Source organism: Salvelinus namaycush, chromosome 32, assembly GCF_016432855.1.
Source record: "Salvelinus namaycush isolate Seneca chromosome 32, SaNama_1.0, whole genome shotgun sequence".
In the NCBI taxonomy this organism is placed as follows: Eukaryota; Metazoa; Chordata; class Actinopteri; order Salmoniformes; family Salmonidae; genus Salvelinus; species Salvelinus namaycush.
The window spans coordinates 11,372,772-11,516,950 of NC_052338.1; the positions used below are offsets into that span (position 1 = coordinate 11,372,772).

Here is a 144,179-nt window from a genome sequence, read left to right on the forward strand (position 1 = left end):
GATATGGTCCAAAGTCGCATACTGGACCTCCTGTGGAACGATCAACACCAGGGAGTTAATTCAAGGGTTCAGAAATAGGTACAGTATAGTTGATGCTTTATATTCAAGTATACAAAACTGCTTTAATACTTTATGTGGACTGAATTGGGGCAGCAATACTGCAAATGTAAACCAGGCTCTCATATGTGAGTATTCATACTATAGAAGTGATATTACGTCAGTCAATCAATACATTCACAATTGAGATAACGGAGTAATCTAAAACAATCATTCTAGGGGTGAAGGTAGGTTTAGCCTCAATTCATTTGAGTTTGTATACAAATATAATCCATGTACAAATGTCAATGTGTATTTACACAACCAGGTATATCACCTATAAGTACTGTAATTACACTATACTTAACAAGTAATACACCAGTACGAGACATTTCAGAGCAGTATGTTCGGATCATAGCATTCGTGTTTTTTCAACATGAATACACTATGGGGCCGTTTCCTGAAAAAATATTAAAATATGAACTAAAAACCATGTTCAATGGAAAATGTCCATATAACATGTTTTTTTAGTCAAGGACTATTGGCTTAATCTATTCCCAGTAAACCGGCCCCCAAGAGTTAAATTGGGCCGAAATGGAGATGAAAAATGAGTTCCACCACCTTTACTATGTGAGAAAATCTGATAGCTAGGCAATGGATTATAAAATCATGCAACAGATTTTTTTTAGCACGACCAAAAATGATAGTTGAACCCAAATACAAGCTACTTACCGAGAACGATGATCTAACTGCCCTTCTTGCTTCTCCGCGTCTCCCTGCAAACGTCAAAACTCAGAACATAAACACCAATGCAACCATGACATCCACCGACAAACTACTTCAAAAAGACTTGGAATCAACCAACCCTGCATACTCCATCAAGAGACGCTGTGAAAACTAAGGGTGTCTCAAAGTGCTACAATGGTACACAATGTGTTTCTCTATCATTTATTTTGAGCAATTTGGGGAACAAATCATATTTAATTAAAGCTCATTCATTCAATCTATTTCAACTGAATAGTTCAAAAGATCATGAAAACGCTAAAACATTTCCGCCACTAAATACCTCCAAGTTGATAAAAGCCATCTTGAAATCCTTCTAAAGTAGTCGGCTGTTGTATTTTATCAATCCTAAAATTGAAAAAAAGGATAATAATTACCAGATTGATCCTGTCTGTTCTCAGTGTCTGTGCCTCTTTGTCTGAAATTAAAACAGAGGATTTCACACTCAAGCAGTCACAGGCTTTTCTATAATCCAATTTTGGATTGAATGTCAGACACAAACCTTGTATCTGCATCGATAACCACAGGATGCCCTATAGGAAAAAACAATAAAAAATAACACATTTAATATCCAGGTTGAAGAAAGCCTCATGATTCAGTGATAATGTTCTTTGTCCATGGCCATTTGTTAATATTGACTCTCTGATCTCAAAAGCAGGTGGAGCAGACTGCAAAAGAACGGTCTAAATGTAGCAGACACTTGCCATAAAGGTCACTGTAACCGCTACAGAGAGCCTGACTTGTGTGAAAGAGGGGAAAGAGGAACAACGGCAAGAATTATCAACAGATTTTAATTCTCAACGTTCCTGTGCAAGAGAAAATACAGGCCTACGAAATCCGTTTTTATTCCATTTGCTCAGAAAATGGCCTAGTGGAATAAAATATTTCTCCCATGTTTAGCCACGTATTCTATGGTGTAACAAAACAAAAAAACTTGACCCATATAGGTCTGACCACTGAACTGGCTTACCTACATGACTACCCATGACCATAGGCATCACAACATGCCCTTAGTGTTTTTCAGTGGGCACTAGTAAGTTATAAAAAAAACTACACTTTGTACATTTATATCCTTCAAATGTATCCAATTGATGGGGCGTGTGTCCCCTAAATTACAATGGTCATAACATCCTTTGCTGAGTACTATGGTATAAATTGTCTTGCGCAAGATCATTTGGTGTTTGTTTCATACAGTATTGGCCCATTATTCATTGATTTGATCTCACCCCGGTGCAGACACACAGCAGTAGTGACAGCAACTATTATGGTGAGGAGAGCAGCTGCAGAGGCCCCATACATCAGCATTGTGCACATGGCATTGGAATCTATGGTGAAAATAAAGACAAAGAAGTTTAAATAAAGATAGTTTCATCTTTGTTTTCAGTGCTAAATCCCTTACTGAAAGAACAGGTGCAAAAGCTTAGTAAATCTGGGTCTCATGCAATTACCATTGTGTTGCAGCAGTGTTTTGGTGAGATTTTTCCCCTCAAACTCCACCACACATGTAAACTCTGCTCGTCTGTTCCACTCCTCTGCCTGGACAAGAATCTGGTTCCTAGTGAACTCTGTGGCTGATTCACTGTTGTCTGTCCAGGTGGAGTCAGTGAGTCCACTCTCTTCTCTCCCGTCTATGAGCCAGAACACACGGACCTGAGACGGGACCACTTCCAACACCAAACACAGCAGAGGGATGAAGGAGCTGTCACCCTCTGGCGAAGAGACGATTTGGATGGTTGGGGCTTTAGTGCTGTTCCCTACCCTTTCTCTCTCTAAGGACAAAATGGTCATCATTTTAAATGATTACATTATTAAGAATTACCAACTTGGTTTTCCTCCTGGTAAACTGGTTATTTAAAATAAAACTATGACGGGATTTATTATCAAAGAACATACAGTACACTACAGTTCAAAAGTTTGGGGTCACTTCGAAATGTCTTGTTTTTTAAAAGAAAAGCACATGTTTAGTCCATTAAAATAACATCAAATTGATCAGAAATACAGTGTAGACATTGTTAATGTTGTAAATGACTTTTGTAGCTGGAAAGGGCTGATTTTTTAAATGGAATATCTACATGGCGTACAGAGGCCCACAATCAGCAACCATCACTCCTGTGTTCCAATGGCACGTTGTGTTAGCTAATACAAGTTTATCATTTTAAAAAGGCTAATTGATCATCAGAAAACACTTTTGCAATTATGTTAGCACAGTTGAAAACTGTTGTAGAAAGAAAAGAAGAAGAAAAAAAATTGGCCTTCTTTAGACTAGTTGAGTATCTAGAGCATCAGCATTTGTGGGTTTGATTACAGGCTCAAAATGCCCAGAAACAAAGTACTTCCTTCTGAAACTCGTCAGTCTATTCTTGTTCTGAGAAATGAAGGCTGTTCCACGTGAGAAATTGCCAAGAAACTGAAGATTTCGTATAACGCTGTGTATTAGTCCCTTCACAGAACAGCGCAAACTGGCGCTAACCAGAATAGAAACAGGAGTGGGAGGCCCCGGTGCACAACTGATCAAGAGGACAAGTACATTAGAGTATCTAGTTTGAGAAACAGACAACTCACAACTCCTCAATTGGCAGCTTCATTAAATAGTACCCGCAAAACACCAGTCTCAACGTCAACAGTGAAGAGGCAACTCAGGGATGTTGGCCTTCTAGGCAGAGTTGCAAAGAAAAAGCCATATCTCAGACTGGCCAATAAAAATAAAAGTTAAGATGGGCAAAAAAACACAGACTCTGGACAGAGGAACTCTGCCTAGAAGGCTAGCATCCCCGGAGACGCCTCTTCACTGTTGACGTGTCTACACTGTATTTCTGATCAATTTGATGTTATTTTAAAGGACAGAAAAGTGGTTTTCTTTCAAAAACAACACATTTGTTGTGTTCATACTTTGTGCATGACACAAGTAATATTTCCAACAATTGTTTACAGACAGATTATTTCACTTAATCACAATTCCAGTGGGTCAGAAGTTTACATACACTAAATTGACTGTGCCTTTAAACAGCTTGGAAAATTCCAGAAAGTGATGTCATGGCTTTAGAAGCTTCTGATAGGCTAATTGACATCATTTGAGTCAATTGGAGGTGTACCTGTGGATGTATTTCAAGGCCTACCTTCAAACTCAGTGCCTCTTTGCTTGATATCCTGGGAGAATCTAAAGAAAATCAGTCAAGACCTCCAGGAATCTGGTTCATCCTTGGGCAATTTCCAAATGCCTGAAGGTACCACGTTCATCAGAAACAAACAATAGTACGCAAGTATAAACACCATGGGACCACACAGCCGTCATATCGCTCAGAAAGGAGTTGCGTTCTGTCTCCTAGAGATGAACGTACTTTGGTGCGAAAAGTGCAAATCAATCCCAGAACAACAGCAAAGGACCTTGTGAAGATGCTGGAGGAAACAGGTACAAAAGTATCTACATCCACTGTAAAATGAGTCCTATATCGACATAACCTGAAAGGCCGCTCAGCAAGGAAGAAGCAACTGCTCCAAAACCTCCATAAAAAAGCCACACTACGGTTTGCAACTGCACATGGGGACAAAGATCGTACTTTTTGGAGAAATGTCCTTTGGTCTGATGAAACAAAAATAGAACTGTTTGGCCAGAATGACCATCGTTATGTTTGGAGGACAAGGGGGAGGCTTGCAAGCCCGAAGAACACCATCCCAACCGTGAAGCACGGGGGTGGCAGCATCATGTTTTGGGGGTGCTTTGCTGCAGGAGGGACTGGTGCACTTCACAAAATAGATGGCATCATGAGGTAGGAAAATTATGTGGATATATTGACATCATCAAGACATCAGTCAGGAAGTTAAAGCGTGGTCGCAAATGGGTCTTCCAAATGGACAATGACATCAAACATATTTCCAAAATTGTGGCAAAATGGCACAAGGACAATAAAGTTAAAGTATTGGAGTGGCCATCACAAAGCCCTGACCTCAACCCTATAGAACATTTGTGAGCAGAACTGAAAAAGCGTGTGCAAGCAAAGAGGCCTACAAACCTGACTCAGTTACACCAGCTCTGTCAGGAGGAATGGGCCAAAATTAACCCAACTTATTGTGGGAAGCTTGTGGCAGGCTACCCGAAACGTTAAACAATTTAAAGGCAATACTACCAAATACTAATTGAGTGTATGTAAACTTCTGACCCACTGGGAATGTGATGAAAGAAATAAAAGCTGAAATAAATAATTTTCAACTATTATTCTGACATTTCACATTCTTAAAATAAAGTGGTGACCCTAATTGACCTAAGACAGGGAATTTTTACTTGGATTAAATGTCAAGAATGGTGAAAAACTGATATACACTGCTCAAAAAAATAAAGGGAACACTTAAACAACACGATGTAACTCCAAGTCAATCACACTTCTGTGAAATCAAATTGTCCACTTAGGAAGCAACACTGATTGACAATAAATTTCACATGCTGTTGTGCAAATGGAATAGACAACAGGTGGAAATTATAGGCAATTAGCAAGACACCCCCAATAAAGGAGTGGTTCTGCAGGTGGTGACCACAGACCACTTCTCAGTTCCTATGCTTCCTGGCTGATGTTTGGTCACTTTTGAATGCTGGCGGTGCTTTCACTCTAGTGGTAGCATGAGACGGAGTCTACAACCCACACAAGTGGCTCAGGTAGTGCAGCTCATCCAGGATGGCACATCAATGCAAGCTGTGGTAAGAAGGTTTGCTGTGTCTGTCAGCGTAGTGTCCAGAGCATGGAGGCGCTACCAGGAGACAGGCCAGTACATCAGGAGACGTGGAGGAGGCCGTAGGAGGGCAACAACCCAGCAGCAGGACCGCTACCTCCGCCTTTGTGCAAGGAGGAGCACTGCCAGACCCCTGCAAAATGACCTCCAGCAGGCCACAAATGTGCATGTGTCTGCTCAAACGGTCAGAAACAGACTCCATGAGGGTGGTATGAGGGCCCGACGTCCACAGGTGGGGGTTTGCCAGAGAACGCATTTGCCAGAGAACACCAAGATTGGCAAATTCGCCACTGGCGCCCTGTGCTCTTCACAGATGAAAGCAGGTTCACACTGAGCACGTGGCAGACGTGACAGAGTCTGGAGACGCCGTGGAGAACGTTCTGCTGCCTGCAACATCCTCCAGCATGACCGGTTTGGTGGTGGGTCAGTCATGGTGTGGGGTGGCATTTCTTTGGGGGGCCGCACAGCCCTCCATGTGCTCGCCAGAGGTAGCCTGACTGCCATTAGGTACCGAGATGAGATCCTCAGACCCCTTGTGAGACCATATGCTGGTGTGGTTGGCCCTGGGTTCCTCCTAATGCAAGTCAATGCTAGACCTCATGTGGCTGGAGTGTGTCAGCAGTTCCTGCAAGAGGAAGGCATTGATGCTATGGACTGGCCCGCCCGTTCCCCAGACCTGAATCCAATTGTGCACATCTGGAACATCATGTCTCGCTCCATCCACCAACCCCACGTTGCACCACAGACTGTCCAGGAGTTGGTGTATGCTTTAGTCCAGGTCTGGGAGGAGATGCCTCAGGAGACCATCCGCCACCTCATCAGGAGCAAGCCCAGGCGTTGTAGGGAGGTCATACAGGCACGTGGAGGCCACACACACTACTGAGCCTCATTTTGACTTGTTTTAAGGACATTACATCAAAGTTGGATCAGCCTGTAGTGTGGTTTTCCACTTTAATTTTGAGTGTGACTCCAAATCCAGACCTCCATGGGTTGATAAATTTGATTTCCATTGATAATTTTTGTGTGATTTTGTTGTCAGCACATTCAACTATGTAATGAAAAAAGTATTTAATAAGAATATTTCATTCATTCAGATCTAGGATGTGTTATTTTAGTGTTCCCTTTATTTTTTTGAGCAGTGTATATAGCATCAATCAAAAGTTTGGACACAGCTACTCATTCAAGTGTTTTTCTTTCTTTCTTTTTTCCTTCTACATCTATAATAATAGAGAAGAAATCAACTGTGAAATTACACATATGGAATCAAGTAGTAACCAAAAAAGTGTTAAACAAATCAAAATATATTTTATATTTGAAATTCTTCAAAGTAGCCACCCTTTGCCTTGATGACAGCTTTGTACACTCTTGGCATCTCTCAACTAGTTTCATGAGGAATGCTTTTCAAACAGTCTTGAAGGAGTTCCCACACATGCTGAGCACTTGTTGGCTGCTTTTCCTTCACTCTGCGGTCCAACTCATCCCAAACCATCTCAATTGGGTTGAGGGCAGGTGATTGTGGAGGCCAGGTCATCTGATACAGCACCATCCCTCTCCTTCTTGGTCAAATTGCACTTACACAGCCGAGAGGTGTGTTTTGGGTCATTGTCCTGTTGAAAAACAAATGACGCTAACCAGATGGGATGGCGTATCGCTGATTCATGCAGTCTCCTCTGAACAATTGATGTTGAGATGGGTCTGTTCCTTGAACTCTGCAAAGCATTTATTTGGGCTGCAATCTAAGGTGCAGTTAACTCTAATGAACTTATCCTCTGCAGCAGAGGTAACTCTGGGTCTTCCTTTCCTGTGGCGGTCCTCATGACAGCCAGTTTCATCATAGCGCTTGATGGTTTTTGTGACTGCACTTGAAGAAACTTTCAAAGTTCTTCATGTCTTAATGTAATGGTGTATCGTTTCTGTTTGCTTATTTGAGCTGTTCTTGCCATAATATGGACTTGGTCTTTTACCAAATAGGGCTATCTTCTGTATATCACCCCTACCTTGTCTCAAGACAACTGATTGGCTCAAACGCATAAAGGAAAGAAATTCCACAAATAAACTTTTAACAAGGCACACCTGTTAATTGAAGTGCATTCCAGGTGACTACCTCATTAAGCTGGCTGAGAGAATGCCAAGAGTGTGCAAAGCTGTCATCAAGGCAAAGGGTGGCTACTTTGAAGAATCTCAAATATATATTTTGATTTGTTTAACACTTTTTTGGTTAATACATGATTCCATAGGTGTTACTTCATAGTTTTGATATCTTCACAAAATAAAGAAAAACCCTGGAAAGAGTAGGTGTCTAAACTTTTGTCTGCTACTATATATATATTGTTTAATTTAGATTTAACATTCCGTTTTGTGTTTATTTTTTAAAGGTTTATATCATTATATACATTTTAGTTTTTTAGCACAATATCTTTTTCTAGTTTAGTAAACTTTGTAAATAAATATGAACATACAAGACATTAAATTACCTGTCAAAACAATAACCTTAGAACCATTGCCAGAGTACACCATTTTGGAGTGAACAGCCGAACAGTAGTACATGCCAGAGTCGCTCACTTTTGCATTGGTGAATGTAACAGAACATAGGTTGTCCTGTTCCTGGTCCTTTGAAATGTTATCAACCTTTAAGTCTGTACTCATGCTGTGTGTTCCAGTCCTGGGGTCCACTTTCATCCAACTCACAGAGAAGCAGTAGGTGATAATCTCACTCAAATGGCATTTCAAGGTCACTGTATCACCAGCGTTCACCATCACCACTCCAGGTGTCTGGGTTATAACTGATGTGTGTGTAGCTAAAAACAGAATTAGGAATAACAAGAATATAACATATATTTAATCTAATTACTGTTTAGCATGTTTGGTGCGTTTTCATAACTTTGTTAACTTTTTTTCATGAATATACCAAGCATGGATGCTGAACAGAAAAAAAGCTTAAATCACTGTCCACTTGTAAAAATATTTCGAAATTGAATCTTATAGGCCTGCTTTGTCTAACCTAATATGTTAATTATGTTGAAATTGCTTGATTATAACATGAACAAAACTACATTATAAACAGGTTATAGATTTAATGACATACTGTATTTCAGATCACTGTTTCATCTCACATACAGGTAAGTAAGTTCATGAAAATGTTATAACCTAGGCCGACTAGAATACTGTGGATATTTCTTGAAATAAATGAATGTAGGCCTATTCAGAGTAATGATGAAACAGTCTAAAGTCCTCACTGTCATCATGAGTTAGCGTTAGCCTAGCTGAATGTACCTTTTCTACATTAATTATCGACACATTGTCAACGTGTGCAGAATATAGTGTCATACTTGCCTTTCAAGACATAGCTCCAGCACAGCAGAAGTAGCAGGGGGCCTGGCATTTTAGGTTCACTAAATTTGAAGGGCATCATCACTTTGAGTCCGTTGAGCAACCTTTACGAGATGAAGATGTCTTGCCCCTAGTCCTAGCCTACATCTCAAACAGCGAGACCACCGTGACAACATCTCACCGGAAATGAACACGTGAAAAGTCCTGCGTTATAACTCAAACTGTGAGCAAGAAAAGATAGGTCAGATTGCAGCAAAGACAACAACAAAACATGTTTTTCGAATGAATGCGAGAAGATTGAGAAGATTGCACCGACCTACCTTTTTTTCTCACTCTAAGAACATATTATAGGCCTAGTTTTCTGTAAAGTAGTACAGGCCGGGAACTACCTTTTGTGAATTTTATTTGATATGGTCTTAATTCAATATTAATATTAGGCTATTTCATCATCATTATATTTTATCTTATCAATGATCCTCGTTTTTAAACAATGCATCACTAAAAACGTTAGTGCATCACTAAAAACGTTAGTATAGGCCTGTATGCCTATATAGTATTGTTACATAATAATAATATAGTTATTATAATTGTTAACATTGCCTAATTATCTGAACTTAATATAATTAGCTTTATTCATGGCTCTGCATGCAACTAATGATGATTCCAAGCCAAATCCAATTTACAAACTTGCATTACAGGCTGTTTTATTTCCAGACGGGAATAGAGAAAAAAGTAGAACAAAAAAAGTTTAAGAGAAACATTACATAGCCTACATTCAAATACAGACAGTTACGTGCTTCATAATGCTTATTTTTGTCTTATATAACAAAACAACAGTTGCAATGTTTAATTTGAACACACTAAATCGGCTATAGTTCATATTCAAGTGGGGAAAAACAACATTGTATTGAATAGGCCTTGCCTATCATTCAAAAAAACGAAGAGCTACATACAGATCGAATGGCCGGAGTGACATTATATTCAGCCGTGTTTATGCTTATGTTCGTAAACTCCTGCCATTTATTTCTAACGTTGCTTGCCTTGATCTAACCACAAAGGGCGCAAGGGATGTTGCAACCCAGCGAGGAAAAATTGCTTGTCGCGGCGCCTACACAAACTACCTGTTTACCATTGTGGTTTCTAGACCACCAAGCTCATGGAAACTCTGAGTGTGCATGACAATGCTTTCATTGCTGAACATGTCAGTCTGAACATATGTCCGGAAATCGCCAAAGGAGTTTGATGAAATTACAATAAAATGTTTTAGGCTTAAACATAAGAGATTAATGGAAATTACCTAAGTAAAACTGAAAATATGTCTAACGGAGAATGTTGTCTTCACGGTAAAGGCAAAGACGGCATGGCGATGGAGCTAAATGCGTTGATGCTGCAATCATGCGTAAAAAAAACGTTCTCAGTCTTGGTGAAAAATGTCAGCATTTACAACACAACTATGCTATGAGTTTGTGGCTTTCAAGAGTTAATATTTTGCATCAAGTCTTTAATGCAGTGTGTTGGACGGATGAATGAATGATCAAGAGGACCACAAAGGAAATAAGTCCCAGACTTTGTGTTATCCTCGTGCTTGTTTAAAAAAGAAAGAAATTATGGTCAAATGAATAAACTAAACTAAATCTGATGCTGAACTGTAAACTCCAATAATTTCCCCATAACATTCACATAGATGCTTCTAGTTGTTAGGAATTAGATTAAAATAAAAAACATTTGGACTTACAATGATTGGGGGTGAACTTGAAGATATTTCAATCTATTTAAAAATACATGTTTTTTACCTTTATTTAACTAGGCAAGTCAGTTAAGAACAAATTCTTATTTACAATGACGCTGGCCCACTTGTGCGCTGCCCTATGGTACTCCAAATCACAGCTGGGTGTGATACAGCCTGGTGTATGGATCTAATGCATTATAGACCCACAATTGGCACAAACAAGCGCGTTCAAATGCCAATGCCCGCGCGCCCTCTTTTGCTAAACATTTACGCACTGTGGTTAGGCCACCATTTACCTGGTCTCTCGAGTCGCAGACAGTCGGAAGACACTACCATGGCTTATATCCTATCAAAGACAAATTATAAACGTATAAATCAACAGCCTACTCAGCTACATTAATAACAGGGTATTTACTTGAAGGTATTTACTTTAAGATTGTAACAATTGTTTGGATTTGCAGGCCTATTGAATAATGTGTTATGGCAACATGTACCGTTTATTTACCATGTCAGATAAAGTGTAGGCTATGGACCAATATCTGCAGGAGCTGTCAATACACGTACCCCTCAATTTTGCATATTTAGAAAAGGTGCAAAGACCTGCAAAAGTTTGAAACATTGCCATGCACACAAAGGGCTGTTCCGAGGTAGCTGCTGAGCCTAAAATCTGATTTTCCCACCTGTATTTGGGGAGTTTCTCCCATGATTCTCCGCAGATCCTCTCAAGCTCTGTCAGGTTGGATGGGGAGCGTTGCTGCACAGCTATTTTCAGGTCTCTCCAGAGATGTTCAAGTCCGGGCTCTGGCTGGGCCACAAGGACATTCAGAGACTTGTCCCGAAACCACTCCTGCGTTGTTTTGTCTGTTGTCCTGTTGGAAGGTGAACCTTCGCCCCCAGGCGGAGGACCTAAGCGCTCTGGAGCAGGTTTTCACCAAGGATCTCTCTGTACTTTGCTCTGTTCATCTATCCCTCGATCCTGACTAGTCTTCCAGTCCCTGCTGCTGAAAAATATCCCCACAGCATGATGCTGCCACCACCATGCTTCACTGTAGGGATGGTGCCAGGTTTCCTCCAGACGTTACGCTCATTCAGGCCAAAGAGTTGTTTTCATCAGATCAGAGAATCTTGTTTCCTGAGTGGGCTGTCATGTGCCTTTTACTGAGGAGTGGCTTCTGTCTGGCCACTTTACCATAAAGGCCTGATTGGTGGAGTGTTGCAGAGATGGTTGTCCTTCTGGAAGGTTCTCCCATCTCCACAGAGGAACGCTGGAGCTCTGTCAGAGTGACCATTGGGTTCTTGGTTACCTTCCTCACCAAAGCCCTTCTCCCCCAATTGCTCAGTTTGGCCGGGCGGCAAACTCTAGGAAGTCTTGGTGGTCCAAACTTCTTCCAATTAAGAATGATGGAGGCCACTGTATCTTGGAGACCTTCAATGCGGCAGAATTTTTTTGCTACCCTTCCCCAGATCTTTGCCTCGACACAATTCTATCTCAGAGCTCTACGGACAATTCCTTCGACCTCATGGCTTGGTTTTTGCTCTGACATGCACTGTTAAGTGTGGGACCTCATTTAGACAGGTGTGTGCCTTTCCAAATCATGTCCAATCAATTGAATTTACCACAGGTGGACTCAAATCAAGTTGTAGAAACATCTCAAGGCTGATCAATGGAAACAGGATGCACCGGAGCTCAATTTCGAGTCTCATAGCAAAGGGTCTGAATACTTATGTAAAGGTATTACTTTTTATATTTGTTTAATAAATTTGCAAACATTCTGAAAAACCTGTTTTCGCTTTGTCATTATTAAGGGGTATTGTGTGTAGATTGATGAGAATTTGTATTTTATCCATTTTAGAATAAGGCTGTAATGTAACAAAATGTGGAAAAAGGGAAGGGGTCCCAATAATTTCTGAATGCACTGTATAGCCAGCCGATCTACTTAGGCATCGGCACCACAGTGATTTTGGATACCTATGTACTGGGGTCTGGATACCTATGTACTGTAAATAAGATATTTCTGTTTTTATTTCTGTTTTTATTTATGAAAGAAAAAGAAATGTGCAAAAAATTCTAAAAACCTGTTTTTGCTTTGTCATTATGGGGTAATATGTGTAGATTGATGAGAAAAACACATTTAATCAATTTTAGAATAAGGCTGTAATGTAACACAATACGGAAAAGATGAAGCAGTACGAATACTTTCCGAATGCACTGTATATTGGAAATTCTGTGACTATTCAGTCAATAGCTTTTGAACCAAGCATGCCATGACTATGAGTATGGTATATTCTGAAACAGGGGTGAATGGAGAACAATTCACACCTTAAAAAGAAATACTCCTACTAATAATAATAATAGATTTCCGAATGCACCGTATATTGAAAAATCTGTGACTATTCAGTCAGTAGCTCTTACACAAAACATGCCATGATTAGAACAATGATATATTCTGAATCAGGGGAAGATGGAGGAAATTACCCCCCCCCCCCCCAAAAAAAATGCAATGAAAAATGTTATGGAACAAAAACAACAAAAATTCTCCATCCTCCCCTGATTCAGAATATATAACTATCATAGTCATGGCATGCTATTGAAGAGCTATTGAAGATTGAAACTCACACAAAAAAATATATATATATACACACACAACAACAAAAAGCGTGGATTTTTCTCCATCCACCCCTGATTCAGAATATAGCATCCTTCATAGGCATGACATACTTAGTTAAATAGCTATTGAGAGAGAAAACCGAATATCCACCGAATGTCCAATATAAAACACATTTTACCTCGGTACAAAACCAGCAATTACGCATGTGTTTTAGCCTACACATAACTGTGGCTAAAACTGGACCCCTCGAGCTAATAAAGCCTAAATGTCAGGATCAATACTTTAGATGACAAAAAATAGACCGGTTTAAGAAGGAACCAATAATGGACAGTCTAAACAAGCGATGCAAGAGTTGTGTCAATAATATAGTACTAGGGGGTAACTAGCCCTCAGGGGGTAACTAGCCCCCCCCGTAATTCACATTAAGACCACAAGCTATTGCCAAATAATTTCCCCAACACTTTCCCTGGCTGACACTACTCTTGCTCAACCAAAAATGTCCTGTGTCATCACAACTTTTGGAGATATTTCAACACAACGCGTGTGGTAAGTTGATCTAATTTATTTCAATTTAGAAAAAGTTGTAGATATATTCCAATGAAGTTAGATCTAGATTTTTTTTATATATATATACAAGTAGGAAAGCCTTAAGATAAATAATCCATTTGTTTAGAGAGAACATTTTTTATGAATTTTTACGAAAGTAGTAATATGTTGGATGAGTGTGTTGAGGGAAACTCGAGGGTAACTGGCCCCTTTATGGTTATGAATGGGTTTCTACCTGTCATTTAGACAATGACTAGGCCAGTTAGCGCTAGTTTATGCTAACTTGAGTTGTGCTCCAATTTTACTTGGGATAGCTTTATTTGTTACCTATGTACAAGTTAGAATTGTGCAATAGCAGAGCATAAGAGTTGCCACATCAATGTTACACTGAATTAATTAGTTAAGTTATTGTTATTAAATGTTATATTCCATTCCAATATTATATTCCAATGAATATTGTTTTTAAATAATTAAAAACTATTGAAAACCTTTTGCTCCTGAATGTCATTTTAAAGACTGCTGGGATCTAAAATCTTGCATTATTCAAATACTATTTAGTGCAAGTGTACATAATGGATTGTATGGGAAAGGAACAACAAACATCGAACAAGAAAATGTATGTGCAGATGAGTAAAAAAAATAAAGGGGACTTTACATCAAATCTCCTCATAGTCCGGATATTAATGGTGACAAGTGCAACACCATTTCCCCCCCATATTTTATTTAAATAATAAAATAAGACAACTAGACTTAGCTTTTAAGGATTACTTACTAAAGAAAAAAAGGGGTGGGGCTATTTTTCTTTAAACCGCCCCTTTTCTATAAACAACATTTCATGAAATAACTAAAATACTGTAGCCATTTATTTACATGACCTTTATCCACATACCAATTTTTCTCCAAACATTGCTTTTTTTGTGTCAGCAATTAGATATTGTTCTTAGTGTGGGCTAGTTACCCCCTATTACCCCAACCGTTTCGTCCTCACGATTATCCATTGAGAAATTCTTCATTGGAGGTTTTCTCAGCGTTGATATGTTTTAGCAGTTGTTAAACTGCCTAGTTCAAAATTGCCGCCGGTATAGGCATGTAACGCCCATCTGACTATCCAAGATAGCGGCTGCGGTGGCAAATTGGTTTAGATTACATGAGAAGAAAATGATGGTCTGTTATAATAAGCGTTTTTCTTGTCCTTTCCTTAATGACCTTCTGTAAACCGTCCCAACAAGAAGGCTGAGTAAAGGGCTTCCTATCATTTTCACCAGAGAATTGACCAGCGAGAGATTGACTGAAGATAAATTCTGTGGAGGGAGCAAGATCAAGTCATGACCAGGTAAACTGATTCTTTATCTACAGTACATGTCTGCACCTGTCATGAGCTCTGAGGCGCAGGGTTGCAGGGGGTTTATGCATCCTGTGCTGTGTAGGTTAAGTTTTGTTTTATACCCAGCAAGCTGGTCCAGCATATCAAGCTAATGAATGGCTTAACAATATGTTACTTTATCCCAGGTAATTTATTTGCACGTTATTGGCTACACTCATCCAGGTATCACCTGTGAGATGGTTTCGCCTGCAAGGTATGTGTGAATAGCCTACCCAATGGTTTGATTTGTAATTAAAAGCTTAGGCTATGAGATGCTTTTCTGTCATTTTGTAGATATCAAGTGGCCATCTTAGTTTCAGGTTTTGATCAATTCAATTTGGCTAGGTCTACCTATTCAAATATATCCTACAGTAGACCTATTTATAATCGGCATTGTTTTGTTTCCAAAAACGGATAGTCAAGTAATATGTCTGCCAGAATGCTCTGCTGAAGTTGAGTTAGTAGTGGTTGATGCCAGTAAAAGCCAGATTGGGCTTTAAGTTGACAATGGCATTGAAAAAAATGTGTTAACATGAATTGTAATGAAGGGAAAATGTAATGATGTGACCTCAAGCGACATGGTGGATTTGTTCGTATAGCCTACAATATTGTGTTAAAAGCAGCAGAGGATAAAATACATGTTGGTTGTCTTTTCCTCCTGTAGATGGCGCCTGTTGATCACTAGAGATCAGTCTACTAACAGCAATCTGTTGATCAACGGTGTGTGTTCACTTCGCTGAACAGGGGCAATACAATTGTATGGGAGAAAGCAGGCCAGGCAGACATGCGTTTTTCATCTGGGAGCGCCATGAGCAAATGTTTACGGTCAGAGGTTTCCTCTTGTGGGCACGATTTATTTCGTTCGTAGCGAGAAGAGAGCTTGCTACCTTAGTGGCGTAGGTAGGCTTCTACAACAATCAGACCGTCTACCTGAACGCAAGGGCGCTCTGGTTAGATCAACGGGAGGGAAATATAAGCACCAACACTCGGTGAAGGTACACAATCCTCTGCACTTTGAGATGTGGGTAAGAACGCTGTGTCGAGTAGGGCATTTTAGCAGCTTTTGTTCAATTCGTTTGCACAACACGTTAAATATAGGCTATATGGCTAGTTATGCACTTGAAATTAGCACATTTCAACCAGCACAACGAGAATGTCGTTAGCCTGCTAACGTTTGCTAGCTCACTCTTTTTTTCAGTGAGTGTTTTGATTGCAAACAGCCCATGTTATAGCCAGCATACTCATGGCAGCCTGCACATGTTTCTGTAATTTGCGTTACAGAACAAAAAACCGGAACAAAACCGATGCACATGTGTGATAATGCACGCTTGTATTTTGCAAATGATTCTGAATGACTTTTGCGCGCTATATACGTAGAGAACGCAACAATTCTGGGATGAATATGGGAAAACACGTGCTTCCCTCTGTCTTTGGCATGTGTTGACTGTTTTCCATGTTCTTGTACTTGGTTGTTATTGTAACGTTATGCAACTTGCTTCCAGCGTTCCCTCAGGAATTCGACGTTTGTGGGTGTTGAGTAATATCAGCAGTGAAAATATCAGCTATATTCACTGGCACATAAACCTTTGCCCTGTCTGTTTTCCCGGCAACGTTTCCAACCAAACTCATAACATGGCGAAACGTGTCACGATTGTCTACACTCGGTCTCAAACGTGAGTCTACCCCCCTGATTCCACTGCTGCATAGAGATACAGAATACCCATGAATAGGCTATATCTGCGTAACAAAGTGATTTGAATGCCTTTTTGTTATTCTGTGACCGACCTAATGCCAAGGGAAAGCCAGGCTGGGCTGCAAATATAAAGGCAAGGAAGTCATAATTGACTGACTATTGTCTTTATGGAGAGGGAGGGTCTTCTTGCTCTTACCTACTGAGGTGGAAAATTGTATAGATAGTTGAAGTGTGCATCAAAGGGGCACAAACAATTGCTTCTGCCCTTTGAGGAGGAATTCCACAGCTCTTGAAACCAAAGCTTGCACAGCACAATTATCTTGCATGAACTCTGCTTCAGCCTCAGGACATGCTTGCTGATGCTTTATAACCTGGCGGTAGTCGTTGTCCAGTCCTTTCATCTGACACTATTGTTCATTATTGGGGGATTTTCCCTCAGATCTTTGTATCATGAGTCAATGAGTAATGTTTGATAGCAGAGAAAGGGGTGTGGTGGGCAGAAGTGCAGGTATCTGCTGGTTTGTCTATTTTTAAGAGAGGCTTTGTATGCTTCATTCACACACCTGTCACCAGGCAGTCTGTCAGCTATGTACAGTCTTGTATCATTAACCTTTTTTTAAATGACTATAGTATTTGTTGATTAAAGTGGAACTGACATAATGCTATCAGGTTGTAAATCACAGCTGGTCTGGTACATTGTTTGCTGCCTCAAGCCTATTGGGATGCATTGTTTCAGTTTTAATACTTTGGACAAAAATGGTTGAATGTAACGAAGGCTGGGAATGTCAATATAATCATACTAGCATAGGCAATGATAACAAGTCAGTCATAATGTGGCTAATAGGATAGCTTATCTATTTATGTATTCATTTATTTAGCAAGCTAAAAACACGGAGCCTAATGTTAGCTATAAATGCAACATGTAAAGTGTTGGTCCTATGTTTCATGAGCTGAAATAAAAGATCCCAGAAATGTTCCATACACACAAAAAGCAAATTTCTCAAGTTTTGTGCAGAAATTTGTTTACATCCCTGTTAGTGAACATCTCACTATCTCACTCTTGCTAACATTAGTTGATCTGGTTGTTGATGTGCATAGGCAACTGAGCCAGAGAGAGCCTACCTCATTGTTTGATCAATAAGACTGTAAAGTTCCCAAATCTAAGAGGACTCCTGTGGAATTTGCATATTTGCAGAAATCCATTCAGGTGTATTTTGTGGCTTTTGGCGAATGCTTTTTAATGGTGTAAAGTCACGCTGTTACTGCTGCCTGTAAACACGCAGCCCAGTTTAAAGTGAATGATGGCAGGCCTGTGTGGAAAATGGCTTATTTTCATATAGGCCTAATGTAGCTCTGATTGGCTATTGCTGTGTAGAGTTCGGTCCTGGACAAGACGGTTGTTTTTATTATGATTTATTTAGTGCAGTGTCTATTAATTGTCCAAACGCACAGTCGCTTTATAACTCTCTATATTGCTATAGAATTTTCACAAATTACTTATATGAATGTTTGGGATTGAAGTAGAGTATGAAAATGGCCATATGTTATTTTTATTTAACTAGGCACGTCAGTTAAGAACAAATTCTTATTTACAATGACAGCCTACACCGGCCAAACCCGAACAACGCTGGGCCAATTGTGCGCTGCGCTATGGGACTCCCAATCACGGCCGGTTGTGATACAGCCTGGATTAGAACCAGGTTGTTCTGTAGTGACACCTCAAGCACTGTGATGCAGTGCCTTAGACCGCTGCGCCACTCGGGAGCCCCAGAATGTGGGTGTATATGAACGTATTAAAATCTGATTTCATGTTGCTAAAAAGCTGTCAGTTCCACTTTAAATCTGACTTTGTTAGTATAATGAGTAATTAAGGAATGTCAAGTTACAAGTTAATTGACACGACAAGTCGAGAAATAGCAACTCTACAGAGCGCCAATGGCTAAATTACTTCCGGACATGAACGGTTTGTAGAGTTCTTCCTCCTCACCTTTCTATGCTCTGGGCTGGTCAGATCTGCTGTGGTCATGGCAACCCCACAGGGGCCTAGGGGATCAAAGCCTTCCCTGAGCTATTCCAGGAGACTTTCCTCTCGCTTTTCACGTGCTCTCTCTGTCCACTCTCTCAATGCCATATATATATATAAACACACACACACACACACACACACACACACACACACACACACACACACACACACACACACACACACACACACACACACAAAGACACAAAGACAAGTCTTCTCTTTCTTTCTTGTCTTCTATTTCTTTGCAGCTGGGGTTACCCCTACCTAGGGCTATAGAGGTCATGACATTTTGTCATGCGAAAGACTGCCTGTCTCAAGGGTAATTGACAGTTAATGAACATAAACATGTTTAGCAACTCCAGACCTCCACACATACAAGCTGCGTACAAGCCGCTGCTGCGTGCCTTTGGAACATCTGCATTTTAAAAAGTATAATAAATCAATTGAATATATACCATAGTAAATCCATTGTTTGTTTTAGGCAGGTCTAAAGAAACATGATATGAAGAAAATGTATTTCAGATTAACAGAATATGGGTTGGCCTATTTATTGTATGTTATCTGGCTATGCCACATGCAACAGGCTTGTTCATTTAGCAGACAAGATGTGTCATTATTTTATATGAATTTATAGTAAGAAGAATATAATTGAACTTAGCTGAATAAAATTGAAAGGATATTTTTCACATGCGAGTGCGCATATGAATGCTAGGTTGAGTGTAAAAGGGATTATTTGAAACAGGTTCTATAGGCTATGCTAGATTTAAAGTTGCCAAATAACTCTAGTTGTTAATGATACAAACCTTACATGCTGACCAGACCGCACGTAGATTTTTGTCAATCCACCCCGGACGCACTCGGGACACGCAGGTTGAAATATCAAAGCAAACTCAGAACCAACTATATTAATTTGGGGACAGGTCGAAAAGTATTACACATTTATGGCAATAGCTAGCTAGCTTGCTGTTGCTAGCTAATTTGTCCTGGGATATAAACATTGGGTTGTTATTTTACCTGAAATGCACAAGGTCCTCTAGGACAATTAATCCACAGATAAAAGGGTACCGTTAAACCAAGTTCGTTTCTAGTGATCTCTCCAGGGTTCTTCTCCTCCTTTGGACTTTATATGGCGGTTTAACTTTAACCTCTACAGGATCGGTGTTTCCCCCTGCGTGACGGTTGAGCTAATGTAGGCTAATGTAATTAGCATGAGGTTGTAAGTAACAAGAACATTTCCCAGGACATAGACATATCTAATATGGGCAGGAAGATTAACAAGAATTTAAGCTAACTGCACTGTCCAATTTACTGTAGCTATTACAGTGAAAGAACACCATGCTATTGTTTGAGGAGAGTGCACAGTTATGAACTTAAATGTATGAATAAACCAATTATGAACATTTGGGCAGTCGTGATGCAACATTTTGAACAAAAATGCCGTGGTTCAATGGATCAGTCTAAAACTTTGCACGTACACTACTGCGATCTAGTGGCCAAAATCTACATTTCACCTAGATTCCTAAGTCATATGTTAGCCTTTCTCTTGCATTTCAAAGATGATGATTTAAAAATAAACATTTATAATATTTTTTGTATTATCTTTTACCAGATCTAATGTGTTATTCTCCTACATTCCTTTCACTTTTCCACAAATGTCAAAGCGTTTCCTTTAAAATGGTATCAAGAATATGCATGTTCTTGCTTCAGGTCCTGAGCTACAGGCAGTTAGATTTGGTATGTCATTTTAGGCGAAAATTGAAGAAAGGGTCCGATCCTTTTTAAGGTGCATTACCACAACCAACTGGGCTGGAGTGTGGACCTCAGTTCATCTTTCAATCACCCACGTGGGTATATGCTTCTCAAAACTAATGACGAGATGGCACGTGGGTAATATGCTCCTGAAACCCAACGAGGAGATGGAAGAGGCAGGACTTACAGCGCATCAAATGACACAAATAGAACCGAGTTCTATTTTAGCGCTTGGCCACGCAGACGCTCGCGAGCAGTGTGGATTCAATGATTGAATAACATGTATGTGAGTGGTGTGGTCAGCATGTTAGAATGTCTTAGAAATCAAAACATACAGTGCCTTCGGAAAGTATTCAGACTCCTTAACTTTTTCCACATTTTGTTACATTACAGCCTTATTCTAAAATAGATTAAATTGTTTTGTTTCTACATCAATCTACACACAATAACCCATAATGACAAAGCGAAAACTGTTTTTTAGAATTCTTTGCAAATAAAAATATATATATCAATTAACAGACCTATGAGATTCGAAATTTAGCTCAGGTGCATCCTGTTTCCATTCATTATCCTTGATGTTTTTACAACTTGATTGGAGTCCAGGTGGAGTCCACCTGTGGTATATTCAATTGATTGGACAGGATTTGAAAAGGCACGCACCTGTCAATATAAGGTCCTACTGTTGACAGTGCATGTCAGAGTAAAAACCAAGCCATGAGGTCAAGGGAATTGTCCGTAGAGCTCTGAGACAGCATTGTGTCGAGGCAGCGATCTGGGGAAGGGTACCAGAACATGTCTGCAGTATTGAAGCTTCCCAAGAACACAGTGGCCTCCATCATTCTTAAATGGAAGAAGTTTTGAACCACCAAAACTCTTCCCGGAGCTGGCCGCCTGGCCAAACAGAGCAATTGGGGGAGAAGGGCTTTGGTGAATGAGGTAACCAAGAACCTGATGGTCACTCTGACAGAGCTCCAGAGTTCCACTGTGGAGATGGTTGTCCTTCTGGAAGGTTCTCCCATCTCTGCAACACTCCACCAATCAGGCCTTTATGGTAGAGTGGCCAGACGGAAGCCACTCCTCAGTAAAAGGCACATGACAGCCCGCTTGGAGTTTGCCAAAAGGCACCTAAAGACTCTCAGACCATGAGAAACAAGATTCTCTGATCTGATGAAACTAACTCTTTGGCCTGAATGACAAGCATCACATCTGGAGGAAACCTGGCACCATCCCTACAGTGAAGCATGGTGGTGGCAGCATCATGCTATGGGGATATTTGTCAGCAGCAGGGACTGGGAGACTAGTCAGGATAGAGGGATAGATGAAAAGAGCAAAGTACAGAGAGATCCGTAATAAGGCGAAGGTTCAACTTCCAACAGGACAACGACCCTAAACGCACAGCCAAGACAACGCAGAAGTGGCATCGGGACAAGTCTCTGAATGTCCTTGAGTGGCCCAGCCAGAGCCCGGACTTGAATCTGATCGAACATCTCTGGAAAGACCTGGAATTAGCTGTGCAGCAAAACTCCCCAGCCAACCTAACAGAGCTTGAGAGGATCTGTAGAGAATAATGGGAGAAACTCCCCAAATACAGGTGTGCCAAACTTGTAGCGTCATACCTAAGAAGAATCGATGCTGTAATCGCTGCCAAAGGTCCTTCAACAAAGTACTGAGTAAAGGGTTACGCACAGCAGGTCTGAATATTTATGTAAATGTAAAATTTCAGTTTTTTAAAAACATTTTATTAGCAAACATTTCTAAAAACCTGTTTTTTGCTTTGTCATTATGAGTTATTGTGTGTAGATTGATGTAGAAACAAAACAATTTAATCTATTTTAGAATAAGGCTGTTACGTACCAAAATGTGGAACAAGTCAAGGGGTGTGAATACTTTCTGAAGGCACTGTATCTGGGCTGCACGGTGCGACTACAGCAAGCCTGGATTATAGACTACTGATTATTTGAGAAAGTCGCAGAGAAAGCGCTCTGTTCCTTGCCTTACACACTATTCTCTCAAGCGATCATATTTCCATCCTTCAGACTATTCCAATTTTATCTCGATTTAGAATGACCCATTATCAAATGAGCAGGGTCAGAGGAAAAAAGATGTCATCCACATATGCGCTTGAGGCCGCTATCCCCGTTTTCTTTTGGGTAGGCTACTCCGGTTATTCCACTCCATGCATCAACTTCTGTTTGAGTAGCATGCAGCCTCTCGCTGCACGACAGGTGATATTCCATACGGACGGTAGTGAGAGATTCTGTAGCTAAAGGTATCCTAATGTGTCACCCTATTAATTAAGAAAATATTAAAACAGGTCATATTACTAGGCTATTAAATATCAATACAAATTCACTATTGTAGGCTAACTCTGTAAGCCGCCCTGCACAATCAATGAACCGACAGCATCGCCTAGGCCCATAGGTTCTCTCCCAGACTCATTGATAAAAACTTTGGAGTGTACCACAAGGTAACCAGTCCATCCAGTATTCGTAATACCTTCCACGTTCAAATAGACTAGAATTTGTTTAATTTTGGAATATAGGCTAGAACAATTAAAGAAGATCTTATATAAAAACAATTTTACACGATTTTCTGCTGTGCGTAATTTGCTGTAAGCTATGTATTGTATAACGAACGGCACAATCATTATTCTATTTCAGTTTTTTTTTTTGAGACTTGATATCAGTGGTTAGAAGGACAATAGATCTTTGAGTACCAGGCCATTAGTGAGTTAGACAACCAATGCATGTCCTGAATGCATAGGAGGAGATTACCTCGTAACCGACTTCAGTGGGTAAATGCTCACCTTTTGATAGCCACTGGCATACCATTTATTACAGAGAATCTGTATCCTCTTGCCTATTGGCGACTTAGCGTATTCAAGCCTGTCTCAAAATGCAACACTGCACCTTTAAGACCAAAAGAATACTCTTCACATGACTCGCTTTTCAAAGATGTCTAGAAATGTACTCGTTTTGTGCCCTTGTAGGAAGCAATCACTCTCCTATTGCTGACTACAAATGATCTATAACTGGACTAATGAGCAAAGGATGTAAACAAGTGTGCACACGTGGCTACATGCAGCTCTCGCGTTGATCTCAAAACAAGCGCATCTATTCATGACCATTCATGCTGTAAACACATTCCAGTTCAAAGTAAATGGCACAGATCCATATGGCAATGGTCTATTTAAGCAATAAGGCATGAGGAGGTAATGTATATGACAAATATACCACGGCTAAGGGATGTTCTTATGCACAACGCAATGCGGAGAGCCTGGATACAGCCCGTAGCTGTGGTATATTGGCCACATACCACAAACCCCCAAGGTTCCTTATTGCTATTATAAACTGGTTACCAATGTAATTAGAGCAGTAAAAATAAATGTTTTGTCATACCTGTGGTATACGGTCTGATATACCACGGCTGTCAGCCAATCAGCATTCAGGGCTCGAACCACCGAGTTTACAGTTGCATATAGGCCTATTGCAGCCATGACTGTTTATGCTGCACCGGTATGTGTAGAGTAAGGGCTGAGTAGTGCGTGTCAATGTAATAGAATCCTACTCCGATGCGTTCTGCCTACAAAAAAATCTCTTTGAATAGTTTGTTTTGGTATTTTGCATTGAAGTGGCTATTATTGCGTTGATTCTATCACATTTGCCACAGTAAAAGGAAACATTGATGGTGTTAACAGGGAAATCTCTAGAACAGTGGTCACCAACCTCTTCTGAGTCAAGATCAAAATGCAAGCCGATATTTATCTACGATCAGATTTTTGTTTTGCTTAACTTGCCATGCCAAAGTATTGTTTAGGGCATTGCTCATTCATACTTTTTAAAATCATTTGCTTTTTATTTTACTGGGCTGATGGTGCCTGCATCTGTTGGTCAGTCTCAGCAGAGGGAGAAAGCAGCAGACTGAGGGTCCGCCTCTCAACATCCCTCCACTCTCCCTTTACTCTACTGACACTGACCAAAAAGGTACACAGTCCTCCAGCTGCTAGTGAAACTCGAGTCACACCGCATCATGCACAAATTCATGTTGTTACTCCTGTGACCAGACAGAGAAAGTGAAATATTCCTCTAATATATTAAAGAAGACCCAAGCCGCTAATAATAACAATGCAAGCCTATAGATGCACTTTCCTACTTATTCATTACTGCTGCACTGCTTGTCGTAGCGCTGAGTGGAAATGGGTGTTGACAGTGCGGAGTAAGAAGTTTAAACATGAACTCACTCTTAATAACAGCATCTCTTTGCCATATGTGTTGACAGTTTTCTCTTGTCATGGTTTTAAACATTTTGAATTCTCACAGTATCAACTTTTCTGTAGCTTTCTTTTATGCCTGCTACGTGGCTGCAGACACTGTATTCTGAGCCATTCGATTGGCCAGCAGTAGGCCTATAGTGCTCTTGATTTCCTCTTTGGGACCGCCGGGAAGGCAGAGTTTGTACCTTCAGACACATGAAATGGTTCAAAATGGCAACTGTTTGCCGACCCAGCGTGCAGTGCAGCTGAATGTGTGCACCTACTGCCAACAGCCCCGTCCCCCCAATCGAATAGGAATGGCTTGGAGATCGACCTGTTGGTGACCACTGCTCTAGAAAGTTGGGTGAAGTTCAATCTCTCTCTGTGGGCGTATATTTCTCTGTGGCAGTCCGGGGAGCTGCATGGCAGTCTCGGGGCTAGCGCACACACACACACACGCAGCTTAGAGGGAACATTGGTGACAACACTAGGAACGACCCAGAGATCTTTGAGCTATGTGGGTTATAGTGACAGCAGGGCTCATCTCGTCACATGTTTGTCACGCTGGAGGTGTCACATGGACATGCTGGCGTCCCTAATCCTTCTTATTCTGATGTTCATGGACTAGTAGTCTTAATGATTCCAGTGAGTTGTTATGCTTTATCACCCAAGTATAATAACTCAATGCATGTACATTGAGTTAACGCTCAAATGTCATCATTATGTGCATATCCCAGACTAGTGGTTCCCAACCAGGGGTACTAGGACCCCTGGGGGTATGTGGTCTAGCCACAGGGGGTACTTGAGAAGACTCATTAGACTTACTGGTAAAATGCACAATAGTGGGTACTCCAGGCAGAGTCAAATTCAGTTGGTGGTACAGTAAATGAAAACTGTTGGGAACCACTGACCCAGTTTACAGGCTCAATCTAGGTGATGGAAAAACCAGCCAGATTTTCCAGTGATGTAACCTGGTCTACCAAGCCTGAAAAACCGGTTCTGCAAAAGCTGGTCCCTAATAATTGTAAGATCCCCCAGACAACGCTCTGTTTTCTATTAGTGCCCTGCAGGAATGCAGCATCGCCTGCGCACATCTCGCCCTACATCCTTCACAACACTGCCCAGAAAGGTAGAAACAGGGTGAGGGAGAGAGAAACTGAAAGGGAGAAAGAGAGATTGACACTGCGAGAGAAACCAGGGTGGAGACAATTGGAGAAGCTTGGAGAGGCAAAGACTGACCACCAAGGAGATCTCAAACAGGCTCTGCTCTCTGATCTTTTAACCCCTTGGCGAACGAATGTTTGAGATGTGTTTTTTTGTTTTGCTGGAATAGGGAGATTAGTAGCTCCTGAATTGGATGTTTTCATTCTACAGAAGGAAACTCTGAAACCCCCAGAAGATGGGTCACCCTGACATAGGTGAATGTACTTTATATCAAGGTGAAATAAGAAAAGACAAACTAACCAAGGACATACCTGCTGTGGTATGTGTATGTTCCAAGAGTAGGCTAATTAGGCTATGCTTGTTCACATTTTGGACAAATGGCTGTTGTAGTAGATGTTGTGAAAATATTGTACATTTTACATTAGACTTATTTGAGTTAGATAATATTCTCCAAAAGGGTTTTGGCAAGACAGATGAATGGCAGGTATATTTATAGTTCCAGTAGATTGACTTGGAACGATTACTCAGATTAATGATGAGATCTGTTGGCGAGGTGCTTCTGTCTAGACAGCCTGATACTTCAACCTGTCCTCATTGCCACAGGTAAAGGCTGACATATCTGTGCTAATCCTCATGCCTACAGCATCTGTGTAATCCTGTTATGTCACTGACAGGGGTGGACTCTGTTCTTGATTGGCCTATTGACCCAACACCGAGTTGGCACCGTCTATGGCGTTATGGGGGCTCCTCGCCATGTAGAGCGTACTTAAGTAGGGCCCTATAAAATCCTGGATGTCGAGAACGCGGACGGAATCACGGAATCCAGACATTAAAACGGAATTCAACAATATTCGAAAATGTATAGAATTTAGTAGTAAATATATTCTAAAATGATTTTGACCAAGAATATCATAAGACGTGAACATATTGAATAAATTGCATTTGCCTTCAACCTTCTGAAGCACAGTGTTAAATAACACTGTGAGAACAATATTTTGGGGGGTTTTATTACTTTATTTTTACGTTATAATAAGGTTGGTAGCAACATGGAAAATCATTGTAAATCTGAGTCGCTAGCTTGCAAACGTAGCTACACAATATCAAAGACAATATCAGCATGTAACGTAGCTAGTTAGTGCACTTCACATTTAGGTGATTTTACAGCGATCAATTGAGGACTCTACAATCTCACCATGTTCAATCTGATCGTTGTGCCTCAGAGTAGAGTCAACATTCGCAAGGGCAGATGTACTTTTGAGAATTGAAACGTTGCGATGGATCATTGGGGATCATTCAATATTCCCTTTTGTTGTTCAGTGAAATCATCCCATGTGAAGAGTCAACTCATTTAATTAAATTTCAGTTTGTAACTAAATTATTATTTTTTTGTTTCTCTTGGAAGGATTTTATAATTTGCAATTATGTCTACTTATGATAAGGTAAAAGGTTTCTGTCTCCATATGATATGGTAAAAATATCCAATGCAAAAAATCAACTACATTTAAATGGTATTAATATTAATTAGCATATTCCCGTTAATTCCCACGGAAAGTTTCCACCTCTGAATGTGTCCCAAAATGTGCAAACCTAATCGTGACATTACGTACATGCAACGAAAATAGGCACGTTTCTCGACATATGCACCGACTTTGAGAAGGTATTGCGTGATGATTAGCTTAGCAACTGCGTGACGCAGCATGACAACGTGAACTTATGCTGGGTGGGACGTTATACGTTCCTTCATTCATTGGATTTCTAGCTCCTTTCTATAATATATCTGGCAACGGCACCATGCAATGCACCCTGGACTAAAGAGCTGGACAAATAGGAAAGATGTCCTAGACCCTCCTTTTAATTTACACATTTCTCTGGGTAGGAATATTGCAAAAATATGATCAATGGCTCCTTCGAGAGAAGACATCCTCCCTACTTATGACATCGGCCAGTATTGAAATCTGACATGTATGATAGACATTTTTTCAATCTGAAAGTTGTATTCCTATTAACTTCATCACGGTGCTACGTCACACCTTCCGGATTTCTACCTGCTTGAACGCCGATCACTTGAAAACATTAAATACTTTTACGAGCAAAAACCTGACTAAACAGGAACAATCTTAAACCTGGAAAAACTAAACAAAGAAAAAGTTGTTTTGGAAAAACGGAATTAGACAAATCTAAATAGATTTTACATGGCCCTAATTACCTTGCACAGTAGATATCAATGAACATATTGGTAATGCATTTCCCTATCTCATTTTCTTTTAAAAAGATCATATTGTTGTGAGCAGCAGTCATTTCAACCTAGTGTAGAGTAGGTCTTATCTGTATTCGTCACTGAACCCCCGTGATGTTCGGTATGTCAACTATCACTTTGAAATTCCATTTAAGTCCAAAATCAGTTTGTCAGGTATTTCTCTAGTTATAACCGAAATGACAGAATTTTATACCATATGAATCATTTAATTTAATTTAGGAAATTCCATGAGGTTTCTAGTAATGTTTTCCCCTAAAGAGCCTGTACTAGTCTGAAGTAATTTATTCCTCTTAATGCAGACTGGGGACGACTGATTTTGGATATGTTTTTCTGAACTTATTAGATCATTTTAACTCTGTCACATGACAGAACTAAAGAACCCTCAGGTTGATGGTGCCTTGTTATGATCTATAATGCTCAAACATACTAGTGGTTTTGCTTCATAGTGTAGAGCATCGTTTCCCAAACTCGGTCCTCTGGACCCCAGTGGGGCCACATTTTGGCTTTTGCCATAACACTACACAGCTGATTCAAATGATCAAAGCTTGCTGATTAGTGGGTTATTTGAATCCGCTGTGTGGTGCTAGGACATACAGTGGGGAGAACAAGTATTTGACACACTGCCGATTTTGCAGGTTTTCCTACTTACAAAGCATGTAGAGGTCTGTAATTTTTTATCATAGGTACACTTCAACTGTGAGAGACGGAATCTAAAACAAAAATCCAGAAAATCATTGTATGATTTTTAAGTAATTAATTAGCATTTTATTGCATGACATAAGTATATGATCACCTACCAACCAGTAAGAGTTCCGGCTCTCACAGACCTGTTCATTTTTCTTTAAGAAGCCCTCCTGTTCTCCACTCATTACCTGTATTAACTGCACCGGTTTGAACTCGTTACCTGTATAAAAGACACCTGTCCACACACTCAATCAAACAGACTCCAACCTCTCCACAATGGCCAAGGCCAGAGAGCTGTGTAAGGACATCAGGGATACAATTGTAGACCTGCACAAGGCTGGGATGGGCTACAGGACAATAGGCAAGCAGCTTGGTGAGAAGGCAACAACTGTTGGCGCAATTATTAGAAAATGGAAGAAGTTCAAGATGACGGTCAATCACCCTCGGTCTGGGGCTCCATGCAAGATCTCACCTCGTGGGGCATCAATGATCATGAGGAAGGTGAGGGATCAGCCCAGAACTACACGGCAGGACCTGGTCAATGACCTGAAGAGAGCTGGGACCACAGTCTCAAAGAAAACCATTAGTAACACACTACGCCGTCATGGAATAAAATCCTGCAGCGCATGCAAGGTCCCCCTGCTCAAGCCAGCGCATGTCCAGGCCCGTCTAAAGTTTGCCAATGACCATCTGGATGATCCAGAGGAGGAATGGGAGAAGGTCATGTGGTCTGATGAGACAAAAATAGAGCTTTTTTCTTTTTCTAAACTCCACTCGCCGTGTTTGGAGGAAGAAGAAGAATGAGTACAACCCCAAGAACACCATCCCAACCGTGAAGCATGGAGGTGGAAACATCATTCTTTGGGGATGCTTTTCTGCAAAGGGGACAGGATGACTGCACCGTATTGAGGGGAGGATGGATGGGGCCATGTATCGCGAGATCTTGGCCAACAACCTCCTTCCCTCAGTAAGAGCATTGAAGATGGGTCGTGGCTGGGTCTTCCAGCATGACAACGACCCGAAACACACAGCCAGGGCAACTAAGGAGTGGCTCCGTAAGAAGCATCTCAAGGTCCTGGAGTGGCCTAGCCAGTCTCCAGACCTGAACCCAATAGAAAGTCTTTGGAGGGAGCTGAAAGTCCGTATTTCCCAGCGACAGCCCCGAAACCTGAAGGATCTGGAGAAGGTCTGTATGGAGGAGTGGGCCAAAATCCCTGCTGCAGTGTGTGCAAACCTGGTCAAGAACTACAGAAAACATATGATCATATGATCTCTGTAATTGCATATGATCTCTGTAATTGTAAGGTTTCTGTACCAAATATTAAGTTCTGTTTTTCTGATATATCAAATACTTATGTCATGCAATAAAATGCAAATTCATTACTTAAAAATCATACAATGTGATTTTCTGGATTTTTGTTTTAGATTCCGTCTCTCACAGTTGAAGTGTACCTATGATAAAAATTACAGACCGCTACATGCTTTGTAAGTAGGAAAACCTGCAAAATCGGCAGTGTATCAAATACTTGTTCGCCCTACTGTATATCAAAATGTGCACCTCTTTGGGTCTCGAGGACCGAGTCTGGGGAAACTCTGTCAGAGGAAGTGGCCTCTCCCCCCCCCCCCCCCCCCTTCTCGTGAGAAATTAGTCATTCCCTTGCATGCAGGCTCTGTCCACCCACATCTCCACCGTGCTAAGGGAGTACTGCTCTTCTCTCTGACCCTCCCTCCATATCTCTGTATTTTTCTCTCTCCATCTCTCTCTCTCCCTCAGATGCGATGACGGCTGCCTCCAGAGACCAGAGGAAGTGGCTTTTGCATCGGTGCTGCCCCCACAGACCCAGTGTTTGACATCTCAGACAAGCACCAGCCACTTTTCGCCTGATGCTAGCTCCCTAGCCCTGATTTTGCTCTTTGGGTCATCATGGAACACCAAGGCCTAATCTCTATCATCGTGGTCATTCTATGGGTTATGGCTGTGTGTGTGGCAAGGCTTACCCCCCGGGTCTCCTTTCCGATGGGTAAGTCGAAACACATTTTATGATCTTGTTAACTCCTCGATTTGTGAATATGAACTTTGAAATTGAGTGATACATTTCAATGCTTTCATTTAGTCTCACTGTCTTGAAATGAAGTGACAGTCGCTTAAAGCAAAGTACTTTGCAGCTGTGATACGCTCCAGTGACTGTCTAGTTATGGATTTGTGTTTTTTGACTTAAGAACAGATCAGAAAGACACTCTTGGTGTAAATGCTTGTCTGTCATGCCCTGCTTGGGCTGAAGACACCCACCCAGTCCTCAGACATTTACACGTCCAATTTAACAGTGCTCCCGTACTTGTGTCGTGATATGAAAATGGTAAGGACTTGGAATGGCTGGGTAAGTATTGATATCTGTTATGGTGGTCACTATTAGAGCTCTGGTATTAACTGCATCCCTGACATGACAAGATGGAGGTTCAACAGGTCAGAAGTGCCACAGCGCTAACGGAGTGGAAATGCAACCGTGACTGACGAGCGAGGCGAATCATTTCTCTTGATGAGGGAGTTTCAGCTTTAAGTCGTGTTAGTTCAGTCCATTATCAAGAATTGAATCAAAATCAAAATCTTTGTCGTCTGTGTATGGTGGTGCTGTGTTTGTGCACATTGTATTGCTAGGTCCAAAGTTGTCCCACGTGAGGCTATTACAGGTCTGTTGCCATACATCATTTGTGGATATTCTGGAGAGGGGAATGAAAGTTGAGCTGAACCGATGCTCTGTTGTCTTTCGTACAAAGCACGGCTCTCTGCCATCTTAAGAAAAGCTCACGGGTTTTGTCCCAACTAACGAGCTACTAATGGGACAAGCATTATGGTTAACGAGGCAGCCAGCTGATGACATCACAATGGTTGAACTGTTTGGTTGCATCGTCTTCAAAGCTTGTATTCATTACTATCGTTAAGGGGCTGGGTAAAAATATATTTTTTTGTGATATGGTTTTTAAACTGTTTCAGTTTTTGTTTGCTCCAGTTGTGAGTATTGGAAGTTGTAACAAAGTAAATAACATCCACTGTTGGCCATTTGTTTGTATAACAATACTGTTCCTGCCTTAGTTTGTACTGAAAATGCCTCCATTTCTAATCAAATATCTCGTGATGCATGGTATCACACACAAATATTTACCTTTTATCTTTCTAGAGTATGGATTGTGGTTCATTTAAAAGCTGTGTTGTCTGTTGTGACCGAGGCCCTAATGGATTTATACTTAACATCGGAAGTGTTGTGCGATGCTAAATATTGAGTTGCCGAGAACTACTCAGTAAAACAAGGAAATAGTCTGCAGTGTCATGAAGGGAATCGAACAGGCCCTTGGCTTGCAAATATTACTGGACAAGATATGGACACTGGCACAATTTGGAAAACTGTTTCAAGTCCTATAATGTTCATAGGCCCCTAAAAAAATAAAAAAAATCCCCACAAATTATTTTTCTTCGTTATGTTTTTAAAGGTTTCTGTAAAACGTTTGTTTTTCGCTCTGAAAATCACGTGTTTTAAGGGAACATCCAATTTAGTTGTTTTTTGAATCCACAACAATGCTTGAACCAAAACAATGCTTGAACCTACTTTTGAGGTCTGGTAGAAAAAGAAAAATTTTAGATTTTTGGGTGTAGTTACCCTTTAATGCAAGTGCACACCAGAAAGAGGCCGTTGTTTGGTTAGCAATGTTTCTGTAGCGCTCATGTGATTGCAGAGTTTACAAAACAAATGGCCACTGGATTGATGCAAACAATCGTAACTACAAAGTAGCCTAACGTTTAATTGAGAAGGTTTTTGGGAAAGCCTTTCCATATCTGCTTGAAGGTTATCATTAGCATTATAGCCAACCGCTAAACAGTGTAGACGTACGCACGCACACGCAGGCATTCCTGTGCCGTTTCAGAAAGTTGAAGGAAAATACTAGTCACTGATGCATTTTGTTCATGTCTTATGATTTACAATGAATAAATCTAATAGGTTCAATACATTTAGTTGCTTTCCTACGATTCTGTGATTCTATTTGCGTTTATAGGGCCCTAAGTTCACATTAAGAGGACCTGCTGTATAACACAAACGGAAGCCCAAATGGGGTCCGACTACAAGACAAGGAAGCGAAGATGACCTGATTGAGGAGAAAAAGGAATGTGAAAGCTGATAGATTTGCTGTAGGTGAAGCCTTTTGTTTTCTTTGTGGCCTGGAATGAATAGCTCCGTTGTTTGGGCACAGTATCAGATAAGGTTGCGTGTTTGTATGTGTTGCACAGGAATAGTACAAGTAGGGGTCACTCATACCCTTTTCACAGTATTGTACCGACCCAAACCGTTCTTTGCTGGCTTGGACACATCTTCTCACATTGTCCTTTTTCAGCTTGGTTCCAGCAACAGGCCGTTGCAGTATAGCTAAGCTCAGCTCAGTAGTGTGAAAAGGGTAAGCTTTTAGTTTTCGCTGGAAGCCTGACTTGAACTCCTGGAAAAATGCCCATTCTCATAGACAATTGCCAACACCCCATTCAAGACCCATTTTCCCACACTCAATGATACAGCACAAATGCTAAGTTAGAGTTGACAACACTTCCTCCATCTAGGGACACAAGATCAGCATCTCCACCAATGCTGAATGTGTAGGGCCTGGGATTACGGTCTGGGGTGCTGATCTTTGATCATTTCCTGAGAGGTGAATGTAGACAAAGCTGCTTCAGGGTCTTTTCTCCTTTCAGATATCACTTAAGGAGGGTTGGCGGCAGGCAGGGGTTTGGGGAACTTAATAGAAACCTGTGACGTCCCCCTCCTCCAATGCAGCTCGTAAAGGTGATTAGCTCTGCTACCTGTGGCTGGGATGACCAAGAGAGCCTGGCTGTCTGATGCCTTAAGACCTGCCTGCTGCTTTAGTTTGGTTGTAGTTAGGGATGCACGATATGTCTGTAAGCATATCGGAATTGGACGATATTAGCTAAAAATGCCAACATCGGCATCGGTCCGATGTCTAGTTTAACTCTGATGTGCAAAACCGATGTCAAAGCTGACATGCATACTTATATAACATAGGTAGATGAGGTAATGACACCACAAAAAATACAGCTCTACACGTGTAACACAGCATTCCTAACCTAGCCCACAATGTCTGCTGTGTGGATCGAGCAGTCAACAAGTCGAGCAGGAATTTGAAAGAGTAACAACATTTCAGCTAGACAACTCAAAGGTGACATCCATTAACGCCAAGATAATGGAATTCATTGCACTTCGAGGACTGGTACACACTACCAAGCAGGTGCTATTTTTCAGATGCTGCCCTACCGGAGTTGCACAGTATTGTTGAAACTCACATCCAACACAACTGACATTTGGACCAGCAATGTCAGCCCCATGAGCATTAGGAGTCTGACAGCTAGGGTTGCACATTTTGGGGAATTAACAGGAATATATGGGAATTAATGGAAATATATGCAAATTAATGTTTTGCATTGGATATATTTACCATATCATATGGAGACAGAAACATAAACATTTGACCTTATCACAAGTAGACAATTGCAAATGATTAAATCTTTCCAATATAATAATTTAAAAAAATGTATTTACGAATTGAACTTTAAATGAGTTGACTCTTTACATGGGATGATTTCGCTGAACAACAAAGGGAATATTGAATGATCCATCGCATCTCCCAAAAACGTTTTCAACATATATCTGTAAAATGATAGTCTAGAAACTAAAGCTTTGGTTGTCTTCCTCTCAGTCTTCCATGTCTTCTCCCTGGACCTCCTCAATGTCCACCTCTTGAACATCAGACTCTGAAGCGTCATCTTTACTGTCACTTTCCAACCTTGAGGATGGCTCGTTGTCAGGCTCAAAAAGTCTCAAATTTGCCCAGATGGCCATCAATTTTTCAACCCTTGTATTGGTCAGCCTGTTGCGTGCTTTGTTGTGTGTGTTCCCAAACAAGGACCAGTTGCGCTCTGAGGCGGCTGATGTTGATGGGATTTGGAGGATGATGGAGGCAACAGGGGAAAGAGCCTCAGATCCACAAAATCCCTTCCACCAGGTGGCTGATGAGATACGTTGGCACGACTATCATATTGCATCTCCATCCCAAAGCCCTTGCTTGGAAGTGTACTTCGCAAGACTGCCAAGAAGCCCTCATACAGGCCAAGGTGGCGAGACGGTAGTGATGACACCATAGGCCTTGTTGATCTCTGCACCAGACAGGATGCTCTTGCCAGCATAGTTGGGGTCCAACATGTACGCTGTGGTGTGTATGGGCTTCAGGCAGAAGTCTTCACGCTTTTTGATGTATTTCAGAACTGCAGTTTCCTCTGCTTGGAGCAACAGTGAAGTGGGCAGGGCAGTATGGATTTCTTATCTTACATCTGCAAGCAGAGTCTGAACATCAGACAGGATGACATTGTCTCCCTCAATCCGTGCAATGGCTACTGCTATAGGTTTCAGCAGTTTCAGGCTGCTTACCACTCTCCCAAAATACATCATCCAGGAGGATCCTCTTGATGGGGCTGTCCATATCGGCAGACTGTGATTTGGCCATTTCTTGGAGAGACTCCTTCCCTTCCAGGAACCTTTCAAACATGATGACACCACCACCCCAAAGGGTGTTGCTGGGCAGCTTCAATGTGGTGCTCTTATTCTTCTCACTTTGCTTGGTGAGGTAGATTGCTGCTATAACTTGATGACCCTTCACATACCTAACCATTTCCTTGGCTCTCTTGTAGAGTGTATCCATTGTTTCTAGTGCCATGATGTCCTTCAGGAGCAGATTCAATGCATGAGCAGCACAGCCAATGGGTGTGATGTGAGGGTAGGACTCCTCCACTTTAGACCAAGCAGCCTTCATGTTCGCAGCATTGTCTGTCACCAGTGCAAATACCTTCTGTTGGCCTTCAGCTCATCTCCAATGTAGAGACTGGTGTGTCTGTTGTCCCTTGTGTCTGTGCTCTTGTAGAATACTGGTTGAGGGGTGGACATGATGTAGTTAATTATTCCTTGCCCACGAACATTCGACCACCCATCAGAGATGATTGCAATACAGTCTGCTTTCTCTATGATTTGCTTGACCTTTTAGTAAATTAGTAGATAAAGCATGTCTGGTTGGAGGGGTGTATGCTGGGCTAAGAACATTCAGAAATCTCTTCCAATACACATTGCCTGTGAGCATCATAGGTGAATCACCTGCATACACAGCTCGAGCAAGACATTCATCAGCATTTCTCTGACTACATTCCTCCATTGGGTCAAAAAAACTTCTGATTCCAGGAGGACCATGAGCTGTTCCTCTCGATAAGGTGTCTGATTCATCATTTTCACTTTTCACCTCGAAAAGAAGTAGAGGGACTTTTCTCAGAGGTTGCTTGTTGTGAGCGCTGAGGGAACTTTATGCACTTGGCCAGATGATTCTTCATCTTTGTTGCATTCTTCACACATGATTTGGCACAGTATTCACTATATTTGCTCCAGTGAAATGTCTCCACACATCAAATAAAATAATAATACAATTCCATGTTCAGATAAATAGTTAAGCAGTTAGATTAAACAACTCCTTTGTAAGATATGTTTTTAAATGAAACATGTTTAGAAAAAGGTGAATTAACACTCAGTTAGCAGGCTCAAGCAAGCCAAAACCCACATGCTAGCAAAAACTAACTAGCAGAAATTGTTAACAAGTTAGAAATGATTTAAATACACTTTATTGTGGGCTGCTATTTACTAGTTTACAAAAAATCATGTCATATAAAATATATTCACCCCCACCCAGTATTGGGGCGGCAGGTAGCCTAGTGGTTAGAGCGTTGGACCAGTAACCGAAAGGTCAGGTCAGGGATTCGATCCAGCAACAAGATAAATATCTGTCATTCTGCCCCTGATCAAGGCAGTTAACCCACTGTTCCCCGGTAGGCCGTCATTGTAAATAAGCATTTGTTCTTAACTGACTTGCCTAGTTAAATAAAGGTTAAATACACACATTTATTTTTTCGTAATTGTAATCAAAACTTACCAGAAGGCATGTAGTCCTTGGCTGACAGTATAGTAGTGTGGGCTCAAGAGCGTCTCATTAGTGTGCAAGATCTTGAGAATCAGCTGCACATGTGATGGAAGAATGCACTGTGCATGCAGAGGGGTGCAATTCTATTGAATTGGGGACAGATTAACCAAAGTATGCCACAAGACCTAGAATTGCCTTATGTGTATCCCACAAAAAAGGTTCACTGTTATAAGCTGACTGTTTTGATGAATTTAAGCAACATTCTCCAAATTCCAGGGCTTGACATCTCATGGAAAGTTTCCAACCCTCTGCAACTACTACTGACAGCACAGTGGGTCAACAAGGATTTTGTACTGAGGAAAAACGTATTGCATGCTCAAGAATTTGCTGGTTCTTATATCACTGCTGCCATTTCAATGGCATTTGAGAGCATGTTTGAAACATGAACACTCCAAATCCCATTCGAAAAAGTAACTTGAGAAATAAGCTCAACTGCGTCTGCAGCAGACGTGATGTCATGGCATTGAAACACCTCAACAAAAATCCCAACACAGACCGTCGGGTTAACTTGGAAAAGTACTCTACTAGAGGATGTGAACAAGCGATTCGGTGGCATTCTCTCTGAGCCTCTACTGTGTTGCCACCATGCTCGATGCTAGGTACAAGGACCGCTACTTCGATGCAGACCAGAAACAGGGTTTACGTGAAATGTTAGACACAGCTGGACAAGATGGAAAAGGACACAGTGCGCACCGATGAAGAGGCCACGGGTAGACCGAGCTGAAACTTCACAGTTTGACATGTATGATGAAATCCTGGTTGAGACTGAACAAATGAACAACGAAACAGCACAGCAAGTAAGTGATGGGGACACTTAAATACTTACAAAATAACTTTTTGGTCAGGTGTGTGTTCAACTTTTTAACTGTACTAGAATGCTTTAAAGGCCGTGAAAAAATGTTATCGGTATCGGGTATTTTTGTAAAGGAAAATATCGGATATCGTAATCGGCCAAAAATGTCATATCGGTGTATCACTAGTTGTAGTCTTATCATTTTCTCACAATAACATTGCGTTATTGGCGTTTGTGTACAGGAATCGCCTAACTTACAAAGCGGTTTGTCTTACAGTATGTTAGACCTGTGGTCAAATCAGTATAATAAGTATTTTATGCTTTTCTCCCAGTTTGCCAGGCATAGCTTATTAACAGCAATATCTGGTCTACCTCTGCTGTAGTTAAATTGAGATTTAAAAAAAAGATGCCCTTTACAAATGCAAGAGAATTGACTCGTTTTAAGAATATGGTGTAGAAATGTTTACCTCAGGTGTTCAGGGCAGGTGCAGAAACTAATTTGTGAAAAATGTGTTTTCTGCTCACTCTCTGTTAGCTAAATGAGTACAAACACATTTTTGATAGTGTGAGAGCCAAGATACATGGTTGAGATGGACAACCACGTTTACAAGCTAAACTCCTTGTGACCCTACTCTGTGCTGTTTAGAATTCCACAGAATAGTGTTTGAGTTGGCCATCAGCGAAGACCTGACTATCACTTTACAGAACTCACTCATTTTTGTTGTGTTGACATGAGGATTTTTGGAGTTCCTCGTCTCGTTGGTCTTGAGGAAATGCCCTTGGGCAGTACATTTCTGCTGTTTGCAAACTCGCTCATCTCCATTTCCATCAGGCTTTACTTAACCACTCGGTCTCAGACAGTGGGGCCTCAGTCGGCTGGAGCCAGCCACTAATTTAGTAGCCGTCACGCAACATGTGGAACACGAGTTGTGTACACATGCGTGCGCACACACCCACACACATTTTATAGATACACACGTTTTCGTGAATGATGTTTTATTGGAGTGTGACACAAGGAATCACACAAGTGTTGATCTCATTAAAAATGGATGTCCATCACGGTAGTTATTTCGATTCAAAATGGCATCAAATTGCCAAGAGAAAGGGAGAAACATGAGTCCTGTATCCACAATTGTGTTCAGTGTGTGTGTGTGAGAGAAAATAACCTCTTAGGATTAGTTTCCACTGAGGTCTCTTAATTTCCTCACTGAGACGAGCCTTAAACCCCGGTGTGTGTCTGTATGTGTGTCCAGATAGCGGAGGGATGATGACGCGTGCTGACAGATACGGGACGGGATCCATCCTAATCCCCAGGATGACAGGTCTCTTATCTGCCGTGTTGCGCAACAACCACCCCTCCCCCACTCCACTCTCTTTCTAAATGGGTGACTGCTCACACAGTAGCCCAGCTGTTGCTCATTCATGAGTAACCAACCCATGACCCATAGAGCAACACTGTAGTCGGGAAATGCAGTATTCACTCCCTCTGTCAAATGTCTCGCATGGCTAATTCTACAATGTGAAGTGTTTGTTTGTAGCTCACAGATGTTTTGGACTTCTAGATACGAATGTTTGTTACTATTTCAAGTGAAGTCAATGTGACTCTTTAAATGTAAACTCATCTCTTTAGCCGATATCCTGCCCCATCTTCCACTCCAGCTGTGTTGCGTTAAAATACCTGTCTGAAGGCACGTGAAACAGCAAAATCAACTGTTTGTCTGGGCAAGGCCTCCTCCACACGGCCTTACTCAGGACCCCTGTGAATCCCTTGCCAAGCTTGCCGGGGTTGCGGACAACATTTCACTTGAATGGTTGCCAAGGACTGTTTGCTTTACTCCTCGGGCCTCATGAGACTTGATCTGTGTGAAGTCATGCTCTGCAGAGAGTTTACGTCTCAGCGCGTTCCTGCAACTGTGTGGAGTCTGTGATTCATCTGGCCACGCATGGGTGTGTGTGAGTGTGGCATGTTTGTGGGGGACATCAGCCAACGGACATCATTCATACCCAGCCCAGTCAGACTGAGAAAGACCTGTGTGTGTATTTTTGAACATTTGTGTAGTGTAGAGGAACTTTGAGGTTGTGGGAGAATCTTCCAGTGTGCGTTTTGCACACCCCAGGTAGAGGGAGATGTGCCCAGTAATGATGCGTGTGGCAATACACATGAATGATCGAATGAGTGTGAGAGAGAGAAATGCTCTGTGAGAGGATGTGAAAGAAAATGTCAGGGGGAGAGGGAAAAAGTGAGAGGAGACAAAGAGAGCAAATGTGGGTGAGAGAAAAACAACATATGAGAAAGACCGGGCCACTGAAACAGTTGGCTTAAAGGAATAATCCACTCTAACTTTCTTTTGATATTTTTTTTCTCCCATTAGTCCACTGTTGATACAGTCCCAAAATGTTGTGAATCTCAGCAATCAAGTTTTCAAGATATAGGACTTTCAAAAACCGAATTGTAATGATGATGTGGCAAGTTACAAATAGCTTTATGACATTCCTAAATCTTAACTTGATTGCTATTTTGTGACTGCATCAACAGTGGACTAAAGAAAAAATACCAAAATATAGTTTGAGTTCATATTCCTTTAAGTGAAAATGATAAACTGCACGTGAAAAAGAGAACCGCACGTGAGTAAAACCTGATGTAGCGTGCTTCCATAATACAGTACCTCTTGGCCCAGCCTGAGCCTACAGCTGCTGGGTGGAGTTAGGGTGGGGTGGGGTGAGGATCAATGTCATTGCTTGAGGATGAGGGGGTGGGGAAGGATCTAAGGATCTATGGCAGTGTTGGTTCTTTAAACAGGGGTTACGTCTGTTACCTCCGGTTGCCACTAGATGAGGTGGTAATAAACAGCGCATTTTTTTCTTCAAAAAAATTTAGCTCTATCTTTTGGAAGGTTTAAGCTACAAATATTATGACCCTTCACTGAACGATAAGACTCTCAGGAACACGTATGTGTCTTCTGTTTCCCTACAATATCTGACCAAATTATGAAAGACAAGAATTGTACTTTTAAATTCCGTAAAGTCAGTGTGGAAGAGGTGACAAAATGATTGTTGTCTATCAACAATGACAAGCAACCGGGGTCTGACAATCTGGATGGAAAATTTACTGAGGATAATAGCGGACGATATTGCCACTCCTATTTGCCACATCTTCAATTTAAGCCTACTAGAAAGTGTGTGCCCTTAGGCCTGGAGGGAAGCTAAAGTCATTCCGCTCCCCAAGAATAGTGAAGCCCCCCTTTACTGGCTCAAATAGCCGACCAATCAGCCTGTTACCAACCCTTAGTAAACTTCTGGGAAAAATTGTGTTTGATCAGATACAATGCTATTTCACAGTAAACAAATTGACAACAGAATTTCAGCATGCTTATAGGGAAGGACACTCAACAAGCACGGCACTTACACAAATGACTGATAATTGGCTGAGAGAAATTGATGATAAAGTGATTGTGGGGGCTGTCTTGTTAGACTTCAGTGCAGCTTTTGACATGATCAATCAGTCTGCTGCTGGAAAAACTTGTGTTATGGCTTTACACCCCCTGCTATAATGTGGATAAAAAGTTTATTGTCTAACAGAACACAGAGGGTGTTCTTTAATGGAAGCCTCTCAAACATAATCCAGGTAGAAGCAGGAATTCCCCAGGGTACCTGTTTAGGTCCCTTGCTTTTTTTCAAGCTTTACCAACGACATGCCACTGGCTTTGAGTAAGGCCAGTGTCTATGTATGCAGATGACTCAACACTATACACGTCAGATACTACAGCAACTGAAATGACTGCAACACTTAACAAAGAGCTGCAGTTAGTTTCAGAATGGGTAGCAATGAATAAGTTAGTCCTAAATATTTCCAAAACTAAGAGCATTGTAAATGGGACAAATCATTCACTAAACCCTAAACCTCAACTACATCTCGTAATGAATAATGTTGAAAATGAGCAAGTTGAGGTGACTAAACTCCTTTGAGTAACCCTGGATTGTAAACTGTAATGGTCAAAACATTGATACAACAATAGCTAAGATGGGGAGAAGACTGTCCATAATAAAGCGCTGCTCTGCCTTCTTAACACTATCAACAAGGCAGGTCCGACAGGCCCTGGTTTTGTTGCACCTGGACTACTGTTCAGTCGTGTGGTCAGGTGCCACAGAGGGACTTGGGAAAATTGCAGTTGGCTCAGAACAGGGCTGCACGGCTGGCCCTTGGATGCACACGGAGAGCTAACATTAATGACATGCATGTCAATCTCTCATGGCTCAAAGTGGAAGAGAGATTGACTTCATTACTTGTTTTTGTAAGAGGTGTTGACAAGCTGAAGTCACTGAGCGGTCTGTTTTTAAAATACTAGCACACAGCTCGGGACACCCATGCATACCCCACAAGACATGCCACCAGAGGTCTCTTCACAGTCCCAAAGTCCAGAACAGACTATGGGAGGCGCACAGTACTACATAGAGCCATGACTACATGGAACTCGATTCCACATCAGGTAACTGATGCATGCAGTAGAATCAGATTTAAGCAGGTAAAAATACACCTTATGGGACAGCGGGACTGTGAAGCAACACAAACATAGACAGACGCATGCATGCCTGCATGCATGCCTGCATGCCTGCATGCATACACACACCATAACATACGCACTATACACACACACTTATACATGGATTTTGCGTTGTAGATATGTGGTAGTGGAGTAGGGGCCTGAGGGGGCACACTTAGTGTGTTATGAATTCTTTAATGTTAAAATTGTATAACTGCCTTAATTTTGCCGGATCATACACCATTATTGCCTGATCTTCTGAACTTCCCAATACCTTTCTGATGCATTTCAGTCACTTCAAACCATACTTCCTTCAGATTGAAATACTATCAAAAGTACTGTCAGACTGATTTGTAATAGACTGTTTGTAATAGCCCCAATTTAAAGAAGTAAACATTGGCCGTTGATTACATCACTTTTTTTTACACGGTGGGGTCGCAAAATAATTTTGATATGAAAATGGGGTCCCGGCCAAAAACGTTTGGGAACCCCTGTCTATGGCTTTGCCTGGGAGGCTGAGAAGAGACTGTTGGTTGTGACTAAACACATCTAACATGATTGGTGCTGATCAAATGTTCACTGTCGGACCTCGAGTCTGGCCCGTGTGTGTGTGTGTACACTGCACTGAGATCTGGAACACAAATGGCTTGGCCCGAGTCCAGTTCTTCCTGGATTAACCAGAACTGAGCACCCGAGAGAGACAACCCATATCAGACCCTGAGGTGAGGGGGGGGTGCCTTTCAGACAGGTATTTTAACGCAACACAGCTGGAGTGGAAGATGTGGCAGGATATGAGGTAAAGAGATGAGTTTACATTTAAAGAGTCACACTGACTTCACTTGAAATAGTAAAATATCAAACTTTCATGTCCAGAAGTTCTAAAAATATATATATATTGTTAGTCCACTATTGATGCAGTCACAAAATAGCAATCAACTTTTCAAGATATAGGACTGTCAAAAAGCTATTTGTAACTTGCCACATCATTAAAGTCCAGTTTTTGAAAGTCCTATATCTTGAAAACTTGATTGCTGACATGCACAACATTTTGGGACTGTATCAACAGTGGACTAATGAAAAAAATACCAAAAGATAGTTTGAGTGAATTTTCTATTTCTGTCTTCTCTCGTTTTCTCTCTCTCCACTGGACATTTCCTCTCACAGGGCATATCTCTCTCACTCCTTTTTAATTAATTAATGTGTATTGCCATCCTCCCATTTCCTGGAGCAATCCCTTCCGTGAGTGAGAATCGCAGTGGAGGAGCACATCCCTGTTGAAGCATAGACCACACTCATTATTACTGGGCACATCTCCCTCTCCCTGGGGTGGGCCAACAGCACACTGGAAGTTTCTCCCAAAACCTCAAAGTTCCTCTACGCTCAGATGGGCTGGGTATGAATGATGGCCGTTGGCTGATGTCCCCCACAAACACGCCACACTCTTGTACTCTCTCACACACCCATGCATGGCCAGATTAATCATCACAGACTCCACACCCTTGCAGGCACGTGCTGAGACGTAAACTCTCTGCAGAGCATGACTTCACACAGATCAAGTCTCATGAGGCCCGAGAAATAAAGCAAACAGTCCTTGGCAACCGTTCAAGTGAAATGTTGTCCGCAACCCCGGGAAGCTTGGCAAGGGATTCACAGGGGTCCTGAGTAAGGCCGTGTGGAGGAGGCCTTGCCCAGACAAACAAGCAACAGTTGATTTTTGCTGTTTCACGTTCTCCACTAACTCCTAAGCTGAAGCGGTTTTCTCATGACCTCCACAACAAAGGAGCACTGTGCCCAGGGCCTGGAAAGAGCCACTTCATAGGTGGGGTGGGCATGGAGGACAAACAATTACCTTGATCGCTGAGCTGGCGTTTTTGCGAGATGTCTCCTGCTAACAGAGCTTGGAGAAGGACGGAGTGGTGAAAGGTGACCTTGCACACAATGAAACCAGTGTTAAACTAGAGGGGTGGCAAATGCTCCTGAGGCAACCTTGCCCCAGGCCTAATGACAAGTTTTGACTACCTTAGCTACATTAACACCAACTTTATCAACTGGAATCACATATTTTTTATGTAGGGCTGTAGTCTGTTCAAAACATATTTATTGGCTGAATACATGACTAATTTGAGGACGTTACTGCATAAAATATTCAGATTGCTTAACCTTTGTGAACCCAGAGGTAGAATTTGCTTTCATTGCAAGGAAATTAAGACTTGAAGCGAATACTTCTCAAAAGCGTCATTTTTAACATCTTTATGATTCAGTCGTATGATCGTTGCATTGATTCTAGGGTGCTAACTATAGTGGTCGATGTAAATGGTTCCCAAGCTCTCTGCTACAATGACACAAACCAGTCACACCACCACGTTATTTTCACTGCAGCTCATGCAGAGTAAACCCATATTTCACCAAACTTTGTACTGTTGCAAAAACTACTCAGAGTTCAAGCGGAACTAGTCTTGTCCACCAGCCGTGTGTCTGACAGCTGTGAAAACAGGAAAGCCATGCGAAAGTAGAACGAATGCGTTCACAAGCCTTAAAAAAGAACCGTGTCTGTGAAAGCGTGACATAGGCCTAATCAATGTAATCAGTTTGGTTGCTGATTGGTTTTGAGGAATTGCCTAAAGCTGTTTGTTGGGTTCACTCACGGCACTTACTGTTCAAGTCTCATTAATGCTGTCAATGTTTTGTCGTCTGTAACTTCTGATGCCCCAGGCTTACGCGTTCTCTCTTGACAGGAGGTATTGTAACAGATCATAACAGTTTTCTGGATGGCAGTGCCTCTGTTCAGTAAGCAGAAGTGTTAGAACAATTCAGAACACTGATGTACTTGTCAGGCATCCACACGTATAGATCACTATGCACGCATGCAATTGTGCTGTGTTCAAGGCCTGTGTGTTAAATTTAAGGGTGTGTGCATGTGTTTTAAACACCTCTGTTTTATGTGTGGCCATGTTTGAGTAAGGACTGTGTGTATGTTTCTGTGCATGCATTCAATAGCTAGTCGTATGGCTGAGCCGCGGTACATGGATGTTTCCGCTGTTGTTAGCACATCACTCCAAATCTCTTTATCTTAACTCTTATAAAACCGAGATCTCATCTCCTCACCAGAAATACTGCCCTAAGCAGGAAGTGGCTTTGTGTATTCTTCGTCAGCTCAATGTCACACATACACACCTTTCACAATCACTGAACACAAAGCTGTCATAGTGAAGCTCTGTGCCGATTTTAATAAGTGTGTGTGTGTATATAACAAACTATAGTTTTGGCAAGTCTGTTAGGACATCTACTTTGACACAAGTAATTTTTCCAACAATTGTTTACAGACAGATTATTTCACTTATAATTCACTGTATCACAATTCCAGTGGGTCAGAAGTTTACAAACACTAAGTTGACTGTGCCTTTAAACAGCTTGGAAAATTCCAGAAAGTGATGTCATGGCTTTAGAAGCTTCTGATAGGCTAATTGACAACAAGGAGACGGCCTATAGGGACAACAGGACAACAACCTCTCCCTCAACGTGATCAAGACAAAGGGGATGATTGTGGACTACAGGAAAAAGAGCACCGAGCACGCTCCAATTCTCATCGACAGGGCTGTAGTGGAGCAGGTTGAGAGCTTCAAGTTCCTTGAGGTTCACATCACAAACAAACTATCATGGTCCAAACACACCAAGACAGTCGTGAGGAGGGCACGACAAAGCCTATTGCCCGTCAGGAGACTGAATAAATTTGGCGTGGGTCCTCAGATCCTCAAAAGGTTCTACTGCTGCACCATCGAGAGCATCCTGACTGGTTGCATCACTGCCTGGTATGGCAAATGCTCGGCCTCCGACCGCAAGGCACTACAGAGGGTAGTGAGTACGGCCCAGTACATCACTGGGGCCAAGCTTTCTGCCATTCAGGACCTCTATAGCAGGCGGTGTCAGAAGAAGGCCCTAAAAGTTGTCAGACTCCAGCCACCCTAGTCATAGACTGTTTTCTCTGCTATCGCACTGCAAGCGGTACCGGAGCGTCAAGTCTAGGTCCCCCCCCCCCCCCCGCTACTCTCTGTTTATTATCTATGCATAGTCACTTTACCTCTACCTACATGTACATATTCCCTCAACTCACCTGTACCCCCGCACATTGACTCTGTACCGGTGTCCCCTGTATATAGTCTCGCTGTTATTTTACTGCTGTTCTTGAATTATTTATAAAAAAATATATATTACTTTTCACTTAACACTTATTTTTCTTAACTGCATTGTTGGTTAAGGGCTTGTAAGTAAGCATTTCACTGTAAGGTCTACCTGTTGTGTTCTGCGCATGTGACAAATAACATTTGATTTGACATTTCTGCTGCTGAAAATTTAGGCCTAAGCTAATATTCTTGTAGACCATTTACTAGCTACTCGAATCCAACATGGATAGCATATGCGGGATTTGAACCCACGACCTCTGTGGGGCTGACACCATGTTCCAACTATCTGAGCCGTATGATACTCCTTGATTTATATGAAGGTCCAGCTCTATCTGTATGCACTTCATTTTGAATGTGAAAGGGAAGCCTAATGCCTGTCACTTTAATCTATTGCGTAACAGGTACACCCGGGAGGTGTCTCAGCCACTTCGACAGCTCGGACGTCGGCAACACCACGACACTGTTGCTCAGCGATGACGGCGACACGCTGTTTGTGGGAGCACGGAACGCAGTTCTCTCATTGGATGTCAGCCAGGAGGACGCCATTGTGATCAGGAGCAAGGTGCGGGGTTGACATTTTACCGTTGACATTTACACCCGTGTTATCAACACGTTTTTAACGTAGTATTATGAGCTTTATGAGACTTCATGAAGCTTTATAGACCCCATAAGCTTTAAAGTTCATGCATAAGCCCACCAGATTTTGTGGGAAAATACTTAAGCCCGACAGTTCATGCAGGCTATATCGATCAGCAGTTTTCTATTGGGAAATATTCAACACTGCCTAGGGCCCGTCTATGCTGCAGGAACTGTCCCCCTCCAGTGGTTTAGTGCAGCGGTTGTCATGTGAAACACAAACACAGCTGGTTCAACAGTCTTAACACTGACCTCTCACCCTTCATCCTTCTCTCAGCTGGACTGGTCCCCCTCAGAGAAGGACCTGGACGAATGTTCCATGAAGGGCAAGAAAAAGGCAAGTTAACCCTGGCTCATACAATCCACCCATTTAGCGTTATTAATGCCACATGCTGCCAAGTGTTTCCCCCTAGATTTGATCTTGGCCAAGCAATTAATATCGCAAGGTTTTTCAATAGCACTTCATTTGAACTTTAGAACTTAAATAAATAACTTAATACGTTAGAATTAGAAATGACTAAAACAACAAAGCAAGTAGGTGGGGCGATATAAGGCTGGGCAAGCGGGTCGGTCTTAGGGAGGATAAACATGACTCACCGGAGGCACAGCTGTCGCTGCATTCCACTACTATCCACCAAGACTGTAATTCCCTAATGGAACTTTTTTTTACTATTTGATTGATTGGATAACTTGCACCGGCTTCCTGGCCGTCAATGTGTTTGCAATACAAAAGGAGGAAGTTGATACAAGATGGTCTTAGCCAATAGGGATTAGCAGACCTATGGACCTGTAGGTATAGGGTTCGCGTTAATGCAGAAATCTGCGTTTTTCACAGAAGATAAAACGCGTAAGAAATGTCTTGCATTTTGTAAACACAGATCTAAAATGCTTCTTATTGTGATTTCTGTTCAGCATCAGACTAACTTTGTGCTTCAGTTGGACTTCTCCACTTGGATGAGAATTCACAAACAGGCATTATTTTAGCAGACAGCAATCTGACTGTGTAGCTACTTTTCTCTGGTACTTTGCTATGTGTATCCTACTTTCTCCGGTAAAATGCTAGATTAACTTCAAGCAAAACATTAGTACATGTAAATGGCTACTTTCTTTTGATCAACATTAGAAATATGATTTTTTTTTAGCAAAAAAGACCTTGCTTTTTCATTGTGAACACGTTTACTTGTGTAGCTGCAGGCCAAATAGTGTTGCACTTCTGTTGTCATCTGATGAAGCTATTTTCTGCCGAATGTGTACTAATGTATTTACTGTGAAGAAAAACTATAGTTGCACGCCTCTGATCACTGTATTGAAGACAAAAAAAAAACGGTTGACTTTCAAAATAAAATGCAGGTGAAATGCTTTAAAACAGATTTTTTTGGGACGGTCTGCGTTTTGAAAATGCCGATTTCTGAACTCTTAACGCGACCCCTGACGTTGCGTCACAGGCAATGGGCTTAGCTACATTTGACATATCTTCCTCTGTGACAGGTCAAACAGAGCCATTCAATACACATCCATAGTATAAATCAGATGAGCAATGACCATAATGGCCATGCATACAAAGAAAGACCAATTCCATTATATAATATAGACTTGATCCTCTTCAAACGTTATGCAGGAGCTTATACACGAAGGTACCTTGCACAGCTTTATGCACGAAGGTAAATATGTCATAATTACCAACATGCCCCATATCTCATGATTAAGGATTGAGGAAGGAGCTATGATAAGTTATATCTTACAGAGGGATAAAGAAATTATGCGAAGCAAGCTGGTCTGAGTGTGTGTGTGGTGGGGGAGAATATGCTCAATTCTCGCAATAAAAACTTCACAGTTGATCTAATTCAAGTTAAAAACGTGACGTTTCGGCTGCCAATGGCCTTAATTGAAATTAACGTTGTTGGGGCAGAAACAAGGAACTGCCATGGCTTATTGTAATGTAGGTCTTCCATGAAGTAAGCCTCCACATGTGGCTCCATTAAACTAAGTAATAGGATTAGGGTTACCAGCGCTAACGGTGCTTCCTCCCCCTTACCTTCTATCTTTAGGCAGACTGACACGGGCTTTGTTGCAGGGTCACCCAGTTCTGGTTCTGGATGCTCATTGTGTTTTGGAGGTTTATTTATTTGGCTTGGCTATCACCTATCAAACTTGGCCAAAGTTTAAATTCTACAGTTCCTAGGACAAGAGTATTGTGTAGACTGGAGTGACAGACAGTAGCACACCGTGTGCCTCATGGACCAGGAGTAGGAAACCGTTTTACAACATTAACATGTCTTGGTTTTCTCCATCTCTCCCTGCACTCACATTTCTAGGAACTGTACCTAGTTATTTGCACTGTTTTTAAAAAAAGTTATCCATCTCTATCTTGTCCCCTCTTCCTGTCGCCCCTTCAGACGGACTGTCCCAACTTCATCCGGGTGCTGCAGTTCCTCAACTCCACGCACATGTACGCCTGTGGAACCTTCGCCTTCAGCCCACGCTGCACCTACATCGTAAGATTCTTTTTTCTCCTTCTGCATCTAACTTTTACTCCAATCTTTTACTGGCGTGACATACATTTGTTCAGTATATTGTAACCCACACCTACATAGATTATTTTCTTAAAATACTTTTCTCATACTCCGTATTCAAATAAAAACGAGCTTTATCGTCACCGAATGTATGATTCAGTGTTATCCAAGCAGTGTACTCAAGGGCAAATAGTGAGGAGAACAAGAACTTAACAGGTTTTAGTATCCATCCCACACAATCTTGCATTTATCACCGTCTCAAGCTTATGTTATTGGTTGTTTATCCCTATTTGTTCTCTCCTTCCGTCACTGCCTCCCTCACCCTCTCTCTATTCGTTTTTTTGTTCCATCTATCACCTCTCCCACCCACTGAGCATCTTCTCCAACTCTCTTAAGAGGGTAATGGTGCTTGGTCATGGGCTGTACAGTAAACCCATATTAGATATTCAATGGCAACGACATTAGTGCCAAGAACATCACGTCTGTAGGTCATTTTTTTGCTCAGAAACGTGCGTGCTGGTGCTTCACACGAGGTTGATCATTTCTTAATCCAGTTATATATGTGCGGTACTGAGCTCAACAACCAGCCCCAGCAATGTTTTTATACTCTGCTGGCTCGCCCCCGGAGTGAGATGCCCAGGGGCTGAGACTGTGTGTGTTCATTTCTGTGTGATAATGTGTAAGAGATGGATCCTCGCGTGACCACCAGTCCAGCCTGTTAACTCGGGTCATGTTGATGCTGGCAGCTTTGCCCTACTACACTCACATAGCCAACGCTAGCCAGGCCACTCAGACAGGACATCCCTCACATATAATGATTCCCAAGACTGGGCTACACTTGTATCTATCTCCATCTGTGGTATAGATAAAGACAATTCGGTTGCTCCTTTATATACTTAGCTAGAATTAAGCATCCTTTAGCGTCAAAGAAGCATGTGTTTCTTTAGTAGTCATTTTTACATTTCAGCCAGGTTGTACAGGAGAGGTTACGATCTCTAGTAGCCTAATAACACTTGTAGGTTTTTAGCAGCAACACTGGCAGCTCAAGCCACTTAATCATGTATTTACCCTCATGAGCCGATGTTCAATTAGCAGAAAATAGACTCCAAGCCTACTGTCACGCTTCAATAGGACGCTTCGCTCATACGGCCATTGTAGCAGGATTAATTGACTACGGGGGAGGGTGTTACTCGTGGCATATGCTCAGCAGAAAATGAAGTGTCCAGTGTAGCAGGTCTGTAACTCTTATGGTCTTAGATAAAACTGCACTAAACACGGATTAGCGTAGGCTTCCTCATGAGTCATGACCTTTGGTGTGACCCTGCTCTGCTCTTTTCCTTACAGAACTCTGAGACGTTCTCCCTGGTGACGGGCCTCAGCGGAAAGCCAGAGGAGGGCAGAGGTCGCTGCCCCTACGACCCCTACCAACGTAACTCGGCCATCACCGTTGGTAAGAGATGACTCACAGCAAGTGGAGGGGGTAGCCAAATGAACAAGGAAATATAATTGGCAAAGGGCAATGATGACGACATAGCCTTACACATTCTCCAGTCAATGTAGTCACTCAACCCAATGGCTTTCAATGCACTGAACGGAACCAACGATATCATGCACGTCATGGTATACTGGTGTCTACTCCTGAGATCTGAAAGGATTTGACAGGTCTGAGTTATATGGCAAAAAAAATTACCCAACGAATGAGAAGGCAACATGAAGCAATTAACATATTGCTTGAACCAATCCAATCCTTTCAGATCTACAGGAGTGCCTAGGGGGATAGGGATCCATGTGGGATCCATGTGAACTTCTTGGTCTCTTCAATGTCATCATATTTGTCCCGTATCATTGTAGGGTTAAGAATAGTGTGCGTGAAGGGGGTGGAGATTGCCATGATAAAGTGGTGCTGTTTTAATCTGTGATTGTGTGAGATAGAGGAAGAGCAGACGCGGATAATCCTCTTGTCAATAAATCCTTGGCCTGATGTCTTTATCGTTATGTGGGCGACATGTGACTGCTAGCAAATGTTACAGGAGGGTGGGCAGCAGTTTTGCATATGTATCCTGATCAGGCCTATAAATCTGCCAATGGCCATAATTAACATTTTATGTTTTCAAGATTGTGACTTCACTTACCATTTTTAATTTTGACTGATTGTGAGAATCTGTCCCCAGCTGAATCTGTCTCCAACATTGCAAACATCTTGTATCCCTCGCAATAAATATCAAGCCTTGACAGAATCTGTCGTCACCTGCTAAGGCATTGTGTCTTGATGTGGAAGGCCATCTCAAGTACAGTACATAATGATTACATGCACTGACTGTACAACAATCGTTTTTCTTTCCTCTGACAATGACCTTGTTGTCATCCAAAGCCAGTACAACTCTATCATTAATAGAGGTATTGCACTCTGGAATTTTTCAGCTTTGGCTGTTATGTCATTCTCCTGTATGTTTACTCAGATTCACATGTTTGAGGCACACATGGGCTCGTACTGGATGACGCTCACTGTGTGTGTGTGTGTGTGTGTGTGTGTGTGTGTGTGTGTGTGTGTGTGTGTTTAGATGGAGAGCTGTACACTGGAACGGTAGCGGACTACATGGGAAACCGGCCGGTCATCTCCCGTCACCTCAGCGAGGGCAGCCATGTTGATCTGAAGCTGGACGACACTTTGGGCTGGCTGGAGGGTACGTGTCTGCAACAAACTACTCATGATGTATTACACACACCCCCAAGGCTCTTACATATATTGGATATTTAGCAAGATGTGACAGAGGGAGAAATACCTACAAGTAACGTTTTCCACATAAATCACAACTAAAAGGAAATGTACATTTTGACTTCTGTATTTAAACAGGTATTTTAAAGCACTAAATTTTTTTTAAAAGGAAATCGTTGAATGATAAGTCGTTTGGTGTTGATTAAGCCTCCTAAACAATACGTCTGGAATACTTTCCAATGATTCCTTCGTTAATTAATTTGCCTAACCAGCTTTCAGTAACGCACTTATCTCTCAATTAGTCTAGCCAATTGTTCAATCTTTTTCTCCAGATCCCACTTTCATCAGCTCCAACTTTGTCCCCAGCGAAGAGAAGATCTATTTCTTCTTCAGCGAGGTGGGCCGGGAGTACGACTTCATTGACAAGTTCACTGTATCTCGCATCGCCCAAGTCTGCACGGTAAGACCCTAAGAGATGCATTATTGTGTGTTTGTAAACCATTGATTGTGTGGTTGTATGCCTGCGTGTGTGCGGATGCGTGTTAATGGTAATCCTCTCAACCATTTCCTGTCTGTCCCAGAGTGACGTTGGGGGCCAGCGTACCCTGCAACGACGCTGGACCACCTTCGCCAAAGCCCAGCTCCTGTGCCAGTCTGACAACGAGCTGCCCTACAACGTCATCCAGGACATCGTCACCCTCCCGCCACCTGAGGGCGCCCCAGTGGACGACACCCTCTTCTTCGGCATCTTCAGCTCTCAGTGGTCAGTAGTTTATACATTCTATACGCTATGAATGGGATGAAGTCATCTGTTGACGGTCTCCCGTAGGCATGGCAACTGTTTCTTGTTAGCAGGTCTTAATGATATGTACAGGTTTCAGTCACCAGATCTCAACCCAATTGAACACTTATGGGAACCAGTAGTGGTGCGTGGGTAAAATCATTGGTGAAGCCAGAAAAGAAAAAGCCAGATTACAACCTATGTATTGTGAAAATTGCGTTGTTTGCTCTATAACCTGTTAGTTCATATACCTTAATTAAATTCAACCACATCTTCGTTTCATCACAAAACCGGAGAGCATCCTCTTTCTGGTGAAGTCAACAAAGCATATTGCATGTAACAAACAGTTACATGACCTACAGCATGGTCAAGCAAGTTAATGTTTCTGACATTTTCAGATCACTAAACAACTATTTATTTTAGAACCGTGGAGAGTTACCGCAAGTCGCAAAGAAAACAGGAGCTGCCTCCACTATTCCAGTACCATTTCAACATCATCAAATCACCTCTGCTTAGTCTAATACAGTGACAACTAAAAGATACCAAAAACTATTTAGTCCAATCAACAAAAGCTAAATATAATGTGGCTGTCCATGGTTCAGATTTCTTTCTCTGTAGGTGGGTGCGTATTGAACTTCCATCTTATCAGGCCAGGGGTACAATCTATTAATTAATGGTTGGATCAGAATCACCATTATAATCATTGACTAGTACGGAGAATTAAGTTAAACCACAAGTCCAAATCCATGGCGATTTAGGATGGGGACAATTTTAGCTAGCTAGATAACCACTGGAGAACAACAACACAATGAGATGCAACAATTCAAGTTGTTTTTGTCAATGAGGTATGCTCTCAATGCGATTTGATAGGAGTGACGCCAAATCCAAACTAGACCCCCCCCCTCTCTTTTTTTGTGGTTGATATATTCAGCCTCTTGCAAATTGAAGGAAATGATGAAAAGACGAAATACATTATTTTATGTTTTTTTTTCTTAAATCTTTTTTGGTCGGAAGCGTGGCTTCACTTGGCATTCATGAAAGCACGCCACTGATGGGAACACTTTCTGGAGCGGCACCTGGGAAAGCGTTTTCCTCCACCGTAAAAACCCCACCGAATTATGGAATTTCTTGTGGAAGAATGGTGTCACATCCCTCCAATAGAGTTCCAGACATGTAGAATCTATGCCAAGGTGCATTGAAGCTGTTCTGCCTCGTGGTGCCCAACGCCCTATTAAGACACTTATGTTGGTGTTTCCTTTATTTTGGCAGTTACCTGTACCTTGCTAGTTCAGTATTGAACTAGTATTGAACTAGTTCAACTACTATTGAACTGAATTTTATTTGAATCCCTGAAAAACATTTGTCAAATAAGACCACTTGTTTTTGAAAGACTGGTTGGTGTGTCGAGGGTTTTTGAAACAAGGAGTGCATTTCAGAAGGGTGTTCACGTTTTTACAAATTTAGCTGCTACCAGATTGTTGCATGGTTGTGACCGCAAGTGTCTTTGATGTTTGTGCTCTACTAGGTCGGTGAACTCAGGGCAGTCGGCAGTGTGTGCGTTCCGCCTTGGCGATATCAAAGCGGTTTTCGCAGGGAACTACAAGGTCCTGAATCGGGACACGCTTCGGTGGAGCATGCGGGTTCAGGAGAAGGTCGCCAACCCGGGAGAGGTAAGCGGTGTCCCCGTCTCGAATGACAGAGGTCCCCAGAGGGTTAGCAGAAATAAATTGGCTTGTTAGCTTCTTCTAAGAAGTTGGATAAAAGGAAAATATACATATGAAGTTAAAACAACTTCTCTAGACAAAACAATGCTGGGAGAATGCCGTGTTTATCCTTGCCCAGGTAGATGTTAAGTTTCTGATTTGTCTTAGATTCATTGACATATTGTTTTGTCTCCCTATTGAGGATTAAATCAGCCATGCCTTACATCAGTGGTTTTTAAATGTAAAACATTTATCAGAGTACAGATTATTGTATGGGAGTGTAATTTCAGAAGGGTGTTCAAGTTTTTACAAATTTAGCTGCTACCAGATTGTAGTTATCTTAACCTTTTTGAGATAGATCATTTGAAAGATACAATTTTATTGAGTAAATGTATTTATTGGTTTCTTTTCATTTTGATGAAGAGATGAAGATGCAATTAATTGAAGGTTATTTGTTGTTGTAAAAATCTAAATTTACAGATTTTAAAGTTGTGTCATCAGATTTGGGATGGGGTGAAATTCTTGGGGGGAAAATTGAGTCCCCAGAAATCCTGGTGGAAAAAATGGGGTCCCTGTTGAAAAAGTTTGAATACCACTGCCTTAGATCATAAGCATGGCCTGGTTTGATGTTCAGTAAGAATAGACTTCCACACATTGGAATAATAAATGTGATATTGGAGTTTTAAGACTTTGCAGTCTTCTTTATTCAACGTTTTTCCTCAAACTCCTTAACATAATTGTTGTGGATGACTCCCAGACCAGGCAATTGGCACACAGCTGGATGTTTCTCAGTAGCTGTGCCTGGCTCAATCCCATTTGTCTCTCCCTCATCTCAGTGTGGCCTGCACAATGCCTCAGACAACACCCTTCGCTTTGTCAAAGAAAACTTCCTTGCGGATGACAGCGTACACCCTGTGGGGCGGAGCCTGACCATGGTGTCACCTGACCAGCGCTACAGCCATGTGGTCACCCAGAGAGTACAGGCCGCCAATGGCAAGGACTTCACCGTTCTCTTCCTGCTCACAGGTACTGGACATGTATTTAACTCGGTGTGGCAGGCAATTGACCTGGAATCGGCCTAAATATGACTGTATTACTCAGTACATGTATGCATGTGCACACCATTACCGTGTTAGTCATTTCTTTCAAACGCTTGCTTTCAGAATCAGGCTACCTCCACAAAGCAGTGCTGCTGGAGAAGGGTGCACACATCATTGAGGAGATCCAGGTCTTCAAGCAGACTCAGCCCGTGAAGAACCTCCTGCTTTCCATATCAAAGGTACCGTTCTAGTCATTAGGTATTCTCCATCTCAAGTTGAGTACTCATTCCACTTTACCCTCGCCTCGCTGTCACATAACATTTTAATTCAGAACCCGCTGGCACTTAACTTTAGTGCTTCAACCGTGCATGAGGCAAACTGTGAATCCCCCTGTCGCCAAAGCTCTCAGAAGATGTTTCCTGTAGATTAACTGCCCCTGTCATCTCTTCCCTCAACCTTCCCCACAACCAAACATCTGGTCACCTCATGCGTGACGGCCTTGTCAGTTCCTTTCACAGCGAGGCAAGCAATTGCTCGCCCCTGAGGAACAGATCACATTAAAGTATAACACAGTGAATCACGCGACAGTGGAGCGAGTTTCACGCTAGTTCTTCGCGTGATGCATATGGTGAGGCAGGCAGGCCCTGGTGAGGGGTCAGTGTGTGTATGCGTGCGCTGGGTTCATCTGCTCTCTAACCTCACCAGCATGCCCAGAGGTCTCAACCAATCACGTCACATCTGCTGGTGACTGACAGATGGACATGGCCTGTGGAGTCCGTGTCACTTGCTGGCTTCATGCCGTCTGTGAAGTGCGAGGTGATTGGTTAGCACGGAATAGACACAAAGTCAATTGCACATGCAGAAACTCTGTGAAACATTTGTATTACCACTGCATATAATATTTCAAAGTTTATCTAACAGCCTTCACACATAATGAAATACTGATGACAAATACAAATTCTTGCATTTTTGGGACCGTTGAACTACACTGCTCAAAAAAATAAAGGGAACACTTAAACAACACAATGTAACTCCAAGTCAATCACACTTCTGTGAAATCAAACTGTCCACTTAGGAAGCAACACTGATTGACAATAAATTTCACATGCTGTTGTGCAAATGGAATAGACAAAAGGTGGAAATTATAGGCAATTAGCAAGACACCCCCAAAAAAGGAGTGATTCTGCAGGTGGTGACCACAGACCACTTCTCAGTTCCTATGCTTCCTGGCTGATGTTTTGGTCACTTTTGAATGCTGGCGGTGCTCTCACTCTAGTGGTAGCATGAGACGGAGTCTACAACCCACACAAGTGGCTCAGGTAGTGCAGTTCATCCAGGATGGCACATCAATGCGAGCTGTGGCAAAAAGGTTTGCTGTGTCTGTCAGCGTAGTGTCCAGAGCATGGAGGCGCTACCAGGAGACAGGCCAGTACATCAGGAGACGTGGAGGAGGCCGTAGGAGGGCAACAACCCAGCAGCAGGACCGCTACCTCCGCCTTTGTGCAAGGAGGTGCACTGCCAGAGCCCTGCAAAATGACCTCCAGCAGGCCACAAATGTGCATGTTAAGTTACATTGTGTTGTTTAAGTGTTCCCTTTATTTTTTTGAGCAGTGTATTAAGTGTACACTGAACACCGTAGTGTAGGCTAAAGTAACAGAAGTTGGTAAGATTTTGCAGGACTATGTGTCCGAGGCAGCATGACAATAGAGAAGGCCATGGTTTTAGCCCTGATAAGCCCTCTCTCTCGGATCTGCTGCACGAGAGAGAGCGAGCGAGAGAAATAATAAAATGAACCAACTTTCTCATAATCTGCTTTCAGTTTCTGAATAGCTGTCTAGCAAAAAAACATGTTTTCATTCAGAATGCAATTTTGGCAATATCACAATTTTCAAAGTGATTTGAGGATTTATGTCCAGTTAATATACTGACAACACAAATTATAAAAACTAAAAGGTCTCTAAACACCAGCATAATCTTGTTTGTTCTGGAAGAGATAAGCCCTACAGTGTCAAATCAACATCATGTTCTCATGGCTTCACAGACCGCAGGATTTTTTTTTTTTAAGCGCTTTGGGTGAAAGAGAAAAAAGAAAAGTAAATTGGCAGCACATTCAACAGAATGACAAAAAAATAAAAAAAATAACAATAGAACATTGTACCATACAACGTGCTCCGCTAACTTTCGCAATGGCGCAGCATACAAAGAAAGTGGTTTAGCAATGTAGACCTGATATTACAAAAATACTGTTAGAAAAAAGGCTGTTTTTTGTGTTCCTCACAATATGCATCCACACTGCCTGTGATTTGAGTGGACACGTTAGTTAATAGTTAGTCAGGAGCCTTTTTTTTTTTTTTTGGCAGTTTTTGTGGCAGTGTGGTGATGCAGTCCTTCATGTACATTCGATAAATCGGCTTTCTTGGCTCTCTCATTAAATACGCATAACAGTCTAGTCAATGGAACCTCGTCTCCAAAGTATATACAGCACAATATAATACACATTATTATATAACAGCAGTGAGTCATGTTAAACAGTCTGCCAGTGTAGTGATGCAGTCCTTCATGTACATTCGATAAATCGGCTTTCTTGGCTCTTTCATTAAATACGCATAACAGTGGCAAGCTGTCTCTATGGGGTGTGTATATCACAACGCAGCTCTCCAGTGTGACAAATGTATTCAAGGTGTGCACGGTTCAGTTTAGTTCTGGTTCAGTATGGCTGGCTGTAGAACTCAAATTATTTAGGACATCATGTCAAGTAAGGGTCACACCATGTCGCAGAGAATCTTTGTTCTCTGACTGAACTAAAATATGGTCATTTAGCGGACACTTTTATCCAAAGCAACTATCAGTTGACGGTGTTATATTCAGTACGTGACCCATACCCCATACCCACAACCCCAGTGTTGAGAGCTCCTTGGTTTAAACAAGATGGTCAAGATTAGTTTAAATGAATTATTCTCTTAATTACTACCCAATCATCAGTTTGTGCCATTGGTCATTAAGTGTATACTAATGCTAACTTGGTTCTGTCCTTATCTCCCATGTACACTAACATTAGCGAATTAGCACTAATGCTATCCTTCACCCCCACAGGGTGTGGTGTTTGTGGGCTCATCAGAAGGCGTGGTGAGGGTCCCGGTCTCCAACTGCTCCTACTACTGGAGCTGTGCCGGGTGTGTGCTGTCCCGGGATCCCTTCTGTGGCTGGGACCCCTCCGTCAACGTCTGCACCCACGCCACCAGCATCCAGGACAACGCGTGAGTGTCACACCCCATCATGTTACATTACAACCACTCCACCCGGCAGGCACAACACCAATCAAATAGATTAATAGAATGTGCCATGGCAAGTATAATATGATACTTGCATAGAGCTGGGTGTTAAAAATAACTTTTGGATAAAGGTTTGATTTTGTGGATTCATTTATTTCCTTCAGGGCTGTATTCCCTGCACAGATGAGACTATTCCTCTACTAAAAATAACTTTAAATTGATCATCTCCATTGAACATGCTTCTTAGTGCAGGAGTAGGCTTAATGTGTCCTTTAAACTGGCCCATAATATTTAAGAATGAACAGAATAACATTTAATGGGTATTTATTTAGGGTGTAGGTAGAGTAGATACTTTCATTGGGGCATTTTTTTTTTTTTTTTTTTTTTACATTATAGAGTTATAGAGCCCACTGCACTCTCCCAGAAGTGTAGTTGGTGCTTAAAACCTGTGAATTCAGAAAAGCAAAAAAGTGTGATGGGTCCGCACTCAGAAAGATGACGCATAAAGCTTACTTCATTTTTTCATATATAAAAAATAATAATATTCACTGCATCAGAGATGGTGTACACAGACGTTTCGGCTTTGCAGTCTTCTTCAGTGTGTAGGTACAAATCTTAATTCAAAAAAGATTTGTATGGCCTAACGAGTGGCACAGCGGTTTAAGGCACTGCATCGCAGTGTTGCGGTGTCACTACAGCCTGGGGTTCGATCCCGGAGGACGCAAGACTCAACCTTCACCTCTCCCGAGCCCGTTGGGGAGTTGCAGCGATGAGACAAGATCGTAATCCCAATCTAAAAAATAATACAATCATTTGTACCTACACAGTGAAGAAGGCTGTAATGCCAAAACGTCTGTGTACGCTACGCTATCCCTGATACAGTGAATAATATATATATATATATTTTTTTTTTATGCATCATTATAGAGTTAACCAGAATGTAAACAGGAACTTTGCATGGACCGACGCACAGAATAAATCACACAAACTCAAACGTAAACAAATATACCCACACACAAACTGACAGTGTTTATCTCGTCTTCTACAGAGGCCAGGATGTGGAAGGAGGGAATGTGCAGGAGGCGTGTGCTTTGCCCAAATCCAGATTTGGACTGCACAAAGGAAAAGCAGGTGAGAATCACACATCTTCATACTTATCCTTATCCCGTCAGACTAGTATAGCTAGATAGTATAGTATTCATAGGTTGCACCAACATAGTGGTGCCCTAAAGTGGTGCTAAGCCCAGCCATTCTGGATGGAGGCTAACTACTCTTTTGTCTAAATTACACCATAGTGCCTGAAAATATGATGACATTTGCCAGCGTTATCATGTCGCCAAATGTACTTTAGTCAGATAGCAATGTTGTCATTAGCTAGCAAAGTTTGTCAAAAATAACTAGCAATGCTAACATTAGCTAGCTAAAATCCGGTGGCCTCGATCCCCTCGATCTTAGCTAGCTAACTAGTGTTATACTGCATCTAAAGTCAATCTGGTGACAACAAAATGATGACAAAAGGTTTTCCTACTAATTATTTGCCTCCTTATGAATGTCATAGTATTTCGAAGCCACCGTAATGCTCTTGTGATGAAATCTTAATCAGCACTCATTGAGGATGCATTGAGTAGAATGCTCAGTCATCAATCCAGAACGAACGTTCAGAACAATATTGTGACGAAACATGCAACCCATGAAAACATAGATACACACTGCAGTGTGTGTGTGTGTGCTCAAGCCTTTGCTTGTGGGTTAGCCGCTAGCTTAGCCGCCAACTGCCATAACTAGCATCCGGCTCAGTCTAAGCTTGGGCCTCAGTCAGTGACTCCTGATTTCTGTTAGACTCCTTTCCCCTAGGTGAGCTGGTGTCTGTGTCCCTGAATGAGGTGGTGCGACTGCAGTGCCCAGAGGCCTCGAGCCTGGCCCACCGCCACTGGGAGCGACCCAACAGCCGCCTCTCCCCAGACCTCTACCTGCAGCTGGAGGATGGAAGCCTGCACTTCCTGGCCACGCCCGCCACCCTGGGCCACTACCTGTGTCTCTCCACAGAGAACGGCTTCCAGCAGAACCTGGCCATTTACCAGGTAAAGCAGAAGAGCAGCCCCACCCCTCAGGCCACTGTCCCTGGCATGACGACCACACGCCCCCAGAGCCCAGCCCTCCCCCCAACCACCCAGGCTGGTTCAGGAGGAAGGCTCACTCCTCACTTGACTGGGCCCAAGCAGACCGAGCCCACCGCGCCAGCAAGGGAGACTCCGGTCACCACGAGGTGGACCAGCAGGAACTTTACTTTCTGGGTGGAGCAGTCGGGGGAGACTGAGGCGGAGTGGCGGGGAGGGGAGAAGCTGCTGCTGGGGCAAACCTACCTGATGGAGCTGGTGGTGGTGTCTGTACTGTTAGCGTGCTGCGTTAGTATTCTGCTAACTATGACGCTATATAGCGTGAGGCAGCGCTGCCGCAGCAGGACAGCACCCCAGGCCAACACCCCAGGGAGGGACTCGGAGAGGGGTGGCCCTCAGGAGCGGGAGGCCCTTCGGGGGGATCAGTCGCCATGCAGCAATGGCATGCGGAATGGGCAGATGGCACACAACGGCCAAGCCACCGGGGTCGTGTGCAACGGCACACCGAGGGGCTCCAATGGGCATCTTCCCAACACCCCTATCTGAGCACAGTCAACCACACCTCACCCTATTGACATACCGTATCCACTCTACCTGAGAACAATGTAGCCTTTACATGGTCACTCTTGAGCCATGGGGTTTTACATGAACACGGCTAACTGCAGCACTGTGTGTGGACTGTCATGACAGCAAGTAAGACTGTATGGCCTGATGTGGTAACTCAACTAAAAGGACACCGTTTTCTTCTGGTACGATACCAGCCGGTGTGAATCAAAGGGCAGACTGTTTAACATGACTCACTGCTGTTATATAATAATGTGTATTATATTGTGCTGTATATACTTTGGAGACGAGGTTTCATTGACTAGACTTATGTGTATTTAATGAAAGAGCCAAGAAAGCCGATTTATCGAATGTACATGAAGGACTGCATCACCACACTGCCGCTACACTGCCACAAAAAAAAGAAAAATGGCTCCTGACTAACTAACGTGTCCACTCAAATCACAGGCAGTGATTGCATATGCATATTGCGAGGAACACAAAAAAAAGCCTTTTTTCTAACAGTATTTTTGTAGCATGAGGTCTACATTGCTAAACCACTTTCTTTGTATGCAGCGCCATTGCGAAAGTTAGCGGAGCACGTTGTATGGTACAATGTTCTATTGTTATTTATTTAGCTGTTTTTTTTTTTGTCATTCTGTTGAATGTGCTGCCAATTTACTTTTCTTTTTTCTCTTTCACCCAAAACGCTTTTTTTATTTTTTATCCTGCGGTCTGTGAAGCCATGAGAACATGATGTTGATTTGACACTGTAGGGCTTATCTCTTCCAGAACAAACAAGATTATGCTGGTGTTTAGAGACCTTTTAGTATTTATAATTTGTGTTGTCAGCATATTAACTGGACATAAATCCTCAAATCACTTTGAAAACTGTGATATTGCCAAAATTGCATTTTGAATGAAAACGTGTTTTTTTGCTAGACAGCTATTCAGAAACTGAAAGCAGATTATGAGAATGTTGGTTCATTTTAAGCTGCTTTAGATAACGATGAGAAAGACTAATAGTTATTAAACAAATATATGGTATTCCTTGTCTTCGGTACAGATCACAAACCACTTTTTAAAAAATTAGTTTTGTCTTTATTTTTATACAATTGTATCTTACTGTTTCAATGTTGCAAATAAACTGTTCAATTTGTGCAAAAATAATATCTGTAATTTGAGTTGAATTAAAGCCTACTGGAGAAAATCACAGTTTACAGCATTTTAAAGCTTCACAGTAATATGTTATTAATGTAAGCTTAGTTGAGTAGGATTTAACAGAGAAAATGGCTCCAGGCTAATCTCCATATAAATTGGCCATTGTGCTGTGTTGTGAAACAGTTTTTCACAAAGATGTGATTCTCTGTCCCATAAATCTTCATAGTCAAAAGACCAACAATTGGGCAAAAGATCAGAATCTGGCTGCCTGTGTAAACGCAGCCATAGTACCATATGCCACACAGAAGGGCTTGTTTGAGAAATACATTTGATGGCTTGTTACAATGAACTGATAAGATGACTCAACATGATCAGATTGATTTTCATCAGTGTCTTGATGTTATATACTGAACTTCAAATTATTATTAGTCACATGCACCGGTTACAACAGGTGTAGAATTTACAGTGAAATGCTTACTTACAAGCCCCTAACCAACAATGCAGTTTCAAAAAAATACGGATAAGAGATAAAAGTAACAAGTAATTAAAGAGCGGCAGTGAAATAACAATAGCGAGACTATATATGGGGGGTACCGATACAGAGTCAATGTGCGGGGTCACCGGTTATTTGAGGTAGTATGTACATGTAGGTAGAGTTATTAAAGAGGGGGGTCACTGCAAATAGTCTGGGTAGTCATTTGACTAGGTGTTCAGGATGTCTTGGGGGTAGAAGCTATTTAGAAGCCTCTTGGACCTAGACTTGACGCTCCGGTTCCGCTTGCCGTGCGGTAGCAGAGAGAACAATCTATGACTAGGGTGGCTGGAGTCTTTGACAATTTTTAGGGCCTTCCTCTGACACCGCCTGGTATAGAGGTCCTGGATGGTAGGAAGCTTGCCCCAGTGATGTACTGGGCCGTACACACTACCCTCCGCAGTGCCATGCGGTCAGAGGCCGAACATTTGCCATACCAGGCAGTGATGCAACCAGTCAAGATGCTCTCGATGGTGCAGCTGTAGAACCTTTTGAGGATCTGAGGACCCATGCCAAATATTTTCAGTCTCCTGAGGGGAAATAGGTTTTGTCGTGCCCTCTTGACGACTGTCTTGGTGTGCTTAGACCATGTTAGTTTGTTGGTGATGTGGACACCAAGGAACTTGACGCTCTCAACCTGCTCCACTACAGCCCCGTTGATGAGAATGGGGGCGTGCTCGGTCCTCCTTTTCCTGTAGGTCATAATCATCTCCTTTGTCTTGAGCACATTGAGGGAGAGGTTGTTGTCCTGGCACCACACGGCCAGGTGTCTGATCTCCCTATAGGCTGTCTTGTCGGTGATCAGGCCTACCACTGTTGTGTCATCGGAAAATGTAATGATGGTGTTGGAGTCGTGCCTGGCTGTGCAGTCATGAGTGAACAGGGAGTACAGGAACTTGCTCCATATCATGTAGATAGGTAATTTATTACATTTTTGAATGTCACTTTAAAAGTTCTCCCATTTGTCCACTGGGTGGCAATTAATCATAGTCGGCAGAAGAAGCGAGGGGGTGGGCTGGGCCAAGCACAAGCTAGTGAGATCCTATTGGTGCATTCTAGCATTTATTTGCATATTTCCGTTAGGGAACTCTTACTCTGTGAAGTGCCCGTGTGCAATAACTCAATTCGCCCTTGCACTCCTAAACAATGCAATTTTTAAAAACTTTGGCAAAGGGTAAAGTCTACAAAACCCAGTCCACTCTGTCTATTACAGATTCTAGTTTTGCAAACAGAAAACTGTATGACGATCAAATGTTTCATCGATGAGAAAATGAATCAGAAATGTCGGCCAAAGTCCATCTCGCTCCATCTTCTCCCACTGCTGGCCGGTGGGCTTCCTCTCATCACCATATTTGGTAGTGAGTAGAAACGCCAACCAGATGCTCCGACAATGATTTTGCCCAATTTGTCACAAATGCGCTGACGAGGGAAAAAGTTTGTTGATGTCAGGCTTGATTGAACAATATGCAGTAAATGTGCGAGATTGGTTTCAATTGCGAGCCCTTATTTTTGTAGCGCGTGATTGGTCAGTTTTATGCGACATCACCATATTTGGTAGTGAGTGGAAACGCAAACCGGATGCTTCACATTTATACATCCGGTGGAATATCTGTCTCATTGTTCTTTCTGTGGTTTAGCATTAGTCTTGGAATCTTGCCATTTATCACCAAGTTATTCAAACTAGATTTACAGTAGTAGGTAATATCCGGTAATCTGCAGCACTCATGCTTTAAACATTGTTATAATGATACTTAAAGAACAGTACAAACACCAACAATAGATCGACTAAGGATGCCAGGTAATAAACTCACTCTCACTAACAGACACACACACACAGAGAGAAGACATCCTTAACTCTATTTGGCTGTATTTTCTCAGGGACATGAGACCGGGGTGTGCCATCAATCTATTTCCTACATCTAAATACCTGAAAATGGATTCTGTAGATTTACAGAGGAGACACAATTCACTGTGACCAAGTATTTTCAAATGTTAATGATCATTTCTGTTTATCTGCAGCAAAGCATCAGCCCACCCAAGGCCACTACGCAAGATTACTTAAATCTAACCTGCTTTGAGGCTGTAACAAGCATATCCGCTGCTAGGCTCAAGTTTGCAGAGGGTGTCATCCGGATTGTGAATGGAAAAATTGACGGTGTTGACAGAAGAAATCTAAGGGTAACCATTAAGTCTGGATTCTGTGAGGGCAAACCGAGTCCAAAAGAGTTTGAAGTACTGTACTGAAGGAGTATTCAGATTGTTAGCAACTTGACAGGGACTGTCCTCCAGAAAATGCTTGACATATTTCTGGAGAAATACATAGAGGATGGGCACCATGGAGAAGAGTGTGAAAACCTTAAATATTACAAGGCAAGGGTACAACATAGACAATTTCAGTTTCCTTTGTTTGTTTTCAGAATGTGCAGTAGAGGCCACAAATGACAAGATCCGAATCTCAGACACACTTCTCAGAGGAATCCAGTGACTCTCTTTTTATGCCAGGACCTGAAACTTTTGGAAAAAAACAATTTAAAAACAATTTATCATAAAACTTAAAGCGTTGACAAAAATTATACGCATACATTTTGCGTAAAACTATCTTGTTTCCTTGTGATCATTACAGTAATACACTACATGGCCAACAGTATATGGACACCTGTTCAAATTAGTTGATTTCAGCCACACCCGCTGCTGACCGGTGTATAAAATCAAGCACTCCGCCATGCAATCTCCATAAACAAACATTGGTAGTAGAATAGCCTGTACTGAGGAGCTTACTGACTTTCAATGTGGCAACATCATAGGATGCCACCTTTCCAACAAGTCAGTTTGTGAAATTTCTGCCCTGCTAGAGCTGCCCCGGTCAACTGTAAGTGCTGTTATTTTGAAGTGGAAACGTCTAGGAGCAACAATGGCTCAGCCACGAAGTGCACAAGCCTAAGATCACCATGCGCAATGACAAGCGTTGGCTGGAGTGGTGTGAAGTTCACCGCCATTGGACTCTGGAGCAGTGGAAACGCACTCTCTGGATGTGATGAATCACGCTTCGCCATCTGGCAGTCTGACAGACGAATCTGGGTTTGGCGGATGTTATGAGAATGCTACCTGCCCCAATGCATAATGCCAACTGTAAATTTTGGTGGAGGAGTAATAATGGTCTGGGGCTGTTTTTCATGGTTCGGGCTAGGCCCCTTAGTTCCAGTGAAGGGAAATGTTAACGCTACAGCATACAATGACATTCTAGACGATTCTGTGCTTCCAACTTTGTGGCAACAGTTTGGGGAAGGCCCTTTCCTGTTTCAGCATGACAATGCCCCCGTGCACAAATCGAGGTCCATACAGAAATGGTTTCTTGAGATTGGTGTAGAAGAACTTGACTGGCTTGCACAGAGCACTGACCTTAACCCCATCGAACACCTTTGGAATAAATTGGAATGCCGACTGCGAGCCAGGCCTAATTGCCCAACATCAGTGCCCGACCTCACTAATGCTCTTGTGGCTGAATGGAAAGTCTCCAAAGCAATGTTCAAACATCTAGTGGGGGAAAAAATATTCCCAGAAGATTGGAGGCTGTTACAGCAACAAAGGGGGGACCAACTCCATATTAATGCCCATGGTTTTGGAATGAGATGTTCGACGAGCAGGTGTCCACATACTTTTGGCCATGTAGTGTACATCAAAGAACATTGAGTGAAAACATAGAAATAGAATCCATTTGTATGTGAAAACAATTGTATATTTATAAAATAACTAGTTTATGTCACCATTTTATTGTGATGGTTAAACATGACATGAGGTTCAAGTCAGTAAGTTGGATATATTCAATATCAATCTGTCAAACTAGCCTACTACAATTAGCAGAGTATGAAATGAACAAGTCACAAACTGGGCAAATTGTGTGGGGACAGCTTCCAGTGCTGAATGGTCAATAACATTAAAACCGCATTCAATTGAATTGAAATAACATTAAATAGAAGGATCACAATGGAAATAAGACTCCAGGCTTTATTGTGTTTTATTAATTCTAATTTAATGTATTTATTGTACACATGCCAGCACCTCTGTGTCTACACTAAATTTGAATTTCTTTGGGGGAAAGTTCCAATTACACCCTTTTGGATTCATCATATGGCTATAACCAAGCCAGACTTTAGTAACACATTTGACATGCAGCCACACACTTGACTAATTTAAATCGATGGAAAAATGTAAAGTGTTTCTGTCATTCCATGAATGAGTTAAATAGGTTATCCTATGAGTTTGACTGCTGCTGTAGTTATAGTTTTATAGACTTGACCTCTATGGCAGCTGTTGTTTCTGTTCGACACTAGGATACTGATTTGACTAAAGACATGACGAAAGGAGCTTCAGCTATTTAGTTCTGCAATCCACCCTGTGAACAGGGACATATCCGGAGGTATTAAAACATCAAACTGTCATAATAACCACAATAACCTTTTAATAGGATAACACTGTATATCATTTTAATCCACTCACATCCATGACTATTCACATGTACTTCTCCATTTTGCTTGTTTGAAGATGAAAAATTGCACTTATTGATCATAACATCTCCAGAAGTTAGTGATTCAAACAGCTTTTTGTGCACATTCAACACAATTCTGTGAATAATTGTACATATATATCTGGCACACCTGGATCATTTGGTTCTGTATTCTTCATCACAATTTACATTTTAAGATATAATTGTGGATACTACAATTATATTTCATACAGGTATGGTCAGGTGAAATGTATCCAATGAGTTGTTTGGTAGCTATATTGGAAAAAGGCTTCTGTGGGGTTAATGTATGAATCCTGTGATGGCCTATCTACAAGTCTTTTTAAAAACCTGTTCTAGCTGTGTGTGCAATTTAGTCCTTCTATCACTAAAGTTACAATTCAAAAACGTAGTTGCCCCCAAAACATGGAATTCTATGTCTACGTTTCCAACATTCTAATGTCAATGGCACAATTTGGGAGATTTTTCAACAATAGTTGTAGCTAGTGCATTCAAAGTTTGTTATGTTAAATATATAATTTGAAAGGTAATTTCATGACCTTTCAGAACCACTTGTCAAACACAGTTTAACATGTATCAGGTATTTTGATATGTACCATAGAGGTCAAAGTTCTGTTGAACTGAACATTCCTGAAAATGTGTCTGATGGATAGCTGTGAATCTAAGCATTCCATTTATGATTGAATTATATAACTTGTTTTATACTGACAATGTTTGTCATAGGATAAAAGTCCTATCGGAAAAATGTATGGGATGGCGGGTGAAAGAAAAAGAGATAACAGAAAACTCCCAAATTTGGGGGGCTGGCTCATAGACTACTATTAATGACCCCAAGTCAGTTCGTGACTTGGGCGTCTCCAGGTGATTTCGTTTGGCTGTCATTCCTCATTCACCTGACAGTGGCACAGATTCATCACTCCACCCGTACAATAGATGGCGGTAGAGAGCCAGTAAACGAATTACAACCCCTAAAGAAGTAGTAGGGGTCAAAGTGGAACGATTTACGCATGTGACATTGAAAACGAGAAGGGGTAAATGCAATTTTCTGATTGATAATTTGGAAATGTATGTTATATGCTTTGGTTTGCTATCTATTTTAGTTGCGTTTTCTGGATTGTGGAGGCGATTGACTTTCAAGCTTCCTTGAATCCTTGGCATGCATCTCTCTTTTCAAGCTAACTAACGTTAGCTAACTGTCAACAAAATGTCACAACAATTAGCTACATTGCTAGCTCTAGTTTTTTCGGGTTAGCTACTAAAATTAAGCTAACTAGCTACATATTTGCTTGGCAACGTACTACTAACCAGAAAATAGCAGGTGTGTTTTGCTATAGCCAGAAGAACGATTACCATTCTAGCTAGCATAGCCAATGTTATCCAGCATCTAACTGACAGAGCCATCATTTTCATCACTGGTCAATGTCAGTGTTGCATTTGTGTCAATAAAACATAATGAAAATGCACACAGTTATTCACACAGTGTATACTTAAAAATAATATATCTATTTTATAATCAACTTTACATCACAGGAGAATTTGCTGATCAGCACATTTCATCTTATGTATCCAGCAAGCTATCTATACTGTCACTATCATAGAGATCCTAATTTTATGGTCACTATACTGTATAGGCATCCATAATTAGGCTGTTGAGTAGTAAATGTTGAAAGATAATGACTTCTCGTTGTTTTCTCCAGGAAAATGCGATTAACAGCCATACTGTCCATGGCCGCTAAGGCTGCCTTCCCTAAAGACTACCGCTACGGCACAAGTCGGCCATGGACCATAGCTGCCAAGAGATTGAACCCACCAGGCAAGAAGAGAAGAAAGGTGTTCATTGAACCCATAGCTTATGAGGACTGGTCTGTTTTCAAAGGGGACACAGTAAGTGGTCATGCCAAAAGGACAATGAAGATTTTTAGATATGGAATATTTAAGCAATAAGGCACGAGGGGGTGTGGTATATGGCCAATATATCACGGCTAAGGGCTGTTCTTATGCCCGATGCAGCAGGGTGCCTAGATACAGCTCTTAGCCGTGGTATATTGGCCATATACCACAAACTTTATAATTTCTAATAATAAATATTATACACTGAAAATGTTATGCTTCCATCTAAACACTGGTATTGCAGTTATATGCCTAATTCCTTTGCAGAGATACCAGTTATTAGACACAAACAAACTGTTAGGCAAACCATTGAGTTGATCAATTCCTTGCTATAAAAGCAACACATGGAAGGTCACAATAATGAGATGTAGGACTGAAAAGGGAGTGTCACTGGCAAGGTTTATTCAGCCATTAGCCTGATGTTTTGATGCTTTGATATTCTAAACTGGTATTCCACCTTGACCAGGTTGAGATTCTCTCTGGGAAAGACAAAGGAAAGCAGGGCAAAGTGGCCCAGGTCTTCAGACACAGAAACTGGGTCATCCTGGACGGGCTGAACACGGTAAGAATCCTAGTCATCGTTGTAAGACGGGATATGTTTGCCACTTCCATAACAGAGAAGACATTCATACACTACATTCAGTATAAACACCCAACAGTTGTATAATATTTTCTATACATACTGTATAACCCACTTGATATAGTGCCAGCTATGGTTGTCGTTGCGTAGTCACATTTATTTTATTTTTGCATTTTAGAAAACTCCCTACTACCAATGAGGAGCTTCATAAATGCTTGATGGGCTTCCTTCTAATATTTTTATCATACTGGTTTCTAGTGCACTGTCTTTGAATCCGGGTAGCCTTTTCAATGGCTTCACAGGCCAAGCTACAGTTGCAAAGACCAGGGCCCGGTTTCATCGCTAGAACCATAGGATCCTACAACTCACAAACTAGACGTAATGCCATCCAGTAATTTATTTTGCTACCATCATTACAGTGAATTTAGTGAGAATCCATTGTCATGTTTTGGACTATGATGATAAACAAGTATGGTATGTTTTATGTTGAACCCCACTTTATATTATTAAAAAAGAATATGGCCCTTTTTATGCTGCGTTACAAACGATCGACATTGATATCAACAATAATTGAAGTTCTGTTATCTCTGCAATGTTTGAATAGATTAAATGAACCCAGTATTTCTCAATTTTAGCATTTCAGGTACATTGGGAAAACTGCAGGTTACCGGGGGACCTATATTGCCAGCGAGGCTCCCCTTCTAATCCGAGACATCTCACTTGTCGACCCTACTGACAGGTGAGTCCCAGTGCATTATGGGGAGGTCCAGATTTTAACATTTGTCTAAGCCTATGATCACCAAACCTGTTTCTAGATAGTTGCTGGGTGTGCAGGCTTTGGTAACAGTCCAATACTGAAATAACTGATTCAGTTAACCAGGGCTTCAGTGGAAAAGTTTCATGGTATTCAAACCTTTACCACAGGGTGGTGCAGAAAACACCCATGCAAAAAAGAAGCGGAACAATAGCCTGCTCACCCAGTAGCTATCTACAACCAGGGTTTGTGTCCATGCTCAGAGTTAAGTTCTGGATTTAGTTTAGATTTTCAGTAGATTTTATGTGCAGGGGTTGGATTTAATGGTGCAATAAGTAGTATTTTTGTGCACAGATGTACCCACATTTCTATTGTATTTAAATAGTTTATGATTAGTGAATGCTTTGACTTGAACCCTGACTGATCTTGACTACTTTAGTCCTGAGTTTAATACCAAACCTGACTCCTGTCTGTTGCTCCAACAGGAAACCCACTGAGGTGGAGTGGAGGTTCACAGAGGAGGGGGAGAAGGTGCGCGTCTCCCTCAGGACGGGCCGCATTGTCCCCAAACCAGTGTTCCAGCGCAGAGACGGTATCGTACCGCAGCAGTGGAAGGGTGAGTCTGCGTTTGGGGTGGAAGGAACAAAGGCTAGAGGAGGAGTAAAGAAATCTAGATGGATTGATGAGGTTGAGAGGGAGCTTTTGTGAATGAGAGTCAAGCTTGTCAACAATTTGGGTGAAGATGAGTGAGTGGAAAAGCAGGACACAAGCTGGTCTGGGTGATGTATAAGGAATACCTTTATTTGTTTAAAGCGGTAATCAGCAGTTGAAACAATAACAAAGCGTAGTGTCCGCCACTGTTTTGGTAAAAGCTGAGGGATGGGACTGGAGAAATGTAACCACTCAAATTTATTCACAGAGTTATGGATGCAAACTGTCCATGATATCAACATTCTAATTAAAAAAATGTTTTTATGTAAATGTTTGTTCACATTTACTTTGTTTTTCAAACATTGGAGTAAAACAGGCTTACCTTTTGGCTTCTGATAGGGTATGACAGTTGAACTAAGCTCATGAGGCATTAATAAGTTATATTTTCAAGAATCAATGGGATTTGGTAGCAAAATTTGGTAGCAACTTCAGATTGCCCTTTTAAAGGCCCAATCCAGCTATTTTTATCTCCGTATCAAATCATTTCTGAGTAACAATTAAGTAACTTACTGTAATGATTTTCAATTAAAATTCTTAGCAAAGAGCAATTTCTCAAGCAAGAATATTACTAGGAATGTTTGGGACTGATCTGAGCGGGAAGGGGAAAACTGAAAACTAGCTGTTGTTGGCAGAGAAGTCTTTCTTATTGGTCTATTAACTAATTTACCAAAACTCCATCCCACCAAAACAGGCTGAAATTGCAGGCGGTCTTTTCAAACCACTCTAGAGTGGAAATATATATAACACACAGGATAAATCACATTTTGGCCGGCACTGGGCCTTTAACATATACCGCCTTGTGAAATCACCAGGCAGGCCTTAACTCCACCCATGCAAAACCTACTAATTAGAAGGTCCTGTGTAGATTGTATTTTCAACCAGCAACTATCAGAAAATAACACTGATTAAAAAATATATATATATATATATACTTGTACAGTGCTAGTTTCATCAGCTGTTATTACACAATAAAACACAGGAAAACTTCATTTCGACTCCACTGGGCCTTTAAATAATTGTATTATAGCAATGTGAGAATTGTGCTGAAGTTAACAGTTCCCTGCGTCTCTAGTCAGAATTTGGCCTATGATTAGGATCCTTTTGCAGTCCCTCCATAATTTAGCGATTCTGCGATGGCATTTTTAGATTATTTATTTTTGCAAAGTCAACGATACTCCGCAAATTTGATCAATTACCGCACAAAACAGTAAAATCATCGCAATATCACAAAAAAGTGACCGATCACACACTACGAAAACAGGGCTCGCTGTTTCAACCAATCGCTTACATTTTACTGCATAATATGGTTCAATCAAGCCAACAAACTTTTTCCTTCATCAGTGCATTTTCGTAACAGTCAATCACAGAACAATTACTAGGGTGATGTGTACCAGATTATAGACTGGTTAGGTGATTTGGGTCAGCTACATGCTGTGTACTTAGTGTAAGTATACCCTTTCTTCTGAATTAACCACCCCTAATTTTGGAATCCCCTTATTGGTTGGTGTCTGCCATCCCAGACGGCCCTAAGGACACCAGTCCGGAGGACACCCTGGAGAAGACTTACACGCCCTCCCTCAAGACTTTGGAGGAGGAGGTGATGGAGAAACTGGGCATCGAGGAACCCAGGAGGAACCGGAAGACCTACTGGTACTGAGGGGGAAGACCCTCTGGTGTCTGGGCCACACAGCCACAGGTTGGGTTAGGGGTTGGGGCGTTGCATCCACGGTATCCCTACTGAATGCTCTGTATGGACCTACAGTAGGCCTATATCTGTGTCTTAAAGAAATGTTCCACATCGCTCAGTCCAGATGGATATCAGTGGAAATGGGTTGAGTGAGTACAGTAACGTGATGGGAACCTTCATGTGCACATAGAAATGTAACTGCATTACAGGTCCTCTGTCAGGCATAAATTCAGCAGAAGTCACTATTTATGATGCTTTCAGAGTTTGTCTCAAATGTTTTGGTTTGTTTTTATGTCATAAATAAATGTCTAAGTAATCTACAATCCTCTTCTAGATTTGACGTTGTTTTCCTAGATAGTGGGAGATAAAAACTAACAATAGAAGTAATCCTAATGTTTCTGTGTTACAAATTGAGCAGGTACATGCTGTAAGTACTACATCTGCATTTGTTGTAGAATTGGCTACTTTAGTTATCCATTCAGATGTTGAACAATTGGTCTTTTCAAAGCATCCCCAAGTGAACTTATGTCTGAGACTTAGATGAATATGTGTAAATCTGCAATGACGTCTCGTGTTACCAAAACTGCACAGTCAGCAACTAGTTCAAGCTTTTTAAAACAGGTTTTTACTTTGCAGGACAGAACTTGGCTTTTGAGGGACATTTTGACAAATAGAGAGCTCAGAATTTGACAGACGAGCTGAAATCAGAGTTAAGGAGAAAGACGTCAAAGCTCTAAAGTTTGAGCTGCAGCAAACGCAGTGCCAGGAAAGAAATGTAGCTGCCAGCCTCTCTTGTAAAAGGGTTTGGGAAGATGAAGTAGAAAATACCTTAAGTCATTACTCATCTTGGGAAAGCTCACTGCCACTTTGGCCATTTATATGTTAAAATTAGTTAAATTATACTACTTGGGCCAGGGTGTAATAATGCCATTTTAAGCTTTAAGACAAATGTCTGGGTTTCTTTTCAATCCGTTTGAAGGAAAGAGGCAAAGGACCAAGTAATGGACATAGTCCAGAAGTAAATCCCTGGCAAGGGTGTGGCGAGGAGCTGGACGTCTTCTCAATAGGACCACACTCGCCTCATTTGATTAGGGTGCGTCGTCTTCTATGCCCAGTCACCTCATTTGACTCTGTTGGAAGCTGGATATGTGACATTCAAACTTGTACCACAGGGTAGTGTACAAAGTACTCATACAGGTTTTATATGATGGTCAAGAAGGGAAAAGCCCACCCCCAAAAAATAACAATACTGATGTACTGAACTGTTGAAAGTCCATGATTTATAATTGATTCATCTTTACATTTTATTTTACAGAAGTGTAATAATATTCTGTCGGTCAATAGTGGAGAACCTACAGTTGTCCTTAGTCAACTGAAAAGCAATCTTCATAAGTCTGTTTTTTGTCACTTTGACATCCTGCTTGTTCGTTACACCTTTATTTAATCTTTATTTAACTAGGCAGTCAGTTAAGAACACATTCTTATTTTCAATGACGGCCTAGGAACGAGGCAGAACAACAGATTTTTAACCTTGTCAGCTCGGGGGATCCAAACTCAACCTTACAGTTAACTAGTCCAATGCTCTAACACCTGATTACATTGCACTCCACGAGGAGCCTGCCTGTTGGCGAATGCAGTAAGCTCAGGTAAGTTGCTAGCTAGCATTAAACTTATCTTATAAAAAACAATCAATCAATGACTGTCATTGCTCCAATGTGTACTTAACCATAAACATCAATGCCTTTCTTAAAATCAATACACAAGTATATATATTTTTTTTTACCATTTTAAACCATATTTAGCTAATAGAAATCCAGGTTAGAAATCCAATATTAACCAGGTGAAATTGTGTCATTTCTCTTGCGTTCATTGCATGCAGAGTCAGGGTATATGCAACAGTTTGGGACGCCTGGCTCTTTGCGAACTAATTTGCCAGAATTTTACGTAATTATGACAACATTGAAGGTTGTGCAATGTAACAGGAATATTTAGACTCATGGATGCCACCCGTTAGATAAAATACGGAACGGAATAAACGTTTTGTTTTCGAGGTGATAGTTTCCGGATTAGTCAAAGGTATATGGTTTAGAGAGAAATAGTCGACGCGTTATAATTCCTGTAATAACTTGCGGCTGAATTTGAAAGGGGTTCCTTCGTTATTTTACCGTTCATGTCTTCCATAGAGAATGTCTTGATCTACTTCAAATAAGGTCTGTGTTTCGTGCAGGCTTAAACCGCCTCGACGTTTTGATACCCGTGTAAATCTCACTAGGATAAGGTAACGTTTGTCAACATATTTTCATAATTCCACTCTACAATTTTTTTAATCTTCGCTTATATTTAGCCAATATTGATCAGAGTTACCTTGTCCTATGGATATCTACACAGTTATAAAATTGGCACGGTGATGTAAGCCTACACGAAACACAGACCTTATTTTAAGTGAATCTAAAAATATCCTATGCAATAAATGAAGGAACCGCTTTTCAGATTTTGCTAGGTGTCATGGGAATTATGACTTGCACTTTGGTTGTCAATTCTTACCATGCCCATTATTAAAATAGGATTTCCTGCATATAGAAATTAAGGTTTTTGTTTTCAACATTCATCACAGGTAACTTAAACTCTATTTTTATTCAAACAGTTGAGAGTATTTGTCTCCTAAGCAGACTCTTCAGTATCATTGTTACTTCAGAGCTGTGTGCGTGTGTGTATTTATGTATTATATTAAGTTAAAATAAAAGTGTTCATTGTTCATTCAGTATTGTTGCAATTGTCATTATTACAAAAATGTGTGTGTATGATATATATATTACTTTTTTTTTTTTTTTTATAAAAATCGGCCGATTAATCGGTATCGGCTTTTTTTGTCCTCCAATAACCGGTATCGGTATCGGCATTGAAAAATCATAATCGGTCGACCTCTAGCGCACACCACCCACCGCTTCTGAGTATATTACTCGCAAATGTTCAGTCTCTGGATAATAAAGTTGACGAGCTCAGTGTAAGGATCTCCTTCCAGAGAAACATCAGGGATTGTAACATAGCCATGTTTCCGTGAAACAGAGTCTCTCGGGATATACTATCTGAGTCCGTACAGCCAGTTGGGTTCTCGGTTCATCGCGCAGACAGGAATAAAGATCTCTCCGGGAAGAAGACGGGCGGGTTGTATGTTTCATAATTAACTACTCATGGTGTGATTGTGATAACATACAGAAACTCAAGTCCTTTTGTTCACCCGACCTGGAATACCTCACAATCAAATGCCAACCGTATTACCTCCCAAGAGAATTCTCTTCAGTTATAGTCACAGCTGTGTATATTCCCCCTCAAGCCGATACCACGACGGCTCTTAAGGAACTACACTGGATTTTATGCAAACTGGAAACCACGTATCCCGAGGCCGCATTTATTGTAGCCGGGGATTTTAACAAAGCTAATCTGAGGAAAACGTTACCTAAATTCTACCAAAACATTGACTGTAGCACACTCTGAGAACATTGGACCACTGCTACTCAACAAAATGCCTACAAGACTGTCACGTAGGCCAGAAGGCTAAACTGAAAAACCTAACCTCTATGAAATGAAAATATGGCGGAGCTGCAAAAGTACAACTGTGCAAGAGTGTTTATTTACATAGTGAATCCGGAAGAAAAACAACAGTACTGCCATCCAAAGTATACATTATGGGGACAGCTTAAAACAATGCTGCTCCATCAACAGCTCAATCCCAAAATGGTTCCCCCCTTGAACTGAAAGAGAGGCTCATTTTGTAGGGGAAGCCCCTCCCATCAGAACATACCCAGCACTAACTAATTAAGCAATTACCTTCATCAAAGCCTACATTTTCCACTCAGCTAAGCATAATGAATTATATACATTGCAACACGTTTCTCATGATACAATACACCAATATAACACACACCAATATAACACAAAATCCCATCCCTACTGACATGGAGTCTTCCAATATGCCCATTCACATGAACGAGCCATTCGGGACAGGCACTACAAAGCCAGCCCGATTACCGTAGCTCTGGTCCTTATCCCAGCATACCTGGAACCTACAGAGATGGAGAGAGAGGGACAGAACCAAACAAACAACGCGCTTGTCCATAACATTGATAACTACAATGTGTTGCTTAAATTAAACATGAACGCTTGTCTGTATATTCTTTGAACTGCTACTGACGGGAGGTAAGAATAAAGTGTGAAATGTATGTACTAAGTTAGGGAAGTTAACTTGTGTGTCGACCCACATTGTTCACGTAGCTGATAACGGAGCAGGGAGGCGCGCTGAGTGTGTGTGTGATAGTGTACCAAACGCTGCCCGCGGCCAGTGTCGGACTTCTCCGTCACAAAGACCCTCTCCCGCCCTCCCTTCAGGCAAATCTGATCATGACTCCATTTTGCTCCTCCCTTTCTATAGGTAGAAACTCAAACAGGAAGAACCCGTGCTTCGGACTATTCAACACTGGTCTGATCAATCAGAATCCATGCTTCAAGATTGTTTTGATCACGCAGACTTGGATATGTCCCGGGTAAAACCTACCCAAACCAGAAATCGTGGATAGATGCAAAACTGAAAGCGCTAACCACCACATTTAACCATGGAAAGGTGACTGGGAATATGGCCGAATACAAACAGTGTAGTTATTCTCTCCGTAAGGCAATCAAACAGGCAAAACGTCAGTACAGAGACAAAGTGGAGTCGCAATTCAATGGCTCAGCCCCTTCCTGTACTTACTGTTCACCCATCACTGCGTGGCCACGCATGCCTCCAACTCAATCATCAAGTTTGCAGACGACACAACAGTAGTGGACCTGATTACCAACAATGACGAGACAGTCTACAGGGAGGAGGTGAGGGCCCTAGGAGTGTGGTGCCAGGAAAATAACCTCTCACTCAACGTCAACAAAACAAATGAGCTGATCGTGGTCTTCAGGAAACAGCAGAGGGAGCACCCCCCTATCCACATCAACGGGACCGCAGTGAAGGTGGAAAGCTTCAAGTTCCTCGGCTTACACATCACTGACGATCTGAAATGGTCCACCCACACAGACAGTGTTCAACCTCAGAAGGCTGAAGAAATTTGGCTTGGTACCTAAAACCCTCACAAACTTTTACAGATGCACAATTGAGAGCAACCTGTCGGGCTGCATCACCGCCTGGTACGGCAACTTCACTGCCCTCAACCGCAGGGCTCTCCAGAAGGGGGTAAACTACCTGCCCTCCAGGACACCTACAGCACCCGATGTCACAGGAAGGCCTAAAAGATCAAGGACAAACAACCACCCGAGCCACTGCCTGTTCACCCCGCAGAAGTCGAGGTCAGTACAGGTGCATCAAAGCTGGGACCGAGAGACTGAAAAATAGCCTCTATCTTAAGGCTATCAGACTGTTAAATAGGCATCAATAGCTCGTTAGAGGCTCCTGCTCTATATACGTAGACTTGAAATCACTGACCACTTTAATAATGGAACACAAGTCACTTTAATAATGTTTACATATTTTGCATTACTCATCTGATGTATATACTGTATTCTATTATATTCTACTGTATTTTAGTTTATGCCGCTCCGACATTGCTCGTCCAAATATTTACAGTTGAAGTCGGAAGTTTACATACACCTTAGCCAAATACATTTAAACTCAGTTTTTCACAATTCCTGACATTTAATCCTAGTAAAAATTCTCTGTCTTAGGTCAGTTATGATCACCACTTTATTTTAAGAATGTGAAATGTCAGAATAATAGTGGAGAGAATGATTTATTTCAGCTTTTATTTCTTTCATCACATTCCCAGTGGGTCAGAAGTTTACATACACTCAATTAGTATTTGGTAGCATTGCCTTTAAATTGTTTATCTTGGGTCAAACATTTCGGGTAACCTTCCACAAGCATCCCACAATAAGTTGGGTGAAGTTTGGCCCATTCCTCCTGACAGAGCTGGTGTAACTGAGTCAGGTTTGTAGGCCTCCTTGCTCGCACACACTTTTTCAGGTCTGCCCACAAATTTTCGATAGGCTTGAGGTCAGGGCTTTGATGGCCACTCCAATACCTTGACTTTGTTGTCCTTAAGTCATTTTGCCACAACTTTGGAAGTATGCTTGGGGTCATTGTCCATTTGGAAGACCCATTTGTGACCAAGCTTTAACTTCCTGACTGATGTCTTGAGATGTTGCTTCAATATATCCACATAATTTTCCTGCCTCATGATGCCATCTATTTTGTGAAGTGCACCAGTCCCTCCTGCAGCAAAGCACCGCCACAACATGATGCTACCACCCCCGTGCTTCACAGTTGGGATGGTGTTCTTTGGCTTGCAAGCGTCCCCTTTTTTCCTCCAAACATAATGATGGTCATTATGGCCAAACAGTTATATTTTTGTTTCATTAGACCAGAGGACATTTCTCCAAAATATATGATCTTTGTTCCCATATGCAGTTGCAAACCATAGTCTGTCTTTTTTATTGCGGTTTTGGAGCAGTGGCTTCTTCCTTGCTGAGCGGCCTTTCAGGTTATGTCGATATAGGACTCGTTTTACTGTGGATATAGATACTTTTGTACCTGTTTCCTCCAGCATCTTCACAAGGTCCTTTGCTGTTGTTCTGGGATTGATTTGCACTTTTCGCACCAAAGTACGTTCATCTCTAGGAGACAAAAGGCGTCTCCTTCCTGAGCGGTATGACGGCTGTGTGGTCCCATGGTGTTCATACTTGCGTACTATTGTTTGTACAGATGAACGTGGTACCTTCAGGAGTTTGGAAATTGCTCCCAAGGATGAACCAGACTTGTGGAGGTCTACAATCTTTTTTCTGAGGTCTTGGCTGATTTCTTTGGATTTTCCAATGATGTCAAGCAAAGAGCCACTGAGTTTGAAGGTACACCACAGGTACACCTCCAATTGACTCAAATGATGTCAATTAGCCTACCTGAATAACTCCAATCCTAAGTGTATGTAAAATTCCGACTTCACCTGTATATATTCTTAATTTCATTCCTTTACTTTAGATTTGTGTGTATTGTTGTGAAATGTAGATATTACTTGTTAGATATTGCTGCACTGTTGCAGCTAGAAACACAAGCATTTAGCTAATAATATCTGCTAAACATGTGAGACCAATAAAATTTGATTTGATCAACACACCCCATCTCCAGACATCATCTCTTCCGCTTGCTCAGCAGTTCTCCACTCGCTCAATGGTTTGTATTGTGCTCCCTCGCTTTTTGTCGAGTGGCTTTCTGTGTGTCTTTTTAGCTATTAACTTGTCAGTTTTCTGTTGGCGTGTGTGTCTTTGATTCAGTGCCTAGCTTGTCTTGTCTGTCCACTTTAAATAGCCCATTTTCTCCGTAGCCACACTCTTTGCACTATGAACAAAGGATACTGTTAGTTCTGCCGCAGACTGCCGTAGGGGTGGCCTGTCATGAATCATCGTCTGTTTGACTCTGAGGCTCAACCGTGTGTGTGTGTGTGTGTGGTATGTATAAAACCCCAATGTATATATTCTTCCAAACACCACCGCTGACATGTTATGTCCACTGGTGTCCATTTCCTCCCAGTTAAAAGTGCTTCACAGGATTCGAGCTGCTGGAAAAACTATCATCACCGCCAGCCGGTGAGTCAAGAGAAATGACGTGTCACGTGTCATATAAATACATCATTACCTCATTCATGGTCATCCATATCCTCCCTTGGCCAATGCAATACCATCATCATCTGGGAGTATGACTAGCCAGAGGTTTGGCCAGGGCAGTCAGCTTCTTACTTGTAAGTGAGACAAGCACAGTTATTTGCCCAGGCTTTGCATCCAAGGAAAAAGAACGGCGAGTCAGCAAAAAAATCTGGTTTTGTGGTTTCTTTTAAAAGGAAAGGAATGAATGGGGAAAATGACTTAACAGCTTGTCTCTTTTCCCATTGCCGTGTGAGTACGTTATGGATCGCAGCGTTGGAATATGGAGAGTAGGCCTATAGCCGAACTCTTGCTCACATTTTTACGCCTGTGTGTTGTGGGATCTCTGTTTCGCTTTCTGAATTAAATTTAAGAAGCTATATTGGCTTAGAAACTGCAAGAACTTACGTTACCAAAGCAAGCGTATAGGGACATATTGAATGAATGATGACAGAAAAATCTCCCTCTGGAGATTAATTGGCAGATGAAACACATTTGTCAACAACCCATCTTTGAGCCTGCACAGTAATGGGAAAAGTGACCTTGAAAAATATGTAAACTTGTATTTTCCTTTATGTGGTAAAACAGCAGGAAGGATAACAAGCCATTTAAATAATACCGCTGAGAGTGAACTCAGACAGGCTAAATTAGAGACTTCTAATAAACACAACTCGGTTCCTTGTAATTTCGGTGATTCACTTGGTGACCCAGCTTGTCCATGGAAAACAAATGCATCCCCAAATGCAGCCTGTATTTAATGCAATTGTTCTTACCTAAATTTTTAACCTTCTTATTGTGGGTTATTTGTTTCAAAGAGTTCTGGCATAGTTCTGATGTAATGTTGAACCATGTCCATGAGTCACTAAATGACCTGTGGTTACTTGCATGTTTGGTTGACTCCATTTTGCATAGCTTCCCTCACCAAAGGGTAATTGGTTATTGGTAACGAAATGAAACAGAATTGATGCTCATGAAACCGACATCAGTGTACTGCTAACTTCCTCCACTGTCCCCAAACCGGGCTCGACCCAGTGATCCTCTGACCGCAAACACATGACCGCCCTCCTTGACAACGTACCAACCAATTGAGCTATAGAAAAGGATCCAATTTGATGGCTCTATTGGAGACATTTCAAGCTTATGGCATGTTCTTAACTCTGTGGCAGATTTGTGGATCTCACTTATGCTAAGAAACTACCCAGAGGAATTCCCAAGCTTTTGCACTCTGAGACGTGGCGCAAATAGTCTTGTGCTTCAGGACCACCAATCAACCTCCTCCAATGTGTATTTAGTCGTCCACCTGGATGCCTGAATAAGCCAGCCATGTCATCAAAAAGAAAACCCCTCTGTCCTTATAGCCTTGGCTAACCTCAGTTGAATGACAGCCAGCCCAAATCTATATGGAATTATGCCCCCTGGACGCCAGCAGGATGGGATGGATGGATGCACTGGGCAAAAGTTAACTTTGCACATAGCTGCCACTGTGAGGGAATTTGAATGGCAGCTATCCATTGACCAGCATGCTTATGGCTAGCTACTGGATGGCTCTGAATGCACCGCTAGCATGCAGTCACAACTTTGACCACATATGTTAAGTTAGTGTTCTTCTCTGACTCACGTTAGCTGTTCAGTCAGATAACCTTTATGCGGAGAAGTTCCACTCTATTACATTTTCTTGTCACACGGTGGTATACAGCGGAGCATCAACCTTGCAGTACCAAATTCTCTGTCAATGGGGGGCACATATCAAGGGACTATGTTTTCCTACCACCATTGAGGTGCCAGGACAGGGAAGAGCTGTGGCTGGGATGAAGGGTGGGGAAGCCAAGTGTCCACAGATTGCTGAACAGAGTGCCTGAGCCGAGGCAGAGATGGGCAAAGATACATCAAAATGTATATTGTTACAAAATACCCCCCAAACAAATTATCAGAATCCTGGTGCCAAATAAAATACATATTTTATTTAAAATAGAATAGTCGAGTCACTTGTGGACCAATTTCACTGCATGATCCTTGCTCTGGAAGTGCATCCCTGTTTCAACTGTCTTTCAAGCTCCTCCACTCATCCACCAACACCTCTAATGGCCTCAAAGGATACTGCCATAAGACTTCTGATACCAATGCATTACATTTGGGGTAATGGGAGCCACAAAATTTGTAACCTCTATAAAAAATGGTTGAAAGTATTTTGTAAATGTTCTGAAGTATCTTGTTACAAATCACATACATTTTTTCCCAGGCCTTTCAAATACAAATGATAAAATACTCAAAAGTAATTAAAATACCCATCTCTTACTGGAGGTAGGGAGGAGCGGTTTCCTTTGCTGCTCCGTAGGCATAAACCAAGGTGTTGAATTGGATGCAAGCTGCTACTGGGAACCAATGGAGATTACAAAGGAGCGGAGTGACATGGGAGACCTTGGGCAGATTGAACCCCAGGGGGATGCGGCATTTTAGATGAGTTCATGGCATGGAGCCTAGCCAGCAGAGTTGCAGTAGTCCAGACAGGAGATGACATGTGCCTGGACTAGGACCTGTGCTTCAGCTGCCAAGTCATATTTTGCTGTTGTTCCCCTTCAATCTATTAGAAACATTGTTCAGATGGTGATAGTCGTTTCATTTCAGTTGTTTCTGTCATGGCCTCTTCACCCCAGTGAGGATGTTGTTCTCAGTCCTTGGTCTCCAGAGCCCCACTGTGTTTCTGTCAGAAGACTCCGGTGTGCTCCCCAGCTCTGGGCCAGTTCAAGTAGGTACGTCTCTCCAGAAACACCAGGATCAACACGTCCTTTTGCTCAGAAAACAGATGGAAGATGGAGAGACCAGAGTGGCTAATAAAAATGAGTTGTGTTTGTGTGTGTGCTTAGAAAATAGAGTAACCCCATAGGACATACAACCAAGGGTTTAAATCGGCATTTGCTGTATTTGGTACCTGTTCGAGTCACCCCAGTCTGATTCGAAGGACATTAGATACACCCCACAACCTGGAACTATATGGAGCACCACTCGCCCCCAGATAAATACGGCTGATCACACAGATGGTCTTTCTGCTCCCGTCTGTGATGTTGTCTATGATTGGTTTGCCTGTGGAATACAGTTGAAAACCAATCCTTGGTAAATACTGTTTATATTCAGAACCACATTAATGTAAAGCTTAGAGAGGATCTCATGTTAAATACTGTTAAAGTAATATGGCTACAGGTTCATCTGCCTCACCTAAAGCCCATTCTTGTGGGAAGCTGCTATAGACCACAAAGTGCTAACAGTCAGTATCTGGATAAAATGCTTGATAATGTATGTGATATCAGCAAAGAGGTATATTTTCTGGGTGATGTAAATATTGATTGGCTTTCATCAATCTGCCCACTCAAGAAAAAGCTTCAAACTGTAATCAGTCAACCTACCAGGATAGTTACAAACAGCAAAGGAATAAAATCATCAACATGTATTGATCACATCTTTACTAATGCTGCAGAAATTTGCTTTAAAGCAGTATCCAGATGCATCGGATGTGGTGATGACAATATAGTAGCCATATCTAGGAAAACCAACGTTTTGGAGGGAGGCCTGAGACGCCATTATAGCTGAGATCAAGGGGTGTGAGTGAATGTGTTTGGGTGCAGGGTCTGAATACAAAATCTCCTGCAATGAAAAATGATAACGATCTCAGACTTTCAACGTTCTAGTCATTTAGCAGCCGCTCTTATCCCGAGCGACTTACAGGAGCAATTAGATTTAACCACCTTGCGCAAGGGCATATCAACAGATGTTTCACCTCATTGGCTCGTATTCAAAACAGTGACTTTTCGGTTACTGGTCTAACGCTCTTAACTGCCAGGCTACCTAGACAGTTAAGCGGTAAACTACAAGATACTCCCGGAGATCCTGATTGTCAATCATCAGGTAATCTCGAGATGACAGGTTAGAGAATGATGGAGAGATTGGTATATCTGTTTCATAGAAGATAGCATTACAGGATATTTCAAGGTTTAGTAAGCTTCTTAGTCCTGTGAGCACAGCACTTGTTATATGATACTGATCAACTGGATTTGATGACAGATGGAGTATTGTAACGTTGGCCAGTCGCTCCAAGACCCCGGGTTCCAGATGGAACATTTGATTTCCAGGTAAATCTAAATTATTGACTATATTATATAAAAGCTTTTTTGTTCAGATTAATTTAAGATTATTTCCGGTCAAATCCAATGTCTCTAGTTTTTGCAAACCCTCCTTGAAAGTCTTCCTCAAGGTCTGGAGATTGTTGCTCTCAAGATTCATGGTTTTTAGGCCCTCAAACACTGGACAAAACAGCCTTAAAGGTTTGGAATGTTAAGATTGAGTTCTGTGAGACCAGTGAGATTTTCACTACAGAAATTGCACCTTTTTTCTGGTCTTTTAAAAGTAATCCAGCAAAACAGCCTAAAATGTTTTTGCAATGGAAAAATAAAATGAATGTTTCTTATTGTACAAGTCCAGGTATTCCCTCCCTATTTCAATCTGTTTTCTTCTATTTGATTCCTAATGAACATGACCTAGCCCTTCCTGCTTTGCAGTTTTCCACCTAGACAGTCCTGGCAATATCTCATCAGTGTTAAATTCCTCTGGGCCCCGCCACTTCTGCCAAGGCAGAGGAGGACATCTACAAAGCACCATTCACTCACTGCCCGCCCAGCAACACAGGTGCCACCATGGCACACTACCACCAGGTGTGTTGAACTCCAACTCAATGCCCATATGCAGCATGTACAGTGGGGAGAACAAGTATTTGACACACTGCCAATTTTGCAGGTTTTCCTACTTACAAAGCATGTAGAGGTCTGTCATTTTCATCATAGGTACACCTCAACTGTGAGAGACGGAATCTAAAACAAAAATCCAGAAAATCACATTGTATGATTTTTAAGTAATTAATTAGCATTTTATTGCATGACATAAGTATTTGATACATCAGAAAAGCAGAACTTAATATTTGGTACAGAAACCTTTGTTTGCAATTACAGAGATCATACGTTTCCTGTAGTTCTTGACCAGGTTTGCACACACTGCAGCAGGGATTTTGGCCCACTCCTCCATACAGACCTTCTCCAGATCCTTCAGGTTTCGGGGCTGTCGCTGGGAAATACGGACTTTCAGCTCCCTCTAAAGAGTTTATATTGGGTTCAGGTCTGGAGACTGGCTAGGCCACTCCAGGACCTTGAGATGCTTCTTACGGAGCCACTCCTTAGTTGCCCTGGCTGTGTGTTTCGGGTCGTTGTCATGCTGGAAGAACCAGTCACGACCCATCTTCAATGCTCTTACTGAGGGAAGGAGGTTGTTGGCCAAGATCTCGCGATACATGGCCCCATCCATCCTCCCCTCAATATGGTGCAGTCGTCCTGTCCCCTTTGCAGAAAAGCATCCCCAAAGAATGATGTTTCCACCTCCATGCTTCACGGTTGGGATGGTGTTCTTGGGGTTGTACTCATCCTTCTTCTTCCTCCAAACACGGCGAGTGGAGTTTAGACCAAAAAGCTCTATTTTTGTCTCATCAGACCACATGACCTTCTCCCATTCCTCCTCTGGATCATCCAGATGGTCATTGGCAAACTTCAGACGGGCCTGGACATGCGCTGGCTTGAGCAGGGGGACCTTGCGTGCGCTGTAGGATTTTAATCCATGACGGTGTAGTGTGTTACTAATGGTTTCTTTGAGACTGTGGTCCCAGCTCTCTTCAGGTCATTGACCAGGTCCTGCCGTGTAGTTCTGGGCTGATCCCTCACCTTCCTCATGATCATTGATGCCCCACGAGGTGAGATCTTGCATGGAGCCCCAGACCGAGGGTGATTGACCGTCATCTTGAACTTCTTCCATTTTCTAATAATTGCGCCAACAGTTGTTGCCTTCTCTTTTTTTTTTTTCTTCTTTTTTTTTTAAATAAATTTTATCCCATTTTCTCCCCAATTTTCGTGGTATCCAATCGCTAGTAATTACTATCTTGTCTCATCGCTACAACTCCCGTACGGGCTCGGGAGAGACGAAGGTCGAAAGCCATGCGTCCTCCGAAGCACAACCCAACCAAGCCGCACTGCTTCTTAACACAGTGCGCCTCCAACCCGGAAGCCAGCCGCACCAATGTGTCGGAGGAAACACCGTGTACCTGGCCCCCTTGGTTAGCGCGCACTGCACCCGGCCCGCCACAGGAGTCGCTGGAGCGCGATGAGACAAGGATATCCCTACCGGCCAAACCCTCCCTAACCCGGACGACGCTATGCCAATTGTGCGTCGCCCCACGGACCTCCCGGTCGCGGCCGGCTGCGACAGAGCCTGGGCGCGAACCCAGAGACTCTGGTGGCGCAGTTAGCACTGCGATGCAGTGCCCTAGACCACTGCGCCACCCGGGAGGCCCCAGTTGTTGCCTTCTCACCAAGCTGCTTGCCTATTGTCCTGTAGCCCATCCCAGCCTTGTGCAGGTCTACAATTTTATCCCTGATGTCCTTACACAGCTCTCTGGTCTTGGCCATTGTGGAGAGGTTGGAGTCTGTTTGATTGAGTGTGTGGACAGGTGTCTTTTATACAGGTAACGAGTTCAAACCGGTGCAGTTAATACAGGTAATGAGTGGAGAACAGGAGGGCTTCTTAAAGAAAAACTAACAGGTCTGTGAGAGCCGGAACTCTTACTGGTTGGTAGGTGATCAAATACTTATGTCATGCAATAAAATGCAAATTAATTACTTAAAAATCATACAATGTGATTTTCTGGATTTTTGTTTTAGATTCCGTTGAATCACACAGTTGAAGTGTACCTATGATAAAAATGACAGACCTCTACATGCTTTGTAAGTAGGAAAACCTGCAAAATCGGCAGTGTGTCAAATACTTGTTCTCCCCACTGTATGTGCTGGCTTTCTCTTCCTTATATAACTTTTTGACCAATTAAATAAGCTTAGAGAAGTGTGATTCAAACAACTGGAGAAGATGGTGCTGCTTAAAATACAGTGCCTTCAGAAAGTATTCACACCCCTTGACTTTTTCCAAATGTTGTGTTACAGCCTGAATTTAAAATGGATTAAATTGAGATTTGTTGTCACTGGCCTAAACACAATACCCCATAATGTCAAAATGGAATGATGTTTTTTGACATTTTTACTAATTAATTACAATTGAAAAGCTAAAATGTCTTTACTCAATAAGTATTTGTCATTGTAATCAGAGGGCTAATATTAATACTATGCATGTCAGTCTCTCTTGGCTAAGAGTTGAGGAAAAACTGACTGCGTCACTTCTTGTTTATATAAGAAATTCCAAATTGTTTGCTTAGTCAATTTATACAGCACTAACACACACACTTACCCCACCAGACATGCCACCAGGGGTCTTTTCACAATCCACCGTTTCAGAAAGAATTCAAGGAAATGTACAGTATTATACAGAGCCATGAGTGCATGGAACTCCCTTCCATCTTATATAGTGCAAGTAAACAGCACACCTGGTTTCAAAAAACAAATAAACCAACACCTCACGGCACAACGCCTTTTCCCCATGTGAACTACTTGTTGTGTGTATGTACTGACATGTATGTGTAATTGATAGATTCACACACACACTACATGTTAATGTATGTAAATTGTAAAGTATTTTGTCTGTAATGTCTTTTTTGTTATTTGTCGGACCTCAGTAAGACTAGCTGTTGCCATTGGTGTCAGCTAATGGGGAGCCTAATAAATCAAATCCAAAAATGTGTTATGACAAGCTTAAATACACTGCTCAAAAAAATAAAGGGAACACTTAAACAACACAATGTAACTCCAAGTCAATCACACTTCTGTGAAATCAAACTGTCCACTTAGGAAGCAACACTGATTGACAATACATTTCACATGCTGTTGTGCAAATGGAATAGACAAAAGGTGGAAATTATAGGCAATTAGCAAGACACCCCCAATAACGGAATGGTTCTGCAGGTGGTGACCACAGACCACTTCTCAGTTCCTATGCTTCCTGGCTGATGTTTTGGTCACTTTTGAATGCTGGCAGTGCTTTCACTCTAGTGGTAGCATGAGACGGAGTCTACAACCCACACAAGTGGCTCAGGTAGTGCAGTTCATCCAGGATGGCACATCAATGTGAGCTGTGGCAAAAAGGTTTGCTGTGTCTGTCAGCGTAGTGTCCAGAGCATGGAGGCGCTACCAGGAGACAGGCCAGTACATCAGGAGACGTGGAGGAGGCCGTAGGAGGGCAACAACCCAGCAGCAGGACCGCTACCTCCGCCTTAGTGCAAGGAGGTGCACTGCCAGAGCCCTGCAAAATGACCTCCAGCAGGCCACAAATGTGCATGTGTCTGCTCAAACGGTCAGAAACAGACTCCATGAGGGTGGTATGAGGGCCCGACGTCCACAGGTGGGGGTTGTGCTTACAGCCCAACACTGTGCAGGACGTTTGGCATTTGCCAGAGAACACCAAGATTGGCAAATTCGCCACTGGCGCCCTGTGCTCTTCATAGATGAAAGCAGGTTCACACTGAGCACATGAGCACATGTGACAGACGTGACAGAGTCTGGAGACGCCGTGGAGAACGTTCTGCTGCCTGCAACATCCTCCAGCATGACCGGTTTGGCGGTGGGTGAGTCATGGTGTGGGGTGGCATTTCTTTGTGGGGCCGCACAGCCCTCCATGTGCTCGCCAGAGGTAGCCTGACTGCCATTAGGTACCGAGATGAGATCCTCAGACCCGTTGTGAGACCATATGCAGACACATGCACATTTGTGGCCTGCTGGAGGTCATTTTGCAGGGCTCTGGCAGTGCACCTCCTTGCACTAAGGCGGAGGTAGCGGTCCTGCTGCTGGGTTGTTGCCCTCCTACGGCCTCCTCCACGTCTCCTGATGTACTGGCCTGTCTCCTGGTAGCGCCTCCATGCTCTGGACACTACGCTGACAGACACAGCAAACCTTTTTGCCACAGCTCACATTGATGTGCCATCCTGGATGAACTGCACTACCTGAGCCACTTGTGTGGGTTGTAGACTCCGTCTCATGCTACCACTAGAGTGAAAGCACTGCCAGCATTCAAAAGTGACCAAAACATCAGCCAGGAAGCATAGGAACTGAGAAGTGGTCTGTGGTCACCACCTGCAGAACCATTCCGTTATTGGGGGTGTCTTGCTAATTGCCTATAATTTCCACCTTTTGTCTATTCCATTTGCACAACAGCATGTGAAATGTATTGTCAATCAGTGTTGCTTCCTAAGTGGACAGTTTGATTTCACAGAAGTGTGATTGACTTGGAGTTACATTGTGTTGTTTAAGTGTTCCCTTTATTTTTTTGAGCAGTGTATATTCAGGAGTAAAAATGTGCTTAAGTCACATAATAAAGCTGCATGGACTCACTCTGTGTGCAATAATAATGTTTAACATGATTTTTGAATGACTACTTCATCTCTGTACCCCACACATCTGTAAGGTCGAGCAGTGAATTTGAACCACAAAGACCTGGGAGGATTTCCAATGCCTCGCAAAGAAGGGCACCTATTGGTAGATGGGTAAAACAAATTAAAAGCAGGCATTGAATATCCCTTTGAGCAGGGTGAAGTTATTAATTACACTTTGGATGGTGTATCAATACACCCAGTCATTACAAAGATACAGGAGTCCTTCCTAACTCAGTTGCCAGAAATGAAGGAAACTGCTCAGTGTAACGTCCTGACCAGAGTTCTTATGTGTTTTGCTTGTTTAGTGTTGGTCAGGACGTGAGCTGGGTGGGAATTCTATGTTGTGTGTCTAGTTCGTCTGTTTCTATGTTCAGCCTGATATGGTTCTCAATCAGAGACAGCTGTCAATCGTTGTCCCTGATTGAGAATCATATATAGGTGGCTTGTTTTGTGTTGGGGATTGTGGGTGGGTGTTTCCTGTCTCTGTGTTTGTGTTCTGCACCAGATAGGACTGTCTCGGCTTTCACGTTTGTTATTTTGTTATTTGTTAATGTTCATTGTTTATTGTTTAATTAAACATGTTGAACACTAACTGCGCTGCATTTTGGTCCTCTCCTTCATCCCAGGAAGAAAGCCGTTACAGAACCACCCACCAAACAAGGATCAAGCAGCGTGGCAACGGGCAGCAGCGACAGCAGCAGCGGTACCAGGAGGAATGGTCATGGGAGCAAATATTTAACGGAGAAGGACCCTGGGCTAAGGTTGGAGAAGATCGCCGCTCTCGGGAAGAGATGGAGGCAGCTAAAGCTCAGGAGCGGTGGTCTGAGGAGGCAGCACGGAAGCGGGGCTGGAAGCCCGTGAAGAAACCCCAAAAATGTCTTGGGGGGGGGGGGGGGGGGGGGGGCTAAAGGGTAGTGTGGCGAGGGCAGGTAGGAAACCTGCGCTCACTTCCCATGCTTACCGTGGAGAGCAGGAGTACGGGCAGACACCGTGTTATGCGGAAGAGCGCACGGTGTCTCCTGTACGGGTGCATAGCCCGGTGCGGGTTATTCCACCTCCCCGCACTGGGCGGGCTAGAGTGAGCATTGAGCCAAGTGCCATGAAGCCGGCTCTACATATCTGGCCTCCAGTACGTCTCCTCGGGCCGGTGTACATGGCACCAGCCTTACGCATGGTGTCCCCGGTTCGCCAACACAGCCCAGTGCGGGTTATTCCACCTCCCCGCACTGGACGGGCTACGGGGAGCATGCAACCAGGTAAGGTTGGGCAGGCTCAGTGCTCAAGGGAGCCAGTACGCCTGCACGGTCCGGTATATCCGGCGCCACCTTCCCGCCCCAGCCCAGTACCACCAGTGCCTACACCACGCACCAGGCTTCCAGTGCGTCTCCAGAGCCCTGTTCCTCCTCCACGCACTCTCCCTGTGGTGCGTGTCTCCAGCCCAGTACCTCCAGTTCCGGCACCACGCACCAGGCCTACTGTGCACCTCAGCAGGTCAGAGTCGGCTGTCTGCCCAACGCCGTCTGCCCTGCTCGTCTGTCCAGCGCCGTCTGAGCTGCCTGCCTGCCCAGCACCATCTGAGCCATCCGTCTGCCCAGCGCCGTCTGAGCCATCCGTCTGCCCAGCGCCGTCTGAGCCATCCGTCTGCCCAGCGCCGTCTGAGCCATCCGTCTGCCCAGCGCCGTCTGAGCCATCCGTCTGCCCAGCGCCATCTGAGCCATCCGTCTGCCCAGCGCCGTCTGAGCCATCTGTCTGCCTAGCGCCATCTGAGCCATCTGTCTGCCCAGCGCCATCTGAGCCATCCGTCTGCCACGAGCCATTAGAGCCGCCCGTCTGTCCCGAGCCATTAGAGCCGTCCGTCAGTCAGGAGCCGCTAGAGCCGTCCGTCAGTCAGGAGCTGCCAGAGCCGCCAGCCAGTCAGGAGCTGCCAGAGCCGCCAGCCAGTCAGGAGCTGCCAGAGCCGCCAGCCAGTCAGGAGCTGCCAGAGACGCCAGCCAGTCAGGAGCTGCCAGAGACGCCAGCCAGTCAGGAGCTGCCAGAGCCGCCAGCCAGTCAGGAGCTGCCAGAGCCGCCAGCCAGTCAGGAGCTGCCCTACAGTCATGAGCTGCCCTCCAGTCATGAGCTACCCTACAGTCATGAGCTGCCCTACAGTCATAAGCTGCCCTACAGTCATGAGCTGCCCTGCAGTCATGAGCTGCCCTGCAGTCATGAGCTGCCCTGCAGTCATGAGCTGCCCTGCAGTCATGAGCTGCCCTCCAGTCATGAGCTGCCCTCCAGTCATGAGCTGCCCTCCAGTCATGAGCTGCCCTCCAGTCATGAGCTGCCCTCCAGTCATGAGCTGCCACCCAGTCAGGAGCTGCCACCCAGTCAGGAGCTGCCACCCAGTCAGGAGCTGCCACCCAGTCAGGAGCTGCCACTCAGTCCGGAGCTGCCACTCAGTCCGGAGCTGCCACTCAGTCCGGAGCTGCCACTCAGTCCGGAGCTGCCACTCAGTCCGGAGCTGCCACTCAGTCCGGAGCTGCCATTCAGTCCGGAGCTGCCATTCGTCCTGAGCTGCCTCTCTGTCCGGAGTTGCCCCTCTGTCCTGAGCTACCTCTCTGTCCTGAGCTACCTCTCTGTCCTGAGCTACCTCTCTGTCCTGAGCTACCTCTCTGTCCTGAGCTACCTCCTAAATCAGGTGGGGGCCTTGGGGAGGATTCTTAGGCCAAGGTCGTGGGCGAGGGTCGCCACTCAAAGGACGCTAAGGAGGGGGACAAAGACAGTGGTGGAGTGGTGTCCTCGTCCACCGCCGGAGCCGCCACCGCGGACAGATGCCCACCCAGACCCTCCCCTTGAGTTTTAGGTGTGCGTTCGGAGTCCGCACCTCAGGGGGGGGGGTACTGTAACGTCCTGACCAGAGTTCTTATGTGTTTTGCTTGTTTAGTGTTGGTCAGGACGTGAGCTGGGTGGGAATTCTATGTTGTGTGTCTAGTTCGTCTGTTTCTATGTTCAGCCTGATATGGTTCTCAATCAGAGACAGCTGTCAATCGTTGTCCCTGATTGAGAATCATATATAGGTGGCTTGTTTTGTGTTGGGGATTGTGGGTGGGTGTTTCCTGTCTCTGTGTTTGTGTTCTGCACCAGATAGGACTGTCTCGGCTTTCACGTTTGTTATTTTGTTATTTGTTAATGTTCATTGTTTATTGTTTAATTAAACATGTTGAACACTAACTGCGCTGCATTTTGGTCCTCTCCTTCATCCCAGGAAGAAAGCCGTTACACTCAGGGATTTCAACATATGGCCAATGCTGGCTTTAAAACAGTTAGAGTTTAATGGCTGTGATAGGAGAAAACGGAGGTGGATTAACAACATTGTAATTACTCCACAATACTAACCTAATCATAAATAACTCCCTAGTCCTTGCCGATGACAAGCAAACCCATAACATGATGCAGCCACCACCATGCTTGAAACTATGAAGAGTGATGTGTTGGATTTGGCCCAAAAATTATGCTTTGTATTCAGAAGATAAAGCTAATTTCTTTGCCAATGTCTTTGCAGCTTTACTTTAGTGCCTTATTGCAAACAAGATGCATGTTTTGGAATATTTGTTTTCTGTACAGAAGTGACAAGAAGGAAGCCTGTACAGAATACAAATATTCCAAAACATACATCTTGTTTGCAATAAGGCACTAAAGTAAAACTGCAAAAAATTTGGCAAAGAAATTAACTTTACCTTCTGAATACAAAGCACAATGTTTGGGGCAAATCCAACACAGCACACCACTCTTCATAGTTTCAAGCATGGTGGTGGCTGCATCATGGTATGGGTGTGCTTGTCATCGGCAAGGACTAGGGAGTTATTTATGATGTGAAAGAAAAGGAATAGGGCAAAGCACAGGCAAAATCCGAGAGGAAAATCTGGTTCAGTGTGTTTTCCAACAGAAACTGGGAGACAAATTCACCTTTCAGAAGAACAATAACCTAAAACACAAGGGTAAATATACACTGGAGTTGCTTACCAGACAACATTGAATGTTCCTGAGTGGCAAGACTTGAAAATGGCTGTCTAGCAATGATCAACAACCAACTTGATTGAGCTTGAAACTTAAAAAGAATAGTGTGCAAATATTGTACAATCCAGGTGTGGAAAGCGCTTAGATTACCCAGAAAGGCTCACATTCGTAATCCCTGCCAAAGATGATTCTAACATGTATTGACTCAGACACAACACATTGTGGAAAAAGTCAAGGGGTGTGACTACTTTCTGAAGGCACTGTATGTACTGTGTACCAACCACTCAACTCTACTCTGTTTCCCAAATTCACAGTTTAACCCTTAGGATGGGATGCCACACTGTGCTGGCTTTGCATACTGCTCTTTGGGGATAAGAAGACATTGTTGTCAATGATGCACTTTCAGATATCATTAGCAGAAGAGGAACTTTGTGAAGTTCAAAGGTCTTTGTCAACCTTTGTGGACATAAACATTGTATGTACTCATTTTGATCTAAATAATATCCAAATTTAGCATAACACATAGAATTTCTAAATAATTTGTATTATGTTCATTGACCAAAATTAACCTATTGTAAGTGCATTATAAGCATATTGTAAATGCACTATTCATGGTTGTCTGCAGGCATACGTTATATTCAATATACTTTTTCGTGGGCTGCAGCCCATCTTCACATCGTCTTCTTTGGCTGCTTCCTGCGAATCTAGCCTATACTCTCTCTTAGCGCGTGCCTGCAGCATCAGCAACTTGCCCGCATGCTGCACTGACTGACGCACTATCCCCATTTGTCTCCTCTCTACGCACGGCATCTCTCTACGCACGGCACTTCTCTTCTATCGCCCTTTTACTGCAATATAACCATGTGTCCTTTCCATTAAATGTCATATTCACCATCAGTTTTATGACGAATAAGCCTACGTTGAGACATTGCTCAAACAGTTCAACTGCATTGCTCTGTAGGCTGTCATTCCGTCCCACTTTATACCCCATCCCTTTTTGACGGACACATTCTCCTCCATCCTCTTAGTTGCATGAAAAAAGTGGGCAGTTCAAGATTTTATATTTGCCCTGACTGTCTCAAACTCCCTCTTTTCTCCCTGTTCTTTGCAGCCGGTCGGACGCACGCGTCCCATACCTGCATAGAGCTCCCTGCATTCTTGAGGACCGTCCCGTATCGAACGTCGCAATATCCCGCGCGCACTGCACCAAGAGGGAGACGATACCGAAAATAATTCACTTCACTTCAACCAAAATTATTATAAAGTCCAGGACTTCACAACCATTAATCGAAATGTTTGTCAAAAGAATGCGGTAGGTAACGTTTTATTTAATTTAGCCTAACAGCTTTGGACCGATGGCGCTTAAATGAGGGCAGAAAGTTCTAGTTGGCTATGTCAGAGTATATTTATTGTATTTACCCATAACCTGCACTTACATGTGATATGGAGCTTTTCTTTCTTTCCTCGCATTGCGTTCCTCCCCCGGTGGTCCTGAATTTATCCTACTCTTATTTACATGAGCTATAATAGGGCTACAAACAGGATTAGACCACTTAGGGTCGTATTTCTTTGAAGCTCACCTGCGCACTATCAGGAAAAAAGTACATGCTAAGAACAATACTCTACTAATATTCTACAGTGACATTTGACAGCGTAATTTTAACGTCTTTGCATCAGATTGAGGATAAACCAGTAACATCATTTTTCATTCCATAATCTTAATGCAGTGTCTTTTGGGTGATACGTTTTAAACTTTGCTTTGTAGCTTAAAGTTTGAACCAACTATGGGCCGAAGGTGTCGCCAACTAAATGCTGCTGATGAAAGAGGGTTTTTATGTGGACCTTTGAGAGTTCTGATATGGTTTGTGGAACATCTTGCAAAGCTCTTTAATTACATTAAGAAACGTACAGTAGACTTCTTCACCCTTTTTCTAATGTAGAAACTTACACATAATTCAACTCTATACTTAAACACTTTCTTTTTTGCTCTTCTCCACTAGTACAGTACCACTCCTAGTAACTCTTTAGTCTTTCTTTCTCTCTTACACTCTCTCTCTCTTGTCTCCTCCCTGCTACCTCTATTTCTTTCTTTCTCTCACTCCCCCCTCTCTAATGCAGTCTCTTAGTGGACATGTTGCCTTTGGCATCAGGCTAGAAGCCTCAGTCTCTGTCAGTGACATTCGACTTTAAAGGTCCAGTGCAGTCAAAATCGTGATTACCTGTGTTTTATATTTATTTCCACCCTATGAAGTTGGAATAATACTGTGAAATTGTGGAAATTAGGAAAAATCCCTTTTTGTGTAAGAGCTGTTTGAAAAGACTGCTTGAAATCTCAGCCTGTTTTGGTGGGATGGAGTTTTGGCCTTCCTGGTGACGTCATCAATAGACCAATAAGAGAGTTCCAAACCTCTTTGCCAATAGCATCTAGTTTTCAGTTTTCTCCTCCCCACTCAGACCACTCCCAGACAGTCCTATCAAAATTCTTGCTTGAGAAATAGCTCTTTGCTAAGCAGCTATTTTTGTTTCATTTTGATAATTTTAATTGAAAATAAAGTAGCAAATATAGTAAATATCTATAGTAAATATATATAGTAAATATCAACCGTGTTGCTATTTAATTTTGATGTGAACTATTTTCTGAGGAGAGATGTTGCTAACCCTCATGATGTGTATTCTTCTCCTCTCAATACAACCCATCTGAAGAAGATCATTGCACATCTATGATCTGACCCCCGTGGTACTGCTTTGGCTCTTTAATCTAGTGGCACCAATAGGATTCTAGCTCATAACTACCAAACTATTATCAATATTCAACTTCAGGGCTAATTTTAACCAACCTAATTTGCCAGACGTGATTTAAAATGGCTGGTGACAGAGTGGGCGTATGTTACTTGTTATTATCCCTGGCTTGTGTGCTTTGTGGCCACAAAGGTTGTTGTGCAGAGCCCACATTAGTGTAGAACATCCACCCCTCAAGCTATGTCTGAAGATGCAGTCTTGACAAACAAATGTTATTGCCACCATTGGTTGTGAATTTGAACTTTTGAAGAGTTCGTCAACCACTGGTAGGTAGTACAACTATGTTGACACAAGGATTGGGGTCAATTCAATTTCAATTAAGTTAAATCAGGGGGTTGGCTAAAATTCCATTTCCATTTTTTTGTTGCTATTTCAGTTTATTTGAAGACACTTTCTGATAGACTCTTGGGTTCAATCAAATGTCATTTTCACTCCCAAGTGGCGCAGCGGTTAAGGCACTGCATCGCTGTGTGTCAAGAAGCAGTGTGGCTTGGCAGGGTCATGTTCCGGAGGACACACGGCTCTCGACCTTCGCCTCTCCCGAGTCCGTACGGGAGTTGCAGCGATGGGTCTAGACTGTACCAATTGGATACCACGAAATTGGGGAGAAAAAGGGGTAAAAGAACAACAACAAAAAATTATTTTCAACCAAGAATCTGAAATTGCAATAGTGGAGGTGGTTGTGTGATTCACACACTTTTTATTAGCTACATGAAAAGGAAGGATGGATGGAGAAATAGATAAATCCATTAGGATTCTGAATCTATTGAATCTCCAGCCCAAATAACATGTAATAATCCTTACTAGAGATTTCCACGTCAATGATATCAATCTCCCATTGACATTAATACTTGACTTACGTGAAAGTTCAAATGACAGCACACACACATTTCTCAACTTACAATGCAGCCATAAACGACTGTAGAGGTAAGATGAGCAAACTCATGGGATGTGTGATAGAGGAAACAGACACTGGGGAGGAAACATACACTGGGGAGTTGGAGAGTAATCTTCCCTAAGGGATTTTTTTTGTGGTAACAGACATGATGAGTGATTTATGAATATGTGGAAGCAGGTTAAATTAATAAACAAAAAGTAACTGGGTTCTACAATTGCATTGTAATTTGCGTGAACTATCCCTTTAACAGACAAGGTTGTGGGGAAGAGTCAGAGGTAGCACTTAATAAAGGAACTTGAACTAGCCTCCGGTGTTCATTGAAAAAGGGGAAGTTAAATGAATGAACTAGGCTCACGGAGGACAGACCAGTGATGAAGAGACAATGAGCTGAGAGAATTAAAAACAAGCCACCAACATTCTCTTGTGTATCTGTGCCAGAACATTCCTTTTGTAGTTTTCTATAAAACAACATGCGGATGTTGTGCCTCACTGGGCCGTGCAGAGACTGCTAACATCTTCTGCTTCCCCCGTGACTGTCTCCTCAGTCTCCTCATCCAGGAAACCAGGACATCATGCACCTTCTTGCCTTTCATCCCACCCTGCAGGAGGCGAGAGCCGGCTGCTCTGAGTGCACTCTGTTTCTCTGGCTTTCACCACGCAGCCTCTGGGACTGTGGGCTCATTTAGTTCACTTCATTAATGGACACGACATATAGGCTGGGCGGGTGGAGAAGAGAGGGGGAGATGGAGGAGTGGGAGCATAAGCAGAAAAGTGAGAGGTGTCCTGACGGAAGTGAAGTGAAGGGATGGAGAGCAGGAGGTAAGGAGGGAAAGCAAGATTCAATCTAAATTTAACACTCCATTAAGCATCCCCCAACCTTGAAATTAATTGACAGAAAACACAACCTCACTAAAATGGGTGCAAGAGCTACAGAGCTTCAAATCAAATCAAACCAAATCAAATTGTATTGGTCACATACACATGGTTAGCAGATGTTATTGTGAGTGTAGCGAAATGCTTATGCTTCTAGATCCGACAGTGCAGCAGTATCTAACCGGTGATATCTAACAATTCCACAACAAAACCTAATATCTAACAAATTCCACAACAAAACCTAATACACACAATCTAGTAAAGGAATGGGATAAGAATATATAAGTATATATGGATGAGCAGTAACAGAGTGGCTAAGATGCAATAGATAGTAAAGAATAGATAGTGAAGGATACAGTATACAGTATATACATATGAGAAGAGTAATGCGAGATATGTAAACATTCTTAAAGTGGCATTATTAAAGTGACTAGTGTACCATTTATTAAAGTGGCCAATGATATCAAGTTTGTAGGTAGGCAGCCGCCTCTCTGTGCTAGTGATGGCTGTTTAACAATATGATGGCCTTGAGATTGAAAAACAGCTTCTATCTCTCTGTCCCAGCTTTGATGCACCTGTACTGACCTCGCCTTCTGGATGGAAGCGGGGTGAACAGGCAGTGGCCTTGATGATCTTTTTTGCCTTCCTGTGACATCGGGTGTTGTAGGTGTCCTGGAGGACAGGTAGTTTTCCCCCGGTGATGCATTGTGCAGAACTCACCATCCTCTGGAGAGCCCTGCGGTTGTGGGCGGTGCAGTTGCCGTACCAGGCGGTGATACAGCCCGACAGGATGCTCTCAATTGTGCACCTGTAAAAGTTAGTGAGGGTTTTCGGTGACAAGACACATTTTTTCAGCCTCCTGAGATTGAAGAGGCGCTGTTGCGCCTTCTTTACCACACTGTCTATGTGCATGGACCATTTCAAAACTTTCCACCTTTTCCACTGCTGTCTCGTCGATGTGGATAGGGGGGTGCTCCCTTTGCTGTTTCCTGAAGTCCACGATCATCTCTTTTGTTTTGCTGACATTAAGTGAGAGGTTATTTTCCTGACACCACACTCCTAGGACCCTCACCTCCTCCCTGTAGGCTGCCTCATTGTTGTTGGTACTCACTCAAGCCTACCACTGTAGTGTCGTCTGCAAACTTGATGATTGAGTTGGAGGCGTGCATGGCCACGCAGTCATGGGGGAACAGGGAGTACAGGAGGGGGCTGAGAACGCACCCTTGTGGGGCCCCAGTGTTGAGGATCAGCGGAGTGGTGGTGATGTTTCCTACCTTCACCACCTGGGGGTGGCCCGTCAGGAAGTCCAGGACCCAGTTGCACAGGGCGGGGTCGAGACCCAGGGTCTCAAGCTTAATAATGAGATTGGAGGGTACTATGGTGTTGAATGCTGAGCTGTCGTCAATGAACAGCATTCTTACATATGTATTCCTCTTGTCCTGATGGGATAGGGCAGTGTGCAGTGTGATGGCGATTGCATCGTCTGTGGACCTATTGGGGCGGTAAGCAGTTGGGTGTGACAGGTAGGGTGGAGGTGATATGATCCTTTACTAGTATCTCAAAGCACTTCATGATGACAGAAGTGAGTGCTACGGGGCGTAATCATTTAGTTCAGATACCTTAGCTTTCTTGGGAACAGGAACAATGGTAGCCATCTTGAAGCATGTGGGGACAGCAGACTGGGATAGGGATTGATTGAATATGTCCATAAACACACCAGCCAGCTGGTCTGCGCATGCTCTGAGGACGCGGCTAGGGATGCCGTCTGGGCTGGCAGCCTTGCGAGGGTTAACACGTTTAAATGTTTTACTCACGTCAGCCACGGAGAAGGAGAGCCCACAGGCTTTGGTAGCGGGCCTTGTTGTTGGCACTGTATTGTCCTCAAAGCGTGCAAAGAAGTTGTTTAATTTGTCTGGAAGCAAGATGTTGATATCCACGACAGGGCTGGTTTCCTTTTTGTAATCCTTGATTGTCTGTAGACCCTGCCACATACGTCTCGTGTTTGAGCCGTTGAATTGCGACTCAACTTTGTCTCTATACTGATGGTTTGCTTGTTTGATTGCCTTATGGAGGGAATAACTACACTGTTTGTATTCGGCCATGTTTCCAGTCGCCTTGCCATGATTAAATGCGGTGGTACGTGCTTTCAGTTTTGCGCGAATGCTGCCATCAATCCACGGTTTCTGGTTAGGGAAGGTTTTAATAGCCACAGTGGGTACAAGATCTCCTATACACTTCCTTATAAACTTGCTCATCGAGTCAGCGTATACGTCAATGTTATTATCTGAGACTACCCAGAACATATCCCAGTCCATGTGATCGAAGCAATCTTGAAGCATGGAATTCGATTGGTCAGACCAGCATTGGATAGGCCTAAGCACGGGTGCTTCCTGTTTTAGTTTCTGCCTATAGGAGGGGAGCAACAAGATGGAGTCATGGTCGGATTTGCCAAAAGGAGGGCGGGGGAGGGCCTTGTATGCATGGAGGAAGTTGGAGTAGCAATGGTCGAGCGTGTTACTCGCTTGTGTACTGCAAATTATATGCTTATAGAATTTAGGTAGCCTTGTTCTCAAATTAGCTTTGTGAAAATCTCCAGCTACAATAAATGCAGCCTCAGGATATATGGTTTCCAGTTTGCATAAAGTCCAGTGAAGTTCCTTGTTGGCCGTCTTGGTATCCGCTTGCGGGGGGATATACATGGCTGTGACGATAACCGAGGAGAGTTCTCTTGGGAGATAATGTGGTCCGCATTTGATTGTGAGGAATTCTAGGTCAGGTGAACAAAATGACTTGAGTTCTTGTATGTTGTTACAATTACACCATGAGTTGTTAATCATGAAACGTACACCCCCGCCCTTCTTGTTACCGGAGAGATGTTTATTCCTGTCGGTGCGATGCACTGAAAAACCCGTTGGCTGTACAGACTCCGACAGCATGTCCCCAGCTAGCCATGTTTTTGTGAAACAGAGTATGTTACCATCCCAGATATCTCTTTGGAAAGCAACTCTTGCCCTGATTTCGTCGATTTTGTTAACTACTGTAGGGACTGGACATTAGCAAGTAATATACTCGGAAGCGGTGGGTGGTGTGCGCGCATCCGAAGACCGCTCCGGTACCCTCTCCTCCGACGGCGTTGTTTTGGGTCGGCCTCTGGAATCAGTTCAAATGCCCTGGGAGGTGCAGACAAAGGATCCATTTTGGGAAAGTCGTATTCCTGGTCGTAGTGCTGGTTGTGCTGGTAAGTTGACATCTCTCTGATATCCAATAGTTGTTTCCGGCTGTATGTAATAACACTTAAGGTTTTCTGAGCTAACAATGTAAGAAATAATACATAAAAAAACAAAATATTGCACAGTTTAGAAGTGAAGCTTCCATCTCTATCAGCGCCATCTTGTAGCTGTTTATGTGATTTGACCTTGGTACGCCTCTTGTATGAGACATGTACTGCGGCAGTACATCTGTAGTCAACCAACCCAGGATCCGGGAGAGATACAGGGTGTGCAGGCTTTTGGTCCAGCCCTGCACTAAGGCACCAGAATGAACTAATTTGATTCAACTAATTGATTGGAACAGAAGTGTTTGTGGTGGGCTGGAACAAAAAGCTGCACACCACATAGCCCCCTTGGCTCAGGGTTGGTGACAATAGTGCACAGTGCATCACAACACAGTACAGTAGAAGTGTTTGATATCATAATAAACTGCAGTATGGGTTGTGATAACCTCTTTTCAAAGTCCCCACAGTTACTTCTCAACAACGTTTATCTTGCATTCTACCTGTCTTTTTGTGTCTGCATAAAGCGGGTATCATAGTCCAAACCTTGTATGCGTTTGCACAGCGGTGTTCTAGAAAATTGTACCGTTGGCTTTCAGACTTGTCAAATTCTCAGCGCGGCCCAAGCAATTTCTCCAACTGTCAACACGTTCTAATGAAAAAAAGGACGTGTACATGGGAGCCGCGTTTGTTGGGAATTTTGGGAAGGTGTGCGTGCGTTGGGGCTGTGCGTCCCCTGTGGACAATGGTCTCAGAGCCGCGGATGTCACAATGGGACGCCGGACTATCAAGTCTTAGTGTCTGTGGACTATGATTTACGCTTTAAAACCTCTTAAGGATCCGCCCCCTTATTTTCAATTTTCGCCTAAAATCACATAACCAAATCTAACTTCCTGTAGCTCAGGCCCTGAATCAAGGATATGCATATTCATGGTACCATTTGAAAGGAAACACTTTGAAGTTTGTGGAAATGTGAAAGGGATGTAGGAGAATATAACTAAATAGATCTGGAAAAAGTTAAGAACCAGTTGAAAGAGCCCTATTTTATACTGTGTGTATCATGTACTTGAGGATATTGCTCAGGCAGCTTTTACTGGATATGGAATTGCTCTTGGTGGCGTCTCTGGGTGATGCTTGAGTTCTATTCACTGTTTTCTTCATTAAAAAGAGCAGAAAAGCTGGCGGCCCAATGACTTTAAGTCCAAGGACTTTCTTCCTGAAAGATAACCAGGCATGACCGCCATTTTATTCCCCGTCATCAGTCTGTCGCCATTAGGATGGATCCAAACCTGTGTTTATGGATACTCATATAACAATTATATCGTTTCAGACATCCCTGGTTAGCGTCCTCTTCATGTGGTCAAGTCCTGTTTAAAGGGATTCCTAGTGGTTTTCGGCTTCCTTTTCCATAAAAAAAGCAAATACATTGTGCCAGGGCCTCTTGTCCTGTAATCTTCCCACATGGACTTTTGTAAGAGAACTGATATAAAGTGAAACACAGTGTGCAGCTGTCCTCTTGCCCGTCGCTCGCCTTTTGTGAGACATTTTCTAGTCGAGAATACTAATGGCTGCATGTCTGTGGAGCTAACCCAGCTGGCATGAATACAAACAACATTTATTCAACCACAAGAGAGTGCCGTTTTATACTACACGTGTGTCTCTTTGTTTGCTTTGTATTTGGAGACCTTTGCATGGATAGGTTGTCATTTGATATAAAGTAACAGTAATGATGAGAGTAAGGATTAAAAAAACACAGATGAATGACCTGTGCACTGCGATTGACTAAGATTGACTTGATTGCGAGTGACTTCAGCTAACATGATTTTCATGAACATCTGGAAAATTGCCTTTTAAGGTATCCTGTTGTGTGCAGCTCACTAATCTGTGTTGGATGGAATCCCGGCCTAAATTTTGACTCAGAAAGAAACACATACTTTGTGCATGTGTGCTTATGTACAGTACCAGTCAAAAGTTTGGACACGCCTACCCATTCAAGTGTTTTTCTTTATATTGACTATTTTCTACATTGTAGAATAATAGTGAATACATCAAAACTATGAAATAACACATATGGAATCATGTAGTAACCAAAAAGTGTCAAAACATATTTTTTATTTCAGATTCTTCCAAGTAGCCACCCTTTGCACACTCTTGGCATTCTCCCAACCAGCTTCATGTGAGGAATGCTTTTTCAACTGTCTTGAAGGAGTTCCCACATATGCTGAGCACTTGTTGGCTGCTTCACTCTGTGGTCCATCAGTACAAAGGACAGATTTCCACCGGTCTAATGTCCATTTCTCGTGTTTCTTGGCCCAAGAAACAGTGCACAAAAACAGTTGAATGAGTAGGTGTGTCCAGACTTTTGAGCGGTACTGTATATATATATATAAATAATTACATGTATATATATATATATATATATATATATATATATATATATATATATATATATATATATATATATATATATATATATATATACTGAACAAAATAAGGAAATAGGTCAATTGAAATTAATTAATTAGGCCCTAATCTATGGATTTCACATGACTGGGCAGGGGTGCAGCCATGGGTGAGCCTGGGAGGGCATAGGAGACAGATCCAGCCAATCAGAATTCGTTTTTCACCACAAAAGGGCGTTATTAGACATAAATAATCCTCAGTTTCATCAGGTGTCCGGGTGGCATAGTTACACGTGGTCTGCAGTTGTGAGGCCGGTTGGACGTACTGCCAAATTCTCTAAAACTACCTTGGAGGTGGCTTATGGTAGAGAAAGTAACATTAAATTCTCTAGCAACAGTTATGGTGGACATTCCTGCAGTCAGCATGCCAATTGCACGCGTCCTCAAAACTTGAGACATCATTGGCATTGTGTTGTGTGACATAACTGCACATTAATTTTTTTATATATTTTTTGTACTGTCATCTTTGAAATGCAAGAGAAAGGCCATAATGTATTATTTCAGCCCAGGAGCAATTTAGATTTTGGCCACTAGATGGCAGTAGTGTGTGTGCAAAGTGTTAGACTGATCCAATGAACCATTGCATAGCTGCTCAAAATGATCTATCAAGACTGCCCAAATGTGAGGCTAAACTTATCTAAACTGTTTTGGTTCTGTAGCTACTACGTTGTAGCAGCATGAAGCACACCTGTACACATGTGCAGATCTTATGTGTGACTGTGTGAGAGCAACGTCTTAATTCGTTCTCAGCTCAACTTCTGTGGTGCTGCTCGTGCCAATGTCGTTGTGCTGCGTCTACCTTTAAATATTATGGAATAATATGTACTTACACTGTAGTTAAACTGTCTCTGCCTACGTAATTACTTTGTAAAGACAGATTTTTAGGCAAACGCTTTGAAGTGGTCCCGAAATGCTCACATTCAAAGGGTCATATAAGGACTTGACTTTCAATTTCACTTAACACAGAAGAGAGTGAATATCCACAAATGTTAGTAGAAGTATTATTATTATTAGTAGTAGTTTGTTACATTTTACATGTAGGCCGTACTTGGCAGCTAAAAGCTGAATTGCAGTACACAGCATATACAAGTAAACAAATCTCAAAGCAAAACAAGCATCAATTGAAAGTATGAATGACATGAGTATAGGTCTGGACTTCAAAGATCTAAGTACTTCAAGCCTCCAACAGATGAAGCGACAACCGCTTATACATTTGTAGCTACAACCCGCATCAGAGTAGCTACTGTACGAGCCGTTTAACACAGACAGCTCAGAGTAGGTTATGTGTTGTCTCCTGCATTTACATATTCCTTACCATGACTTGTATCATGATGGAAGGTGATCTTGGGTTTCCAGAGAAGTGTACTGGTATAATATATGTGCTGGGTCTTCCTTGGTCAGTCGAATGAACTTGGCTCTGTTTTGAGGGTGTCTGGGGCTCATTTAGTAGGCGAGTAGTAAGCTCTGTGAAACTGTTGGAGGTGGATTGGTGCAACTGGTGCTTGATTATTAGAATTTCAGTCACATAGAATGACTAAAAAAGCCTGAATCAAGCCAGCTGGATAGGAGTGTACTCCCCCAACACAAAGACAAATACCCCCCCGCACACAAACACGCGCACGCACACACACACACACACACACAGAGTATTTGTGTGTATTTTGATAAGAAGACCTTCTTCATTTAATGTGAGCAGAGTTGTATTTTTTTGAGCAGCTCACAGACTCTGCTTGTCTCTAAAACAGTGTCTGCAGTCCAAGTGACTTAATAGTCTACTGTGTCTGACTGAAAAATAATGCAAATGAAACAAAAACAATATTCACAAACATGTGTAACAAAGACAGATAACTAGAGAATTTTTTCAAAAAGTTGGTTTCCCGCAATCATTGCATTTTTTTGCAGAAAAGGCACTCAAATTTGTCTTTATCCGCAGAATTTACCTTTGCGGCAGAATTTCCCCAAAATGCATTTCTCTTCACCGCTACTAGATGGCACCAGCCACACTGTATACTTACCCAGTCAGCTAACCTAACATAGATAGGCGTAAAAGAAACGCCTGAAACTAGATTCCCCACATTCTGTTTTCGACAATATATATATTTTTTTAACTGTCAGGGAAGGTTCTCTTCTGCACTTTTCAACTAATCCAGTAAATGTGAAGGAGAAGTTAAGATGGAGTGTCGCCTTGTTAAGTTCCGTTTGTTGGCAACTCTGCTAATGCTACCAGTCGACAAACATTCAGGGAGATTCTCAATTGGCCAAAAGTCTGTCCTTACCTCAACTCCATCCTCCTCTCCTCTGTGACCCGGAAACCGATAAGTGGCCAAGCGGTCGAGGAGAGTATCAGTTTGTCAGTAGGCGAATGCAGGAGTGTCCTCTTCACCTCGATAGCCTCCTCTCGCGAAATCCTCAGCAGAAGAGTTTTGAAATCTGCCACACCCCCTTTGAATCAGCTGTTGCACATATTTAAAAATGATACACTACTTATCCTTTTATCTATAATATCTGTAGACATATCACAACTACCTACATTTATTTTTAATGCTTCACACATTTATGTTGGGATACCATGCCTGTAACTGTCATGACGCGCTAGTGAAGAAGGTCTCATTTCATGGAAGTGCATTTGTTTCCACGGTTCATCCCCTCCTCTCCTTGACTACCTTTGACTTTTTAAAAAAAGAGGTGAGGAGAAGAGGATGCAAGGAGTTGAGAATACCAATAGAGATTCTCCCTTCATTATTCATGGAGGAAGAGAGGTTTTTACGACCAGCTAAGCCAAACGCAGGAAACTAGGCAAACGTATCAGGTTTAGAGGGTTTTTGACAATTTAAATATTTAGTATAGGTGATTCAACTGGTGGTCAAGACACACAAAATTGAAATATTTTAATTTATATGAGGTTAAAGGTAAAAAGCATACCCTTTCGGAGGTTCTGAAAGTACTCAAAAGTATGAGGTAAAGTTTGTTGCCCTGTCCTTTCTGAAAAGTATTTTGAAAAACATAAGAAGTACTTCTGCTGTCTTTTGTCAAAAATGCCTCTGCCCTTATTTGTGTGAGGTCGATGTTTATGGCCCCTCCCCTTTCCATCGTGGCTGCCTCTGAGGTTGTGTGAGGTCAGTGAGAGCCGCCTGCCATGCCTGCTGAGCTAATAACAGGGTCAGACTGGTGAAGAAGCACTGGCAGGCAGCCCTGGGCTATGCAGACGTGTAATTTTCTCTTGGAGGTGATGAATCGCTTGCGGTCAGATGTGGATGTGCCGCCGGATTCCTTTTTGGGGGCTGAGCAACTGCTCCTCCAATGTCTCTGTGTCCTGTATTGGGTTATTTCAAGGCCCCTGATCTTTTTTATTTTATTGAATTAAGACCGTTTAGTCTTTACTTTATTCCCATAAATGGTACATTTTCTGTCACCCCCACGTTTTTTCCTCATACTGCATATGCTTTTCATCAACTACACTTTCAATCTCATCATCCTCTATTTCTCCACACATCCTTCTCTCTGCTCCTGCTCTCTCTCATCTCTCTATCGATCAGTTTGACGCTGTTTATGTCATTCAAACTACTTGTTTACCATCTGGCATTGATCTAACATTTGAATACTAATCATTCATCACTCTCTGCCCCCTCTGTCCTTATCTACACTCAAATCATAGAGGGTATATAATGTAGGAGTAAAATAAGCCAACTAAAATAATACTGCAACCAATTGACGAAGTAGAAATAGTTTCTTAAATGAGGTGCATATGCCATATGTAATATGTCAATTTTTCCCCCTCATCTCACTCTCACTACCTCTCCTCCACAGACCAGTAAGGTTCCTTCTCCTTCTGTGCGCAGTTTGCCATCTGACCCAGGCTTTCCCCGCCCAAACAGGATACTCAGAAGGTACAGATCTTCTAATGTGTATTTTGATGGACTATCATTATTTGGGATGAATGCATTGCATTAAAACTTTTATTTTGATTTCAGGTTATTATTTTAAAGGGATACTTCGGGATTTTAGCCTTTATCTACTTCCCCAGAGTCAGATGAACTTGTGGATACCATTTTTATGTCTCTGCTAGCATTAGCGCAAATAGCATGCTAGCTGTTCCTGTAGACTTCTAGTCATTGTGCTAACGTTAGGTAGCTTTGGCTCACGAAACTACCTCTTAACTTCCTTCATACTGGACACAGAGACATAAAATGGTATCACAAAGTATCCCTGTAGCTTTAGCAGCCCTGTGGTCCTCATGAACTGAAATTTAAAGCCTCAGTTGCGGTATAGTAATTGCCGCATAATAGTTGCTGTATTACAATTGTTTGGGATAGAAGATAGTTAATATAAACATGGATTATGTATAATTTATATTTCTATATATTCAACATGTAGCTGATTAAAGCATTTGGTTTTCCACCCACTCCGTAATCATATAATATTTTTGGGGGAAATTATACTCATTAATGGAATATAACCATTGCTGCAGAATTTTGAAGATTGTCCCCGAAATGCATTATTCACCATCACCACTAGAGGTCAATAGCCGGCCACTTACTCAGTCAGCATCATTTACTCACTGTGTCTCTCCTTCCTGACTCAGATGACAACCGACAACTCCAGGTCACCATCTCCAAGGCAACCCCGATCTCCACTGCACAGCTAGGAGGCTCCATCACAATCCCCTGTCTGGTGTCCCTGTCGCCTGGGCCCCCCTCGTCCTCCTCACCCCCCATCCCGCCCCGGGTCAAGTGGAGCGTGTTGCATGATGGGGAGCAGGAGGAGACAGAGATCCTGGTGGCGCGGGGTCAAAGGGTGAAGGTCAACGAGGCCTACAGAGAACGAGCTTCCCTGGTCAACTTTGCAGACTCGCCCGAGGACCTCTCCCTCTGGCTGGGGGAGCTGCGCTCAACAGACACAGGGCACTACCGTTGCGAGGTGCAGCAGGGCCTGGACGACGCCAGCGACTTCACACAGATCAAGGTCAAAGGTAACAGAGGTAGAAGGATTTTTAAGGTTGTAGGAGTCGATGTGAATATTTTAGATTTTTTAAACTTGTCAAACAGGTTTAGAAACAACCAGATTTAGCCTTATATGCAACTATTAATATTTTTTCTTTAAGTTTTTACCACATATTGTGTATTTGAGCCTGTCCATATTTCTCTGTGTGTGTATGTTTGTGTTTGTGCACACGTAGGTGTGGTCTTCCACTACAGACATTCCTCTGGTCGCTATGCATTTTCGTTCAGTGAGGCCCAGGGGGTGTGCGAGAGCATTGGGGCACACATCGCTACTCCCGACCAGCTTCTGGCAGCCTATTACGATGGCTATGAGCAGTGTGACGCCGGCTGGCTCGCTGACCAATCTGTCAGGTATCCACAACTTATAATACAAAGACACATTTCTTAAAGGTGCAATACTTTGTTTTGACTAATTCACACGCCTATAGGCTACTGGGGATTTAGAATTTGGCCCACCGTGTGGTATGTAATACTATTTTCTGTCAGACTGTATGTTGATCCGAGTCAGTTTCTCTCTAGTCCTGGTGTTAATTAAGCTAGATTTCCTCATGAGCATTATCATGGCTTACATGTGTACAATAGGGACTCTATTTGGTCCGTGTTCCCAACACACACAACAATTCCCGCTAACAGATTAAAAAACAATGACTGAGGCCCCTCACCTATCAGAGTTAGTCTTTACAACATTTTCTTAGCACAAGAAATACTGATATTTTCTATTCCGCAGATATCCAATCCAAGTTCCACGGGAAGGTTGCTATGGTGACATGGATGGCCGCCCGGGAGTGAGGAACTATGGGACGCTGGAACCAGAGGAGCTGTTTGATGTGTATTGTTATGTGGAGCATATTGATGGTAAAAAAAAACTACTTGTCAATAGCTCCCCGTAAAAAGGCAGTGTAAATAGTGACAGTGTGAATAGTTCCCTGTAAAAAGGCAGTGTAAATAGTGACAGTGTGAATAGCTTCCCGTAAAAAGGCAGTGTAAATAGTGACAGTGTGAATAGCTTCCCGTAAAAAGGCAGTGTAAATAGTGACAGTGTGAATTGCTTCCCGTAAAAAGGCAGTGTAAATAGTGACAGTGTGAATAGATCCCTGTAAAAAGGCAGTGTAAATAGTGACAGTGTGAATAGCTCCCCGTAAAAAGGCAGTGTAAATAGTGACCGTGTGAATAGCTCCCCGTAAAAAGGCAGTGTAAATAGTGACAGTGTGAATTGATCCCCGTAAAAAGGCAGTGTAAATAGTGACAGTGTGAATAGCTCCCCGTAAAAAGGCAGTGTAAATAGTGACAGTGTGAATAGCTCCCCGTAAAAAGGCAGTGTAAATAGTGACAATGTGAATAGCTCCCCGTAAAAAGGCAGTGTAAATAGGGACAGTGTGAATAGTTCCCCGTAAAAAGGCAGTGTAAATAGTGACAGTGTGAATAGTTCCCCGTAAAAAGGCAGTGTAAATAGTGACAGTGTGAATAGATCCCCGTAAAAGGCAGTGTAAATAGTGACAGTGTGAATTAATGTGATTCTACTGAGCAATAACATATGTTTGTAAGTTTGTGTCATTGTGTCAAAAAATAATAAAGGCCAATATGTAATTTTGCCAAGACAGGTGCTTTGTCATTGTATATCATAATGTGTTCTGAAGGCACTCTATAAAATGACTGTGTTGGGTCTCCTTAAAGGGATAGTTCACCCAAATTGCAAAATTACATATTGGTTTCTTACCCTCCAAACTGTCTCTGAACAAAGTATGACAGCAATCCATGCTTTGATTTAGTTTCCCTGGTACTGTTTCCACATGCTAACCTTTAAGTATTCAGTATTTGTGGCACCATCCGAGTCATGGGACCGATATTAGCATTTTTCACGCATCATATTCAAATAATTTATAAGTGACTTTGTTGAGCTTCACAATTTTAGATACTTTCTGATTATTTGGACATGATGTGTGAAAAATGCTAATATCGGTCCCATGACTTTGAATGGGACGTGTGCCACAAATGCTAAAACATGGTAACAGTGCCAGGTAAACTAAACCAAGTCATGGATTGCTGTCATACCTTTACCATAGACCACCTACAAGGCAAGGAAACCAATATATCGTTTTGTAATTTGGGTGAACTATCCCTTTAAGTTACAGGCATGTAGGGATTTTAGCTAGTGGACAGAGTACACACTTTAGATGAGTCAGAAGTTGTATTTACACAGCATACATTTTAGACATTGATACTACTTTCCCTCCAAGGACAGGTACAATACACATCAAATATTGATGTCAATTTCCCAACCGAGATCTCATTCTCCCATGTGTTCAGCTTTTTGTATTTTTCCAGATACTGCAGGAAAATTAAGGATCTAGGACAATCGTTCGGAATCTAAATCCCATTAGGAGTCTAACACATTACCTTTTTTTGTGCAGGGGAGGTGTTCCATGGCTCTGCCCCTAAGCAGCTGTCATTGAATGAGGCTTGGGCATACTGTGAGAAGGAAGGGGCAGAGCTGGCTACCACAGGGCAGCTGTATATGGCGTGGAGTGAGGGTCTGGACCGCTGCAACCCTGGCTGGCTGGCTGATGGCAGTGTGCGCTACCCCGTCATCACCCCTAGAGCGCGCTGTGGAGGGCCTCAGGCAGGGGTCAAGACCCTGTATCGCTACAGCAACCAGACAGGATTCCCTGAATCATCCAGCCGCCATGATGTTTACTGTTTCAGAGGTCTGAGTCTTGTACTGGACTAATTAGTAGTTAACCTCTACGGGATCGCCCCCCCTCCCCCCCTTGAGCTAATGTAGGCTAATGTGATTAACGTGAGGTTGTAGGTAACAAAATAAAATCCCAGGACATAGACATATCTGATATGGGCAGAAAGCTTAAATTCTTGTTAATATAACTGCACTGTCCAATTTACAGTAGCTATTACAGTGAAATAATACCATGCTATTGTTTGAGGAGAGTGCACAATTATGAACTTAAAAATGTAATAAAAAACCAATTAGGCACATTTGGGCAGTCTTCATACAACATTTTGAACAAATATGCAATGGTTCATTGGATCAGTCTAAAGCTTTGCACATATACTGCTGCCATCTAGTGGCCAAAATCTAAATTGTGCCTGGGCTAGAATGATACATTATGGCCTTTCTCTTGCATTTCAAAGATGACAGTAAAAAAAATAAAAAAAAGTTCATTCTTTGTATTATCTTTACCAGATCTAATGTGTTATATTATCCTACATTAAATTCACATTTCCACAAACTTCAAAGTGGTTCCTTTCAAATGGTATCAAGAATATGCATAGTTAGATTTGGGTATGTCATTTTAGGCATTGAAAAAACATTGAAAAAAAGTGTTCGATCCTTAAGAGATTTTAAAAGAGATAGTAAAGTACTTATTTCAGAGGTCTGTTTTGTGCTGGACTAATTACTAGTTAAAAGATCCTTAAGAGTATATTGACGCACCCGTGCATTAAACCTAAGTAACATAATAATAAAATCTCCATCAAAATCCGTCAGTTTAAGCTAGAGATATCCGTTTTTTTGCATGGGCTGCGTCTCAGTCCCTAACAACTGTCTATGTCGGCCTTCCGTATCTGTGGTGGAAGGTGGCCAAGCTACAGTGGTGTTTGTCAGACCATGAAACATCCCGGAAATCGGATGTAGCATCTGAACGGTTTGGCCTAAAAAACTGTTATGACCACTCTATGGAAAAGGGAGACCCTCACGAACACGTTTTCTGTTTTGCTTTACGAGGACACGGGTCTCGTCTGAAGGTAACCCATACATGAACCCATAAGTGTGAAGGTTGTTTTGTGCCTACAAAAATAAGGGTTTAAATATGTGGAAAGAAATTTTTAAAAATTATCCTGAGCTTTCTTATATCTCCTAAATATAGGACATACTATTCAAAACCTTATTTCTTATGAAGTTAATTGTTTTACTATTTTTTGCCATGTTTGAATGTGTTATTCAATGCGTTTCTATGGGCTATAGTCGTAGAGTCCTAATTCAATATTTAATCAAATAATGTAAAACATTTTTTTTTAAAGATACCTAAATGGGTCCTAAAATTCTAATCAGATATCCATATGATCCATGGTATGACCATCTTAAAATAATTCCATATTCCCCACAAATTTTAGAGGTCTGTTTTGTACTGGCCTAATTAGTAGTTAAAAGAGATAGTACAGTACTTATTTCAGAGGTCTGTTTTTGTACTGGACTAAATAGTTGTAGCATAGATAATATAGTTTTTTTTATTGCAAGATATTTGTTAGATTGCGTGCTTCCATGGATTATTTTGTGTTGTTATGCAGGGAATGTGTTCGTTTAATGAATGGACATAAAACTATCTCACTGAGTCTCCTATCTACTCCCTGTTCTTTTCAGGTAATGGGAATCCTCACACTGAGGCCCCCATGGACTACATGGCCACTGAGCCAGAGGACATTCGACAAGATATTGTTGTTCTTATGAAGCCTGCCGAGGAGCTCCATCTGAGTCTGGATCCAGAGCAAGTGGAGCGAGAGGCCCAGAGTGTCCTGCAATCCCTCCCCGTCTTCCAGTCAGCTCCTGCTCGGGAGGACCTGCAAGGATCTCCCCCTACTTCCATGTCAAGCACAGAGATTCCACTCACCCGTACAGCTTCCACCCAGGACCTCCTCCAGCCTTTTGATGAGACTTCACTTCCTGTAGAAGAACACTACCACTCCCAGCATCCGACTTCACTTCCCAGCACCTCCAGTGAGCCAGACTCCCTTCACAAAGAAAACTATCACTCCCAGCATCCTACTTCATTACCCAACACCTCCAGTGAGCCAGACTCCCTTCTCAAAGGAGACTATCCCTCCCAGCATTCTACTTCACTAGCCAGCACCTCCAGTGAGCCAGACTCCCTCCTCAAAGGAGACTATCCCTCCCAGCATTCTACTTCACTACCCAGCACGTCAAGTGAGCCAGACTCCCTTCACGAAGGAGACTATCACTCCCAGCATTCTACTTCACTAGCCAGCACCTCCAGTGAGCCAGACTCCCTCCTCAAAGGAGACTATCCCTCCCAGCATTCTACTTCACTACCCAGCACGTCAAGTGAGCCAGACTCCCTTCACGAAGGAGACTATCACTCCCAGCATTCTACTTCACTTCCCAGCACGTCAAGTGAGCCAGACTCCCTTCACGAAGGAGACTATCCCTCCCAGCATTCTACTTCACTAGCCAGCACCTCCAGTGAGCCAGACTCCCTCCACGAAGGAGACTATCACTTCCAGAATTCTAGTTCTCTACCCAGCACCTCCAGTGAGCCAGACTCCCTCCTCAAACGAGATTATCCCTCCCAGCATCCTACTTCACTTCCCAGCACCTCCAGTGTGCCAGACTCCCTCCACGAAGGAGACTATCCCTCCCAGCATCCTACTTCATTACCCAGCACCTCCAGTGTGCCAGACTCACTTCATGAAGGAGACTATCACTCACAGAATTCTAGTTCTCTACCCAGCAACTCCAGTGTGCTAGACTCCCTCCACGAAGGAGACTATCACCCACAGAATTCTAGTTCACTACCCAGCACCTCCAGTGTGCCAGACTCCCTTCATGAAGGAGACTATCCCTCACATAATTCTAGTTCTCTACCCAGCACCTCCAGTGTGCCAGACTCCCTCCACGAAGAAGATTATCACTCCCAGCATCCTACTTCACTACCCAGCACCTCCAACGTGCCAGACTCCCTCCACGAAGGCAACTCCAGTTTCTACCGGCTCGAACTGGAAACAACCCCAGAATTCCCAGAACCGTCCTACGAGCCACACAGACATTACCAGCCGATGCCAGAGATGAACCCGGAGGAACCCGACTACCAGCAGTCAGGCTCTTCCAAGCACTTCCAGCCAATGCCAGAGACCAACCTGGAGTTGGATCAACTGGAAGCCAACTACAGCACAACAGCAGGTAACCAGAGTCATCGGGAGAATGCACAAGAGACTACCAACATGGCCTTTGACCCCATAGAGAATGCTACCGAGGCACGTGACCACACCGCAGAGAGAAGGCACAAAGAGGCGATCGTGGGAGAACCTGAGGAGACATCCATCTCGACCGAATCCCCGGGAGAGCTTGATCCCCACCCAGTCTGGTCTACACTCTCCCCCCACGGAAGGGCAACCTCGGTGTGGTTGCCCCTGGATGGATCTGGAGATATGTCCCAAGGTATGGCTAATGTGGCAGCCAATTCCTCTTGTACTTTGGGTTATAGCTTTATGATACATGACATTTTGTATTTATTAGGATCCCCAATTAGTTGCTTCCGAGGCAGTGGCTACTCTTGCTGTGGTCCAAACAGGAATCAACACAGCAAATAAAATACAGAATATACATTTCAAAACATTTACATTACAATTTAGCCATTCGGCAGACACTCCCATCCAGAGCGAACCACAGCTAGTACATTCATCTTAAGATAGCCAGGCGAGACAACCACATATCACAGTCGTATACCAACCACGTATCACATACTACATAATACAATGCAAAATACAATACAAAATGCATAAAAATGTATGTGTGTCTCTTCACAGTCCCCGTCGTGCCGTAAGGTGTTCTTTTATCAAATTTTTGAATCTGGTTTTATTTGCTAGCTTGAGTTACCTGGGGTGGCTGAGAGTTCCATTTAGTCATGGCTCTATTTAATACTGTGTGTTTCCTAGCCTAAGTTCTGTACCTGGGGACTGTGAAGAGACCTCTGGTTGCATGTCTTGTGTTGTACCGATGAATGTCCGAACTATGTGCCAACTGCTTGAACAGACAGTTCTGTACCTTCAACACATAGACCAATAGCGATGCAGTCAATCTCTCCTCAACTTTGAGACAGAAGAGATTGACATGCATGTCATTGACATTCGCCCTCTGTGTACATCTAAGTATGATACGTGCTGCTCTGTTCTAGACCAACTGCATCTGCCCATTGCATGAAAACATGCTTGTTATTTTAGAAGCAAGTGTATTTTGATCATACTTGAAAATAGTGTATAATGTTAAAAAAATAAAATCGATAATATCTTGGATGTTACAGATGTTTTTGATCTTATCGATGTTACTCCTAACTCCTTTTCTCAAAAGTATGTACTTTGTCATTGTAGGGCTGTGTAAAACTTAAGACTTGATAATCATGCAATAATAATGTATATTGTACCTTCTTTACAGAGATAGACCTAGGTGTCCACCAGGGAATGCACACAGAGATAGACCTAGGTGTCCACCAGGGAATGCACACAGACAGAACCCCCACCTCTGAATCCTCTGACTTCACCACTCACATGGCTGCCTCCCCTGGAGCCACCAGCATCCCCAGTGAGCAGCAGACAGGAGTTCTGCATTCAAGCAGCATCTCATCTGGACTGGATCATTCTGAGGAGCTGGGACTGGATGTGTACTCCACAGTAGCTGTGTACTCCACAGTAGCTGTGTACTCCACAGTAGGCCATCCACCAGGAACCTTCCAGGGAACTTCCTTCGCTAGGCCGGAGGGCAGCACCAGTCTAGATTTCGAGGGTATCGTCAATCCAGAGAGATTGGAACCTTCAGGAGCAGTGGAGCTGGCACCAGGGGAGTCTGATGAGGAGCACCTGGGGTCTGGAGAGGGCATAACTACGACTGAGTCTCCAGACCTGTCCACCACCTCCCAGCTGCCTGTCGAGTTTACCACAATGGGCTATCAAACAACGGCCATGTCCAGAATAGAGGTGGATCCCACAACCACGGACCCTGAAGAAGACGGAAGTGGACATGAGCCAGGCACTGATGAACCGTCCCTCGGAGACAAAGTTACAGTCTTCCCCTTTGAGTCGCAAACAACCAGTTGGGATCTGCACCGTACCACCTCTGCACCCCAAGAGTCTCAGGACGACCTTGAATACAGCGGGGAATCCGTTTCCTCCTCTTCCCAGACAGAGCTTCCAGACTCCTCAGCAGAACCTGAACTGTTTGGGTCAGACTCCTTGTCCACCTCAAGTACAGATCCCACCGCTGCCACTATGTCCACATCCACCATGTACACATCCACAGAGTGGGCCACACAGACCTGGAGCCCCATCACCTCCACTACACAAAGTCCCCCAGAGCCAGAGAGGATGACTGCTCTTATGCCCCCTGTGGATCATGGCCGGATGGATCTGGAATTCGGCCTCACCCAGCCACCAACCCTGCTCATCTTGCCCAATGAGAGAGCTGCTGTGGGCAGTTCCAGGAAGATTTCAGGTAACACTCGAGCCACCCTAACCAGCCTAACCGCCCTCCTCTTGCTGCTCGACACGGCGATGCACTAAACCCCGACCTCTCCCACCCCAAGCTGCCTTGCTCCATTTTCTGTAAACCGCCACCCTCCCAACGGCTCCCCCCTCTTCGTCTGTCTCACTGTTTGTCTCAGCAGCCCACTCACCCTCCTCCCCCTCCCTCCCCCCTAAAGAGCACCCTGCTCCTTGTGATGCCCAAGAATTGAGCATTGAGAGATATATGGGACAACCCCCTTTTGACATTTGTCAAACAAACCAGTCTTGCGGTGCATGATGTTTTTTTCACTCAAAGATTGACTTCTGTGAAGTACTGTATTGCCCGGACACACCATTTCTGTGAAAGAGAATTGCGATGCTTGATTGTCTCCCTCTACTCTTCCTGCAAGAGTGAAGTCCAACTTGCACCTTCACCGTCCTGAATGTTTCTGCATTCAAACAGTCAACTTCCTCTTACCGGGGGCCCATATTAGTTTGAGCACATTTCCAAGTGGAAAAAAACAGTGTTATTCAACCGGACAAACATTTGTCCTTGCATTGTAACTCCACTAACTCTGAATGTAACAGCACTGACTCCCAAATGCAACACCACTGACATTTTTTGGGGTAACGAATACAGATATTATTGATTTAATAGAGGGACAGTATCCCAATTACAAAACATCAGCAACTTTTTAAACAAACTCAGCAGCTATTGAGTTAGTATATAGTAGAGAATGTATGGCAAGAATGTCACTTTTATAACCATAATAAGGGAATATCCGGTTTTCAAGTCTTGTAGATATGTAAATTACATCTATCAAAATATTTGTAATGTTATTTGAGGTAAAAATGTCTGTACTGCCATCAATCTCCCAGTGTAACAGGACGTACCATTTGAAAAATGACAATGACCTCCTAGATGGCGGTCTGATCATAGTTTCTCCCAAATCTTTTAAACATCTGTAATGAGTAAGAGTTGCTAAATGCAAAATGGAAACTATTGAGGCTGGTTTATTGTTTAATGTTAAAGTATAGTCAGTGTGGCATGATTATTGCCATGTCATCTAATCTAAAATGGGTCTTTGCAGATTGTGATTGTACTGTGATTGGAGATGGAGAGTCAGAAGCAGCATCTCACAAGCACAGCTAACTGCATGGATATTGTTTAAACATGTGTGCTTTCTCCTCTAAGGAATTAACTCATACAGGATGGCCCAATCCATAAAACCATTCAACTAACAGACCATAAACCAGCCTGTTGGATAACTTGCACAGAATTGTATAAAATGCTACATTTGCCGTCTCATTTTAGTAAATGTGCCTTTTCACAGAGCCGTAACCATTAAAGGTGAAAATCGAAATTAGAGGACATGGCCTTTAATTTTAGGTTTACTTTGTCACTGGTGCTTTACATTCCTGACAGGTTAGGTAGATGTTCCCCTTTTTGTTTTTTATTTCACCTTTATTTAACCAGGTAGGCCAGTTGAGAACAAGTTCTCATTTACAACTGCGACCTGGCCAAGATAAAGCAAAGCAGTGCGACAAAAACAACAACACAGAGTTACACATGGAATAAACAAACGTACAGTCAATAACACAATAAAAAAATCTATGTACAGTGTGTGCAAATGTAGTAAGGTTAGGGAGGTAAGGCAATAAATAGGCCATAGTGGCGAAATAATTACAATTTAGCATTAACACTGGAGTGATAGATGTGCAGACAATGATGTGCAAGTAGAGATAATGGGATGCAAAAGAGTAACAACAAAAAAATAACAATATGGGGATGAGGTAGTTGGGTGTGCTATTTACAGATGGGCTGTGTACAGGTACAGTGATCGATCGGTAAGCTGCTCTGGCAGCTTCCCTAACCACTGACACAGCATCTGATATTTTTTTATCTAATGGCTAAAATACTGGGTTGGGTAATCTGTTCCTACATCTGTAGTTAAGGACAACTTCTACATCAAACTTTCTCGAACACTGAGCTAATGCCAGATGCAGGCTTTGTGAGTGTTGTTATCAACTCAATATGTGAACTTTGGTGCCATCTACTGGCTAATTGCATGCTCATCTAAAGGAAAGGAGAATTCGGAGGTAACTTCTGGGAGGTAACTTGTGGAATAGATCACATCCCTATCAAATCAAATTGTATTTGTCACATGCGCCAAATACAAAAAGTGTAGACCTTACTGTGAAATGCTTACTTACAAGCCCTTAACCAACAATGCAGTTCAAGAAATAGAGTTAAGAAAATATTTACTAAATAAACTAAAGTAAAAAAAATTGAATCAAAAGTAACACAAGAAAATTACATAACAAAAACGAGGCTATATACAGGGGGAAATGGTACAGAGTCAATGTGTGGGGGACAGGTTAGTCGAGGTAATTTGTACATGTAGGTAGGGGTAAAGTGACACCAGCTGGAATGCGGTTTTAACCAATCAGCATTCCGGATTAGAACCACCTGTTGTATAATGTCAGATTCGTGTGTCCTCTAGTCTGACATGAGGCAATGTGATACTTTCAGTCAGTATCTTTTTGGTGTTATTTTGGTGATTGGACACATTTTCATACCAAATCGTCTAATGTCTAAGTCTCACTCGCTCACTTCTGGTTCCAGCCCAGGTTACATTTACAGTAGATTGCAGAAATACCACTAAGGTATGAGGCATCCATAATGTGTCATAGTTCATTTTTACAATTGTCAGCAGTCTTAACACTGTACTTTGGTAATATGTTCTCAGACCAAAATATAACATCTACACAGAGATACCTGCAAAAGTATAACCAATGGAAAACAGCATGAGCGGTTAATTGTAGGTAATCAATTGCAGATAAAGACAGTAATACTAATTCCCTTGCACTCTATCACATCACCTTCATCATCACAACACTGAAATCATCATCGTAATTGTCAACGTGATAGAAATGCCTTAGTCATCCTTGCCAGAGAGGGCGTAATTATCCTGAGAGTTAATAAGTACTTGCCCTGGTGAATAGTCAGGGAGTCAGTCAAAGTAATGGTGATATCTTCAGCAGACATGACAAGGACTATGTTCTAATTTTTTTATTTTTTTATTGAACCTTTATTTAACTAGGCAAGTCAGTAAAGAAGAAATTCTTATTTACAATGACGGCCTACCGGGGAACAGGGGGTTAACTGCCTTGTTCAGTGGCAGAGTTACAGATTTTGACCATGTCAGCTCGGGGATTCAATCCAGAAACCTTTCGGTTACTGGCCCAACGCTCTAACCACTAGGCTACCTAGTGAACATCATTCGGGCAGGAGATGAGGCACCTGATTGGGCAGCCTTACAGACCTTCACCAACCTTGCTTTTTCTTTACATCATCTCTTTGTCTTCAACTCTTTTATCATCATACTCATATTCTTTGCTGCAGCTGCCCGCACTGCTTTCTACACACTAGGCTGTAATTGGATGATATTATCATTGTATTATTTGTTTTACTACAGTACAACTTTATTATTTACCACTATTACTACAGTAGTAGGCTGCATATGATTATCAGAGCTGGCAGGACTGGCCTCTTGCTGTGTTTCAGATGCCTGTCTGGAGGACCCCTGTGCCAACGGCGGCACCTGCGTTGAGATGGGCGGGAGCACCAAATGCCTCTGTTTGCCCAGCTATGGAGGTGACCTCTGTCAGATGGGTGAGCTCCTCATTCAGCTGTTACAGTACCTCTATAATTGTAAGAGTGCTATTAAACAGTGTTATACTGCACCAGATGACAGAATACTGGGCGACAGGTAGTCTAGCGGGTTAAGCTCAGGGATTTAAATAGTTGAAAAATATGCCAATGTGCCCTTGAGCAAGGCACTTAACTCTAATTGCTCCTGTAAGTCACTCTGGATAAAGAGCGTCTGCTAAATGACTAAAATGTCATGTAATGCGCCACCACATTCAGTAATAATAATTGTGGGTTTGTATGTGCTGGAGCAGATTGTCAGACTCCGATGAGTGGAGCCACATTCCAGTTATTTTCGTAATAAAGAAGTAATTGGATGTATACGGCCAAAACATAAACAAAGTAACAGGTCCTTCATTGTTTTGTTATCAGAAGGTAAGACATTTGTACTAGTCTAGTTTAGTAGTACTAGTCTATTAATAACTAGTTTTACTATTAACTCAATCAAAATATAAATATTACACACTGTGGCTTTAAGAGCCCATTAATCACAAAGAGCCACCTTGTTTTGAAGAGGACAATCCAGGAATGGCTGTTCCATCCCTGAGCCCAACTCAAGAAAGGACAAAACCTTGCTTTTGGAACAATTGTCCCCTTCAGTTCAGTCGGACGAAGCCTTTTCTTTGAGACCTGCTTGCTATGCCACCGCGTTCCTGTCACATAGTTTTAGGGATGAGAAAATAGAGATGGAAAGAAGGTGAGATGAGAAGTGTTCTTTAGATGGATGAACCTCATGGATCCATCTGCTCAGGGAATCAGGGAAACTGTCTTCCTGGGTTAGAATCATCTAGTTTCAGAGTCAGGCCAGGATTCAATCAAAGTCCATTTGATTGATTACATCTAATGACATCTAGTAAATCTCTCCGTCCCTCCTGTTCTGTCTTTTAGATCTGGAGCAGTGTGGGGTGGGCTGGCAGAAGTTCCACGGGAACTGCTACAAGCACTTCAACCAGCGGCTGAGCTGGGAGGTGGCGGAGCAGCACTGTCGCATGGTGGGGGGCCACCTGGTGTCAATCATGACCCCTGAGGAGCAGGACTTCATTAACAGTACGGTGGGAGTGGTGACATCGAGCCACCAAACTTCATACTCCACCTTTTCTCTTTCATTGACAGGCAACTCCATTTGTTAGCATAGCGTACCATTTTTACAGCATATTAATACATTGGAAATACAGCAGCAAGCTCTCAAGGGTTTGTGTGTGCTATTTACTAGCATAGGAAGGCCCATGACCCTGCTGTGCGGAAGTGCTACATGCAAATGCTAATCTGGTTCATTAAAGAGGTAGTTCAGCAAAATGACTAAATAAATTAGATGCACACTTACTTTTAACCAGAGTGACAGACTGTGTACTAAAGCCACTGTCACCAACTGCTGACAATAGCATTCATTACCAAACAAACTATGGGAGTGATGGGGGCAGCTTTAGCATGTTCTAAATTACGTGGCCACATTACTTCCAAGTAACTTCATGCCAAGTCAATTGGAAACACAAACCCTGGCAGAGGTGTTGATATTCGCAGTGGAAGCACAAAGACAAAGGCCTACTGTATAATGTCTTCGAGAAGTGATAGGCCTACTGCTTGAAAAGCAAATAAACTGGCATATTCTATCCGCAGATAACTATAAGGAGTATCAGTGGACTGGACTGAACGACAAGACCATCGAGGGGGATTTCCGCTGGTCCGATGGTAACCCATTGGTGAGTCCAGACAGATTGGGTTGACATAGAAAAAGTACAGTGTCAAAACATGTCCACAGGATGACATGCAGCTACAAAGACACAGGAACACAAGACATTAGCTCCCAGGCTTATAAACAACTACAGCTCTGTGTCTCTTACCTTGTTTTCACAGCTCTATGACAACTGGTACAGGGGCCAGCCTGACAGTTACTTCCTGTCTGGAGAGGACTGTGTGGTGATGGTGTGGCATGACGCCGGGCGCTGGAGTGATGTGCCCTGCAACTACCACCTGGCCTACACCTGCAAGAAAGACACCTGTGAGTAATGGACATGATGTTACTACAAGCAAGCACCTATCTACCAGTGCCTCTACATACCTGTAACTACCTCTGTGCAATATAATATATTGCTACAGTATACAGGCAATAGGTCACAGAGGTAGTTAACTTAGAGGTATGTAGTAGTAGATGTTTAATGCATACATTCAATACAGTCCCAAACTAGTGTAATGCTCAAAACGTAACTGAATGTGTACATTAGGACAAATAATCGTTCAACTTTTCATTCATATGTTGTTGATTTAGAAGACATTATCACCTACAGTCTTTGTAACTCCTCCCACAGCTTCATGTGGCCCTCCCCCCAAAGTCCGGAACGCATCTGCGTTTGGCAGAATACGCCAGAGGTACGAGACAGACGCCGTTGTGCGCTACTACTGTGCCCAGGGCTTCCAGCAGAGACAAAACCCTCTGGTCAAGTGCCTGCCAGGTGGAAAGTGGGAGGAGCCCCAGATCCTCTGCATTCCTGGTATGAACAGTTCTATGATCAGCCCACCTCTCTCTAACCCATGACCATGTTCCATTACACTTCTATGATCAGCCCACCTATCTCTAACCCATGACCATGTTCCATTACACTTCTATGATCAGCCCACCTATCTCTAACCCATGACCATGTTCCATTACACTTCTATGATCAGCCCACCTATCTCTAACCCATGACCATGTTCCATTACACTTCTATGATCGGCCCACCTATCTCTAACCCATGACCATGTTCCATTACACTTCTATGATCAGCCCACCTATCTCTAACCCATGACCATGTTCCATTACACTTCTATGATCAGCCCACCTCTCTCTCACCCATGACCATGTTCCATTACACTTCTATGATCAGCCCACCTATCTCTCACCCATGACCATGTTCCATTACACTTCTATGATCAGCCCACCTCTCTCTAACCCATGACCATGTTCCATTACACTTCTATGATCAGCCCACCTCTCTCTAACCCATGACCATGTTCCATTACACTTCTATGATCAGCCCACCTCTCTCTAACCCATGACCATGTTCCATTACACTTCTATGATCAGCCCACCTATCTCTAACCCATGACCATGTTCCATTACACTTCTATGATCAGGCCACCTATCTCTTACCCATGACCATGTTCCATTACACTTCTATGATCAGCCCACCTCTCTCTAACCCATGACCATGTTCCATTACACTTCTATGATCAGCCCACCTCTCTCTAACCCATGACCATGTTCCAATACACTTCTATGATCAGCCCACCTCTCTCTAACCCATGACCATGTTCCATTACACTTCTATGATCAGCCCACCTCTCTCTAACCCATGACCATGTTCCATTACACTTCTATGATCAGCCCACCTATCTCTAACCCATGACCATGTTCCATTACACTTCTATGATCAGCCCACCTCTCTCTAACCCATGACCATGTTCCATTACACTTCTATGATCAGCCCACCTATCTCTAACCCATGACCATGTTCCATTACACTTCTGATATTGCTAAATATGACTCAAGAACAGTTATTGGGATACAGTTCATCTCTCATGACAGACTGTCAGCAAGAATCTGCCTCACTAAAGAAATACTGAAGAATTGTGATTTAGTTCATCAGTGTCACTGATTATTTTAAAGGACTAAGGAGATGCTTAAGAGCAGAGACAGGTTTTTTTTTTAACCTGAAAGTTAGTTGTTGTTCTGTAGTGGGGAGTTTCTGATTCTGCTTTAGCTCTTGAGGAAAACATCTGTCTTTGTGTTCAAGGCTGGGATTCTACCAATCGCATTGTCGACAAGCGCACTGCACTTCACTTTTAAAGGTAGTTTACACTTGAGCCAACATCCGCAGTGTTTACTGCGAATGCAATCTACACGACCGTCAGGGAATTGCCTGTAGAAGGCACAATGTCAACTGTCGACAGTGCTGTGCGCTTGTTGAAATGTGCCTTTCAAGTCAAGGCAATGCCATAACAGCAGGCAAAGCCAACCCAGAAAACGAGTGTCTAAATCAGACAATGTTCTCACTCTGGACATTATGTGGGGGGGACAAGATAAATGTATGAAAGGGGTGTACATATGACACTGCCTTTTTATCCAACAGATTTGTCAGAAGTCTTTATTTTCAACTTGTTGGGGTTTCCTTTCAGGGGCAGGAAACACAGCACAGGTAGCAGGAGTAACATCACCAACAACAGAAAACCAGGAGCCGACTGAAGAGGAATCACAAACAAAGAAAACACCTCAATACTGGGACATCAAGTGGAACTTTTAAATTCCATACCATGTCCCATTACACTTCAAGAGTTTTCTTTCTTCATTGACCAGAGATCTGAAATGGCTGAACATGTGAAGGCAATATGGTGATCTTGAAAGGAGACAAGGAAAGAGTATTGGGACACAGGGTCAGTTTGGCATTACATTCCTACTCCTCCTCAAAGCACATCGATCTGAATCTGTAGTTGGGATAGCCTGGGCTTTAGTGTCTCTTGCAGCCCTACATAGGATGTCATGAATTGCAATGTTGTGCTAGAATGCGGAACACGGGACATTTTCCGTGAAAAGTCCTTAGGCTTTCCGAAAATCCTGCCACTGACGCATATCTATTATCAGTAACTCCTTGTCCATCCATCCTGATTGTACACTATATATATAAAAGTATATGGACACTCCTTCAAATTAGTGCATTTGGCTATTTCAGCCACACCCATTGTTGACAGGTGTATAAAATCGGGCACACCGCCATGCAATCCCCATAGACAAACACTGGCAGTATAATGGCCTTATTGAAGAGCTCAGTGACTTCCAACGTGGCACCGTCACAGGATACCACCTTTCCAACAAGTCAGTTCGGCAAATTTCTGCCCTGTTAGAGCTGCCCCGGTCAACTGTTAGTGCTGTTATTGTGAAGTGGAAACGTCTAGGACCAAAAACGGATCAGCCACAAAGTGGTAGGCCACACAAGCTCACAGAACGGGACCGCCAAGTGTTGAAGCGCGTACTGCGTAAAAAACGTCGGTCCTTGGTTACAACACTCACTACCGAGTTCCAAACTGACTCTGGAAGCAACATCAGCACAATAACTGCTCGTCGGGAACTTAATGAAATGGGTTTCCATGGCTGAGCAGTAGCACACAAGCCAAAGATCACCATGCGCAATGCCAAACGTCAGCTGGAGTGGTTAAAGCTCGCAGCCATTGGACTCTGGAGCAGAGATGTTCGACGAGCAGATGTCCACATACTCTTGGTCATGTAGTGTGTAATGTGTCGCTATCTGTAAAGAAACTGTCTGAACCTAACTTTTCTCCAAACTGGCACCTAACTCCAACTGTGTTGGACAGTGGTAGGATACACGGTAGCTCGTCTTGAGAAGAATTTGGTTCAGATGGTTTTTATAACGATGTCCACACATTGTACAATCCAGAAGGACGGACAAGGAGTAATGGATTATAAATATGCCTTAAGTAGCAGGATTTTTGGAAACCGGTATGCCTAAGAATTTTTCACCAAATATGTCCCGGGCTCCAAATTATAGCGATCTAGGATGCCATTGCATTCAATGTGCGACGTCAACTGTAGGCCGAGGTCAAATCAAAAATCAAATTTATTTTATATAGCCCTTCGTACATCAGCTAATATCTCGAAGTGCTGTACAGAGACCCAGCCTAAAACCCCAAACAGCAAGCAATGCAGGTGTAGAAGCACGGTGGCTAGGAAAAACTCCCTAGAAAGGCCAAAACCTAGGAAGAAACCTAGAGAGGAACCAGGCTAGGGCTTGGTTTTAGTGTTCTGCCACTAGGTTACCAAAATAGCTTACTGAACAAATGTCATGACATTAACTCTGGAAGATACAACATTCAGACAAACAGTAAGAAATTGCAAATATTAACCTAATCATAAACACATGACAAACTACGAGCATTGATACTGTATGTTCCAGGTCTTGGTTGGTTTTAAACAGGCGTCAGCATGCTAACGGTGTCAATCATTGTTTATTGACTATTATTGGCAAATCAGCTTTATAAATCCACCCATCATATTTGAAACAACAGCTGGTCTGTTTGCAATTCCTTTCATATTCCATCAGCTAGTGATTACCTGGGGTCTGTTCAGGAGGGGGAACGTTACAGAACGTTCAGATAGAAATGTATTGTGTAGAACCGATATGATTGTCCAGCCTGGCCTCAGAGCCATATTGAATATACTTTATGTATTTCTGAGCACCTCCAAGACGTATGGTACCTACTAATGGTCTAGTTACTTGAGACAGAAACTCAAGTAGGGAGGTTGGTCGGGGAGGATGGGTGGGCGTAATCCGCGACAATCTAGCAATCCAAGGTTGCATGTGTGAGCCGCATCAGGGTCACCTGTAACATTTTAGCTAACCCTTATTCTAAACTTAACCCAATTCACCTAACCTGCTATGTAAATTCACCTAACCTTTGTCGTTTTAGTTCTCCTAACCTTTGCCGTTAGTTCCCCTAACCGCCCATGTAAATTCTCCCTGTAGTTCTCCTTTGTTGTTACAGCGCAACAAGAAACCTGGCCTCAGATAAAGACCTGCAATACTATACGTCCACCAAGACGTATGATAAGTTACATCACCCAATTCGTATGTTTTGTATGACCGGGAAACACCTATGGCACTGTACGTCCTCTAATTCGAATGATATTGTACGACTGCTATTCCATTTAGAATCTAATGTAACGCATCATACTAAATTGAATCTTAGACTGTCACAGATGTACGTACAGAATAATATGAATTGCCCTGAGACCACATTGGATTGCCTGTAGACTTGGGACTTGGGGACGAATGTAGTTCTATTAATAATATTTCTACCTGCAATGTTTTTGAACTTTTTATCTCACCGAGTACACTCCAGGACGGGTGAGTCATTTATTGGGATGTTTGGTTGAGTGTCAGGGAAGACACACAACAGACTCTGTGGTCCATATCCAAACCTGTTCCACGTCACAACCTCTAGGTCCTTTGAGTCCCTTTCATTGAACTAAAAATGACTGTATAGGTGTACACAATATTGTTGGAGCTCTGCCAAGCCTACCAGAGGGCTAGGTGTGGCTATTACCACTGCTGATACCAATCCAAATATTTCAGATCCACAAGATAACTTGACAAAGTCTTTAGAATAAGAGCAATGGTTGGTTTGGAATTGGAGCAGAAAAATCCCTGTCCTCCTAGGAACCCATATCAACTCTTGAACTCTTGAACTCTTGAACTCAGCATTATTTCCATCTCAACTTTCTCACAACCATAGATAGGCCTTCTTGGACTTTTATCATCAACAGACTATATGAAATATGGTGCTAACACCCTTGCCTATGATACATGCATGAAGTACATTTCATTTTTTAAATCATAAAGAATCAAAATGGCACGTTTGTGCAGTAGGATGTTAGAAAACAAAACGACTCCAAACACAGCACGTTTATAAAGCCAATTCCATTATCAAACTAAAATGTACATTTCACACAGTGGTTTATTTATTCACTCTTAACTATTTTGGGGTGAAAAAGGTTAGAGTGAGTAGCCTGCAATTGTTTTTAGAAGGGTGACAATGCCTTTACTGTACGTATCAATGATATTGATTAGATTTTGTTTCAAAGTATTGTTGAATTACTGTCCACTCTTCCCTGTGATAGATGCCCTACATTTTACTGATACAGTCCTATGAAAAGCTTTATGTTGTAATAAAGTTTTGTAGAATAAAGCAAGGATTTAATCAGTATTAACCACAAAGCCATCTTCAGAAATATGTTTTGTTTGTTCTTTATTTTCCAATTTTATAAGTATCTTTTACAGTAACACTCTTCCTTTATAAACAAAATAAAATGACATTAGAACGTTTCTGTGACTGTTTGTGTGCCTGTTTGTGTGCCTATTTAGTTGATGTGGAGCATCAACTGTTGAGAGATAGTCAGAGGTTCAGGTGCATAAAATTGTGGAATTTATTTAACAGTCCAGGTGATGATGAAGACTGTATCCAGAGGTTGTATTTACACTGAACAAAAATAAAAACGCAACATGTAAAGTGTTGGTCCCATGAAATGAGCTGAAATACAAGATCCCAGAAATGTCCCATACGCACAAAAAGCTTCTCTCTCATTCTGTCAATTTTGTCCACAAGATAATCCATCCACCTGACAGGTGTGGCATATCAAGAAGCTGATTAAACAGCATGATCATTACACAGGTGCACCTTGTGTGGGGGACAATTAAAGGCAACTCCAAAATGTGCAGTTTTGTCACACAACACAATGCCACAGATGTCTCAACTTGAGGGATTGTGCAATTGGCATGCTGAATGCAAGAATGTACACCAGAGCTGCTGCCAGAGAATTTAATGGTCTCACAACCGCAGACCACGTGTATGGCATCATGTGGGTGAGCGGTTTGCTGATGTCAATGTTGTGAACAGAGTGCCCCATGGTGGGGTTATGGTATGGGCAGGCATAAGCTATGGACAATGAACACAATTACATTTTATTGATGGCAATTTAAATGCACATAGATACCGTGATGAGATCCTGAGGCCTATATTTGTGCCATTTATCCACCGCCGTCACCTCATGTTTCAGCATGATAATGCACGGTCCCATGTCGCAAGGATCTGTACACAATTCCTGGCAGCTGAAAATGTCCCAGTTCTTCCATGGCCCACATACTCACCAGACATGTCACCCATTGAGCATGTCTGAGATGCTCTGGATCGACGTGTACGACATCGTGTTCCTGTTCCCGCCAATATCCAGCAACTTCGCACAACCACTGAAGAGGAGTGGGACAACATTCCACAGGCCTCAATCAACAGCCTGATCAACTCTATGTGAAGGAGATGTGTCGCGCTGCATGAGGCAAATGGTCACACTAGATACTGACTGGTTTTCTGATCCACTCCCCTACCTTTTTTGTAAAGGCATCTGTGACCAACAGATGCATATCCGTATTCCCAGTCATGTGAAATCCATAGATTAGGGCCTAATGAATTAATTTCAATTGATTGATTTCCTTATATGAACTGTAACTCAGTAAAACTCAGTAAAATGTACCCTGCTGTTTAATCAGCTTCTTGATATGCCACACCTGTCACGTGGATGGATTATCTTGGCAAAGTAGAAATGCTCACTAACAGGGATGTAAACAAATTTGTGCACAACATTTGAGAGAAAGAAGCTTTTTGTGTGTATAGAAAATGTTGATTGTCTTTTATTTCAGCTCATTAAACATTGGACCAACACTTTACATGTTGCGTTTATATTTTTGTTCAGTATATAATAATCTACTTTGATTGGCCGACCAAGATTTCAAAACGGAGATGGTTCTGAACTCTGCAAGTTAGCTGTCTCCTGGGCACATGTACATACAACAGTCCTCATTTGCTGATTTCTCACATAGATGCACATCTTAAATCAGGTTACGTTACAGACCAGTTAACTAGGCCTTAGACCCCTAGATTTAGCGAGCGTATCAATATCAGCAGGCTAGTTATTTGTTTCGTAACACTTATATGTAACATCTCTATTTTAGTAATGTGATGATGTGCACTGGGTGAACTTTGAACAATGGATGTGAATTTGTGATTGCATTTCCTTCACCAAATGCATGCCTAGTGCATAACCTTTCCCCCTATTTCCTAAAGAGAACACGTCACCATAGACCATGGGGAGTCTACAAACAGCCAGGGGAAGCCCTCGACACATACTGGCTGACATGTGGCCAGAGGAAAAGGTTATTCACCAGTTTGTTATGTCAACCTTCCAGGCTCCTCCAACAAACACATTAATAGGATACAAAGTGCGAGGGGAAGCCCTCACCACATCCTATTTTACAGACGATCAGGGAGAAGAGAATTTATTCACCAGTTTGTTCTGGTAATGTTCCAGGTTCTCATCCAAATCTCTTTCAGGCTTCCCCTTTAACACGAAGAAACAAACAAAGGCCGTCTGAGAGGCTTCTGGCCTCCCTCTCCTGGACTGACCATCATACTGATTGCCAAACCCTGAGTCATTATCAAGGCTTCCTGGCAGAGCACATCCCCTAAACCTTTGCTTCTGCCCTCTGGGGATGGAGTGTGGAAGTGTATCATGGAGAAAGTTTGCTAACGGGGGAGGTGCTTGACACGGCAATACAGCCTGCAGTGTTTTTATACATTTCATGGACAAAAGAAACTACTTTGAGGGAAAAATAAAGGCAGAGGAGCATGGTTCATGATCAACAACTCATGGTGTGATGTAGGACTGTACAAACCCTTAGGACTTTCTGCTCCCAGCCAATAATTAAGTTCCCGGGTTACCTCCGACAAAAACATCAACAAGTATACATACAGTCACGGGGTTCATCAGGAAATGCATAGAGGATGTTGTCCCAACATTGACTATCCGCACATATCCCAACAAGAAACCATGGGTAAAAAGCGACATCCACGCAAAACTGAGAGAACGGACCAACATATTCAATTCCAGTCGAATTGCTGAGGATATGGATGAATACAAAAAGACCAGCCACGCCCTCTTGAAAACTCCAAGCTTGTGAATACTCGCAAAGCAGCTGGCCCAGACGGCCTCCCCAGCCGTGTCCTCAGAGAGGACTGGTGTTCACAGACATATTCATCTTCTCCCTGTCCCAGTCTATGGTCCCCACATTCTTCAATATGTCCAAAATTATCCCTGTACCCAAGAAAACTAAGGTAACCTGCATAAATGACTATTTCCCTGTAGAATTCACTTCTGACATCATGAAATGCCGCGAGAGGCTGGTCAAGGACCACATCCAGCTTCACCTTACCTGACACCTTGGATCTACTCCAATTTCAACACCATAGTCCCTTCCAAGCTTGACACTAAGCTCAAGGCCCTGGGTATGAGCAACTCACTCTGCAACTGGATCATGGACTTCCTGACAGGCAGACCCCAGGTGGTGAGGTAGGCAACACCTCTGCCACGCTGATCCTCAATACTGTGGGACCCCAGGGGTGTGTGCTCAGCCCCCTACTGTACTCCCTGTACACCCACGACTCCAACACAATCATTCAGTTTGCCGATGACGACGGTGGTGGGCCTGATCGTCGACGAGACGGCCTACTGGGAGGAGGTTAGAGCCATGGCATAGTGAGGGAGAGCACGCCCCTGTTCTCATCTACAGGGCTGCAGTGGAGAGGGTCAAAAGCTTCAAGTTCCTCGGCGTGCACATCACAGAGAACCTGACATGGCCCAATCATACCACCACTGTGATAAAGGCACAGCAGTGCCTTTTCAACCTCAGGCACCTGAAGAAATTTGTAATGGGCCCTCAGATTCTAAATAAGTTCTTCAGCTGCACAATTGAGAGCATTTGGACTGGCTCCATCACCACATGGTACGGCAACTGCACAGCCCTCAACTGGAAGAACCTACAGAGGGTGGTGCGAACAGCCCAATGCATCACTGGGGGCAATCTCCATGCCTTCCAGTACATCAACACCAGGCGGTGTCTGAGGAAGGCCCGAAAGATTGCCAAGGACCAGTAACCCGAGCAACAAACTGTTCCCTCTGTTACCATCTGGCAAGTGGTATCGGAGTATCGGGTCTCGGACCAACAGGCTCAGAGACAGCTTCTACCACCAGGCCATCAAACTGCTGAAAAGCTAAACCTAGCCGTCTCCCTGCACAGACCTGCACCTTAGAGACTATTTGCACTTTAGAAATGATTTGCACCGACTACCCACACATCCATGCCTTACACAAAGACACCCATAAACACACACACACACACACAACACTGCGGTTCTATTATAAATTATTGATTCCACTACCCACTTTATATTTGTAAATACAGTCCATTATTACTATGCATACTACATCTTCTCTTATTTCTACTATTTGTTACTTTTTACTTGACTCAACTCTTCATTGTTGTTATTGATTAGTGTACTGCATTGTTAAGGGAGGTAGCACATAAGCATTTCGCTGCACCTTTAATATCTGCTGTAAACTGTATGTGACAAATACTTTATTTGATTTAAACAGTTAGCGCTAGGCTAGCTAGTGGCTAACACAAATGCATGTGCCACAGAGTCCTCCACACTCCAAACTGGGAAATCCAATCCTACAAACAGCGCCAACAAAAGCTACCAAAACCATAGCCAAAAACAGTCAACACAAAATGTTCCGGCCCATGAGCAAAACACATCACCAGCCGTAAAGTATTTAGCGACTACCAGCTGTAAACAACTGACTAAACACATGGCCGTCACCCCAAACATCTCTGTTGACCAAAACAATGAGCTATCTTGCTAGCCAGAAAACTGAAACTCACAGTAGCACTGCTGCAACCCTGTCCTACCGTGCTAGCTTGACACACCTGCTACAAACTCTCAAATGCACAACCACAAAACCAAGCCATATCGGTTCAAAACCAACCAGACTAAAACCACAAATGCCAACATTTATCCCGGACGAGCCCCCATATCTTCTGAAACCAATAACTAGCCTGCTAATATTGGCACGCTTGCTAAGTTGAGGTCTTCGGCCTAGTTAAATGGTCTGTAACCTGATTTAAGATGTGCATCTATGTGAGAAATCAGCGTATGAGAACTGTGTTGTATGTACATGTGACCAAGAGACAGCAAATTTAGAGAATTAAGGCCCAGCGCCATTTTGACCTCTTGGTTTCGGCTTGTCCAAGCAGATTATTCATATGTTCATGGTGACAAAATAAATATGTAAAAAAATAAAATACAAGGCATGCCCAACTAAATAGGTTAACAAAGAAACAATGGCCAGCTGAGAGGGTTCTGGCCTCCTCTCACTCCTGGACTGACCATCATACTGATTGCCCACACCTGAATAATTATCAAGGCTTCCTGGCGGAGCACATCCCCTTAACCGGTTGCTGCTGCCCCCTGGGGATGGAATGTGGAAGTGTATCTTGGTAGTGCATTGCCTAACTGTGTGCTAACACTAAAATTACACAAGTGTGTGTGAGAGACTGTGCCTTGTTACAATTATTTTGACCAGATGCAGTGAATGCTATCAAACGCAGTGTAAAATACTGTTAATTTCTTAGTATAGTTTAAAAACACTACAAACATCCTGTCAGTGTTCACTTAAACCAAGTTCTTACAATGAAGAACTAATAAATATTCAGGGAGAAAAGGGTGTAGATTAATGTGCAGAGAGCGGCAGGTATTTATTTTGTGGTCACAGGCAGGCAATGGTCATACACAGGTAGGCAAACAGGCAGGTGAATCAAAACTAGGACTGAACGCTGTAACTGGTTCTCACAAACACACTAGGAAAAGGCTTAGTAGAGTCTAAACAAACAATACCTCACAAATGCACAAACAGAATGAACTGAACTAAATAAGGAGCTGATGAGACCAGGTGAGTAACTAACACAGGTGAAATCAATTAACAAAAATGAAAGACAGGGCTACGTTCAAGAACACAAAGAAACAGGCTACGTTCAAGAACACAACTAAACAGAACACAAGGTTGACTAAGAAAATAAATACAGAACCTTACAAGAACAAGTGTATACCACTCTAAAAAACATTTGATGTATTTGATAATGTTGCAGTTATAATCCACATTTACTTTAGGCTTCAAGTTGCAATAAATTAGGTTTTTCAAACTTGGTCAGCATGAAATCATTCCATTAAACAGCCATATAAAAATTACTGGTGGCCGATCTCAGCTCTTCAGTATGTCTACCATGCTGAACACATAGTGAAGGCTTCAGGGAACTATAATTACAATCAACATTGGCAGGAAAGGTTCCCTGGGGGAGAATATCAAAGTGACAGTTGAGTCAAAACACACTTTGTTCGGTTAAAACATGTGCTCGGAAATTGTTGTTTTTAACCTATTTCTAGTTTATGTTGCAGGTTTTGTGAAAGATATGGTACAGCCAGGTACTTGGACACATCATATAACTATGGTTCCCATGATCCTGAAGCCCAAAAGGGAAGGTCCAACTCCAGGCACACGGTGGCATGCAGTATTTACATAAAGTGTCGTTTCCGTGCTTACATGTTCAACAGTATTCAATGTGAACAGGAGGAGGGAGTATGAAAAGTTTCCGGGAAAAGAAGCGAGTCATATAGCATTGATAACTTGAATTCCTCAAATGGAGAAAAGATGGTGAGCGAGGACATTTTGAGCGAGTTTGTATCCCACGTTATAGCTGCTAACAAGGCAACTGCGTGACAGAGAAACCAGGACTGCATAACTAAATAGGCCAATGTAGAAAATGTGTACCCTCAGTGTCTAACAGAGGGAAAAGCTGCTTCAAAGGTCATAACTAGAGCATTAGTCAACATTTTGGGATTTTCAATTTTCAAAGTGTGCAATATTGAAAGTGTAATCCAGCTAACAAAAAGCGTTCCCCCAACTTTAGTTTCCTTAAGAGTCTCATTAGGTCATTAATTAACTGTGTTTTCATACGAATGTTCCTGTAATGTGCAAAGAATGTTTCCAATAGACCATTGCCTTAATGACAAATAGAACTTACCCAGAACGTGGTTACCATGTTCTCAGAATTTAATGCAAATTATCTGATATACTGTCTAATTATGCAAACTCTGAATTACTAATTTTGGGAGATTTTAACCTGGATTGGCTCTCACCAGTATCCGATAAATTAAAAGGCATTTGTACTGAGCTAAATCTAACTCAGCTGATAACTAAACCAACCCGTCCCAACTTTAAGAACCCAGTAAAATCCACTCTACTAGACATTATTCTAACAAATACCCCCCATAAATACACAGCCAGTGGGGTTTTTGCAAATGATATCAGTGACCACTGCCCTATTGCTTGTATTAGAGATACCAGGCTGAAACACTCTGATCCCTGTATAATCTCTAAGAGAAATTATAAACATTTCTCACAGCAAGCTTTTATCCTTGACTTATATCACTCTGAGCTTTTATCTACTTGCTGCTTTCTGGACCCGGTTTTAGCCCTTGCTTTTTTCTCTTCTATTGTTACCTCTATGTCTGATAAACATGCCCCGCTTAAGAATCACAGAGTAAGAAACCGAACCAGTTCTTGGTTCTCTCCTGAATTGTCAGGTCTTTTCCTGCAAAAGAACCGGGCCTGGGCCTTGGCGAGGAAAACAGGTACTCCAGCTGATTGGCTGTTTTTTAGGCAATTGAGAAATAAATGTACTGCAGCTGTCAAAAAGGCAAAATCAAATTACTTCCTTAATGCTATGACAGATTCTGCAGGAGATCCTGCAAAATTCTGGAAAACCGTTAATTCACTGAAACGGGGGAATTCTGCTGTTTCTCTTCCTAAGCAAATTACCTCAGACTTCTGTATTCTAACTGAAAAAAATGATATTTGTGATGCTTTTAATAAGCATTTCATCTCTGCTGGTTTTTTATTTGAAAGGAAAAGTGGACTTTGTGGTACTGGCCAGTTAGTTGATTCTTCGTCTTGCTTTTCAACCGTTACTCTGAAAAATGGTAACCCTGTTTTTAGTTTCCAGAAAATAACTGAAGCAGAGGTTCTAATTGCCCTGTGTGCCATTGATACTAAGAAATCCTTAGGCGCTGACAATTTAGACCCGTACTTACTTAAGTGTGCTGCACCTATTTTTGCTGGTTCAGTAACACACATTTTTAATCTAACACTAAGCACAGGAAATATCCCTAAGGTGTGGAAAGCAGCTTTTGTTCTGCCATTACATAAGGGAGGTGACGGTAGTGATTTGGATAACTATCGACCCATCTCTAGGCTCCCTTGTCTGGTAAAGATTCTAGAATCTATAGTCAACAAACAGTTACAATCTTTTCTTTCTGCTAACAGTATTCTTAGTACCAATCAATCTGGTTTTAGATCTAAACACAGTACCACATCGGCCACTATGCTTGTTGTAAATGATATTGCAAATGCCTTAGACGATAGAAAGCACTGTGCTGCGTTGTTTGTAGATTTGTCAAAAGCTTTTGACACTGTAGACCATGCTATCCTTTTGAGTAAGCTGTCATCTATAGGACTGGGCACTGATGCCTGCCGATGGTTTTATGACTATCTTAAAGATAGAACTCAAGCCGTCATGGTCGATGGGGTCAAGTCTGACCCCTTACAGTTACTTAAAGGGGTCCCTCAGGGTTCAATAATTGGCCCACTATTGTTCTCACTTTATATAAACAACATTGGTGATGATGTCAGATATTGTAAATTCCATTTATATGCAGATGACACAGTGATGTACTCTATTGCTCCAACAGCGGACCAAGCTTTAATGCAGTTGGAGTCTGATTTTAGGATACTACAGAGGTCTCTTTTACAGCTTAAACTTGTTTTAAACGCTAAGAAAACAAATGTCATGTTTTTTTCTAGGTCTAAACTCTCAGTTAGAAACACGTTTGTAATCATTAGCTTGGATGGTACTCAAATCAATAAGGTCTCTGCATATAAATACTTAGGGGTATGGTTAGATGATAGGCTTTCTTTTAAAAAACATGTTACTGAATTGGGAAAAAAGCTCAAATTCAAGATAGGATTCCTTTACAGAAACAGGGCTTGTCTGTCCTCTGTAAATAGGAAAAAAATTGTGCAGGCTACTTTTATGTCCGTTTTAGATTATGGTGATATTATCTATATGCATGCATCGGCAAACACATTAAAACCACTGGATGCTATTTACCATTGTGCACTCAGGTTTATCACGGGTGATAGTTACAGAACTCATCACTGTATCCTATATCAACATGTGGGTTGGGTCTCTCTATCTGTGAGGCGAGAGCAACATGCTCTCTTGTTTATTTATAAAGCACTTCTTTTAAAACTACCTCCATATATATCATCATTAATTTCCACAAGATGTACTAATTTTAAAACCAGATCACAGATGTGGATTACATTAGAGACTCCTGCGGTCTCCACAGAGTTGGGTAGGACTGCCTTCAGTTCCTTTGCACCTTATTTATGGAACAAACTGCAGATCCAACTTAAGTGAGACACTCTGGTGTCCCTTGCCCATTTTAAAATGTTTATGGAGGATCAATATGATGTTGTCTGTGATTGTTTCTGTTGAATTGTGTATGTTTTGAAATGTTCTTGTCTGTATGTCTAAAACTGTACATGTCAACATGTTTACACAGGGCACAGCCGTAAAAGAGATCCAGGTCTCAGTCTGTTTTCCCTGTTAAAATAAAGATTTAAAAAAATATATATATATATATATTCATGTTCTAGACACGTTTCATGGGAACATTGAAAAAACATTAGTGCCCAGTTTTCTGTGGGTTAGGAGAATATTCCGTCAACGTTCACGCAAACATACACAGAACATGGTTGCCATGTTTTAGAACATAAGATATTAATGTTCAAGACACGTTTCATGGGAACGTTGCAATGTCTGCCTCAGCATACGAGACTTTCTGTACTACTCTGATCCTGGCAACCTCGACCTGCCTTTCTCTCACCGGAAACTTGTGATCTTCAGCGCCATGGGTAGCCCTACAGTTAACACATACAGCTTTTCCCACCGATACTACACATTTCTTTGTCTCATGCCCTCCTGCACACTTCTCACTTCTAGGAATCTCACACCTACACACTGCTGCAACATGACCAAAAGCTTGGCACCTAAAATACTGTAATTGGTTCGGGAACAAAAGCCTCACGGGATAACTGACACATAACTTGACTTTGTCGGGTAAAGACTCTGCATCAAAACTCAGCAGGACAGACAGTGTCTTTCTGGTTTCACCACGCTCTCCACCAGGTCTGATTCGCACCAAACAGCAGGCGTCACAAACACCGTGAATCTTCCATTTCAGTTGGTCCTCCTCAACACTTAACGCTACTCCAGTTATCACTCCTTTCCCTACTCCGGAGAGCAAAGAAAGTCACAGGTCTTGTGACCTCTGGATGGAAGACACAAAAAATCATCACGAATACACTTACTTTCACCATTTCAACAGTCCACAACCTCTTCTCCACCCATCCTGACACGACATATGACCAGCCAGAAGGCAAGGGTCCATTCTCATAACTCCGACTGTACCAGAATCATCCTTGTCATCCCTGCCACCGCAGGTAATTCATCTTCACTTTCGTCAGGCTAGATTTCTGAGCTACCAGAGTACGTTTTTTTATATTTTTGTACATGCCGCCAATCTTCTTCACCACACCACTCCTTCCCTTCTTCCTTTCTGTCCATTTCCACATCTTCACGCTCTTTCTGCTCCTTCATCCACTGTAACAGCAAACTGTTCAAATGGTTCTGGTATCTTGACGTTAATTTTTTTAATTTTTTTAATCTGTTGTGGTTTAGTACTGTCTTTTTGCTAGCTAGGGCCATCTACGTTAAGTGCTGCCTGTCTCCCAGTAGCCTACTTGGTGTGTGAACTGCTGCCTGTCTCCCAGTAGCCTGCTTGGTGTGTGAACTGCTGCCTGTCTCCCAGTAGCCTGCTTGGTGTGTGAACTGCTGACTGTCTCCCAGTAGCCTACTTGGTGTGTGAACTGCTGCCTGTCTCCCAGTAGCCTACTTGGTGTGTGAACTGCTGACTGCTCATCATTTGCAGATAGTTGTTTACACATCAAACAGGATCAAGGGGCAGGGCAATCTTGACTTGTTTTAGTAATCAGTGGCTGTATTGGAAAGGGATTGGTTTCGTCTCTTTTCTGAGTCTATATAACCAGCTTCTCAGGCTCCATCTCAGTGTACTTCATTCTATAGCCAGAAGACTACTACACTACGCCTTGACCTCTTTCTCCCCTCTCTCTCCAGATGACATCCTGCGACTAGTGAGGTCTGGCCGCCCGATAACCTACCTGCTCAACCCCATGCCCTCCTCCCGTCTCCATACCATCTCTGGAGACCTTGTCTCATCCCTTACTTCCCACATCAACTCATCCCTGACCACTGGTTGCATTCCCTCTGACTTCAAAATGACCCGAGTTGCTCCCCTCCTCAATAAACCAACACTCGAGTGAACCATCAGATCCTCCTCTCCACCCTCTCAGGACTGGGCGTCTCAGGCTCTGCACACTCTAGGATTGCATCCTACCTGGCAGGCCGCTCCTACCAGGTGACATGGAGAGGATATGTGTCTGCACCACATACTCTCACTACTGGTGTCCCCCAGGGCTCGGTTCTAGGCCCTCTCCTCTTCTCTCTATACACCAAGCCACTCGGCTTCGTCATATCCTCACATGGTCTCTCCTATCATTGCTATGCGGATGACAATCAACTACTTTTCTCCTCCCCCCCTTCCGACACCACGGTGGCGACACGTATCTATGCGTGCCTGGCTGATATGTCAACTTGGATGTCGGCCCACCACCTCAAGCTCAACCTCGACCAAACGGAACTGCTCTTCCTGCCGGCGAAGATCTGCACAGGGAAGGTCTGCCCACTCAAAGACATCTCTATCACAACTCCAGTGTCGCCCTCCCAGAGTGCAAAACACCCTGTCGTTCTCTGCAAACATCAAAGCAGTGACACGCTCCTGCAGGTTCATGCTCTACAACATCTGTAGTGTACAACCCTTCCTTCCTTTGAGGGGGTTGACTCACTGTCGACTCACCTTGAATTGAATTCCGCTACTCTATAGATTGCACACACATTCAGTCTGAATCTGCCATCCTAGATCATCTCTAACAAATCTAACCAATCAGAGTATCAAAGTTGATAACTCATCATGAAGGCTGGCTCTGGCCCAACCCATCAGTTTCTGATACCAATCAGAACGATCAGAATGTGTTCACATTCTAGAAATCGTAGGGGAGGGAGGTAAATCCAGATTTATCTTGGAGAAGAAACGTCAGTTAGGTCAGAGCGATGTGGATACGTTGAATAGGCATTTGCTCTCGCCTCCTTTTCTACCACTAGATGGCATCATTGAGACATGTTTATACACTCATAGTTGGGTGTGCTTAGAGAGCCAAAGGAAGACAGGGCAAATGTTCTTATATAGATTCAACGCTAGTGCATTTATTTTCGATAGCAGTTTGGGGGGGGGGGGGTTTGTAACAACAGCCCTTTATAAACTGTGGGATCATTTAAGAAGGGAAACAGCCTGTTTTCTTAGGGTATCTGAATTTGAGATATTGAGGGTATAGAGTTTAAATGCCCCTCTTTTACATGTGGAAATGATGTTGTGCCTATGTTTGTGAAAGTGTGTGTGTGTGTTGATCGTGTGTGTGGGAGCTAATCTTTATGAATTCATTATGTAAGCTGTGATATCAGCGCAGCAAGGGATACTGTTGGCATCCAGATGGTGTTTATCTTTGGCTTAATTAACACAGTTGCAGTTATGAAAAGGATCAAACGACTGAAGTCACAGTTGCCATGCCTCTTTTTTGATACACTGCATTCAGTGGTGTTAGGTACTTAAGTACTACTTAAGTCAATTTTGGGGGTATCTGTACTTACTTTACTATTTATATTTTTGACAACTTTTACTTCACGACATTCCTAAATAAAAGTAATGTACTTTCATACTGCATACATTTCCCCTGACACCCAAAAGTACTCATTATATTTTGAATGCTGGAAAATAGTTTAATTTATACACTTATCCAGAGAACATCCCAGGTCATCCCTTCTGCCTCTGATCTGGCACGCTCACTAAACACATGTGCTTCGTTAGTAAATGATGTCTGAGTGTTAGAGTGGGCACCTGGCTATCCGTAAATTTAAGAAACATGAAAGTTGTGCCGTCTTGTTTGCTAAATATGAGCAGTTTGAAATTATTTAACTTTTGATACTTAAGAATATTCTTTTAGCAATTACATGTACTTGCTATACTTAAGTATATTTCAAATCAAATACTTTTAGACTTTTACTAAAGTAATATTTTACTGGGTGACTTTCACTTTTACTTGAGTCATTTTCAACTGAGGTATCTTTGATTTTACTCAAGAATGAATATTGGGTACTTTTCCCAACACCAACTGCGTTAAGCTGGGCCTGGGGGGTAGCTAGAGTGGTGTTTGTGTGTGATGGCGGAACAGAGTGGGCATAATAAGCAGAATCCTGCTTTAGGCCCCGTCTCCACGTGAACCAGGGTGCCAGGGCTTTCCCATGAGCCAAGCCAGGTGTTCTTTGCATTAATGAATGGACGGTAATTAAGAAACCGTTTAATTATGGTGTAAAGCTCTAATTATAAAATGCAAGAAAGTGCTGCTAATTGTGATTATGATAATAACCCCGCTCCGAGCAGAATCTTAAGCAAATTTCTCAGATCCTGACCAAGGTTGGCCCCAGCTAATCTTTTCACTGTCAGCAACATGAAAAACAGTGTTATCAGAATTTGAACAGTGTGTGTGTGTGTGTGTGTGTGTGTGTGTGTGTGTGTGTGTGTGTGTGTGTGTGTGTGTGTGTGTGTGTGTGTGTGTGTGTGCGTGCGTGCGTGCGTGCGTGTGTGTGTATATGCACTTGTGCAGTGACAGCAATGAGGTGAACCCTGAATGCAATTTTTCTTATGGTTGTTTGGAGAAAGTTTCAGGGTCTCCACCATATAAGTAAACCACACGGCCCCAAATGGGGTTGCATTGTGGGCCTTGATCCCAAGGTCATAGGGTCAGTAAGAGGTGAAGAGAGGCCAGTGCTTATGAACACTTTATGGAGTTCCTCCTTCTTTTCAAAGCCCATGTGGCCCTTTAAGCAAAGGGAAGCTAGCGGTAATTGAAAACTGGTAAAAAATTTGCTCTCTGCCCCCGTCCCAAGTGCAAAGTGCTTTTCACTCTGTAATGATCATCCACCCCAACCCCAATGGGTAGAAGGAAAGAAAGTTTATTTGGAAAATATTAGATTATGCAGTATATTTCATTCCTTTTCCCTTGTAGCCTACTTCAACAAGTGTAATAAAAAAAGGTTCATATTTTATAATTCTCAATATACTGTACTTGTCATTTCCATTGAAAATCATACCATCTACTGTGACCTCCTAAATTATTTACACCCTAGGTAAATATGAACAAAAAAGGCTGAGAAAAAATCTCATCGTTGTTTATCAGCTTGATTCTACACTCAAAATATCATATTAATCTAACTTTTAATTGAGTTAAAATAGTTTTTTTTGTGTGTCGTCATCAAGAAATAATTTTATTCAAAAACATGCATGTAACAATTATTGACACCCCTGCATTTAGTACTTTGTACACCCTCCCTTTGCCAAGATAACAGCTCTGAGTCGTCTCCTAGA

At 42.5% G+C, this 144,179-nt stretch overlaps 3 protein-coding genes across 3 annotated transcripts; 2 read left to right on the top strand and 1 right to left on the bottom strand.

Moving 5' to 3' along the window:
• Positions 1 to 2,214: 2,214 nt before the first annotated feature.
• Positions 2,215 to 8,326, bottom strand: LOC120026820 (immunoglobulin kappa light chain-like). Its single transcript, XM_038971534.1, has 2 exons — positions 8,016 to 8,326; positions 2,215 to 2,588 (listed from the first exon to the last, which is right to left on the bottom strand). The coding sequence occupies exons 1-2, from the start codon at positions 8,296 to 8,298 to the stop codon at positions 2,215 to 2,217; spliced, it is 657 nt and encodes a 218-aa protein (XP_038827462.1). The 5' UTR covers positions 8,299 to 8,326.
• A 7,552-nt stretch (positions 8,327 to 15,878) lies between these two features.
• LOC120027474 (semaphorin-4A-like) lies at positions 15,879 to 63,004 on the top strand. The gene is made up of 15 exons (XM_038972420.1): positions 15,879 to 16,143; positions 30,718 to 30,964; positions 46,927 to 47,087; positions 47,439 to 47,498; positions 49,558 to 49,656; positions 51,019 to 51,124; positions 52,236 to 52,358; positions 52,723 to 52,850; positions 52,972 to 53,153; positions 54,697 to 54,841; positions 55,711 to 55,900; positions 56,038 to 56,153; positions 59,008 to 59,171; positions 60,235 to 60,317; positions 61,041 to 63,004. Exons 2-15 carry the CDS (start codon positions 30,868 to 30,870, stop codon positions 61,847 to 61,849), a joined length of 2,463 nt encoding a protein of 820 aa, XP_038828348.1. The 5' UTR covers positions 15,879 to 16,143; positions 30,718 to 30,867; the 3' UTR covers positions 61,850 to 63,004.
• Positions 63,005 to 69,033: 6,029 nt separating this feature from the next.
• mrpl24 (mitochondrial ribosomal protein L24) lies at positions 69,034 to 74,006 on the top strand. The gene is made up of 6 exons (XM_038972325.1): positions 69,034 to 69,092; positions 69,759 to 69,945; positions 70,418 to 70,513; positions 71,167 to 71,270; positions 71,771 to 71,901; positions 73,517 to 74,006. Exons 2-6 carry the CDS (start codon positions 69,763 to 69,765, stop codon positions 73,651 to 73,653), a joined length of 651 nt encoding a protein of 216 aa, XP_038828253.1. The 5' UTR covers positions 69,034 to 69,092; positions 69,759 to 69,762; the 3' UTR covers positions 73,654 to 74,006.
• The last annotated feature ends 70,173 nt before the right edge of the window (positions 74,007 to 144,179 follow it).

Excerpts from the sequence above, each read along its gene's own strand:
- mrpl24 (XM_038972325.1), top strand. The coding sequence starts at position 69,763 with ATGCGATTAACAGCCATACTGTCCATGGCCGCTAAGGCTGCCTTCCCT. Across the intron at positions 71,271-71,770 it reads CTTGTCGACCCTACTGACAG|GAAACCCACTGAGGTGGAGT; the intron begins GTGAGTCCCAGT and ends TTGCTCCAACAG. Across the intron at positions 71,902-73,516 it reads CGTACCGCAGCAGTGGAAGG|ACGGCCCTAAGGACACCAGT; the intron begins GTGAGTCTGCGT and ends CTGCCATCCCAG.
- LOC120026820 (XM_038971534.1), bottom strand. The coding sequence starts at position 8,298 with ATGGTGAACGCTGGTGATACAGTGACCTTGAAATGCCATTTGAGTGAG. Across the intron at positions 2,589-8,015 it reads TAAGGTTATTGTTTTGACAG|AGAGAGAAAGGGTAGGGAAC; the intron begins GTAATTTAATGT and ends TTTTGTCCTTAG.
- LOC120027474 (XM_038972420.1), top strand. The coding sequence starts at position 30,868 with ATGGAACACCAAGGCCTAATCTCTATCATCGTGGTCATTCTATGGGTT. Across the intron at positions 51,125-52,235 it reads TAACTCGGCCATCACCGTTG|ATGGAGAGCTGTACACTGGA; the intron begins GTAAGAGATGAC and ends GTGTGTGTTTAG. Across the intron at positions 52,851-52,971 it reads GCATCGCCCAAGTCTGCACG|AGTGACGTTGGGGGCCAGCG; the intron begins GTAAGACCCTAA and ends TGTCTGTCCCAG.